General features: G+C 42.5%; 3 protein-coding genes and 2 long non-coding RNA genes across 14 annotated transcripts; 2 read left to right on the plus strand and 3 right to left on the minus strand.

The window, feature by feature from the left end:
* Positions 1-9832: 9832 nt before the first annotated feature.
* LOC130165637 (uncharacterized) lies at positions 9833-17493 on the minus strand. The gene is made up of 6 exons (XR_008826876.1): positions 17376-17493; positions 16916-17155; positions 16000-16097; positions 13254-13683; positions 11311-11388; positions 9833-11029 (listed from the first exon to the last, which is right to left on the minus strand). It is a non-coding gene; the product is annotated as an uncharacterized LOC130165637 (long non-coding RNA).
* On the plus strand, positions 13575-21602 carry LOC130165636 (cysteine/serine-rich nuclear protein 3-like). 3 transcript variants are annotated; one of them, XM_056371083.1, is made up of 6 exons: positions 13579-13713; positions 14258-14353; positions 15925-16099; positions 16935-17191; positions 17335-17646; positions 18838-21602. In XM_056371083.1, exons 3-6 carry the CDS (start codon positions 15952-15954, stop codon positions 19951-19953), a joined length of 1833 nt encoding a protein of 610 aa, XP_056227058.1. In that variant the 5' UTR covers positions 13579-13713; positions 14258-14353; positions 15925-15951; the 3' UTR covers positions 19954-21602. The 3 variants fall into 3 exon arrangements, with proteins under 3 accessions (XP_056227056.1, XP_056227059.1, XP_056227058.1); XM_056371081.1 differs by lacking the exon at positions 14258-14353 and having other exon boundaries at positions 13575-13713; positions 18838-21601; XM_056371084.1 differs by lacking the exon at positions 14258-14353 and having other exon boundaries at positions 13575-13713; positions 17335-17631; positions 18838-21601.
* Positions 21603-24870: 3268 nt separating this feature from the next.
* On the minus strand, positions 24871-60475 carry scn1lab (sodium channel, voltage-gated, type I like, alpha b). 8 transcript variants are annotated; one of them, XM_056370267.1, is made up of 28 exons: positions 59888-60475; positions 58161-58254; positions 54685-55004; positions 53493-53611; positions 53095-53184; positions 51547-51675; positions 50590-50681; positions 48150-48434; positions 47424-47487; positions 46462-46603; positions 46145-46351; positions 43744-44019; positions 42585-42926; positions 41846-41978; positions 41515-41753; positions 41256-41429; positions 40080-40436; positions 39429-39956; positions 35071-35206; positions 34259-34413; positions 33931-34104; positions 33446-33568; positions 32181-32456; positions 31996-32049; positions 31762-31899; positions 29828-29932; positions 29464-29734; positions 24871-29364 (listed from the first exon to the last, which is right to left on the minus strand). In XM_056370267.1, the coding sequence occupies exons 3-28, from the start codon at positions 54949-54951 to the stop codon at positions 28172-28174; spliced, it is 6069 nt and encodes a 2022-aa protein (XP_056226242.1). In that variant the 5' UTR covers positions 54952-55004; positions 58161-58254; positions 59888-60475; the 3' UTR covers positions 24871-28171. The 8 variants fall into 8 exon arrangements, with proteins under 8 accessions (XP_056226242.1, XP_056226240.1, XP_056226243.1 ...); XM_056370265.1 differs by having other exon boundaries at positions 58132-58254; positions 59888-60474; XM_056370268.1 differs by lacking the exon at positions 59888-60475 and adding an exon at positions 58546-58699.
* Positions 60476-61111: 636 nt separating this feature from the next.
* On the minus strand, positions 61112-64369 carry LOC130165521 (uncharacterized). Its single transcript, XR_008826819.1, has 3 exons — positions 64122-64369; positions 61959-62142; positions 61112-61723 (listed from the first exon to the last, which is right to left on the minus strand). It is a non-coding gene; the product is annotated as an uncharacterized LOC130165521 (long non-coding RNA).
* Positions 64370-65001: 632 nt separating this feature from the next.
* LOC130165646 (cordon-bleu protein-like 1) lies at positions 65002-73940 on the plus strand. Its single transcript, XM_056371093.1, has 10 exons — positions 65002-65100; positions 66934-67086; positions 67197-67398; positions 67541-67814; positions 68441-68482; positions 68627-68709; positions 68818-69012; positions 69186-69405; positions 71441-73291; positions 73450-73940. The coding sequence occupies exons 2-10, from the start codon at positions 66995-66997 to the stop codon at positions 73455-73457; spliced, it is 2967 nt and encodes a 988-aa protein (XP_056227068.1). The 5' UTR covers positions 65002-65100; positions 66934-66994; the 3' UTR covers positions 73458-73940.
* Positions 73941-113271: the final 39331 nt, after the last annotated feature.

A 113271-nucleotide genomic window follows, 5' to 3' on the forward strand; every position in this document is an offset into this window, starting at 1 on the left:
CTGACTTAATGTTGGCAGTTCTTTGCCGCTCAGAGTCAACACACAATCCAAACGTAATACAGCGGCAGAGGTCGTGATGAGGGCGACTGTGGAAGGTTCAACAATTCAATGTTGTGACCTCATTGAATATTTAAAGGTTATTACAAAGCAATGTGTGTTTGAGACAGATTTTTTTGGACAGAAATTGATGGAAAGGTGAGGGAAACGTTTCAGGGCCACTGTCTATGCCATTGAACCTTCAGTGCTCAGGATGCATCTTGAGGATAAAATGAGTGGTGCTGTCTAAGCGGTGCTTCACCTCATGAGTGCAGCATCAGGGATCAGACTCCTGACAGCTGACATCTTTAACAACGTCCCCGAGTGTCAGGAGGCTCTGCAGGCAGGAGTTCAGATCTGTGTGGGGCCGAGGGAACCTGACACACAAACACAACAAGGCAAACTCACGTCAGTATCATCAATTCTTCAATGACACATTCACAAACTTGATCTCATTTCCTCCCAGTAGCTGAGTTACTGAGATTGGATGGATTTGCTTTGGTGGTTTTGTGAATTTTCATTTATAATATGAAGGTTTTCCATGTTAAAATGTCAAAAAAAAACTTCTTCTTCTAACATTATCCCAAAGCTCCTGTTATCAAATACTTGATTTAAATCATGGTAACAGTCAGTTTCATTTGATCACATCCTCTATGATCATGTGTCAGTGTTGTGTTTGTCTGACTTTTATTATATATATATATTATTGATCATTTTCAACTGTGAAGCCTGAAGGAATCCAAACCAGGAGAAGCTTACGGTAACGGTCGTACAGACAACAACTCCCATGATGCCATGCTACTTCTCAACATCGCCCAACGCCGTCTTTTATTAAGGAACACTTGTATTAACACCAACAAGATAAAAGTTTAATTCACAAAACGTGATATTCTCTGTGCCAGCGAACTAAAGCACTTTAGGAAGAAAGAAATGTTGTGAGGAGGAGTGTCCTCACCTTTCCAGGATGAGTTCATATTCTCTTTTTCATAGAAACAAACAACAAAACAATATTGATGCATTTATTAGATTTGTTGAAATGTAATTTCTACAAACTACTATTTGTTTAAGATAAAGCTGTCAAACCTGTCCTCACCCAAACCTCCACGGGGCCCCTTTCATCCTTCTTGTTTGTGGCAGCAGCAGTATCTGTGATGACAACACAGCTGATAAAGAGGTAGTTGTTTTATTTATTGTTTACTCCTGCTCAGAGGAAACCATAAATCACTGAGAGGGATCAATTTAAGGAATCAGTCCAGGTTGAATTCAGCAGGTCAGTGTTTCAGTCCCGCTCAAAGTCCTCAAGATGAAGTCCACATTTCCAGCCATGACGGCCTTTCAGTGCTGAACGTTACAGTAACAGCGTGAGTCGCTTTCATAGCTGTGCTCGCACTATTTTTATAGAACTGAGACCAACTACCTTTGGTCCATTTTGCTGATGCTTTTAAGCAGCACAGCTCTTACCGCTTCTCTACAATTTTCTTTCATTCACAGTAAAAAGCATCAGCGATGATCTTGAATGTCCGTTTCCTCCTGTTCAGTCACTTTCCGGCTCACAGCGTTATTGGACTAATAAACACATCATGAAACTTATTTATGTGGGTCTCAGCTGAGGCAAGTGAAGGTCGGCTGTTCGGCCTCAGGTCTACAGCTCTGCTACTAACAGGAAACAAGATGAAGGTTCGTGTCTGTTGACAATGTGCACACACTCGATTTTGTCTCATCACTTTGTGCAAAATCATCCACCAAACTAAACGAGGAAGAGAATCAGCCTGAGCGTGGAGATGATAATAGCTGGTGTGATGGTTGTTATGAATTTCCTCTGAGAGCTGAGTGTCTGTCTGCTCTCGTCTGCCACCACAGTTACAACAGCTGCTGATTCCTGCGCAGAGCATAAACAACGACATGAGGAAGAGATCGTGATGAGGGTTAAAATAAGCCCTTCCTCAACATTAGACGATGTTTGTTGTCATGGTTACAACACTAACAACGTGATTAACTTTGTCGGTCATGGATAAAAGAAAGAACATAAACTGTTAGATAGATAGATAGATAGATAGATAGATAGATAGATAGATAGATAGATAGATAGATAGATAGATATGTTATAAAACTGATAGAAATTTGTTTATTTCTCTTCAGAAACCACAATTGCAGCCTGGTGCATCAGGCACTTATTAAAAACACACAACCAAAATAAACCAAGACGGCTTTTATTTACGAGGGTCAAACACATAATGAGGTGGTCTGCTATAAGTTTCCTGTATTCGACACTGTGGGGCGGGAGAGGAGCAGGGACAGTCAGCAGAGTGTAAGCACCACAGACGCATCCATCCGTTTAATCCACTGCGACTCAAACCTCTGTTGCAGCAGCTCTTGTCCTCAGACTCAGCAGCAGAGAGGACAGCGAGACAAACTGTCCTGCACCAGGCTGAGGAACAGCAGAGATTTAATACGTCCCGTGCACCGGTCGTAAGATCCATATTGTGCATCGTCTGGTGTTTTGCAAAAAAATAAAGAATAAACAGAGAGTGCATCTGCTGCCTTTCTACCTGTGGAAATGTGGGCTGTATTTCGTCTTGTACCGCTGCTCTCTAACTCGTCTGACCTGCTGCGAGTCAGGAGACGGGACGATGTGTGCTTCAACATATCTAAAGTTCGGGGAGGTCATCAGAGTTTCTTCTCGTTACATGAATGGGTGATTAATATGAGAATCTATCAATCTGTATTTCCACTACAGTATAGGCCCATAGTTTCTGAACGATGTGACCCCCGGGCTCGGAGAGAGAGTTCATGGCACAGCTCATTGGTAAAACATGAGTGAACTTCGGGGGCTCTCAAAGTCGTGACAGTAAAATACGTGAACTAAAATCAGAGTTCGGTGGAAGTTTGTTGCGTCGTTTTCCTCAGTTTCTCAGTTTCTGTGTCTGTAGTTCTCGTCAGGACGGAAACCGTCGAGTGAAACTCGAGGAAAACTTTTCTTGACCGTCAGAGGTTTTGTTTACGTTTAAATGATGATCATATATAAATGATGCAGAAACCATGGATCTGTTTTACCCTGTCAGCCCTGCAAAAGACCTGAAATCAAACCGATGAATAAATAAATCAAATAAGATAATAATAATAAATGCAAAGGTCTGACAGTGTCCTCTTTTCTACTATAATATTTGCTTTTAGTCTTTTCATATTACGGGGCTATTTGTATAAATATATTAAAGGTGTTCTGCTTGGTTTGGAGGACTCTATCTAAATAACCAGGTATAGACATAAAATATCAGTTCAAACAAAGTGGATTAATCTGTCTGTTTCAAGCTCGCACTGCACTTCACTTAGACAATCATATGTTGTTATGATTTTGCTGAGTGTGTCGCGGCGGATTCCCCAGTAAGAAAAATAGCCCATTACTCCAGGACCATCAACATGCATTTATAATGTTGTGGCCTTTATTGTGTTTAAGCTCGTTTTAAATGTCCACATTTTGCACTTTCCCTGTGTTTTATTTGAAGTGCTGATTCATAGGAAGATATATTTGTGGTTCCTCCTCTCTCAGGCGTCTCTCTGGAGCGCTAGTAACAACAGGTCGGAGAGCCAATCAGAAGAGAGGAGGCTCTGAGGGACTGAATAAAAATATAGAAGATTTCAGGCAAAACACTCAGAGAAACTAAATCCTGCAAATTGGAGATAATTATGAGAGCAGATGCAAACCTGACTTACTGAATTATTTTAGCAGAAGAACACCTTTGTCTTTCACAACTGCAGAGAGTCATGACCTTTTTATTGACATAATTATTTACACTTTCTATTAAGATCAAGATTTTTCACAGCAGACATGTTAACTTGTCATAGTAGGAAAAGCACGGATGTTATTAAGGACTTTAACAACAGCTGCATTAGTGAGCCATGAGTCATTTTATTAATTACACATCAAATTGTCTCCTGTGAAAAAGGCTTATCAAGTCAGCTGTCTGCAGGTAAGTGGATGAGCTGCTCATCGTAAGAGTCTTCCTGATAAATTGAGGTAAATGAGTCGGTGCTGCTTTTTGTTTTTTTAACATATAGCAGGAAGCAGCAGTGACGGCTAACCTGGAGCAGGAAGTAGCTCTTGGACGTGGTGACAGAATCGGCTATGGGTAGCAGAGAAAAGCCTGTCACATTAAATATCAGTTAAATTGATTTCAAAACCTTTTAGGTAATGATTTTTAATGATTCTCTGCAGTGATTGGGAAATGATTGTAGTTATTCTTTACTTCTGGCTGCCTATTCTTTTGTTGCAGGGTACGTAACGTCAATCGGATCGCTTTGGCAACGCTTCAGATTACAGCCTGTAAACCTTGTGTTTACCCTGTAACTGAATGTAATAAGTGGGGGAACAACCACCACATATCTAATATATTCTGTATCTACAGAGAACAATATGAGAGCACTTTGTTTTGATGCCTCAAAACAAGGAAGAACAAACTAAATTAACTCCACTGTTTGCTGTCAGACGAGTGTATTATCTGTATGGCTTTGTGATTCATACCTTGTGTTTTATCTTGTTTTATTTGTATTTATTTCCTGGGATGAAAGGAGCCTGTGCACACAGCTGAGAAAAGGTAAGCTTTGCACCTTCAGGAGTTGTAATGCAGGTCAAACACAAGTGGCAGGAAGAAGAGCAATTGAACGATTTTGAAATAGTCAACTTGTGTTTACGCCGAAACACAAGCGAGCGACATCCAGCGAGGATGAATCCTGAGGCATAAACGAGCATCCGGTGATGAACTTTACTGGTGAGGTTGAAATCCATGACAATACAGATCACAGATGCAGCCGGTAGTTGTTTTAAAAAACCCAAACTTGATACCACTTTATTCCAGAACTTCACATCTGGGGGTCGGGCGGAGTGGCATCGGAGGCGACGGTGTGAAAGGGCCCAGAAAATAAATTGCCTTCATCTCCAACCCGACAAGTTCATCAAGGAGTTAACACAGAGGGAAGCTGCTCCGCTCACAGGAAGATACAGGCCAACATCTAAACATGCTGCGACCCTGAAGAGAGCATTGTTTGGGCCAGAGCAACATCCTAGTAAGTAAACCCTTTAAGTAAGTAGCTTCGGTTGTATTTGTATATAGTTTATAGTTTTGTTTTGTTTGTCCGACTCAAAGCATTAAAAATGGCAACAGCAACATTTCTTTAGAGAAATAATGTCCCAGTTACTTATAATAACTGACAAATCTAAATGACAGTTTTCATTGAGGAAATAAAGGAGATAGTTTATTATTAGGTATTGGTGGATTATTCTGTGTAAGTGGGACACTCACGGTTTCTGGATATATTTCTGCTCAGTTTCACAAATGTATTTTGAGTTTTAGTGCTTGCGCTTGAAAAAGAGAAATGTCCACTTAATAATTAAAATAAATCTTATTTATACATAACAAGTTGTGCTACAGATGGAAAGCAGAAAAGCTGCCCTAGAACAACTGTACAAGGGACATGTATTGTGATGTAAAAATACACCACAGTTGCTAAAGTTATTTTCGCTAAACTTGCTAATGTTAGCTAACCCCAAGCACAAGCTAGGTCAAAGCTAAAGTAGCAGTTTTAAAATTATTAGACTCAAATTTTTGGTTGGAAACTTAATTTCAATCTGTGGCACTTTGGTACGTGAACCAGGATGATAAAATATGATGTTTAAATAAGCTGTTGTCTGTTTATCAGTTGCTGTGAAGAATGGTAATGTAGCTAGCTACTCGCGCATGCTAATTGCACTGTAACGGTGGTTCGTAATTAAAAGATACTGAAGATATAAGATCTGTACTGTAAATGACAGGTGGCTTCATACAATATACCCATAATGCTTTGCACATTAGTAACAAACAAGATGTTTCATGGCAGGTTTATTGGGTATTTTATGGTATTTAACGGTCAAATGTCAGTAAATGACAGTTTGGGTTGTATACTGAGTAACAACCATTTAATGTTCAGTTTTGTGGGGCTGTAATGCTTTTTTATCACAGATCAGTTAATTCCAGGAAATGCCTTTTGATTGGATTACACTACACTGTGTAATGATTTGGAGTTTAGTCCAGAGCAGGGATTAAAACTTGATGTCTTCAGGCAGTAAAAGCCACAGTGGAGGCTCTGAGATCATCCCGGGCCGTGTAGTTGGCTTGTCTGACTTGGGGCTTCGCCTGTGGCGCTCTTCAAACAGACCAGACAGACGGAGATGCCATCTGCTCTCCTGATTGGTTCTCCGTCACCTCCTCCTCCGAATAGGCAAAAGTGACTGTCTCCTCGTTTTCACATTCATCACAGCTGGTTGCAGCGTTGTCCTCTGGTCTAAAGGGAGTAATAAACCATGATAAAAAATGGTGCGTACTGGAAAAGGCGGTTGCTCTCCTGAGAGATTGCAAGGTTTGCATGGGTCCTTCAGTGGCTACAAGGCTGACACGCTTTAAAAAACCTCATTTACCTTGTGGTTTTAAAGCCTACAGAGAATATCCCGTTTAATTCGACAAGAACACACAGTAAACACAGCACATAAATACATAAATACTCAATAATTTAACTGTTACATTAATTATTAGATTATTATTTCACTATATATTCTTCCATCTTAGATATCACAGTCCCATTTTCACACATATTGTGGACCGTAATGAAATAATACTCAACGTAAAACTGTCATATGTCACTGCTGGGGCAATAATCTTGGAATGAGGGTAGTTAGTAAATCTGCCCTCAGGATCCTCAGCTCTCAACCCACCGTCACACGCCTGGCATCAGATTTCAAAGCCGAGTCTGCCACCTGCTGTTCACTACCTGGAGACACATCATGACAGTATTAAAAACAAAGGTGATGTCATTCTTTCAGATATAGAAAGTTAAATTAATGTCAGTGGTTGTTGAAAGAGTAAATGGTGGAAAAATCCATCTCATAGCTTTAAAGTTAATTTGGGAACTAAACTGTCTTTTTATTGTAAGAAATATAATGAATCTGAATAAAGCACAGTGAAATTAAACCATCATCCCATGTAAGTTAGTTTGATTTGTTGAACTGATGCTGATTTATCTACTTAGTTTGTCTTGAAATGTTATATAATAAAGGTGGATTTCATTAAATAATAATGGATAGAGATTTGTTAATCAAGTTTTATTTATATATAAATAAATCATGTCAGTTATCACTTCCGTTTCTGTCTGGAAACACAGCAAATCATCACTGTTCGTAAAAAATCAAGAGCAAACTGATTTTAGTGTTGGACACTGTTATTCAATCCAGCAACCGAGGTTCAGTTAGTGACGACCTCACTGCACCTGTGCCACCAGGTGAAGGCGGTTGCTGTAATTGAGTGGGGGCTGTGAAGCAACCCAGAAGTGTATTACTCTGAATCTAAATGACCAGGATTCAAAATCACAGCTGATTTAAAAGCCACACACACCTTCCATGTTATATTAGATTGGATGTTAAGACTGTGATTGATTGACGTCTCCTTCTCTCTCTTTAGGCTTTTTCACAGCGGACATTTTAAATGATATTAAATTATCTTTTCTCGTTTTTTCTTCAAGTGTTATGGAGGCATATTTTACTTTAAAATCCCATATATGTTAAAGTGTTGGTAGTGAATATACATGATACTGCCATCTGAAGATATTATCTACAGCCAAAACAAAATAAACACCAAGCTAATTAATTTAACATTTAATTGAACACAGATTTTCGCAGCCATGTTTGGTTTTTATATCCAGTTTTTGTGTCAAAGTGTTCCCCAAGCGACGCCAACAGGAGGACAATGAATCATTGATGTGATAATTACAGCTGAATGGAACAACATGAGGGAAATATACACAGCGCAGTCGCACAGAGCGACACAGGTGGGAATATGAACTTGCCAAGAAAGGAATCTGCTCTATGTACATGGAAGAGTAAAAAGGAGTGTACAGATTTTCTCTTCATATAAAGTGACATTTATGACTCCCATGAAGAAAAAAGCTATTATCTCTGCCAGGACTGAAGTGGATGTGCATCAGAGGAACCTCTGTTTCTTTTATGGTTTTACAAGTCCTGCTTTTAAAACAAAATCCTTTGGTCAAGATGGAGAGACAGCAACTGGATTATATAGAAAAAAATATAATTCATACCATTTATTTTCACACACACACACACACACACACACACACACACACACACACACACACAGGTCTATGGGTCACAGTGCAGTTAGACAGCTGAGACATCAGTCTGAGTCCCTGGGGAAACAATTACACTCGACCAGGCAGCAGAGCCGGACAAGGGCTGGGAATTAATGATGGGCTCATGACTCCAGCTGAAGAGAAACCTCACAGTGAAAGGACGGTGTCACCGGCCGAGAGCGCCCCCTGCTGGTCACCGACACCGTCATCAAATACATTATTAGAGTCAATTCATTTGAGTTCTCTTGCAAAACAACAACAATATTCCAGTAGCACATACATTCACACATGACAACTAAATTAAAAGGTATATATATATATATATATATATATATATATATATATATATATATATAAACTCAATAAGACAATAAATCCCTGTAAGAATAGAAGTGATAACATGCAGTTGGAGTTAATTATGTACTTAATTCACTTGGATCGAACACAAGCTGTAAATTTGACATGAACATAACATCACCCTGTAAAGTTGATTTGGCTAATGTGTTAGCAAATAGTTGTGTATGTTACCGTTACTGTTCACTTGATGAATTTAAGTCTGAGATTCATTCTCCTTTTAGCTTTAGCACCAACTCATGACAGAAATATCTGGCTCTTCAGTTGCTAAACGCTCCACTAGCCAGTTGCTAACTTCTTCTGCCTGATGTTTTTGTGCTCAGCAGATAGAGTCAGTGGGTTTATCAGATCTCATCTGCTGAGAACAGCTGCTGCTGGAAAAGGCTTGATGTGAGGGAGGGAGACACACACACACACACACACACACACACACACACACACACACACACACACACACACAACTGATGAGTGCAGCTTTAAGTGTTTCCATATTATTCTGCTTCATACTTCTAGTCGGCTACATTTAGTAGACATAACTTCCTACAGTCAATAAACAGTTTTACCATTTACTTTTACTTGAAATTTTATCGACAGCACAATATTTTATCACCGTGGTATTGCTAATTCTACTTCTTTTTAGGATCTGCAGGTAGGAAACTACTCATCATGCAGCAAATGGACAAAAGGGTGACTATACACTGAGCAGCTCCAGGTGACACAGTGGAGGGAATAGTCAAAATAATTACAGTAATTCCTTTGATTGGTATTATTAAGTCTTTTTTCCTGCAGAAATGAAACATCCAATAACAATAGAGAGAATGGATGTCAGTATTTAGTGCTGTGTGTGGATGTACAGATGGTCGCCGCGTCCTCCACTGACCCTTAGAGCCACATCAGCGCAGACAGGAAGCGTTCGGGACAGAACACCTTTTATATTTGGAGAGAGGAGAACAGCCGTGATGGTTTTATTTGTACATAATAACGAGGACATCGATGTGTGTTGTAATAAATACAAGCTGATGCTCCAACCATCGTCATGTGTGTGTTGAGAGTTATTTCAATGTCTAATTTTCCTTAACCACAACCATTGTTCAGATTTCTGAACACACACACACACACACTGTGTTCTTTCTCTTGCTGCCACAGCCCAGCCCCCACCTCCCCTCAACCCCTCTAGCTGCCTCCTCCTCCTCTTCCTCCGACCCCCCCCTCCCACCACCACCACCACCATCTCCCTCCCTCCCTCCCTCCCTCCCTCTCGTGGCCCGTTGCCATGGAAGCTGATTGGAAGGATCACTCCGTCTCTACCGCACATCGCCACTCCATCCTTGCCGGGAGAAAACAAGACGATTCGAAGCACAGCAGAGAGAAACCCTCTGGAGCAGCAAATAATAACTTCCATATAATAACTTATATTGTATTTCTTAGTGTAATTTCTTTTTTTTTTTAAATGCAGTAACTTTTAATTTCACTCACTTAAATTTTTAAATCTCAACAGTGCTGACTTCTAACAGCCCCCTTCTCCTGCAGTGATATGAGCAAATGTATTCAAACTAAGCACTTCATTCATGTTACGAGTATTTAACTCCAAGTTTCACACCTTAAATTTTGCAGTATTACAAGCAGACGGAGCACGAGCTTCAGCACTTTTTAATCACCCTTTAAACTAATGATGAAGCTCCTCACTGTGGAAAGAGAGGAGACTTGTATCAGCTGTTGCAGATCTTAATGCACTGCTGACCTGGTTAATGTATTTATTCATATTTAACCATTCAACACTTATGTACCATGAATGCATCAAGCGCCCTAATTATGAAGATTAAAGCTTAATTATAAAAACTAGCAAGTCCAGGTTTGTCTGTGCTGCATTCAGGAATGAAGAAAAAGGAGACGTCCTACACAAACAGATGAAGCTGAATCACTTTAACACACCATCTTTGTGTACAGTACATACAAACTCAAGGCTGAGGCTCTTGGAAGCTTCACTCTGGATATTTTTCTACTGTGCACCACTATAATGGGAAGACTGAACATTCAGGGTCTAGCATTGCTATAGCAACAATGTTTAGGGGCTTGTGCGTGGGCGTCAGGTGGTCAATCACGTTTAAAAGAAATGGTTGGGTGTATTAATGTTAACCTCCTAAAAGTACAACATAGTAACAATGTGCTTTGATTACACCTGCTTCTTTGTGTATTTTTGATTTGCACATAAAAAAAATACATTTTTCAAACAATCCTCTGGTTGAGCTGGAAAAGTTGGCGTGTTGATAAAAAGCAAAAAGCGACAGAGTGTAAACAGACTGATGATGCACATGACAACATGTGACAGCAGCAGACAAAACCATCAGATCTGAGTGCAGCGGTAAAGAGACCGTTACATCCCTTAAATCAACACATGAAACATAAATGGCATCATTTCCATTTGACTGGAGCTCTCTTCATCGCATCATCTTGCTGTTCCACTCTTCCTCTGAAATGAAGAAGGCGTAGAATTAGTGCCAGCTGTTTATCTTGACAAATTAACTGCATTAATTAGCATTAATTCGCTTTTATTTTGACAACATTGTGCCACATCTGGATGGAAACCTGCGTGATGTGAAATTCTGTTTAAAGAGACTAATTTCAGCTTAAAATTTGGTTCCCAGGACGTCACGATAAATAAAGAGCAGGTTGTTTCTCTCAAACTGATGATTGCAAATCTTATTTTGAATCTTTTTTATTTTATTTGAATGACATGAAGATTTGTGACACCTGAAAGTCCACAGCGAGATGCATCCATGCATCTAGAGCAGTGGTTCTCAAAGTAAGGTCCAGGGACTCCCAGCGGTCCTTCAGGAGGTTCAGAGCAAAAAGGATAATTAGACACTAAACAGAGAGCAGGGAGGCAAAGGTGATTGAACACAGGTGAAACACATTAGGGCGGGGCAGACATTCACAAAGGAGGGAAACGGGACAAAGACAGGAAATAAAATACCCACGAGAAACACAAGGTAAGTTGTTAGAAAATAAAACAGGAAGTAACCCTCAATTCCAAATCAAAGAGTCCAAAGATAACAGTTAAATTAAATATTAAAGACATATTGAAGAAAGTTGTACAGTGTTGGGTTGTTCGCACAATCTAATTTCTGGATCGACTATGTTCTGGTCTATTTTAAGGTTTGTGACTGATGCTACACAGTCTGATGAATCTTCTGTTGAGGTTCACTTCACTGATAAACAAAGCCAATTTATTTTACACATCGTCTCCCACATCAAACAAGTGCAAACAGTTACACACACATTTGGCATTTGACTTTCAATGTACAAAGACATGACAACACACATGGAGATTACACGTATGCACCTTTGAGCTGCAGCGTGTCGCCGTCTACAGGCAACAAAAGCAGATTTTTTTTTAATTTCAGCTAATTTAACATTTTCTGTTCTCATTTTAATGACTATTTAACAACTATCTAACCGCTCCAAATCCATGTGAGTGAAGCATGGAGGCAGGAAATCACTTGTTTTGGACAACTGAAAACAGGCGAAGCAAGAGAGCTACATCAATTGAAAGCTAGCTAGCTAGCCTTGGCTCACCTTAGCTAACGCTAAAATTAAATTTACAACCTTAGCTATTATCTGTCACTGAAACATATAATGAGCTGATATCTCAGTAGTTAGTTATTCCACATAACTACATGAGCTGATGGCTTAGTCCAATTGTGATGGAGAATCAAAACCTAGCTAAGCTCCTGCTAAAAGTAGCGCTAGCACATGTTAGCAAAGTTAGCTTTAACTGGCATCTCTTTTTGACTTTTGCAGAATGAATTGAATTAGGTGAGTTTAAAAAAATCCTACATTTACTGTATTTCAAATTTATATTAGTTATTTCAATATCAATATTGTAGCATAAATAGGTTTTATATTGCAGTAAATATTACAGACAGCTAGCTAAACAGAGATGCATTTAATCTGTGACCAATTGACCAATTAAATTTATTTTCCTAAACAAACAAGGTAACACGGAAAAGAAAGCTGAAAAAAGAGATTGTGTTACAGTGCAGATACAGTATCAGCATTTCCTAGTTATTATGTGGCTAAAACAGCATTAAACAGCATAAAATAAAGGCATTATATTCACATTTCACCACCAAGCCTGGAAACTTTAAACCCTCTTTCCTCAAATGTTTCTGTAATAGATACCTGCTTCTATTATCTTTAATATACACATATTTTTGCTACTTTCATAATCTTTTTTCTGCACAAAGACGTACTGAAAATGACTGATTTCATTCGTCCGGTCATTGTCTGTGTTTCCTCTGATCCATTTCCCTCTGCTATCAATTTAAATTTCAAATTAGCCTAATAAAAATAAAAAGAAGGAACATCACAAAGCACAACCCAACATTACATTTGCATTATAAATACCCTGGAAAATTTATCAGTGTGAGAAATAAAATATTTTTTTTGGGGGGGGGGGCAGATTTCACCTGTGAGGCCAGATGTGTGAGACTGTTTCTGTAGTTTAATACTTTACATTTGTGTTAATAATTCTTACGAAGCCTGTGGAAAGGAGGTATTTCACATAGCAGAGTCTACACTTTCCACCCCCACCCCATCACATCCACCACCACATCTACAACCCCCCCACCCCCCCACCCCCCCACTTCTCTCCACCCTCCTTTCTCTCTGTGATCTCGAAGGGCTTGCTTCACCTCAGTCAAGCTCCAGCGCTCCAGCCGGCAGCAGCATCGAGCTAACAAGTCTTTGTGAGGAGAGAGAGAGAGAGAGAGAGAGAGAGAGAGAGAGAGAGAGAGAGAGAAAGGAAGGGGGGTGTAGAGCAGAGGAGAATCAGACAGTGAGAGAGCTGACAGCATGAGCAGAGAATGAGGGTGCAAAGGGAGGACGCATAAGATAGCAAGGCAGAGGCAGAAGTGCTCAGTGCTGCACAATAGTGCCAGAGGCTGCTGGAAAGAGAGAGAGAGACACAGAGAGAGAGGGAGAGGGAGAGAGAGAGAGAGAGAGAGGAGAGAGAGAGAGAGAGCAGGCATCATGGCAGCCCTCACTGCATCATCACGACACATGGGGATGTTTGGCTGCTGCTGGTGAACACTGTGTGATGCAGAGGAGAGAGTCGAGGACTTCCTGGAAACCAAAGGCAAGCCGAGGAAACAGGTCAGTGACGGTCAAACACACACACACACACACACACACACACACACACACAAATCCTCGACATGCACGCCAACACACACACACACATACACACACACACACACACACACACACACACACACACACACACACACACACACACACACACACACACATTACAGGTTCATACTGATTTACATTTGTCAATAAGAATTCCCCTGTTAGTGTTTTGGGACGTGGGCATGCATGGGGAGTGGGAGGTTGCGCATGCATGCAGACACGTGAGCAGTCTTGTACATGTGTGTGTGTGTGTGTGCGTGTGTGTGTGTGCGTGCGCTCTAAATGGCACCGGTCATGAGAGCTTGAGTGGGAATGTTTAGGTTAAAGCAGCATGGGAAGGCAGCGCAGGACACCGTCCTGAATCCAAGAGAAGCTGCAACACCGTCCATGACATTAAATTTACAGAGAGATATTATTATTATTATCATTATTATTATTATATATGTTCAGTGTTTCTCCTGCTGTGGATCTTCTTGTTTTTACTGTTTTTTTTTTTCCTGAAAAGCAACGAGCTGGAGTGAAGGAGTGAATACCTGGGAGGCTGTAGGTAGAAGAGAGTGAAGAGAAAGGGAGATAATAATAAGAAATACTAAAAAAGAAGGTAAGAAACAAAAAGAAATGAGTAATAGAAAGGAAGCTAAGGAAGCAAGGAGGGGGGTTGTAAGGCAGTAGGTAGTAAGAGAGCGAGAAGGGAGACAAAGCCAGTCAGAGAGGAAAAGCTTGGCCCAGCATTAAGCTCTGCTGCATATGATGTAATCCTCTACCAGTCCAAGCAGTCAGCTCAACAGTTTCTACAAATTTGAAATTTAAGTCTCGACAAAGTGCAGAGGTGCTGGGTGACGCCACATACATCCCATCATCAGGAGCGCTGAGAGAGAACTTTACAATGTGTACAAATCATCTCTTATCACTACGTGTCATCAGACTCGCAATTTCCCACAAAAGCAACCAATGGAAAAGAGAATATCAGTGTCTCAACATCTTAATGGGTTTAACAATCGATTTGACATGATTCATTCTCTACTTCTGAAGAATCTCAATATTTGGCAAGGTCACCTAACCACACTTAACAGTTCTGCATAAAACATCCTGAAGTTTAGTCCAGATTTCTTTCAGAAAATATAGTTTCTACAGTACTGGTCAAAACACAAAGTCAGATCATTAACTATTTATTTCACCTTCTTTCAAACACTTGCTTTGTGAGTTTATTACAAAGGTTTGTTTTAAATCCTTCTTAACTGAGCGGAAGTTCAGTTCATGTAATGGACAAAATGGACTTCATATAAATATTGACCCGAGGGGAAAATGGCCAATTCCCTCTTCCAGTCTATTGAGAATGAACAGGCCTGAGGACGACTGTGTCTATTTATCTCCAAACTTTTTAAAGTGGTTTGATATTCAATTACAATAAGAATAAATTAGAATTAAAATTTTTTAAAAATGACCACAAAAATACTTTCATTTTTCTTTTCCTTTGTGTCTCCACATCAAGGTTTTCTTTCTTTTTTAAACATAAAAGGTCATATGAAATTCAGTTTTGTGGCTACACAATTGTGCTATTCTAACTAATTCAAAGTTCCTGAGTGGTGACTTTAGTTATTGTACATAAGATTATAGTAATAATATTCTACACTGACAAGACTGAGACCATGCTGCAGGGATGGGAGGCTTAATAGAACTTAAAATTATAAACTCTATTAACTCTATGCAATGTTTCCTCGGGGGTCGTACAGTAGATTTGCTCCCTAACTGGCACAGGACAGAATAAATAAGGCGTTTATGTGGATTAAATTCCATAGTTTTTCATAGATGAAATGTCTACAGGTGTATATATTTGTAGTGTTAATTTCATATTAAGATTCATTTGTGTGTTCACCTCATAAATGTAAATCCAATACTTGTACTATGGTGCATCCAGGTAGCCAAATAATTACAGCACGTGCCAAATAACTGCAACATCCACGCCCGACCACACCCCAATACACACATTTTAAAAAATGTAATTTTCCATGAAATAGCTGGAAAAAAAATTGTTAAATATTAAGTATACTGATTAAATAGTTCTGATCTTTAATGGTGTAAATTTTCTAACTTTGTCTGTATCTCTGTTACTATATTGTAGCATCTTGGATCTGGCTTGTATGATTAAACTTAACTTTGTCCTTTGTGCAGGTGTGACCAAGTGGGAGGAGCCACATTATGAGTGGGATCTTGAAGAGGAAGCTTGAGGAGGGCCCGTCCCCTTACCTCTCCCTGCAGGGGTCTGATGATGACGAGGTTTCCTGCAGCGACAGCGGCAACAGCAGCGATAGTCTCAACCATCCCGTCCCCTCCGGACTGCTGGACTGTAAGATCACATTACCACCCTGCTCATCAGTGTCAGCAGCTCCAGATAGTATGTTTTGGTGGAAGTGGAAGCTCTCATAATACCCTCTTTAGTGTCATTTAACAATAACTGTGTATAATTCTGGTTAAACAAAGGTGATTAAAAAAAATCTAAAACAAGGGGAACTATTCAAAATGTGAAAAAATCTAATTAAAATGCAAGGATGCAAGGATCTATTGTGGGACCACTTTTTACGGTCACATATTAAGGATATCTGACATTAAGTTTGACCTCTCTGTACAGACATGTATATGTCCCCCTGAAACCTGGTGACACTGCTAACATAACCCAACGCTTGTCATGTCTCTGACAAATTAAAAGATGCCAGGGGTCTCCTGGCTCCAGGTCATTTTATTCTGACAAGACAAATTGATCCCATCTTTTAAATAACTCAAACTCATTTTTACCAGAAGGCCTTTTTTACATTACCTGACTTTTTACTAATATCCATTGAATTTCTGTTTCTGTTTTCACAATAAAGTTTATTATACTTATCAGGTATATTAATGCGAGAGCAGCTACAACCTTACTTGGTCTGGTATGACCAGTAGCTTATAGTGGCTAATTTTAGCTGATGTTAGCAAACTTAAGGTATTTTATAACATAGACAAGGTTTAGTCAGTTTGTTAACTTAAAAACTGAAATTGAAATGTTTGTATTTGTGCTAATGTTTATGCTAATGTTTTAGCATTTGCAATATCTTTTGATTTTATTCATGACAGCTCTTAAACTAGCATTTACTTGCATTTCAAAGCGCTAATTAAAGTGCAGACTCACCTCTCTGTCTCACTTTCAGCTTCTCTGCAGCAGCAGTCAAAGCGACTCCGGGGTCGCAATGTGCACTTTGAGAGCGTGACAGTCTACTACTTCAACCGGCGGCAAGGCTTCACCAGCGTGCCCACACAGGGCGGCAGCACCCTGGGGATGTCACCACGTCACAGCGGGGTGAAGCGCTTCACCCTCAGGGAGTTTGCCATGGAGCAGAAAAGGAGCCACCGCAACATGCTGAGGGATCATCTGAAAGAGGAGAAGCTCAATGCCATCAAACTCAAAGTCTGTGGGACAATTGAGGCCTCATTTACCTGCAGTGTAGCAAATTCTTTGCACAATAATATACACTCTGTATGTTTTGTAATCCTCTGTACACGAACATTCATGGTCCAATCTTAATTTAACTTTCTTTTTTTGTGGTCCAGCTGACTAAGAATGGCACCGTGTCATCTGTGGAGGCAGATACCTTGACACTCGACGACATCTCTGAGGACGACCTGGATGTGGACAACACAGAGGTGGATGATTACTTCTTCCTCCAGCCTCTGACTACCAGGAGGCGCCGCGCCCTCCTCCGCTCCTCCGGGGTCCGACGCATCGACGTGGAGGAGAAGCACGAGCTGCGTACCCTCCGCATGTCCCGAGAGGAGTGTGGGTGCCGCTGCCGTGGGATATGTGACCCGGAGACCTGTGCTTGCAGCCTGGCCGGCATTAAGTGCCAGGTAAATGGAACTGTGGTGAGGCCCATCTATAATACTAAAGTGTTGTTCATGTCTGTCTGTGCAGTAAAACTCTACAGTAACAATAAATTCAAAATCAAACACGGGCAGTTAACCGTTGTTAGCACGATCACATGTATGTAAGTCTTCATTCAAATACAGGACAGATGACTCAGCATGTGTTGAAAGAACATGAATAATAGTAACATAATAATAAGAATAATAAACTATGGTGAAGGCCGACTGGTAAAACAATTTCTACCTTTGAAGCAGTTGTGAAGTCCTATTGTCTATCTATTCCTCAATTATTTATATTACTTTAGTTCCTAAGTCCTAAATATTCTTTCCCGGGACACGATTTGATGCACTTTTCATTTAGAACTTCATAGTTTCAAATAAAACCTCATATGTATGTTTCTACTGCTATTTTTTTGTTTTTTTTTCCTGGTTATGTCGAATCCTGTGTTCGTAAACGTATGAAAACGGGCACAACAGTGACTATTGGCCACTGGTCATGTCTATACTTTTATATGATTGACAGCAGAAATACAAATGTTTACCTTATTACCTAGCAACTGCGATGCACATCCACGACCCCACTGTGAATTCAGGTTAGCAAGAGTGTTAGTAAGGTAGAAAGGGTCAGAATAGATGTGCTAAATTCATAACTGTACAGATTTAATGCTTTTTGGGTTTGTTAAAAGAGGGGAAAACAAGGCGATGACGTTCACTCAGTAGCGCACCACAAATATGTTTATCCTCTTTTGAAAAATAGAAAACTGGTTTATATTTTCTCATAAAAATCAAATATCAGTTTGACTTTTCTACCATTTCCAAGGGGGCTCACGACTTTAGTGCCCTCCCTCTGAAATCATAGTTTCACACAGTGTCTGTGCACATCGCTACATCTTAGAGACCTTTTCTGGTGAAAACGCAGCTTTATTTTTCGACTTATTTATTATTGAATTTATCCTCAAGGATTTTTTAAACCAAACGGGTGGATTGTTCTTTCAATACGTACAGTAGACCGCCATGTGATCATTCAGTCATTTAAATTTAAGTTAAGATTTCAGGGTCGTGATGAATGAAACCAACAGTGGACTCTGCGGCTTCTCCTCAAGCGTGACCAGCTCTGGCCGGCAGCTGTGTTTACCTTTGCTGTTACTGCTGTCCCACACTTGTGTATTGACCTGTGATGTTTGTCTTCAGGTGGACCGCATGTCCTTCCCTTGTGGCTGCACCAAAGAAGGCTGCAGCAACACCACGGGACGCCTGGAGTTCAACCCGGTCCGCGTCCGGACCCACTTCCTGCACACCATCATGAAGCTGGAGCTGGAGAAGAGCCGCGAGGAGCAGCATCAGCAGCAGCAGCAGCAGTCGGAGCAGCAGCTTGTAACCAATGGCAACGGTTACCATGGCGACTCCTCCTTGGTCCAGCAGCAGCAGCAGCAGCAGCCGAACCTGCAGTTTCCTCTGATGAGTAGCACGCCGCACATTCCCATCATGCACCTCCAGAACACAGGCGACACGGATTCACATCTAGATGAAGAAGAGGAAGAGGAGGAAGAAGAGGAGGAGGAGGAGGAGGAGGAAGAAGAAGAAGAAGAAGAGGATGAGGAAGAGGATGACGATGATGAAGCATATGAGGAAGATGAGGATGGCAGCAGTGTTTGCAGCGGGCTGTCGGACTGCAGCACACACAGCTTAGACACAATCGACCCCGAGGAGGGAGAGGAGGACGAGGAGGACGAGGAAGACGATGACGAGGAGGAAGAAGACGAAGAGGAGGAAGATTGGGATTGTTCATTACATGGAACAAGTCCTCCGCCCTACTCTGTTCCACTTCCTTCTGTGCTGAGTTACTCTAATAACACACTCATGAGCCTCAGTAACCCCTTCCACAACACTCCCTCCATGCAGCACTATCAGATAGACAGCTCTGTAAATGACACTCCTGCTTTTCTCAGTGAAAATGTCACCGTCACTCCCACGCTCCCCACAGTAGAGACCGCATTAGAGTCTGAAATAAACACAGAACTCCACTGCCGAACACTCTCCGACCCCACAGATTCCCTGACACCCCAAACTTGCTCACATGCAGACACCCGTGAGACTGACGCTGCACCTGCTGGAGCGGCCGCCAAACAGCCGCTCTCCACAGACCGCCAGAACAATCCAGACGACCATGAGTCACAGACTGAGGCTTCGGCTGGGTCTCTGGAGCAGACAGGGGAGGAAATAAAAGAGCCATTACAGGAGCGACTGCAAATGCAAGGAGCCTTGGAGGATGAAAAGACAGACGCATCTTTCTCAGAGAGTGTCTGATGCTTTAGAAAGGGATAGGTTGTTATTTGGAAACCTTTATTCAAGAATTGTGACCTTCAACCATCAGAGTTTGATTTATTCTTGATAAGTGCACTTCCAAAGAGAAAAGAGTCATACAGACGGCTCGAAGAGGTGATATAATTTTAGCTCAGTTTGTCTCTAAACCTTTTCAAAATTGCTGGTTTGGATAAATGACTATAAAACTATAAAATGGTCGTTGATTAAGCTCAATAAAACAGTGTTTCTGTAAGTTACCTGTAACTACATGGAGTATCATTTTGCCCTGTTATAAAGTCTTTGATCATTACAGCATGTTTTCTGGTTGTGACTGGCATCTATGACAAATCTGTGAGATTCTGAGGTGCTTGTATTGTTTCACTATTTTCCATTGTTGTTGCTGGTGTCGCATTCTTGCTGCTGATCGTTCTGAAATGCCTGTCTGTAAAGCATGTGTTCATTTTACCTGAGGTGTTTACACAAACTGTAAAATGATAAATGAGGTCACTGGCAAAACACTGACATTCATGTGAATTATTACCAACACAATGCGTTATGTAGCTAGCTGCAGCTATTGGATCGATTGCTTCAAATTTGGTACATTGGACATTTATATTCCACACAGAAGTAATTTTAATAACTTTGGACATCCCTTAAAGTGGCTATAAATAAATATTTTTATATTAACAATGCATCACATGACTATGTGTATGTGTAAGGAGTGATTAATTATTACCCAGTGCTAGCAGCGTTAGCAATCTGCCTGTGAAGAAAGTGGAGCATTTAGCAGAGCCAGATATTTCCCTCGGGAGTTGGTAGAGACCAAAAACAGAGATAAAAAGAAGCTTCATTCATCATTAAATACAAAATGTTTCTCAGTATCTGCTGGTTGTGTGAATCAGCAACCATTTGCTAACAAGTTAGCAATAGCAACTTGACGTGATGATGTCAGTGTATGCAGCTTCTGGAGGCATAAATTATTAAATTATTGCAAATTTCACTTTGTCCAAAACTTATGATTAAATATCTGCACAACTTATGACATTTACTTCTGCACTAATTAGCAAAAACTGAGACGATAAACTGCTAAACATCAGCAGGTTAGCATTGTCATTGCGAGGATGTTAGCATGCTGGCATTAGCATTTCTTCACAGTAATTTCTCAATCTAATGAGTCTTTCCTGTTTATTTTAACAACATCACAATCACTATCTCTGTAGCACACAAAGGCATTTATTGATATAAACACAAACATGTGTCTGTGCATGTTATTTATCATTTTACAGTCACCTGAACAATGTGATAAAGCTGCAATTTTTCCAGGTTTCAGATGAGTTCAGGCTTGTGTCAGAATAATTCAACTTTGTCTCTCAATACTGCCGACAACTGGGGGCCAAATGTTCTTGTTCTGTACATTTCCATGAGAGTGTGAATAAAAAAACAACTTTTTAACATCCATCTCAGTTTAAAGGTGGTTAATTAATTGTGTTGGTGGTGAGTTGAAGATAAAACTTCAGCAAATAATATCATAAAATTGACATTTTAAGACTCAGATGATAAAATAAAATAATTTATGTGATCAGGGCAGAGAAGCATTTTATTTTTCTACCAGCAGATGGCGTCTGTGGCTTAACATCTAACTTCATCTTGCTTGCCACTGACATCCTCCATCATGAGGAGGTTAAATCATGTTTTTCTGACGTCAGTAAATTTGTTGATTCTGCCTCAGGACAATCTGTGACATTGGTTTTGCTCATAGCATCTGTTCTCTGACAGGAAACAAACAGGATTTAAACCATTTTTCTGCACTGAACCCTAAAGAAAATGTGCATAAAAGTCAGTCTGCAGGGGTATTTTGACGTCAGCACACACCTGTAAGATTCCACATGGAGGATGATCTGTCTATCTGTCTTGTCACCCTGATGTCCCATTCCTATCTATTCTCCTCCAGTGCTTCCACTTTACGTTGGTTGCACCTTGTCGCCTGTAGAGAGCACTGCTGAGTTAACAACACTGTCCTCGGCCGAGGCAGAGATCAGACAGTGTGTTCCAGCTGATTCATGTATAGAAATATTTTCATGGCTCATTTCATAACCACACAACAAACAGGCTCTGCAGCAGGTGCTGTGCACAATAGAGACTAAATGCACATGGACATACAGCAATGGTGCTCAAATGACCTGTAGCTATAGGCTGTACACTGGATTTCATTAAGAACACAAGGTCATAAACCGACCTCTCCTTTTCTTATATAATCAAACTGTCAAGGTGTGTGTCCACTGAGTCGGGGGCTGGCACAGGGAATGCATGCTTTTTTTTTTTTTTTTGCCAGCAAAGTATTGTGGGTAAGGAAGCTAAGAGACGCTGCTGATCAATCACAGACAGGGGAGCTGTGATGTTAGGTTGCCAGGCAACAGGAAGGGGGCAGCAGGCACAGAAGCTGCAAAGCGTTAGGAGGGGGCTGCTGCTGGGTGGGGGTAGTCTCCGCTTTTTCACCTCCGTCTCCCTCCCGTCTATCCCAGCACCACCTTCTCCTTCTCCCTGTACATGTCTGATGGCAGCTCAACAAGACACTGACTGTGATATGTGACTATCTACAGCAAACACTAAATATGTTGATTAAGGAACATGTGATTTTGCTAATATATATATAGCACGTTTAAAGGACGTACAGTTCCTTCAGCAAATTCTAACATACAAGGTTTGGTCTCAACATTGGTAGGGACGCTGTCAACCACACGGTTTATTAACATATATAAGATCTGAATTTACTTTCAGAAATGTATTTATATTTAAATAAAACTATGCCGTATCAGATCAAAGACTAAAAGTTTAGGAAATGATCATGTGTTATATATAATAACTTACAAGTTAACATCAGAATAGGTGGACTATGGTTATGTTAAATATAAGTTAGTAATTTAGTTAATCCATAATAGCATCTATTTAATCACACAATCATTTTAAAACCTCACTTAAAGCCCTGAAGCTGCATCTGTTTCCTCATCAGCCTCCTCTGTCTGCTGCCGTTATTTTATCTGTTGTTCCAGCGGACAAAATAATTAATTCATGGTGACATTTTCATGAGATTTCTCGGAAAACTAAAACTAAAGTCATAGAATATAATAACACATAAGCCAATATGTTCAATTTAACAGATATTTGTAACCGATATGCCAACAAAAAACTACTGCTACATAAGGACTCTCTCTCGCCATGACGTCAAGGTGTTTCTATTATTTTTTCCACCCCATTTATATCAGTGAAAATAGGCTAAACAACTCTGTATAATGTAATACAGCTCCAAACATTACATCCTCTATAACGATCATACAGTTGAATCAACAACTGTCCAAAACTATTTTAATAAAAACTGAACATTATAACCTTCATGAAGGATTAACTGCTGAGTGTATATTAGTAATTATCAGTTGTATGCACTGGCTGCAAAGAGCCTGACTGGAATTAATTGGTTGATTTCAGTGCTGTTCTCACCTGGGAACTGATTCACCTGGTAACCGAAAGACGCTCTTTAATTTAATAGTTTTATTATATATTATTATTATTATTATTATCACCATATAACATGTTTTACCCCTCCCCTTTTAAAGTGTAACACGTTTACTCAGAGACATTTTAACTGACTCACTTTGAACATCTTTACTTCTACTGTAGTATAATGTCTTTTCAGCAACAGTTAGTGACCGTTGACGCACTGACGTGCTGACGTCAGTGATGTCTCATCTCCAGTCTCTGGAGTTTCTGTTACTGGTAGAGTTTATTGCTGCTGTCTACTCTGAACACAGTTAATGTTGCTGTTTTTCTTCATCACAGTGACTAACTACCTGCTGTACATTTAAACTTACACTAGTTCTGCTCCAGCACCCAGAGCTCTCTGCTCCTTTTTGCGACTTTCACTAATTGTTTACATGCTGTTCAGATGTGCTAGTAACTTTAGCTTAGCAGTTAGCGCTAGCTTCTTTCTCTCTCTTGAACCAACAGGTGAACTTGTTCATCAGAGTGTGGTGTTGTTGTAACTTCAGTGTGGAGGATCGTGATGTTTGTTACGGCTTCAGTGATGTCTGCTGTCTTACCTTCGACACGCAGCTGTGCAAAATCTGTGCCCGTCTGTGTTCACAGCAGCTTTCAGCGTGATAGGCTGCTACTCGTGACGTCAAGCCAATCAGATGGTGCAGTGGGCGGACAGACTTTAGCTACCGGATATTTATTCGTGACGTCAAACCAATCAGATGGTGCTGTGGGCGGGACAGGCGGCTGCAATTTTTAAAATTAATTTATTTTATCGGTTGTTGGTTAATGAAAATAACGATACCAATAATCGGAAAAAGCTGAATATCCTTACTTTTTATTTATTTATTTTAATTTTAGGATGAAGGGCTTATTTCTTTCCTTTAGATATTCGACTGTTATGATTCACTGCACATTATTCAACTGTGCAGAAACATGATTAAAAGATGTTGGGTTATGTCTTGTCAAACTATTTCAAAGGCCAAAAATAAACCTTTTGGGGCTGAAAGCTCAAGGAGAAATCTAGTAAGTTGATCTTGAGCGAAGAGTTGTTGTTTTACCAACTGCTATTTCTAAGGTATAGAATAAACTCAACATGCCTTCTGTAGTTTTAAACTAACTAAAGGTTTGTAAAATAATTTGTTCATGTGTACTATCAGTTTCTAAATATCTTTCTGCAACAATCATGTAAAAGACATCCATCAGTTTCACCCTGGGAGTCGCATCTGTCTATAATCAATAGCTTATCCTCAGGCTGTAAACAGAGCATCATCTCAGCAGCTAAGTAACTGTTTAAACCTCATTGAATATGCTGAGCCTCTTACCTCTCTCCATCATGAGTCCAGCAACACAAGCTCTCAGCTCAGAATGAATGCATCCTGCAATGCAAAATATGCTTCCCAAAATAGGTTTTATTTTGGAAATCTAGATTTTGTGAGTTGTTGCCACATCTTTGGTTATAACAAAAAGAAATGTCACTTGTCACATTTTGCAAATTGATACATAGTTAAGTGTAACATGTACTTGAACCACATGAATGATCCTGTTCAACCAAAGTTCCCGCCACGTTTAGCAATCATACTTCAGGTTCAGATCACAGACCAAAGAGCTGATGTCACTCACAGAAAAAAAAACAAAAAACCTTTTTAACCACTGAACAAAGAAAAAGCTGGAAAGTAAATGGAGAAAATAAACAAGCATTTACAAAAAATATGTCCTTTATTCTTTTGGCTTTAAAATTATATGACCATATGAGCGGACAGTAGTCACTTCTTGCATGCAGTTCACTAAAACACTACAAGCGCAATGAGAGATGGCTACTGATTGCTTCATGGTTTGTATCTACAGATATGGGGACCATACATGTGTTTCATCATGTGTTACAGCGCAGAAAGGAAAAAAAAAAAACTGTTCTAGAAAAAATGTAAATCAAACCCGAAGACTCATATGGAAAAATGGACTCATATCTACAGTAAAAATGTTATTTATATCAGTAGAACATAAGCAACCCGCAGACCCCAGTTGCACACGAACACACGCCTGCTCACAGAAAGAGAGATGCTTACATTCTCACTCTGCTTTCTTACAAAACACACACATGGACGTACGAAGACACACACTCACACGCTCTCTCTCACACACACACACTTACATGTATGACCGCCACACGTGGTATTACATAGCAGTGGGGATAAAAAGTGCTCTTACATCAAATGTAAGTGTGATGCATACTGTGGGCCCAAATAGCGATATTATTTACAAACCAAACCACTACATTAAAACCACTCGCTTCTCAATTTTAAACAACATGAAAAACATTTGTGATATTATAACTTTTAAATGTGATATATTGTCGTGTTCTAGCTTAAGAGCAGTTAGAAAGATTGACATTTTCTTTTTAAGTATATTCAGATATTTTCTTTACAAGAGCTCTGGGAGATGTGAGGGGAAGGGGGGTGGAGGATGAAGGGGAGGACAACGAATGCATGGGAGGAGACACTGCAGTACGATGTGAGTAAGATGTGAGTGTCACTTTAAGGAAATCATTTTGACATTTTGGGAAATATGCTAATTAACCTAGCTGTAAAGACTTAGATTAGAAGATTGATACCATTCTCTAGCTAACTTAGCTTAGCCTGTAAATAAACCGAGCCCATAGGTCGTCTGTGCCGCAGGTTATTATGACCCATAGTTACATTTTGTTGCTAGGCGACATCTAGTGGTCGTAGTGATTATGACAGAAGGAAGAAGTCTGGTTCGATCCCCACGTGAAAGTAGCAGTTTATGTTTTCGTTGTTATTATTGTAACCGTGACAACAAAGATCGCCTGATCTTAAGGAAGCACGATCTTTTCCTAAATCTAACCAAGTACTTTTTGTGCTTAAACCTAACCTAAGTCATGACCGTTTATTATTGTAACCACGGCGACAAAGGGGGTATTATTTCAGGAAACCCTCGTATGGGTCGTATCAGAGGGTTGGAACAAATGACCTATGTAGTGGTTAATAATGGAGGACTGGTTGTTAGCAGAGACTTACACCAACAGAGAAATAGTTCCATGTAACTACAGATACAGCAAAACATCAACAATCCACATTCAGTACAGTTTTCTCTTCACGTGAAACTACCAGTGATATTTTATAAGCTAATGTGACCGTACGTTTACTCCACATAGTTTCTCTCTCGGTAGATTCAGATTTTCTCAAGTTTGGATCGTAAACAAAGCTTGACTAAGAAGAGCAGCTCAAGGATCTTATTAGCAATTAACTTTTTGTAAGTAGCATTTAAAACACTCCTGGAGGAGCTAGCATGTGTGTGTGACAAGCACAGCTTAAGTTGTTAGCTTAGCAAGACTGGAAACAAGAGGGAAAAAATTAGCTTGGCTCTACACCTGCTAAAAGCTACTGCTAACACTCTCATGTTAAGCTAGCATTACCCTAAACTTACCGTACAGTATAGCCTACTGTATGTTATAGAGGATTTAGACGTTTCAACACTTTTTGTCAGGAGGACATTTGGCTTTTTATTACATTGACAGCAGCTACAGCTATCGACCGATATCCTAATAATCAATATCAATCTCAGGAGAGAGAGAGAGAGACAGTGGGACCGTGGCAACTTAAAGTAACCACAACTTGTTGCTCTTACATTTTTGTTTGTCTATGGTTTAAAAAAGCAAAATAAGATATGATAATTAGGTGCTAGCAGCTGTAGCGTTATCCAGGCTAGCTCAGTGTTAACGCAGAGTTAAGCTAATGGTCTGCTGCTTCTAGCTGCATGAGTGTGATATCAATCTTCTCATCTAATTCAGCTGCTACTGAGCATCGTAAGAATTTCCCAAAAATATCGAACCTTTCCTTTAAGAGTATCTCATTCCTTCAGCTTGCATACATTCAGCTTCTCTGCACTGAGAGACTTGTTTTCTACTGAAGTGGGGCGATGGCAGTCCAGATTGAAGCACAGCACAGGTTTGAACAACCACTGATGGCACACCAGTGAAAAGAATGTATTTGTCCATTGTACTTCAGCGGTATGTTTGTTGTTTCAGCCTCGTATATACTGTGTGACCGAAGAGCGCTCTGGCACTGACCCTGCATTGTGCTGGTTTCAAACGGTTGTTGTACGTTTCCAGCATCGACTCTTGTCTGCCCTTGGTGATTTTACTACAGTGAAAGCTGCGGACACATCCGCACGATAAGGACACAAAAAAGTAGAAAACATTCTTTCTCATAAAAAAAAAGAAACGTCGTAACCAAAATAAACGAACCAAAAAAGAAAAATGCAGAGTACTTGTGATACAGCGATTGTTAAATTCAAGACACTGGATTTATAGTAGTAGCAGCAGCACTAGCTACAGACAACTTAACAGTGCACACAGTACAGTGTGTCAGATAGTAACAACAACCAATAGGAAAATCACAAGCGTTTTGCAGAGAGGCTTTTCCATGTTCCACTCGATCTCTGGCAGTGTCTGCTGGATTACTTGTTTCCCCGTGAGAAGACCCCACATATTCATCAATGACATAACCACACTCTAACTTTAGGCCTACCTGGCACAGCATCCCTCAACTCTTAACAATCAGCACACAAGCGTACATCTACTGTATCTACCCCCCCCCCCAGTTAGAAGCTGTAAACAAATTTCCCTCATGTCTCTGATGCATTTTAATTTTTTTGTTCCTTTTTAAAAAGTCTATTTCTTTCGCTCTTTCAAGTCTTTGCCTTTGTTTTCTTTTTCCCTATTCTCTTTCTCGTATTTGTCCTTGTCTGATTTCGTCACACTGTTGTAGGAGGGCGGCGAGGCTGTGGAGGGGGTCATGTCCGTTTTGTCCGAGGTGGAGTTCTCAGTGAACTTGCTGATGACCATCACGTCCTTGTCCGGGTCGCGGACGCCCTCCTTCAGCCGCTCCTTGTAGAGGGCGGAGGCCTTCTTCATGGCCAGACGGATCATGTAGCGGCGGAACGCTCTCTGGATGATGACGGCCGACATGTCCTCTTGTTTGCGGCGGAGGGTGGTGGTGATGGGCTCGTATGACACCTTGGAGGGGTTAGAGGCCATGAAGCGCTCCTCCATCTGCCCGCGCAACACGTCCATCTCGCCGCCTTCACCCAACACTCGCTTGGTGAAGGCGAACAGGATGTCGAGGCAGTGGATGCGCTCGCCGCTGACCATGGGCAGGTCCATGGAGATGAGCTGGATCATGTTCGGCTTGGGCATGCGCAGCGGCGGATCTAGAGCATCTGCAAAGTCAGAAAGCTTGCTGTACTCCATGAACTGAGTGGCGTCTGGGTCGAAGCGTTCCCACACCTCGTAGAACATCTCAAAGTCGTCCTCGCTCAGCGGCTCGGCGCTCTCCTCCGTAGCCACGCTGAAGTTCTCCAGGATGACGGCGATGTACATGTTGACCACAATGAGGAAGCAGATGATGATGTAGCTGACGAAGAAGAAGATGCCCACTGATGGGTTGCCACAGTTGCCTTTGTAGGAGTTGCCCGGGTGCTCCATCTGGCTGTCACAGTCGGGCTCCCTCTTGTTCAGTATGGGCGCCAGCAGGCCGTCCCACCCGCCTGAGGTGGTAATCTGAAACAAACAAATCATACTGTTCCCGAACGTCTCGAAATTGAACATGTCATCGATTCCCGCCTCGCGCTTGACGTAGGCGAAGTTGGACATGCCAAAGATGGCGTAGATGAACATGACCAGAAAGAGGAGGAGACCAATGTTGAACAGGGCGGGGAGTGACATCATCAAGGCGAAGAGAAGCGTCCGGATGCCCTTGGCGCCTTTGATAAGACGGAGGATTCGGCCTATTCTGGCCAGGCGGATCACTCGGAACAGCGTCGGGGACACAAAGTATTTCTCGATGAGCTCGGATAAAAACATTCCTGCAAAAGCAAAAAAAGCAAAACGAACAAAACGTTAAAGACACAGTTTCTATCTACGACTCTACTGCGAAGCCGAGACCCACTGAAACATCTCCTCACCTACGATGGACAGGATCACCACCACAAAGTCAAATATATTCCAGCCGATGGTGAAGTAATAGTGACGCAGGGAGATCATCTTCAGCACACACTCCCCGGTGAAGAGCACGATGAAGACCAGGTTGATCCAGTACAGGATTTTGTCCATGTCCGGCGTCTGGTCGTCCGTCTCCACCATCATGGTCACCATGTTGAGGCAGATGAGGATCATGATCACGATGTCGAACGCCTGCTTCGTGATGAAGTCAAACACGCAGCCTTGAAATGCATTCTGAGGGGAGAAGGAGGACAAGGAGCAGGGAAGCGTTAAGATGTGTTACACCTCCACATGTGGTCCGTAGAGACGAGCACGGAGGATTCTTACTGTCGGCCGAGGGATTGGTTTTTGAGGTTTCTTGGAGCCCAGCTTCTTCATGGCGTTGTAGTATTTCTTCTGTTCTTCTGTCATGAAGATGTCCTGACCTCCGAAGTAAAAGGGAGCACAACAAAACCTGGTTATAACCACGTAGGAGGAACTCTTTTCACAAGCATGGACGAGTGTGCTAGGTGTTAACACGTATCTGGATTTTGTGTTTAATGATATTATGTGAGGAATAAAACTTGATCAGAACAGGAGTATGAGTATTTAAGGATACCCCTGAAAGTAATTCTATCCAGAGTTTAAACAATTAGTCGATTAATCAAATAGTTAATGATCGTTTTGATTGTTTAGGTGATTTTTCAAAGCAAAATTCCAAAAATTCCGCATTTGAATTGTTTTCTCTGGTTTTTATGATTGTAAACTAAATTTTATTTGGTTTTAAACTATTGATTGCAACTTAAATATGTAAATTTGAGAACTGAGCCTTAAAATGGACTGTCAGGACTTCCTGAACTTTGTGATGTCACAACAAAGCAGAAACCAACAGGTCTGTGAGCCAATCAGGAGAGAGTGAGCTGATAGAAATATAGCAGATTTCAGGGAAACCAAATCCTGCAAGGTTTGGATGGTGGGTCCAGGTGGGCGGGGCTTGGTGACTGCTTTGTTGTGACATCACAAAGTTCAGGAAGTCCTGACAGCCGGTTTTAAGGCTCAGTTTCTGAATACAGGCTGTGTGTGTTTCTCTGTGGACTGAGGCTTTGATACTTTCACAGTATTAATATAGAAGCTAGAGCTGATCTATAATCAAACTACACATGGACAGAGACCTTTACACTGGAGGAGCTTTAAATATATTTCTGTCTTTCTGTCTCAAGTAATGCCTGTCAAAAAAAACAAATTATTAACCAACATGTCTACATGTCTACAGCCGACACAGTTACTATGTTCTCATTAATCAAAGATATGAATCCCAGGCACACATCTCACTGTCAGAGCTGCTCGGTGAATGTGTGATACGTCTGGAGGGAAGACTGGTGTCAGCAGTGAACCACCATCTGTGTGACGCTGTGGCTGTGGGGCTGCTGAACCACACCAACTGATGTGGTGTCTCAGTCAGTCAGTCAAATCAAGTCAGACCTGCTAGCACACAGCAAATGCAGTGCAAGCCCCCCCTCCCCCTCCTCTTCTCTGCCTGTCATCCTCCACCCCCCCACCCCCCCGCTCCATCTCTTGGGCGTTGCCACTCCTACTAGTTAGTGCCTTGTTGAAAAGAGGCCAGATTTCCAGACTACATGCACTGTGACACCGCGAGTGTATGTGTGTGTGTGCAGGCAGGGTGTTTCTCAGTGACTCATGCACCCTCACTAATCCTCGGCAGCGGCAGGTCCTCACCGTGCTCCAGATAATCATTAGTCTGTAGCTCAGTTCTTTCTTTAACTCAGCCGTGGGTCTGCTGCTTTGGCTAAATCTGTGCCTCAGCTGCTTTTGTACCCCAAGCTTCGAATGTGCAGGACCTGATACCTGCTGGTCTTCTGTTGCAACGCAACAACACGGCAGTTGTGTGTTTCTGGAGTTTGATCTTTATTTTGAAATATTACTGCATCTCCAAAAGCTTCAGCTACAAGTTTGACTGGGTAATCCATCACATTAATTCAGTTAATTTAATTTTTTGTTGCTGCCGGACGTAAAAAACATCCGTCTGAATCTCATGCTACAGCACGTACTAACTGAATAAAGTGTATTCTGTGTTCTAATCTTTATATATTGTTGTAACTATATAAGACACACGACTGTGTTTGATTTTTAAGGTGGTAAAAAGTAGAATTCCTTCATTTTGTACGAGTATTTTTTAAATATATGAAATAACACACTGAAGCAGTGAAGCAGTGGTTGGAGGAGATAAAATAAGTCTAAGAGTGTCACTTAATGCAACTTATCTTCTTCTTCTGCTGGTTGAAGTTGTCGATGATGACACCAATGAACAGGTTGAGGGTGAAGAAGGAGCCGAAGATGATGAAGATGACAAAGTAGAGGTACATGTACAGGTTCACTTCATATTTAGGCTGGTCCTCCAACTGGAACGAGCAAGAGAAATGTAATTGTGTCACACTGTTCACGCAACCGGACATGAAAGCTCAGTAAACGGATGCGTTGAGCACAGACAGACTCACATTTCGAGAGTCCACGGCTGCGTACATGATGTCCATCCAACCTTTAAACGTCGCCTGAGAGCAGATGACAACAGAGAATGTGTTGCAACCGTCCCCACTGCGACACACTTTTAAATCCCATGTGCCAGTGTTTACTTACTTTTGCATACGTATATTTATACTTTTTATATTAAGGTTAAACTCACGACTTGCAACAGAGCCAGGTAGCCGGCACCGACGTTGTCAAAGTTGATTTTGACATTCTTCCAGCGGGCGCTGTCGTTGACCAAGCTCATGCACTCGGACTTGTTGTTGACGATGCTGATGGGTAAGATCTCGTCCGACGTGGTGTTGACGCAGTGGTAGTACTTCCCTGCAAACAGGTTGACACCCATGATGCTGAAGATGAGCCAGAAGATGAGGCAGACCAACAGCACGTTCATGATGGAGGGGATGGCCCCCAGCAGCGCGTTCACCACAACCTGGGGAGGTCGGAGCACACGGACACACTCAGCACTCTCCTGTCGCTCACGCTGAGTTTGGATTTGTGGCCACTACAATCAACTAATCACTTAACTGGTCTTAAATAAAACATGTGGACACCTGATTTAAAAATTTACAGTGTTCCTACATTATTCAAAGCTGTATTTAAAATGTCATGCGTGCACACATAAAGCTGTTGCCACCATACATGTCTACAAAGAGAATTTAACAACGTGACAGTTGGAAAGAAGAAGGTAGACAGGTGAAAAAGTTAACATTTGATAGGTAAAAAAGCAAAACAGAAAAAAACCTTAGAGAGGCGGGATGAAGTCACAACATTTTGTTTGACTGTAAATGAAAAAAGACAAACAACAAAGAAAAAAATTACAGGTCAAAGGCACCACACAAGCAACGTCAGAAAACAATGCCTGAGAACGGCTGTATGCAGTAATCGACACAATGTGAAGAAAGTCATGCAGAGAGAAGAAGTACAGCGTTGAATTGCAAGGAAAAGATAACGTTACAGACGTAGTAACAGATCCCCGAATGATCTAAAACCATCTGACAACACTTTTGTTTTCAAACATGAACCCAGAACAATGTGACAGTCTAGAACCGGAAATATAAATTATACTGTGGAGTTTTCCAGAGGGCGAGGAAACGCTGAGGACGCGTCTCTACAGGTTTAAGGACACAAGCAAAATAAAAGTAATGCGACTAGAAAAGAAAATTTTGTAAAAGAAAATTAAACAAATAAATAAATTAAAAAAAGAATGAGCTGGCTGAAAGCAGCTGGAAGAGCTCAAACACGCTCCAGCTTTTTATCAAAATTTTTACAATTTAACTGAATATTTTCAACTTGAACCATTAAAAAAAGGAGTTAAAACTACTTTAATAAACTGCAGGTGTAATTATGCTTTCAGGTTGCCCATGAACAGTAATCATTTACAAGTGGCTTTCATGTCGCTGTTATTCCTTCTGTCCTTACCCTCATGCCCTCAAACCGAGACAGGGCCCTCAGGGGCCGCAGGGCTCGCAGCGTCCTCAGAGATTTGATAGCGCTAAGCTCGGAGTAGCCCAGAGCGTTGGCTACGAGGCTGACCAGCGACACCTGGGAGAAGATAATGTCAGAAATGAGCAAGGCTCCTCTGCAGAGGTGGCACAGGTGTTTCAAGTGTTTGAAGAGGACGGTTCATTTGTAATTAATGATCCCTCTGAACATAGTTCAAGAGATAATAAAGTATTAATGGTGATTAAAAATGAATCAAAGAAGATTCTCTGAAGACTGTGAATGTCAGTGATTCAACATTGACTTAAGTGGAATCAGTGGTATAACTAAAACTAATGCAGTCTAATGCAACAGTCCTGAGATAAGTCCTACCTTCATGAAAGCTCAAAACAACAACAGCATCACAAAGAAGGAGAATCTGAAGCAGATCCCTGTTGCATGAATACATTCAACTATATACATACGTCTACAATGAGGAAGTCGAGCCAGCACCAGGCGTTGGTGAAGTACTTGACGAAGCCGTACGCCACCCACTTCAATAGCATTTCCAGAATGAACACGTAAGTGAAGACCTTGTCCGAGTACTCCAGCATTGTTTTGATGGTCCTCCGCTGCTCGATGTAAATGTCCTCGAACGCCTGCGCACAGTGGAACAAACAATGAAGGCAGCTGGTGGAAACAATGAGGTGTGAGTTACAGAATTCTGCAAAAAGGGAAGATGTTAGAGGAGGTCAAGGGGAAAAATAAGCATTAGGAATGTAAGTGCACATACATGCAAAAGCATTCACTCACCAGAGCTCCACTGCTGAGCAGGATCATGAATATGATGAAGGATTCAAACCAGTTGTGCTCCACTATGATGAAGCAGGTCTTCCTGAGCGTCCACCAGCTCTTATAATGGCTGCCCTCCTCGTTGATCTGGCAGCACTGGAACCTGCGCACACAGCCTGCAGGCGTGGGGCAAATGTGGTGAGAAAGGGGGGTGGGGGGGTGGTGGTGGGGGTGAGAGACGGACCACAGGAGTATGAGGTGTATGGGCTGGTTCTCCGGTCGGGTGCCATTAAAGCTTGTGCAGAAATGTAAAGAAGAGCACCAGTCACCTCCAACGACTCATTCCATTTGTCTTGGTCTGACTACTACACATTTACTCTTAGTCTAATCTGAGATCAATAGCTTGTAATTCAAAGAGATGTGAACAAAACAACTACATCATAATGAAAGAGTATATTCTAAACGTAAGGTAAATGCCACACCCTCCCATCTCCAACCATCGGTCAACAAAATTACTTCCTCCTCCTTCCTGAGAGGTATTTTACAGATTCAGATTTGTGCTGAAGGTCCGTCAGATAAAATGTCAGGTTACATTACAAACCCAGAGAGTCCCACAGACTACTTCTCTTTCTGTCCCGCTGAGCATTCGTATTCACTGTCATTCAGCCCAGAGTATGACACACCGGCGCCAAGCACAAGCAGTTAACGCGATTTACTCCTCGTCTTGAAATGTGCTGTGGAAAGCATTTTCGTCTCCCACCTTTCTCGCTCTGACCCACTTTTCCCTCTACCCATCATCCTCCCTGCCTGTCACACCCTCACATCCCTCTCACCCTCGGTGAAGCAGGCCTCTGGGTCCAGTGACTCCTCCGGCTCGAGCTCCACTGAGTCAACCCCATCTCCTGGGGGGCGAATATCAACTGTGCTCCCCTCCGATGAGCTCAGAGGTTGGGGCTCTGCGTCGAGCTTCTGCATGGGCGAGGAAGGAGACGAGAGCACAAAGTTACACCGTGGTGCCTGTAACCGCAGAGGTTCAGTGGTTTTAGGAGCCAACCTTCTGAGCTGGTTATTCTCCATTCACATGTACTCCAGTGCCACAACTGTACACCTCAGTGTGGAGACTAGGCACTGTAATAGCTCACAGAGTTGGGCTCTTTAAAGTCATCGTCATCGTATCATCAACATGCAGCATCGATCAAATGTACCTACAGGCTTTGATATTAATTTCATCTGATGGGGCTCGAATCAGATTATGTGGCAACACATGACACGGGGAGGTTGGCGTTACAGAAATGCACTGTGGGTACGTTTGATGTGACCTCAGTTCGAGGAAGAGTGCATGCAGTATTCCAGTGCATTATCAATCCAAGCCTGAAATAGTACCAAGCAGAACGTGTGCTTTAGTATTTTCATGTCCACTGAAAAAACACCCCAAATCAATTTCTTTTATAATTTAATCCCATTTCCAAAAATATTTCTTTCATGAATAAAAATCCCCCACCCTCCAACGTAGAATCCACCCAGGGAGCTATCGCTAAACTTTTTCCTCAGTGACATGAAAACACATCATTTCCATTCCTTGAAAGCGGTGTACAAGCTTCTTCTGTTTGTGTTGAAGTAGACGGATAACCACATTAGCTTACCAGCAAAAACCAGTACTGTGCACTGTTTATAAGACAGCATGTGGTCTGGCTTTTCTTTCTTTCTTTCTTTCTTTCTTTTTTTTTCTGTTCCCATTTGTTAAACATATTGAATTAGCACCCATGCATACCCAGAAAACATACAGGACTAAGTGTGGTACTCAATGACTTTCGTCCTTCTTCTCAGTGATTGCAAAACACATGTAAGGACAAGTGTTGCTGCTGTTGTTAAGTTCAGTTCACTCTGTCTTCCCTCTCTCTCTTCTCTGATAACACTCCTCTGAAACCCTACAGCCATCTTTGTTTCTGCAGTAATGTACATTACAACATCATCTGCATAGAGTGAGACTTTTTCTTTTTTTGGGGGGGGGGGAGTTGTGAGGCTTCCTGTCTGTTTTTCTTTGGGCAAACATGGTGTTGTGTAGCCTCGTGCCTGATCTGCCTAGCGTGTGAAGGAACATGTCATCCTAGACAGTGCAGCAGCCCTGATTGCCGTGGGACCCAGCTAATACGGCATGGGAATGATGGAAGCATGCTGCTCGCAAGTGCATCGTTTTCTGGAGGGGTGTTTCCCTCCCGCTCTTTCTCTCCTTCAGCAAGAGACCCATTTTACCTCTTCTGGACGTGGGTTGTATGAGACTTTGACTCTTAACCTACCACGCTTTTATCAGTATAAGAAATGTCAGATTTTGATGGCAAGTTTCACTATAGTTGTAGTTGGGATGATAAGATAGTTGCAGTGAAACGAAAGTGGATAACACATGAAAGCACATAGAACAATCAACAATAACCCATTAAGACCGGATTAAATGTATTTCGTTTGTGTTTTCTGTATTTTAAGCTGCAAAAAAGTTTTTAAAGTCGCGGTTCGGACAATAGCTAATAAGCTGAGCCAGAGGAGCAATCGTGAAGCCGTTATGTGGATTAAAACAACAAAGACAACGATTTAGAAGATTCAGACACTGACTCCAACTTGCTAAGACGCTAACCAGCTAACCAAGGCTCAGGGTGACGCATGTAGAAGCAGGAGGGGGAGGAGCCAGTATCACCGCTAGCTAGAGGCATTAGTGAACGTTAAATTTTTCAGAAAACCCCGAGGAGGTCGTTTTCAAAGAGAGCTGAGGATTTAGAACAGAAGGCACCTTCAGTCTTAATGGGATAATTGTGTGTATGTACCATATCTTGTAAAATTCAGTTTAATTTAGAATGACTTTTGTTACTAATTCTATATTTGAGGAGAAAAGAAAATGATAATATTTATTTATTTACCGCGTCATCATAAATAACAGATTGATTCTGTAAAAACTGCCATGTGTTATCTGTTTTGCCACTCTGCAAAAATCAGTATTGATCGATTATCTCCTAGGAAAGAGTTCTGTAAAGAATCTTTCATCATTCCACTATTATTTGAGTATCATAGGAAACAAGTATGTACAAGTATTTCATGTGCGTATGCATGGGCTATGAACCAGACAAATGAATTTTGTCAAACTACAGCAAAATTCATTCCTCCACTCCATCAGTTTAATTTATTTATCTCATTCTCCTCCATCTCCTCTCTTCCTTCATTCTCAAGCTCGGAGTGTTGGATGCCAATCAAGTCCCAAAACCAAGTCAAAAATCAAGCAATGAAATCAAAAGCAAAGATCATGTTAGATGAGTTTATATATCAATGGAAAAAAAGGTGGTGTTGCTCATTCCTAATGGTTTGTAACTGCAATACAGCCTGATGCTTGGAGATCAATTATGAAAGGGGATGGGGGGGGGGGGGGAGGAGGAGGGGTCAAGGGAAAATTCACAGCATTGAATGTGTTGCTGTTTGGGAGAGGGGAGGGAGTGGGGGGTGGGGGGTGGGGTAAAGCAAAGAGGGTGGGGTTGGGGAGGGGTGGGGGACGGAGGGCAGACCAGGCAAAGAACGAAAATGGGCAATCCATTGAAGGTATGAGAAAAAATATGTTGTTTGTCTGTAAATGGCATAGGCAGTCCTCATGGTTAGTGCTATGGTACAATAAAGTGGTCTTACAATTCTCCTCTCACTGAAAACCTTGAGAGCGTCTGTGACACAGCTGCAATAACAAACGGGGGGGTTAAACAAAGTAAGTCAGACACACCAAAAGCCAGCATACAACCTCAAGTCTGCTTTCACTGGTCAGCCACAAGGCTCAGTGGGGGAACGAGTTAGCCGCAGACAACAAACAATTCAGATTCCCCTGAAAGCATTTTCCTCCACAGATGCAGTACAAAAGATGTGGGTTGCTCATTTTATTTTTTACTGGCAATGACACGTGACGTCTCACACAACAGGCACACCAAATTGCATGCATGAATTACTCACTATCTGTAACTTAAGTTGTGCTTAATTCACCAGCTCCCGGCTACAGGGTGTGGTGAGAGAGTCGATATATGGAGCATGTGGTGCCGTGGCTAGAAATAGTCCCCCCCCCCCCAAGTTGTTTTGAATCACAGTGGATTGGCACCACACCCACAGTGGCAGGTTGACATCACCAGGGAGCAGAGTCCCACCGCTCTGTCAGCCTGGCAACACTTAACAACCATACCTAGCATTTGCTCTGTTAGAATCTGTAATAAGACTTTCATGCAAATTGCCATTTTAAAGTGTTAATCCTATTTTCAAATCCATTTTAAACTAGTTTTAACTTAAACTTTTTGTGTAGTTTTTATTGCTTTTAAATGTGGGATAAAGTATTGAAAACTATTCATTTAAATAAATATAATTATTTGCTAAATATGTATCTAGAGCCACGAGACATTTAGCTTAGCTTAGCATAAAGACAGCCAGTGTGACTCAGTCTAAACATTAAAAATCTACCTACCAACACATATCACTGCGTCCAGAGAGAACAACAACTTGTTGTTTTCATCAGCTTTAACTGTTCACCCCTGATTCCGTGCTTTATGCTAAGCTAAGCTAACTCACCTGCTAGCTTTTGCTAAATATTTCACGGAGAGATATACAAATGTGGTATCAAACTTCTCGTCTAACTGTCGGCAAAAAAGCCGGTTAGCACATTTCCAGACTTTCATGCAAATCAAAAGGGGAAGTATTTGATTTTGTTCATATGTTATAATATTTGATAAAGTTTCTGATGTGTACTGATAATCAGTTTTGGTACACTATTACTCAGAAAGAGCTTAGATCACCTCGCTAAATTCTGAATTAACAGTTTGCTGCTTCATCTTTAACACATGCACACATTTGCACATTAATTATGCAGTCTCTTTTGCAGGTGTGCCTGATAGTGAGTCACTGCACACAAACACACTGACACACTGACACATACACTCTGTTATAATTGTTATTTGTCATTGCTGTTTCTTGTTGTCCTGCTTCTCCAGAAGATTCCCTCAGTAGCACAGCATGATGCATGCACAAGTGAGTCAGCAGGTTATTTTCAAACTTATCCATTTCAACTCAACTGACTTGAGTTAAATTATAAAGGAGCTAATCAAATACAAAATCTGTGCGACTCAAGAGGTTTCCTACAAGCTGACAGACACATCGGTCGTCCAATCAAAGCCATTCGTCTTACCTCTTTGCTGCCCTCTATGTCCGACGAGTCGCTGCTGAAATCTTCTGTGTTCAGGTTCTCAAAGTCTGACTCGCCCACAGCGATGGGCACCGTCACTGTGAGGCTGGGGTTATGAATAAATGACATGTAGTCGCTTTCCTCTACGGGGTACTTCACCGTAGTGTCCCCACCAGCCCTGACCCCTACCACCAGCCCTCCTCCAGGCCGTCCATTGCCCTCCGTCATGTACACCCCACCGGGGTCTTTGCTGATCTCCACTGAGGTGTGATTGGAGATGCAGTTGCCCTTGCCGTTGCTGTGCAGTTCGTCTAAGGGTTTGCTCTCCTCGGCCAGACCGGATCCCTTACCGCCCCCTCCAAAGCAGAGGCTCTGGAGGAACTGCCGCACCGTGGCTTTGACGAATGCGATGCCCCGCTGGATGCGGCCCACGGCGATCTGCAGGTTGTTCATCTCGCTGTCGTCGTCGGTTGCCGCCAGGTTGTCGGCGCTGAAGGAGCTCAGGAGGAGAGCCAGGAACAGGTTTAGAACCTGGAAAGAAATGGACATCAGGCAGGGAAAATCAATTCAGCCAATAAATACATGATTAATACCACAACATTGAATATATGTAATTTTCTTCTCATTATTATGGAAAGGAAACAAAGACCATACCACCAGGTTTCCAATGACCATGACCATCATGAAGACTATCAGGCACATCGACTGTCCCGCCACCTCCATGCAGTCCCACATGGTCTCGATCCACTCTCCGCACAGCACCCGGAACACAATGAGGAAGGAGTGGAAGAAATCGTGCATGTGCCAGCGAGGCAGCTCACACTCGTCTGAGATCTTACACACACACTCCTTGTAGCTCTTGCCGAACAGCTGCATGCCGACCACGGCGAAGATAAAGACGATGATGGCCAGCACCAGGGTCAGGTTCCCCAGAGCGCCCACCGAGTTGCCGATGATCTTGATCAGCATGTTCAAAGTGGGCCATGACTTGGCCAGTTTGAAGACCCTCAGCTGTTGTAAAAAGGAAATTAAAAGGATGTTTTCCTCGTAAGTTAACTTGTGGCTTAGACTTTGAGTGCTTTTTAAATATGGGATGGTGTTGAAACCACTGCCACAGCACATTTTATTTGTTAAAAGGAATGGTTTGACATTTTGGGAAACATAATTAAACATGTAGCTAGAGCCAGGAGACGTTTAGCTTAGCTTAGCATAAAGACAGCTAGCCCTGCTCTGTCCAAACGTTAAAAATCTACCTACCAACCCAAGTAACAAGATGCAAGGAAGTCACACAGAGAGAACCTCAACTTGTTGTTTTTATGTTCTTGTTTCCCGCTGCTTCCATGCTTTATGCTAAGCTATGCTTACTCACCTATTTAATGAACAGATATGCAAGTGAACTATCAAACTTCTCGTCTAACTGTAAGAAAGAAAAAGGCAGCAAGCGCATTTGCAGAAATCTCAGACTCGCTGCGTTAAAAGCAAAACTAAATTCTTTGTGCGGTTGTTTTTGCTTTCACGTAGAGACGAGGGGAATATACTTTCAGTCTCAGTTGATAAAAGCACTAATTGTGTAGCAGCTCTCATAGAAAGCTAATCAGGTGAACAGAAGAAAACACATTGTGCCCCAAAGGCCAAAACAACTCTCAGTGGGCTTTTCATGTACAGCACAAAAGCTCTCATTACATCATTACCTCATTAATAACATGAGTGTTGTTGAAAGAGTCTGTGTGTTCCCTAAAAGTACAGGTTCATCTTAACTTAGTTACACAGATAAATGATGTAATGTAGCTTCTCTAAAAACCAGCCGACCATGACTCCCAGCGCTCTTACCAGTCTGAAGGACCTGAGCACAGACAGGCCTTCTACGTTGGCCAGGCCGAGCTCCATCAAACTGAGACTAACAATGATGCCGTCAAAGATGTTCCAGCCCTCCTGGAAGTAGTAGTAGGGATCCAGGGCGATGATCTTGAAGCACATCTCTGCTGTGAAGATGCCCGTGAACACCTGACGACAAAGGAGAGATATTTCACTGTCTATTTTCTCCGGTTTCATCCACTCGGACTTGGTTAGCATTTCACAAAATACTTGCCAGGTTTCCGACTGAGAGGACAGTGTTGAATTCTTTCGTCATGGGGTAATGCTCCATGGCCATGAAAAGGGTGTTGAGGACGATGCAGATTGTGATGGCCAGATCCACAAATGGGTCCATGACCACCATGTTTACCACCTCCTTGATTTTCAGCCATGCTGGACAACAATCCCAGATCAGACAGGTGTTGGCAAATCTGTACCAGCAGGGGGGGCACTTCTGTCTCGACTCCTCAAGCTCTGGAAAAAGGAGAGATAACCACATTTCGTTATAACGCTCTTGCGATGCTCTTGGAATACAGTTGAATTTATCTCTGTGGTGACCTCCTGACCTTCCATGGTGTTGGTGAGGATACTGGCCACACTCATGGCTCTCTGCCGGCCCCCTGGTTCATCCAGATAATCCATGGATGGCTGGTGAAAACCTGACCGACGTTTCTTCAGCTCAGTATCTGTCGTTGTTCCCTGGAAATATGTGAAGGACGAGAAGATTATCAGTGTTGGGCTCATGTGAATGACTTGACACACCTGCACAGGGGTTTTCACTTATTTCCCTGATTAGACCAGGCTCCACCCCTAAAACCCTAAAGCAGTATGGCTAATGAATTAATTATTGTGTATGTCTTTCTCTTCTGTTCAGCACGAGTCAAGAGTCTCAACCTCAGCTGATGAAAATGTAATTATCACTGTCGGTATTTGCTCCATCGGCCAAATTAAAGTTTTGACCTGAAAAATTAAGGGACTGCCAAATATATTAGCATTCATGCTGAGAAAAAGATGAATGTCTGAACCAGATTTCACGGGACTTTATCCAACAGTTCATGATCAACAAAGTCAGTAGGAGCCAACAGGAGCCAATGGGCTCGGAGCTGAGAACCACAGATGGACTTGGAGAGGTGGGAAAGCTTTTGCTGACAATAACAAACAACATTAAAAACTTGACTTAACAAAAACCCATATAACTAATTTATTAATTACTTATCAATAAGATCAGAACAAAGGGATGTGAATTATATACAGTGAACTGGAGGGAGGTCAATGGGAAAATAAAGCATGAAACAATGAAGTCACCTCAGGCAGCAGGTGACCTACAGGGGAGGTTGTTACGGACGTTCCACCGACTAGAGAAACCACACCGTTGCAGTCCACAGTGCAGTGCATCTTGCCGTTGGCAGGCAGTATGATCCGCGGCGCCCCGAGGCTCGTCTGGCTGACGGCGCTGGAGCGGCGCTCGAGGCGGCGCGGCAGGAACAGGGAACCCCGCCGGCTGTCGCTCTCCTCGAAGGTGCTGTGCTCGTCGTCGGCGAAGTCGTTCTCGGAGCCCATGTCGCGCGCCCGGCCGCGGAAGCTGAACAAGCTGGCGCGGCTGTTCCTCCGAGGAGAGAGGAGGGATCCGCGGATACTGAGCAGAGACTGAGAGAGAGAAAAAGAGAGGGAAATTCAAATTAGAGGGAGGAAGGACAGACACAGAATGACCATATTTGGTGTTGGGTGGTCCTGAGAAAACAGGGAGGAGCTAGACAGAGCTTAGCTTAGCATAAAAAGTGAGAACAAGGGGAAAAAAACTCACCTAGTTCTGCCCAAAGTCAATATATGATTGTTTTTTATTGGCAAACAACAAAATTACAAATATATTAAAGATGATGTAGCAGACTGGTGCTAACAGAAAAGATCAATAATGGGCAAATGTACAGACAATACTATGAAACTGTTGTACGAGAAGAGCCAGGGGAGTGGAGGTGATTTGTATGTACTATCTTTATAATAATAATAATTTCTAAGTAGTATGATAATGTAATAATCATAATATGATAATATGATAATGTAGCTATAATAATAAATAATTCAATATGCGATAATATATTAGTGACTACTCAACGCTGAGTGAGGAGCGAGGGCAGACCAGGACATCAACGAGGCAGACGACCTTCTTTCTCATAATTATCATTATTATCATTATTATTATTATTATTGATGGATTACATCTTGTTTGTTTAATCTGTACAAAAACTAAAGAGTAAACTGGAGAATCTGAGCTAAAATAGTTAATCTCACCTCTGTGATGAAGCATATTTCTTAAATCCTTTAATTTACACACACTTATACACTGTAATGAGTGAAATGAGTTCATGTTTGTTTTGTTTATTTGAAGTTATGTTTTGTCTTTATTCTGATAGTCACAGTGAGAGAGAGACAGACAAGTCATCTGCTCCGTCGGGGAAGTATTTACCTGGTTGGGCGAGGAGCATCTCTTCTCATAAGAAAGCCGGTTGGCATCGATTGAGAAGCGGAAGCTCGACCTCTTGATGCTGTCCTCAGACTCAGACTTGTGGAACTTAAGTGCCCCCCTCTCCTCCTCCTCCTCCCTCTGCTTCCTCTTCTTCCGCCTGTTGCGTCGCTCCTTGGCGCTCTTGGAGCTGAGCTTAGACGTCCCCGAGGAGGACTCGGAGGTGGGGCCCCCTCTCCCGCTGTACTCTCCGCTCTCCGTGGCTGCTGCTGCGGCAACCTGCCAGCCAATCGGAGCACAAACACAGTTGTCATGGCGACCCAGCGCCTGTCTCAAAGGCTCTTTGCGGAATGGAGCGGAGGAGAGAGAGAGAGAACGGCGGCGGCAGCAGCAGCATGAAGAGACAAATCAGCCTCAGACACCGTCTAAAAATGGACGCCTGATTGTTTTCATGCAAAACAAAACATTTATGAATCTTTGCATTTGCAATAAAAGAAGAAAAACATTTCTACGAGTCAACAAAACTGCACAAAAAAAATGCATGAACTTCTGTTTTTCCACAGAGATGTGTTCTCCTAATGAAATGCTTTCAGGTTGGGGATGTGAATGAGTTCAAACACTTTTTATTTCCTCTTTTTCCATCTTCTATCTTCGCTCCAATGCCAAGGCCAACAACAATAACCCGAATGTGCACAAGCCTGACAAACCAGTGTTAAGCCTGAAAGAGCAGCCGGACAGAGCAGAGGTGGGAGGAAGGTCTGACAGGAAACACAATAAAGCAATAGAAGACGGAGGTATCTGATCTTCCACTAATCAGATAGAGATAATGTGGTATTGTATATTAAATAATGCAGAATATAAAGGGGAATTATGGCCTATTAATCCTCTTACACTATTAATCTGTATATAAATCAGTTGCTAACTTTTTGTGTCATGTAACCCGTCGTCCCTCTCTGATGAGCTCAAGTACCCCTTCACCCACCATCACCCGTTCTGATTCAATTGACTTTAAAGTGGATGTTTAATAACACTAAATAAAAGTGGATATTGTTAATAATAATACATACAATTCATATTACAACCACTTAGAGTGGCAGAAGCTGAACATGTCAACCAATTATCTGCTACTTTTAAACGACTATTGTGTTCATCCATCACTTTTTAGCTCATTATTTCATCTGTTTATCCGTCCTACTGTATTTTCACCATTTCTCATTAATTTTTATCTCATGCACATATATAGATGCACTTTATATTTTTTAACCAGAATATAATTTCTCTTTCATCTCATTAGCTACTCCAACATAACCTCCTGGCAACTGCAGATCCACTCCCTGGGGGACGAGTACGTCTCTGCTGTGCATCATCTGAGGCCTCTACACTTAGTTTTATCAGATTCAGCCTCCGACCGTGCACATGCACTTGTTCCATGTGTAGTGGGACAGAAATAGACTCTCTGGCTCTGTCGTCATAAGTTTCAAAGTGACGCCAGGAACACACTGCCTGCGTTGCTGCAGCTACATAGAGCTTGCAGGGCACTTGAACGTTGGATTTCTCTTCATTATAAATTAATTTCTGATTTATACTTTGACAGAAAACGTTAGTAAAGTCTCACTGTCTCCATATGTAACTGCTATAATTGTTATAATATACTGTATATTTATATTTTTTCATTTTTGTGACATATTCAGATTCAGAAGGTGTCAGTTTTACGTTGGTATGACGTCAAAATGACATCAACCGGTCTTTTTTTTGCCGGGAGACGTGCGTCAAGTGTGAAAAACAGGCGAGACGCCGACTCTGTAGATCACGCGTGACACACGGGTGAGATGCTCAAACCCGTTAAGATGAAAACCAAGACGTTCCGCAGCCGCGACGCATCCAGTGTGTTCCTGTCCTAACTGCTCGGCTGCTCAGTGACATCAGGACGGGTTCTCCCTCGGTAACGAGCGTCTCGTACGGACGACAGGCAGATTATTAAACTCAGCAGTCAGAGCTACAGTGGGTAAATTTCCATTATCCAGTATTTCCACTTGCACACAGTGGCCAACTGATCATTTCCACCTCATTTCTGCAGGTCAACCTCCTGACACCACGGGTGCAGCAGGGGGGTGTCAGTCATCCAGGACAGCGGTTGCTAGGGGCAACGCTGCTTATGGCAGCTGGCTCAAGACTCTAAGCTGAAAAATCAACAGAGCCCCCCTCCCCACATACGTGCAAAGAGACCGTCTATGTTAAACCCTGCGCAGTTAAAAACATCACTTTCTTAATGTACTTGTGAATGGATCCTTTCTCAATGAGATCACTCTCAAATGAAATGAGATGAAATGGAAACACTGATCAGCTGGGAGCCTGTAATCGAATCATGACTTGTTTTTGAAAAGACAAAGATGAATGTTCTTGCCTGTGCCTCCTCCTGCTGTCTCTTCAGCTGCTCCAGCATGGCCTGGAACTCCTCCTCCTTCTGCTGGGCCTCCTCGATGGTCGCCTGGTTCTGCTCGTCGTACGCCATGGCCACCACGGCCAGGATCAGGTTGACCAGGTAGAAGGAGCCCAGAAAGATCACCAGCACGAAGAAGATCATGTAGGGTTTCCCTGCCACGCGCAAAGTCTGACGGATCCGAGACAGTCGGGAGAGAGGAAAGGAGAGAGAGGGTTGTTGTTATGAATTCATCTTATTGAACTGACTGGATATCTCTGCTGACTGATGGTTCTGCCAACCTGCTGGTAGAGGTTTTCCCAGTAGTCCTGGGTCATGAGTCGGAACAGAGAGAGGAAGGCCCAGCTGAAGGTGTCGAAGCTGGTGTAGCCGTAATCTGGATTACGACCTGCTTTCAGACACAGGAAGCCCTCTGGACAGAGCCTGTCAGGACACACAGGTGTTATGCTAATATTTAGCATTAAAGGTGCCACATGTACTTCTTTTTCAACATTAAAAAAATCATATACGTTACAGTGTGTTTAGCTGCCATTTGTGTATTAAAGGTCCAGTGTAAAGGTCTCTGTCCATGTGTAGTGTGATTATTGATCAGGTCTAGCTTCTATATTAATACTGTGAAAGTATCAAAGCCTCAGTCCACAGAGAAATGCACACAGCCTGTATTCAGAAACTGAGCCTTAAAACCAGCCGTCAGGACTTCCTGTAACTTTGTGATGTCACAACAAAGCAGTCACCAAGCTCCGCCCACCTGGACCCACCATCCAAACCTTGCAGGATTTGGTTTCTCTGAGTGTTTTTACCTGAAATCTGCTATACTTTTATTGGATCACTCAGAAAAACGGTCAGCCAATCAGAAGAGAGGCTCAGCGCCTCCTCTCTTCTGATTGGCTGACTGACCTGTTGTTACTAGAGCTCCAGAGAGAAGCCTGAGAGAGGAGATGTGAAACTACACTGAGATGGTTTTTGGTTCTTTAAACCACAAATATATCTTGTCATTGTTCAACACTTCAAAATAAAACAGGAAGAGTGTAAAACATGGAGCTTCTTAAGCGTCTTAAACTTTCCATGGAGGAAGAACTTTCTCCACATTTGCTAAAACACATTTAAATGAAAAGCAGCCGTAGTTAACCGGTTCAGACTCCTGCGACGCCTCAGCGTGGTGGTGAGTGTCGACACTAATTGTGTATGCTCAGCTTTGTGGTGCATCTAATTGGCCATATAAATAAAACATGTCAAGTCTTACCCAGCGCCACTGGCATTCCCGCAGAGCAGAGCGTCCCTACGGCCAGGGAGGTAATAATAATTATCTGGAGAGGAGAAGAGACAGAGCGACGGTAAGTCAGAGACACATCACAGGATTTGGTTGTTTTGTTTGTTTTAACACCCAACCACATGAGTCACCCTTAGTCACCCTGACTTTCAAAGCAGTCTTCCACTTTCACAATCACATCAGATTCTCTATATTCATTGAAACTATAACGATGCCAGGCTTTAACCGGCTGTCTCTCTCTCCTCGTTCCCTCTCGCTCTGGCAGCAGCTTGTCATGTAGCCGGTGCCCGTCTCCTCTCGATCCCGCTGGCGGTCAGTGACTCACCCTCCTCTAGCACTTTAGGCTGCTCATGCCACACAGATGGGCCACGGGAGAATGATGAAGGAAGGCGGGGGGGGGGTGAAAGTAGAGGGTTTTATTGCTGCGGCGATTATCCGCCACATTTGCTGCGTTCTCCCACCAGCCCTTGTTAGAGAGCACAGCCTCTGCTCCCAGCCATTGCTGTCACTCCCTATCATGGCAGCAGGCCTGACCTCCCCCTACACTACCACCGCCGCCACTCTGACCCGTCTCTGCATGTGCAGTAGCCAGTATCTGACTCAGGCCGTCTGGGGCGGATGCTAACTTGACCCTGGTTAACCCCCTTGTGCGCCTGGCAGACATGTAACGCCACGTTCACGCCGTGTCACTCGGCTTACTCTCGTCGTTGATGTACTCTGTCCAGTTGAAGGGGTTCTCTGTGGCGTTCTGCACAGACGTGCTGTTGCTTTCCATCAGGGTGCCGTTGAAAAACATCATATCGTCGGCGGTGATATTGCTGCTGTTGGTGAAGAGCAGTTTACGCACGCACTTCTGCCTCAGGTTGCCCATGAAGAGCTGCAGGCCGATGAGGGCGAAGACGCTGAGGCAGAACACGGTGAGGATCATCACGTCCGACAGCTTTTTCACCGACTGGATCAGGGCGCCGACGATGGTCTTCAAGCCTGAACGTGAGAGAGGGCGAGGGGGCGGGAAGGGGACACCGCAGAGTGATTACTGCCCGCTAATTACAGCCACAAGCTTGTATAGAGAAGACGCTACTAATAAGAGCTTACAGGAGCAAGCAGCCAGGGGGATCTGCAGTGGAGGTTCCTGTATGAACTGCTTGCTGTCATACAGGAACCACGCTCACACAGATCACTGCTAATCATGGATAAACCACTGGAGAAACATGTGTTGTTGTGTTTTTGTATCTATTTACCAGGAAGAACGAGCAGAATACTCTATAAATCTGTGCAGTTGTTTTCTGGTTGTAAAGCCACTGAGCTCTTGTTTTAGTGCGGTTGCAAAGACCCGGCGCGCAGCAGCAGGTCAATGGGGACCTATCCAAGTGCACAGGCTGTTTATATCCATATAGGCACAGCATGATGAACAAGATCATTAAGTGAAGGGGAATTAAAACTGGAGGGTGATTTTGCTGAGTAATTGTTATTCTCTCAGCCAGTTACATCGCTGGTTTCATACCGCTCTCATGCAGCTGTAGTGGAGCATGAGGTAAGTAGAAAATAATATTGTGGTGTGTGTGTGTGGGGGGGGGGGGGGGGGGGGGCGAGTCCGATGTGTTGCTCTGTGAGTCAAGTATTTAGTTTGTGCTTGTTGATGGAAGCAACAATTCATTCAAGGAATAGTTTAACATTTTGGGAAATACACATAGATAGATGAGGAGATTGATACCACTTTTAGCTGATTATTTTAGCATTAGCTTAGCATTAAAACTGGCAGGAAGGGGAAACAGCTCGCCTAGCTATGTCCAAGGCTAAAATAAAGCACCTTTAAAGTTCACTAATGATGTCATTGTTTTGTGTTTTTGTTTAAATATAATAACCACAAGTTTCACACACAACTTGCTTTTACATTTAGGCTTTTGGTTCAAACAGGATGTTAGCTTAGCATCAAAACTGGCAGGAGGGGGAAACAGCTAGCCTAGCTATGTCCTTGTCCGAGGCAAATAATAATCTGTACATTAGCACCTTTAAAGTTAACTAATGATCTAATTGTGTTTTAGTTAAGTTTAAATGTAAAAACAGCAAGTTGCACACAACAGCCACACAACCACAATTTATTGTTTTTACATTTTGGCTTTTGGTTCAGACAAACAAGATACAATGGGTTAATTAGTGCTTTAGAGGTGTTAGCCCTGCTAGCTACTTTTCCCTTCTTTCCTACTTCTCAGTCCCCAGGTTATTGCTAAGCTAAGCTAATTGCCTGCTAGCTCCAGCTTCATATTTACTGTAAAGAGAGTGGTGTCATTTCACATTTCCCAAAACTTCAAACTATCCCTTTAACAAAATGACGTGGTGTTTGTCTATTTTCAACATCAACCACTCAATATTCACCAAAACACCATGTTCAATCTTGTTGCAGCTTCTCCCACCACTGAGCCATGAGCTAATAAATACCAAAGACACAGGCAAAATGCTTTTAAAGGTCAGAAAAATAGATTGTGCTGCTTGTACTAGGCTTCGCACTGCCACAAAAACAGAGCCCAACACTTTTAAACTAGGTCTAAATGTAGTAAATAATACGTGTTGTGGAATTGGATGATTCTCTTAATACAAACAGCCAATGACAGTTTTCCTGGATGGTTTACATGTGACCTTTTGGTTAGTTTGTGATGTGAATAGTGTTAGTGCCATAACCCAACCACCACTCACCATATCACAATTTCTCCAAAGAAACACACAACATTGAACAAGACATGCACAGGAAAAACAAGGTGAGGAGGAACCCTACACACACAAGTGCTTGCCACCAGAAAATCGGCTTTTGCAATGTCTCATGCAAAAAAGGAAAAAAGAAATAGTGCACAAAATCTACTTGTAAGGCTCCCAAGGCAAGAATAGATTTCAACCAAAAAGAATTCTGCCTTAAAGGATGTTTCTAAAAGCTAAGAATCCTGTCAATCTGTGCAGATTGGAGCCAGATTCCAGCTTTTACTGGCCTTGGGACGAAGGCAGCATGAGGGACGGCGACGGGCGTCATCAGGCTTAGCTACAGTGAGATGAGCTGAGAGGGGGGGGCGGGGTGCTTGGATGTTAGCGAAACGCCAGTTAGCCATTAGCATTTCATCAACCCTACGGGCCTTGATGGCTCTCTCACCTGGGATGACTGATATAGTTTTCAGGGCTCGCAGAACCCTGAAGGTTCGCAGTGCTGAGACATTGCCCAGGTCCACAAACTCTGTGACATATCTGTAAGGGAAGGGAGGGGGGAGGAAGGAGAGGGAGGAGGAGGAGGAGGAAGGGGGGTGGGGTGGGGTGGGGTGGGGGTTGTAGTAGAGGGGCATTTCGGAAAAAAAAGGAGTGGGACACACGCACACATACGCACACGCACACAAATCAGGCATCCGCACACATGGCATGACGAGACAAGAGGAGGGTCACGGGAAGGGGGGAGGAGGAAGGGGTGGGGTGGGGGGGGAGAGGAGGGAACGGCAAACGGTCACACACAGAGGACAAATGGCAGGAGTGCTGGCAGCAGGCCCGGGCAGCCTTACCTGGTATTACTGAGATAGTTTTCAAAGCTCGCAAAACTCTGAATGTGCGCAGAGCTGAAACATTGCCTAGGTTTACAAACTCTGTTATATACCTGCAGGATCAAATGCACAGTTACTACACAGCATCACACAGACACAGACACACACCTCTGTTAAAAGCATCGTCAATTACATCATTAAAAGTGAGTAATCCTCCATAGAAACAGATACTATGATCGCTTAAAATCACTGCATGACCTAACGCTGAAGGCTTTATTCTGTGGTGTCAAGTCAAGTAGCTGAAGTCACTGAAGCATGGGACAAATCTAAGCCAGGATACTGCAGGTTTTCGGGGGGTTAACATCCATTATAACGGCAGAGCTGAGATTTCTGGCCATGCTATCAAAACATACAGCAGTAAGCTCCAGATTATCACGCCCCTCTTCATTTCTCTGCTCTTCTTCTCCAATTCAGTGGGACTTAACAGGCTGCTGGGCTGATTAGCATTAAAAGCATTTGGCCTCTTAATCTACGCCAGATCATGTTAAGCTGATCCTAACCACGCTTGTCATAATACTTACGCCATGAGGATAACACTGAAATCCAGCCAGTTCCATGGGTCCCGGAGGAAAGTGAACTTCCCCACGCAGAAGCCCCTGGCCAGGATTTTTATAAGGGACTCGAAGGTGTAAATCCCTGTGAATGTGTACCTGAGAGAGGAAATGAAAACACACGCTGAGGGAAATAACGATGTCGGTTAACGACTCTGTTGCTCAGAGGCGAGGTGACAGACTCGCTGTGTGCAGTGCAGTACTGGCTTCTTAAACTACCTGTATCACTGCCTCTTCAAATCTTATTAGTCAACCATCTTCTTCCTGAGCTTTCTGGTTATTACATCATGTCCTGAAAACGCTGCAGTGTACATTACTGAGATCAGTTACTGTTTGATGACTGCACCTATAGCTAGAAGCTAACATCAAACAGCTGACCATAGTTATATACGTGTAAATTTTGCAGCACACAATTTGTAAAGGACTTTTCTTAGAAACAACGTAATGCAAAGTATTTTGCAGAATAAAAGCAATAAAAAAAATCCCCCCTTTGGAAAGCAGAGATACGGATAGAGATAAAATAATAAAAAACTAAACAGAGAAGATGTATTGAAATGAGTATAAACAGAAATAAAAGGTAGGGTATTAAAAACCAAATAAAAATTAGGACAAAATAGTTAAGATAAAATAATAAAATGCGAAGAGAGGAGATGTTTGGAAGCGAGTAAAACCAGAAATAAAGGTTGGGTATTAGAAGGAAAACAACCTAGAAAATAAAAAGGACAAATCATTAAAACAGTCTAACATATATAAATAAATAGACGGATAAACAAATTTAATTAAATGAAAAGCCAGACTAAAAACGTTGGTCTAGATTTTGCTTTTAAAAAGCAAACTTGTCTTGTTGTTATTTCAAGACGAGTTTGGATTCTCAACAAATTCCAGGACAGAAAAGTTTTATAAAGCTGCTGTTTTATTAAAATGTTGTAGCCTCACACCCACAGTCCATGTGATGTGCATACAACTCTACACTCCTTCTAGAATAGGTTTTATGAATTATGGACCTACAGTTTCCAGTATGCTTTGAGGGATGTATGGTCATATGTTGTCAATGGACAGTATTTTAATACTTATGCAACCAACTCTGTCGTTATACAACTGTCTTGATGACCTGAACACTCTCAGATCATTAACATCTTTAACATGCAGCCCACATGACATGAACGCAGCATACGTCTGACTCACTCCCTACTCATTATATAGGGGACTAGATGTACCCTTCACCAGTCTATCTGAGTGTGAAATTTATCAATATCCTCTATATAGTGACATCAGAAATTCTACAAAGGAATGAAAAAGTAGCATTCATGGTATGGCTAACAATCCCATGATGCAATGCAATATATTTTACACAGTAACTAATCAATAACTTTTCACATCAAATGTACTGACACCCCCTGCATGTGCAGGTTGTGCTGCTTTCAGGAATTTGTGTCTCAGAGGATTAATCAAAATGTACGTCAATGTAAAATCAGAAAAAGTCACACGGGAGGAGGAAATGAACAGCTGAGGACTTACTCTACATTCTTGGCCCATTCCGGGGGGTTACTGAGGGTCATGAAAGCACAGTTGGTCAGGATGGTGAACATGATCAACATGCTGAACAACGTAAAAAACCAAGTTAAGGAACACAATAGAACATTTTTGTTGAGCATAAATCCCTGTACGCCAACATTCACCGTCCATTACTGCTACAAGAAATATAAAGAAAATCCTTTATGTTTCTCATTTTTAATCTTAAGTGTCTTTAATCTTAACTGCTCAGCTGCTGTAAAACCAGATGTATGTCTATGTGCAAAGTCTAAACCAATCATGACATTTAGTCTTCAACATCAGCTCGTTTAAATCCGTCTTTTGTCTGATAAACCCTTTTAATCCAAATCAAGCTGTGACCGTAGCAAACTCTGAAAGGATATGAGTGTACTAAAACTCTAATAGCTATCCTCCTCAGAGGGTTGAAGGGGCTTAAGATGTACAAGGCAGGAGTGGCGTTGAAACGGAAGATTGCCTTCCCGCGATTCAATACTATGAAGGTCTGAAAGAGAGGAAAAACAAAGATGAATTAAAATATGTATCATGCATGCGAGAGATGCAGCACCCGGAGGCTTTGATAAGTCAAAACAGCAGAGAAGCTGCATCTGTGTGCAGCCGCTGTGGTTGTTATTGTAATGAAGCTGGATGAGTCCACCTCAGGCAGCACACGTTTGGCACTGGAGTTCAACTGGCACAGCAGCTCGGATTAGCATTTAGCACCTCTGTTGGCCCACGCTTTCAAGCCTCCGACTTGGCTGAGCACGTTCATGTTAAAGTGGGTTTTACATCTCGCCTGTTGACAAACTAAATGTTGACTTTTGCAGATTTAAATGTTGTGAAGAATTAGCCAGTTGTTATACTTACCCTGCTACGTCTTAGTGCTGCAGTTGACACCATCGATCGGTGGATTTTAGCTAGTCAGATAGGGAAATTAAAATTGTCCAGCAGTTGGCAAGGCTGATTTACGTCATATCTATCTGATAGATTACAGTTTGTTCATGTTAATGATGCATACAAAAGTTAGTCATGGAATTGCACAGGGTTCTGTGCTAACGCCGATACTTTTCACCCTATTATATGCACCGTTTAGGCAATAATATCAGGAAGTACTAGATAAATTTCCGATGTTACGCAGGCGACACATCGCTGTATTTATCTATGAAGCCGGATGAGACTTATAACTGGATGACCGGCAGACAAAACTGAAGTTATTCTAATTGACTCGCCTGCTCAGAGCATTTGTGCCCACATGGTATGCACCCTAACCTAAGCACCCCCTTTAATTTAAATGTAAGTGTTTTTTATTTAGATTTTACTTTTTCTGATCCCTGGATCTCTGGAGGAAATTGCTGCATCTGCCCAAGTGCTTCCTTAAAATAGTTTATTGAGCGCGTTGGGCAATTAACTTCAAGCTTAAAAAGTGCAGATGTGTAACGTATGAAAATTCAGTGCCTGAGTTACTCATCATTTCAATCTAAATATAGAATGATGCTTTAAAGCCAGCACAGAAAGAACAAGACTTAAAGGTATTCATCCATTATTTTACCTTTATAAGATGGACTCTTTGGGACTGACCTTCTGATTGCTGTAGAAGGGGTCCAAGTCCTCCAGAGGGGTGGACACCAGTTGGGAGGGGGTGTCCCCATAGATGAAGGGGAGAGATTTCCCTGCCTCCAGGTCACTGTTGGGCTTTGGACCGTTTTCATCATCACTGTCACTGCGGCGATCCGCCCGTGGTCTCCGGGCCTCCTCCTCGGCGATGCGCCTCTCGATGGCGGCCAGCGACTCGGGGACGAAGGGGCGGAAGCTGTCAGGTCCGGGCGGTACAAGCAGTTGTGCCATCTTGTCATCCTGCTTGTTCAGAGGGCAACGAGGGGCTCAGCTGGGGCGGGGAGCTGCAGCGAGAAGGGAATGGGTCAGGGGTCGGAGCCAAGCTTCTGAAAAGAGTCAGTTCAAAGCTATAGGTGACGTCAGGGAGGCTACGTCCATCTTTGTTTACAGTGTATGGTTGGGAACCACTGTTCTGAACAATTTACAATCAGTTGATCTGCGGTTAATTATTGTCTTAAATTCATTACAATCGTCAGGCACTGAGAGTGACCGGCATGAGTTCAACCTGGTGCTGCTGCAGCTTTTACAATAATCCAACAGCATTCAGCTCAGACTGTTACTCAGTCTGACCTCCATTTACGTAAAAGTGACTCACACTTGTTAAACATTTACACAAAGAGCTTCATGACTAAAAGGAGCAAAAAAAAAATGACCTGAGTTCATTCGTTTGACCATAACTCTCGACTTATTTGTACATGAATGGAATTTCCTCCTATATGCGGCTTTTCACACAAGGATGGAGACACTGCGGAGGTAATACAGAGCTGCGTTTGAAAGGCTGGAGGAGAAAAACATAAAAGACAACATGTTTCACATGCAAATGGCTGATGGAGTGACTAATACCAATTTGAGTGCTTTACTGTATAACACAATGGCCTGACGTTTCCAGCTGGGCTCTCTGCTGTCTGTTTTATAACCGATGACTGATGACTAGAAATCATCACATGGACAAATTAAAAATCTAACATATTGATATGAATTTGTTTTGCTTTGGGAACAAACCAACTGTCCGCTAAAAGGCAGATTTATGCTTCTGTTCTTTAGAGGAGATTTAAAAAAATGTGGTGCGTGCCGTGCTGACCTCTGGGCACAGGGTTTTAATCAAAGCAGTGAGAGGTCACAGGTAGGGTGGAGGTTTTAGAGAGGCAGTAAATATGGGGTCTGACGTTGGTGACACGCCTTCAGCTGATTCACAGGGGGACACAGAAATAGCTAGCAACAGCTGAGGTGGACAGCATGAGAAAAAGACAAACAGAGAGAGCATGATCTTGCCACTTCCTCCCATTTACTCCTCTGTTTCAGTCTATTTATTTCTGCATCTGTAAATGGTTTTTAAAGAGTTTCCTTTTATTAAATAATTAATTGGCGGATGGCCTCAAGTTAGAGAAAAACTGAATGAATGAACTGTTTTCATAGTAGCTTTCATCAGTAGAAAGTAACTTAGCTGAGTGATTGTAGATCGGCAACAATCAGCAGCTACTGTCCCACCTTTCACACCCAGAAGCCCATCTTGTTCTCACAGGACAAAGAGGGAAGAAACACAAACAAGATCTCCCCCAAAAACCCTGGTGAGCCATTATCAGCGCAACCTTGGTGCCATCCAGTCTCTGCAGTCTCACAGGTGGGCCTAGTTCCTCCCAGGACACTGTACTGGCCCAGAAAACAGGAGCCTCCCCTCTGGCAGAATCTCAAAAGTGACGTCTCCTTCAGTCATCAGTTTTTTAATGGTTTTTCCAAATGGAGCAGAGACGCTTTCGCAACCTAATTTTCTTTCCATTTGGGTAGAGCAAGAGGAAATTTTAAGCTTGTTGACATTCAACCCGAGTGGCAAGCAACTCAAGGGAAGGTCTGGAACACGGTGTTATCCACCAAGCACAGTATGATAAAAATATGAGTTTGAGCTTCATGTGTCAGGCCCAACAGAACCAAGTACTACTTAACTTATTACAAAACCTCTCAAAATTCATGATAATATCAAAAACATACTGACATTACTACAAAATCCTCCTGTAAAACACCTTGTTCTTAACAGTAGAAACTGCTTGAAATGAGATAGACGAGAATATTGATGCCACTTTCATGTGTGCACGGCAAATATGAAGCCTTTGCCAAAAGCTTCTTAGCTTAGCTTAGCATTAAAAGTGAAAACAGTAGAAAACTGCTAGCCTTGCCTTCCCCAAAGGTTAAAAAATCATCATCAAATCAACTACAGCCAATTATTTGTAACTAAAAACTCAACTGTGTTTTGAACATTTTAACACTACCACACTATCACAAACCTTTTGTCTTAATGTCAAACCACACATAAATGTTTAATTATAACCATTTCTAGACGAGGGAGCCACAGCAGCCAGCTAATGTTGTGTTTCAAAGAATTCATCAGCCATAAACTGTGAATTAATTGTAGCTTCTCCCATAGGGGCGTCTCATAAAACACATCTGCTTGTGTCCCAAAGACTGCTCCGGGACCCGCGTTATGATGCGAGGCCTGACAGCTTGTCTAGCATTAGCTGCTGGGTGGTGGGGGCGGGGGGTGGGGGGGGGTTGCAAAGCCTGATCGACCCTGTAGGTCTAACATCCACACCCACCTCTGAGCCCCAGCTATCAGTATGGTCAACCCTGGAGTCAAATATAACATGACAGGCTGGAAACATATAGGGACAGATGACATTTCCGCACATCTATGATATTCATCACATGATACAGCCTATACTATCTCCAGTGCACGTCAAATCTTGTTGTGATATTTCAAGGGTTATCTGCGGTTTTCAAGAAAATTTCCACACAATGACACAACGCTGTTGCCAGGCAATAGAAAAAAAACAAAAGGAGCCGTCACACCGACTTGTCACGCTCTAAATTTCCTTCCTTTCAGCAAGGTGGTCAAGCAGTTAAATGACGAGGTTGAAATAACACTCAAATGTCCATGTGCTGGACAGAGATGCCAAAAAATGTCTTCAAAAGTTAAGCCAGAAGTCTGATTCAGAGTGTGTATCTGTCTTTTCTTGTCTTACTCTTCCTCCACCACAGCTCAAACAAAATACTGTCTACTGAAGCAAAAACACTGAATTTAGCACTAAAAAAGACTGTAACTTTACCCACGATACACTTTGTGTAATTCGGACAGGTGAAGCCTCGTTTCAGCTTCAATTGTGGAACAGTGAGAATCCATTTACTAAACGAGTATTGTTTTAAGACAGACTTTAAGACATGTGAACTTAACCTTTACACAACATGCCCTCCTCTAAGAGCCCTCAAGCAAAAACACCAGCTCTCTCTTTTTCCACGGACAGACATTTCACTTTCCAGGAGCAGCTGCTTCAGAAAACAAAACAAAATGTGCAAACCTACCTACCGTATCAGACATTTTGAAAAGACCTAACAACAATACATCATCTCTGGAGTGTTTACCTGCTCACTGCTAATCCTGCTAAATCTACCTCAGTTGTTCAGGTTTCATGTGAATGACTGAAGCTGCAGCTGACATGGTGTCAAAGGGGCGCCGCTGTCCATGGTGCTTAAAGCAATGGCGGCCTGTGAAAACAAACAGAAACCCACCTAAACTATGTGTTTAAATACATTTAAGCTACAACAACATGTCTGTAATATTCATATAGATTTGTGTCACTACAGCGAGTTAATTCTTGACCTTAAAGCACTTTTCCTTTTGCATCCCCTTCCTTTAAAAGTGGCTAAAGGTAGCAGACGTTTACGTATGACACTTCTATTTTAATTTGGAGCGGCCATATTGATTTTCTTAACAACTAATATGGCTAATTAGAAAATCAGAAATACAGAGACGACGGGTGTCAGACGACATGCTACCTTCAATTGTCGCTTCGGTTTCAAAAGGAGCCGAGGGGGCCGCGGCAGCAGCTGTCGCCATGTTGATGATGTCTCCGCTTCATCTCCACGACTCCGACAAAACAAACGACACTTTTTGAATTATATCGACCGTTGATTAGCGGCGGCCATCATGTTTCCCCCCTCCTCCTCCTCCTCCTCCTCCTCCTCCTCCTCCTCTTTTCCCGCCTCCTCCTCTCCAGATACGCCACCAGCAGCACGACGACTCGCGGGAACAGAAAATAACAGGAAAAAGGCGACGGCACGTAAACACACACGCGCGCGCACGTACACACGCGCACACACACACGCCGGTGAGCGACCGACCGAGGTTGAGGCTGTTAATCGCTTCAGCGGCAGCAGCCTCCCATTTACATCCCCGGGAAACCGGTGATGCTCAATCTGGGGTCCGGGAGCCACCTGTGGGTCCTTGAACTGTGGATCCACGAGGGCTTCACTTTAACTAACATAAATAAATAAAATACTAACATGTCCCCCCCCCCCCCCCCCCCCGCCTCACGTCTCCATTTTGTTTTAGCGTATACAATTAAATGCCGAACCCACAACAATGAAGGTCAAACTCTAATCAGACACGTAGAAACTAAAGGTGTACTGAGGCTCAGTGATGTAACAGGTCCACAACAAGTCCGGCCATAAACCTCTGGATGGGTCTGAATGAGTCTGGGCGTGTCCTGCCCAGATGTTTCTATGCTTGTAATCAGGATCCTATATAAGCAGCAACTGGTTTACCATAAATAGAAATAAGCCTTCTTTTTAATTGTCATTATTTATGACATGTCTTCAGAAGCTTTTTCCATCAAACATGTAAATAATAGTTAATATTTCGCACCAAAAAGGGCCTGTAGTTAGGGGGGATATATTTGGGGGTGGGGGGGTGCTAATATTTGAAACGTATTTTTGTTTATCACGACGTGGAGGTTATTTTTGTTCATTTAATTTGTTTGCAAATGAAGGAAAATGTCCTCATATAGTCTGTAAAGGTGTATATAACATGCCAGTTTAAAAACACCTTCAGTGAATTAGCTTTTATGAAGGGAAGAATAAAAAAAAATATAAAATATATATTACACTGAGGTTGTATACGCCTATCACGCACCGCAATTAGCGGAGGTATATCAAAGATTAAATATAAAAGATATATAAATCACAATACGTTGTTCTTTCATTGCCTATGTCTCAAACAAAAGACATCAACATTATAGTGTTGTTTCGTCTCTGCAGGTCCCGGTATCTTTCAGTGGAAGTAAAATATCATATTAATAAAGGTTGAGAGACGCTTCTCCAAAGATCTGAATATACTCACCACCATTACGGTGCCCAGCAGGTGGGGACCTTGAAGGTAGATCCCATCTCCGAAAGAATAATCCTTTATTATCGCAGGTATATTGTGAATTTGAGATTTAAAACCTTTGTCTCTTCCCGAGAAATCCCGTCCGAGAGGTTGGAGGATTATCATCTAATAAGAGCTCCTTTGATTTTTTCCTCTTTTTTCTTTTCTTTTTCTTTTTTCTTTTTTTAGCCGCCTTTGCTTGCCGTGGAGAAATCAATCCGCGCTTCCGGTCGGTTTGGCTTCACAGGCTGGGAGTGAATGTCCTTAAAGCTGTGACTGTCGCAAGATGGCCTGGATGTGCACTGCTAGAAAATATCAAACTCATGAGGGAAGCAGAGCAACAGCAACCTGTTGTTGTTCAGAATTCAACCATGAATCACATTAAATAGTCCTATTTTTTTTTTTTAAATAAATAGCCCATAATGCAGATTAGATGAATTAATACTGAGTTTAATTTAATTGATAGCTAAAATTTGTCTTATTTTGGTAGCCGATTGCCCTATGATAATCATCCTGCATATTTATGTTTATTCTTATTCAATTTAATTTGCAAGTTACTTTCTAATAGACCAATGTAACTATAATACACCTGTTTAGTGATGCACAATGCATGACTTTTTCCAGGTGTTTACAACAGTGGTCATATGGTAAATAATGAAAATAAAACTAAAGATAAAGATTATTGTTATATCACTTCTCGAAAGTGCAAAAAGCCACAGTCACATACTAGTGTATCTTTTAGAAGTTACATTTTTGCTGACTGCTGTTAAGATCAAAATATAGTTTATTAATATCTTGAATGTTATACAAATAAAACTCCACTTCTACATTGCCATTAAAGTATTTTGACTGTCAGAAAAGTTGGAAGCTTGATTTTATTTCTATATAATAGATCAAATTTATAAAATAATAAGGCATTTTAGATGAAAACGAGGTGGAGATTGAGGTGACAGGAAACTGTCATGTGCACGCTCACGTGGAAACCACATTGGGGTACAGACCTCAACTCCCTCTGCATTTGTCTTGTAAATTCATGCCACCTGGTGGACAGTTGGCTGCATTACACTCACTCGGTTACCTAACTCCTAATTAAGTTTATTTTCTACTGTAGTTGGGAAACTGTTGCACACAGCAGCATATGGGAAAAACACAAAGGTGGACAAACTGGTGATCCCAGTGCGGGTGTGTGATATGAATTTATCTCCGATGTGTGTGATTTGAATAGGAAAGTAAAGTCTCAGTCAGCAGAGGTAGACACACCCAGTGTAGCATGTCACGCTCGCATGGGCGCAGGCAGTTTCACTTCAGTGTGCAAACATAACTGACAACTCCTTGAAACGCACTTTAACAAGCTGCATTTGTTATTATATCATTTATTTAAGTCCTGCAGCATTTGCCTAATCATTTCCTGTTGCTCATGCATTGCCAATGCTGTTTATCTTTTTTTTTTTTTTTTTTTGTATATCAAGACTCTACAGTCAAGGGGGTAATTCCCTTGAAGGATGAGTGAACATACTCTCCTCCTTTTGCATAATCCTTTTTTTTTTATTCACCTACTTCTGCTGATTTACTCAATAAAAATTCACTATAAAGTGTCTTTTAATTGTCAAGCTGCCAAAATCCAGACAAGAGAGAGTAGCTGATCAAAGCATGAAGTGTTTAATGGACTTTTTTTTTTAGTTTTACCTCTTGCACCACAGACAGTAGAATCTGCCATGACATTCTGGTTTAGGAAGCATGTATGCAGGCTGACAGTATCTGCAGATGTTACCTACAGACCTACAGATCCACAGTCTCTCTTCTCTATCACTGAAACAAAACACATAAATTCTCAAGTCACATTTCTACAGAATTTTATAAAGTGTTTTAACCATATATAACACTATAAAATGTGTCCTTACAATGAACAGTGGCAGATGAAGCCTAAAAAACACTCATTATACAAATTTGACTGTTTGTCAACAATGACATAATGACATTTGAGGACATCGCTTGAAAGTGTTCATGGTGTAAAACACTGTTAATGCACAGAGTGCGCCCATACCTGCGGAGTGTCCTTGGTTATCTCCCACTGGTGTGAGCGAGTTCGTCGCCGTCCTCCTCGGCAGCTGTGTGTGACTTCGCTGCAGGTTTCATTAGAAGCAGGGTGATGAATTTGGGAGCCTCGTTCAGCCTGTGGGGTGTCACAATTAGGTTGTAGCATGTCGGGAAGCTTTCACTGTATAATGCTGCAAATTAGAGTATGGAATTGGGGGAGAAGTATCTACATTTTAATATCCACTGTGCATAACAATCTGATAGCATGTGTCATATCAACACCTGTGATAATAATGAGGACAACTGCTGATAGCATGTCAATTTAAACAACACTGCCAAGGCCTTAGAGTATGAATCTGGTCATCTGATATGATCATTTTTGGTTAATTGCTAGTAACTTAACAAATATGTGATAAAGCAGCGGGTACAAATGCTGGAGGATATGAGGCTCAACAGTACAGATAAATGTGGGCTCACTATTTGACAAGCAACAGGTCAGTAATGTGTTGCATTAGTTTGCATGTACTGTACATACACTTTGATTCTATAAATGTTAAGCTGAAGAACAGTACACCACTTCCTGAGTTTACATGAGCCTACACATGAATGTTGAGCAGAGGATAACACTGGGAAATGAAATCATATTGTTGCCATTTTAATTTCCTTTGACAGGAAACATAAAGCTTGTCAGTATCACGCCACTTATTTCCTCCCCCGTCTCTGGCCCAGTGTGGATTTTATGCTATAGGCCATGTGGTAAATCTGTCTCTGTCCTTCTACCTGCTTATCTAACATTAGAGGTACAACTCCAATGCTTGCTAGGCTAGTGCATGTGTGTGGCCTGGCCCTCTTCCATTTCACAACATGATAAGTGATGATACAGAGCGCCGGACTGGATGGTGTGACTAACAGGCTTTCTGTTCATCTGTTAGTCATCAAAAGAAGTTCATTAACCTAGACAGTCACACAGTGATATGTTTACTGCAGCCAGCTACTGTAGGAGCTCATTGAGTCTCCACAGACAGACTTCACAATGAGATTACAAGATTACAGTCCGTGTGGACATGTGTTCCCTGCGCTTAATTTGATTAAAACTCCCACTTAACTGCCTGTTACTGCTCACCTACCGCATGCAGATGAATCAAGAGCTGTGTGTCATACTACAGCAGTCTGCCCCATAGATAACATCAATTTCATTCATTAATGAGGTGCAAAACATTTTCTCTATGAGAGAGTTTTGGCTAACTACACATTATTTTTAAATGTAAAAACCTTCTCTGAATCAAAGCTAAATAACTCTACAGTATAAGTAAGTACTGTAACAATAAACCAGTGACACTGTGTCAATAATGGGGGAAATATAAGATAATATCTAATAGTTTGAGGCTAATGTGATATTTAAAACAAATAGCACAAAGTAGGTCACTGAAGTTGTCTTACCCTCTTTTGGTAATTATTTCTTTAAACTACAAAGGTGTAAAGATTAAGATAACTTCACCGCCAATAAATTAAAATTAAATCCAAAAAATAAAATGTATCTAACCCAATAATCTAACAAGACTAAGAGTCTACTGTCACGCTAGCTGTTCGGCTAACGTCAACATGCTAACACGTTTACAGTGACAATGCTAATGTTGCTGATGTTTAGCAGGTATTTTTACAGTGATCACCTGTTAGCATGCTAACATTTGCTAACGTCAACATGCTAACACGCTCACAGTGATAATGCTAATGTTGCTGATGTTTAGCAGGTATTTTTACAGTGATCACCTGTTAGCATGCTAACATTTGCTAACGTCAACATGCTAACACGCTCACAGTGATAATGCTAATATTGCTGATGTTTAGCAGGTATTTTGACCATCTTAGTTTGGTGTGTTAGCATGCTAACATTTGCTAACGTCAACATGCTAACACGCTCACAGTGACAATGCTAATGTTGCTGATGTTTAGCAGGTTTTTTTACAGTGATCACCTGTTAGCATGCTAACATTTGCTAACGTCAACATGCTAACACGCTCACAGTGACAATGCTAATGTTGCTTATGTTTAGCAGGTATTTTGACCATCTTTGGTGTGTTAGCATGCTAACATTTGGTAATTAGCATTCAAATGTTTGCCACAGTACATGAGATAAAAATACAGAATACACTGAACTTATTGTACTTACTGTTCTGTATGCTGGAAATGTTCCTGTGCAATATATTAAAATATAATTGTGTCTATTAATTATCTGCACAATTAATGAATTACAGGAGTTATTTTTAGTCCACACACCTCCCTCAACTTGCCTCAACTACTTCTTACAGATTTACTATGAGGGCCTTAGCTGCCCTGAGAGGACTGACGTGAACTTGTTTCATTCAGCTGAGTTATACAAGAAGGTGTGAAAGACAAATTAGTGACACAGAGAAACAAAAGTACAAGCAACACAGTGTAACTTTCCATGGGAACAAAAACAGTCTCATGCAAAACCAAAAGCTCAATATTGTGGAAGCAGAGGACAAACTGCATTTGTTGATTCACTGCTGTTCCTGTTCTGAAGTACTTTCATGTCACATAACCTCCATGTTCAATAAGATATAATACATTGTTTTATTGAACTGACCCTTTAGCATTGATTTACATATACCTTGAAAAACTGTTATCTATTTATGATTCTTTTATCAGAAAAGGGGATGAAGCTTGATTAAATAATTTACATTGAAGGCTGTACAGTATGAAGGACTTATAGCTGAGCAAATATTTAGCCAGATCCTATGGAGAGGATCAGTAGCTTATGTGGATTACAGGCCTTTTTACAAATTGAATCGTATACTCTTTTAGGGAAAAGGTTTCGCTTTGCAGACTGGTTCACCAGGTTACAATGTTAATGCCCGTGTAGATACCCCCCCCCCCCCCCCCCCCCCCCCCATCCCTCCCTCCACCACCACTGCCACCCACTAAGCATACACACAGGACACACAAATACAGACATGCAAAGAGAGATCACATGACAGGGCAGGCCCTGTAGGTGTGGTATAGGCTTGTCTGCTAAACAGGGATTGCAAGGGAAAGAGTCCTCACTCCCTGTTCCTCACCCTCTCTCCTCCCATCACTCAATACAGAAGAGAAAGCTGAAAGAGAATGGGAACAATCTATGGACACAGGTAAGTGCAAAATACAATAGACTATAGATACATACTGTATGTAATCAATGTCGTGTCTCTGACTATGGTAGCGTGGAGAGACGCAGCCTTTTAGAAGCACTAATCCCTCTTACTGGGGAAACAGTGTAAGCTTATCTGGAAGTCAGCATTACTGCTTGGACAACATGGCCGAGCACAAACAGGGGCTGAATGGAGCTTGTCCTCAGAAACATTTGTTTGTGGATAAAGATGACTTTTTATAGTTTCATTACAGTATTAATCCAATATGTCAACTATACAGCAGGCTCAGTTTCTCTAAGGCATTGCACTGAGGATTATTTAGCTCTTTCTACCAGTAGAACAATGATCCTATTGTTATAATATGCTTTTGGAAGAATTTATTTATTTATTAAATACTTTTATTTAACAAAAAGTAGAACCAGCGGACAAATAAATGAACAACTGAATGAAAAAGCTATGTTTCAGTATTACAAATATATGAAGAGTAAATTCGCAGATAAATAAATAAGTAATTATTTCAGTTTGTGCTTTAAATTCTCATATACAAATGTAATATATGTACATATATTGAATTTCCATAAATGATGTATATGTACATATAAAATAAAAGTGAGTATGTAAAAATTATTCATGAAACCTATTATAAATTTGAATACATATGTCTAGCCCATACAAATATGTATGTTTATGTATATAAAAGCATATAGAATTTTTATATGTACGTTGTTTTAATAAACTTGCATATATACATATATAGTTGCAACGTGTTATACCATATAAAAATTCATCATATACATATGTTTTAATATATGTACATGGATATTTCATATAGGTTATAAACTTATATCCAGAGGATGTATATACTGTATGTGATAATAATATAACTTGCTGTAGGGACATGCATGTCATATATGACGTTTCTGTATGGGAATATATATTAACACATTTTATATATTAAATACATATTTTATTTTTAAATGTAGTTTGACTCCAATAAGATATGTTTATGTTTAAGTTTATCTAAACTGACAATAATAACTGACGATATTGAATTATTAATGTCATACTCAGTCACCTCTTTACGTGCGCGCCAGAGGCAGTGCCAGTAGCGCGCGCGCGTTGATGAGCAGATGCACACAGCTGTGTTGTTGGCACGCGCCGGTGAGCTGCTGGCTTAAAATACACCGAGGGCGTTGACTTTATTCAAAGTGTTAAAAGACGCTGTTCCTAAGCGACGGAGAAGAAGCACGTAGGGTCAAAGGTGAAGACACACGGAGTCGTTAAATACCTCGAAGGAGGAGGAGAAGTTTCCTGGACTGTGTCGGTCGTTGTTGGAAGTTACTCAGTAGTTTTACAGGCAGACACAGCAAAGTTGGAAACGTTGATTTAATTCAGTTTTCAACACTTTGGATTCAGGTTTCTGATTTTGCTGTGGGAAAAGTTTCACGTTTGAGGAAGAGGCTTGTCAGGTAAAACTTTAATGTGTTTATTTGCCTCATGATTTTGGCTTTTTACAGGCTTGGAATGAATGAATACATCAGATCTGTGCTATCATTAAAAACAATACATCAGCTTAGTCGTAGGACAGTTCTGCTGAGTGTTTTCTGACCAAATAATGAATCGATTAATAGAGGAAATAAAGGATTTTTAAGAGATAGATTTATGGATGTACCTACAGTATGAGAGTGAGAGTCACACCCTCAAATCTCTGGGATGTTTTCGAGCAGCTGTACCTCACTGACTGTTTGTTGTTCCTGCAGTGACGTCTCAAACAGCCTAAATTATTTACTTAAAGTGATCCATTTAATTCCCGCTATGTGTCTTACCTGTCAGGAGGTTTACCTGACGTCGGGAACAGCATCAGATCTTGGGTGGCGCCCTCAGCTCCCTCGAGATGGAGGAACAGGTGAATCCGTTGGAGAGGGACCACTTCCTGTCCGTGGTTCTGCCAGGGGGGATGGAGAAGAACGCCACGGTGCATGGAAGGTCGGCCATTTCTTCACTTTTTCTTTTCTTCTGTGCAGCAGTTTTCAGAGTTAAAAATACTCAGAAGAACTCAGATTTAAGATAAATTACTGTCATTCTTCTCTCTCTAGTAAACCAGTGATGGACTTACTGGTGACCCTTTGCGCAACTTACCACCTGAATCCGTCTGACTACACTGTCGAGGTTCTGTCGCCGAACAAGAACAACATCAGCTTCAAACCAAACTGTCCTATCGGCTCTCTAGAGGCGGAGAGGATTGTGCTGAAGCCCAAGATGGTGGAGGAAAAGATCAGGAAGCCATACATGCCCGAAGTAAGAGAATGAGGATGTAAAGTCTGAAGGGTTCAGGATCCTTTAGATATAACTTCTACTTTATTATTAGGAATATTTATCTTGTTGACTTTCAGTGTCAATCCACAACTGCATGAAATAAGCAGAAACTCTCTCTTTGCAGGCGACTGTGCGTCTGTTGATCAACTACAACAAATCCCATAAGGCAGTGGTGCGAGTGAATCCCAGAGTTCCCCTTGAGACGCTGCTGCCGCTGGTGTGTGACAAGTGTGAGTTTAAAGTAGAAACCACCGTCCTGCTGAGAGACTGTCAGTCCAAAGAGCCGCTGGACGTGACCAAGACCTTAAACGACCACGGGCTGAGGGAAGTGTTCGCCAGAGATGCGGCCAGTAAGGAGCCGGCGGAGCATCAGCTCCGACCCAAGACACCTGAAGCAGGTACGTCAGCGGACTCAGCTTCTATTCCAAAACCCTGAGCGCTGTATGTCCCACTGAGTAATGCATAAAATAAACTAAACCCTCGCTCTTGTGTTCTCCTGCTGTTGCATTGACACACGGCTTTTGAAAAAGCTCGGTGCTTTTCAAGCTCAAGGCTTTTCAAGCGTTAGACTCGGACCTAAAAATACCATGTTTGATTTATTTTCCAGCTTTTCCCACAGCGGCCCCCGAGAGCTCAGCGCACTGCGAAAACAAGCTCATGCAAATAGACGAGAACATCAGCAACAATTTGAGTCACACGCAGCTGTGATGTGTTCCTCTATTTGCTTGTTTTCTGTCCTTGCAGTTTATTCTGTCGTCACATCTGTGTAAACTGTGTTTGAAGCTCTAAATGCAGCTTGTGTTTTGTCTATTTGCTAAAGCTGCGGCGTGTTGAGCTCTCAGGGCCACCGTACTTTGAGTTGAGTTCCCTCCCTCCTCCTAATGGACGTCCTGCAGCTCACTATCCCACTGCTCCACACACATCTAGTTTGAAATGAACTCTGGGATGTGTAGTGTATGTGTATGTATCCACGTGGGTCTCAGTAAAATGGACTTAAGATATAATAATGGTGGTGTTTTCTCAGCTGTGGCACCAACAGAGCTGATCTCACCTCCTGCTCCACAAGGTAACACACACACACACACACACACACACACACACACACACACACACATACACACACACACACACACACACACGTCCCTGCACAGTCTCAGCTGTTGTCCAGCCTTCGTTCCATTCACTGATCAGGTTCTCGTGCTTCCTGCAGACCTGTCGAAGAAGGAGAAGAAGCAGAAGGAGAACGCAGGATTCCTCAGCTTATTCAGAAGAAAGAAGAAGAAACCTGAGATGGTACGTCGGCAGCTGGCGATGTCACGTGATGTCAGCTGTTTACTTGGATATGGACGCTGCTCTCCAGTGAAGCAGCTCGTCTGACCTGATCATTTCCCCTCTCTGTAGGAAGAAGCAGTGAGTGCTCCAACTTCTCCCGGTCTCAGTAAGCAAATGGCGGTCAGTATGAGTGAGCAGGATGTTTGCTCTTCTGACACCCTGCAGGCAGATATGCCCAAGAAGAGGCGAGCGCCGCAGCCACCCATGGGTGCATCGCAGAGCGTCCCCAACAACCTCAGCACCTGTCATCTCAGCGGGCCACAGGTAGGTTAATGGTGGGGAGGAAAGACTTCTTCTTTCTTCTTCTTCTTCTTCTTCTTCTTCTACTCTGTCTGTAAATTCTTCTTCACCTTCTTCTTTGTGTGTGTTCTTCTTCAATTTTCGGTGTTTGGAAAACAATGGTGAAATCCTTCAGTAACATAATTATCTCTCTGTAGAGATCAGCAGAATCTACCTTAAGGAGTACCAAGAGGAGGGCCCCACCCCCTCCCTGTGCAACCATGCTGCAGGAGCCGCAGGAGCCGCAGGAGCCGCAGGAGCTGCATAAGCTGCATGATCTGCAGGAGCCGCAGGAGCTGCAGGAGCCGCAGGAGCCGCAGGAGCTGCAGGATCCCCGGGAGCTGCAGGAGCTGCAGGCAGACACACAGCAGGTTACAGGTAAAATCTTCATCGATGACCTCTGAGCTGAGTGATTGGATCCCGTTTTATTACTGTGAACTTCCTGTTTATCTTGCCATCTGGTGGAGAGAGCTGAGGCAGCATCACTGAGACAGCAGCACAGATGAAATATGCTTGTCGAATAATCCCAATTGACCTTTTACAGTATGTCAGTGGAAATCAAATGGGTTTAGAGTAGGGGTGGGGGTGGGGGGTGAATTCTTGTATCTGCCAAATCCTCACGGCTTCATTCAGGGTCAAGAGAGATTGAAGTTAAATCAAGATTAAAATGTCAAAGTTAAAAGCATCAAATAGAAGATTTAGCAAATATGAGATTTAGCAGTTAAATCCAGCACAAAACGCCTGCTTTTATCAGCCCGGGCAATTTAACCCCGCTCAGGGCAATTAAAGTGACCCCGAGCCTTGTTCATAGAACATGTTGGCTTCAGTCCGTCCCGAGATAAATCCCTCCATTGTCCGAGCTTTCATTCCCCTGTATTAGTCTGTCTGATATGCTTTTATCGCCGGGGTTCAGCCTCTCTCTTTTTTTCCTGAGCTGCTTTCACAGGCTTTGAATGGACAATGGTCATTCTGTTATTAGACACAGGTTAATGGGGAACTGTAATTACGTGAGGAACACTCGCATTGTGCAAATAGTTTTGAAAAAGTTTTAAAGCAGTTCTTCTTCTTCCCTGTCAGTGTTGTAATCATCAGATTAAATTAGTGTCTCGGTTCACTCCCTTCATAGTCAACACTGCTGAGTCGGTGTCAGTCGCAGGCGGAAAAACAAACTCCCGGCCCAGAGCTGATGATGGTTAAACACACTCCTGCTCCTCCTGCGCTTATATAATCATGACGTGTCAGAGTCTGAACGCCTCCATTAAGGCGGGAACAGTGTGAGAGTTTCATCCCGGTGGAACTTCATCGTGAACGTCATGATTGTAAAGATGGCCGCCCTAAAGCCGAGCTCTTTCTCCTCCCTGCTTACAGACTCTGTGTTACCTGAAGGGGCTGATTGATGGCTGCTGCTGCTGCTGCTGTCGTCTCCTTTTCCTCTCCTCCTTCCATCATCCCTCTTCCTCCTCTCCGTCCTCCTCCTGCGTCGGCCTCTTCTTCCTCCTTCCCACCGTAGTGGCTTTTTATGGATGTGTCACTGTGGCCTGCTGCACCTAAACTCTTTTTATTTGTCCTGTTTTTTGTTTTTTTATTTTTTTATTTGCTCATTCTTGCCTGTTTTTGTGAAACTCTGTTGTTGTTTCTTTTTCTTTCCATCGATCAGAGTTTGTAGACTAACTGCCGTGCCTTTGATTCAACATCAGTACTTGGTAAATGAATCATCTCGACCGTTTCTATGTTTATGGATCGACCAAATCGATCAAAAAAAAGTCTTTATTACCAAAGTGAGCCAATCAGCATGCAGCTGGAGTGAGATCTAATAATGTGAGTGTAAATGAGAGTAAAAGTAAAACTAGAATTTGAATCATGATGTTTATTGTAATTTTCTTTTTTGTTAAAATAGGTTTGATCAAATTGGTTTTGAAAAAAGTATCAATAAGAATCAATATCGAAGTCGTTGGTTCATCAATAAGCAGTTATTATTTTCCTGTCCCTTTTGTGAAATCATAAATATTCTCTTTATTATAATCATGTTTTATATGTTGTATGTTTGTTCCTCTCTTCTATACAGTCTGTTGTATATTAATGTTTTGATATATTTATGATTCTTTGATCTTAATTCTTATTAATTCTAATTTATTTAGACATGGTGCTTCATAATCACATGACACAAGTTTATATGCAGGATTCTTCATTATTAATCAGCATTTGTCTTTTTGCAATAAAAGTTGAATTTAACTGTGAATCTTGATTTCCTGTTAAAAACGTCTCTGATCATTTGACTAAAGTGATTCAAGTTAGAAATAAAACCACAAGAGATAAATGAATGTGGAGAATTGAGTTTCTTATGTGTTTTACATGAAGACCTTTTAATTTGAAAAACTGTGTCCGTGTCATTAAGTCTTTCCTGTCTCCCCAGGGACCGTAGACTCTCTGAACACTGTGGAGGAGCTGAGAGAAAGTGATGAGTCGGCCTCTGTAAACCTATCAGTGTCCTCATCTTCGTCACCACATCCATCACAAACACGCTCGTCCTCATCCTCCTCACGTCCGTCGCTCGATCCGTATCTGCCTTCGTTTAGAGCGAAGGACTTCTCTGACGCCCGCACGTCTCTCGCCAAAGTCCTGACGTCCTCTGTGTCCAAAGGAACGCTGGTGAGGCGTTTGAGGAACTCTGCCACCTTCCCGAAGTTACACAGTGTCTCCTTCACGTCCAGGACTCACAGGGGTCCAGAGGCCGGGGGTTTCTGTGCTGAACTGGACTCTGTTATCAAGTCCAAACTCCCCACTGAGCCTGAGTGGGAGGATCCTCTGCAGAGGAAGGGAACCACCACTTTCAAAGTGGTTCCCTCAAAGAGACAAACGTCCCATGACCCAGAAGTCTCTGAGGACGTCCCAGACCAGGACCAGGTAACTGAGGACGTCCCAGACCAGGACCAGCTAACTGAGGACGTCCCAGACCCATACCAGGTAACTGAGGACGTCCCAGACCAGGACCAGCTAACTGAGGACGTCCCAGACCCATACCAGGTAACTGAGGACGTCCCAGACCCATACCAGCTAATTGAGGACGTCTCAGACCAGGACCAAGTAAGTGAGGACGTCCCAGACCAATACCAGCTAATTGAGGACATCTCAGACCAGGACCATGTAACTGAGGACGTCTCAGACCAGGACCAAGTAAGTGAGGACGTCCCGGACCAATACCAGGTAACTGAGGACGTCTCAGACCAGGACCAAGTAAGTGAGGACGTCCCGGACCAATACCAGGTAACTGAGGACGTCTCAGACCAGGACCAAGTAAGTGAGGACGTCCCAGACCCATACCAGGTAACTGAGGACGTCCCAGACCAGGACCAGGTAACTGAGGACGTCCCAGACCAGAACCAGCTAACTGAGGACGTCCCAGACCAATACCAGGTAACTGAGGACATCCCAGATCAGTACCAGCTAACTGAGGACATCCCAGACCAAGACCATGTAACTGAGGACGTCCCAGACCAGGACCAGGTACCAGTAGAAGATGATCCTGGGAGTGAAGCTTCTCCTGAGGCTGAGGAGGATTCGTATCCCCCTGACAGAACAGACACTGGATCAGTCTCCTCCAGTCAGGAGCTCCAGGCTTCTGACTGGCCAGACTGTCCTCCACCTCCACATGATTCAGACAGTCAGGACTGCACAGGTACATCTCCTTCTGAGGACCGGGACAGCGATGAAGGGCAGGGAGAGGAGGAGGAGGAGGAGGAGGCAGCAGCTGGACTGTCGGGCTGCAGTGACGGTCGGATCCACTCACAGGATCAGAGTGGATGTCTTCAAAGCCCCAGAGGACGGTCTGTAAATACAGATGTGGACCAGTGTGGCTCATACACTGATGAGAAGGAAGCTGAGGAGGAAGTGGTACAAGAAGAGGAGGAGGAGGAAGAGGAGAGTTTCCCTCCTCCTCCTCCACCTGTCTTCTTTAATGAAGAAGTGATGGAGGAGGAAGATGCAAACACTTCCTGTCTGCCACCTTCCCAGCCGACAAGTCCCACCTGCAACGGGCAGACCAACGAACTCAGCGCCGACCACCGACATCATCCAGATGTGTCGACTTCAGCCGCGACGAAGCTCCGGGACAAGATGAGTGCAGGTCCGTCCAGGTTTGCGCAGGCGGTGGCCATGGCTGTGCAGAGGTCCCGCCTCCAGAGCCAAGGGAAGGCTTTCAGCCCGCGGGCCCCCGCCGGTCCCCACGACGCCCTCCCCTCCCCCCCCAGGTCTACCTATCAGTACGGTGAGTCGCTTCATCCACCATGTAATCACAGTTTTCTGTGTCTGAAACCATATTACAGAGTCAGTAGTTTCTCCAGTAGTAGCTCAGTCTTACAGGACTTCTGAATATATGAACTCCAGTAAAGTTTGATGTAATGAACGTATTTGTTTGTGCTGCAGGTGCCTGAGCAGCTTCCTCTCTCCGCTCTGAGGGAGATCCAGCAGCCGGCCGAGGACGCCGCGCTCAACGAGTGACTCGGCCATTAAAACGAACTGCATCAGTTTTCAGAGACGAAACAACTGAGTTGGATTTTGCTAAATATGACTGTCTTTATTTTACCCTGTGTCGTCTCGTTTTATTTTGAGCTTTACGTTCACAGGTCGAACATAAACATTCTGTGTTGTGGAGGAGGCCAAATGTGCAGGACACGAGTTGTTGAACTGACAGCGTCCTGTTTTTTCTTTACTTCCTTTTGACTTTCCACTGAAGACGTGCCAAGACGGACACGACGCTGACGTCAGAGCTTTTTTTGTTGGGTTTTTTTTCTTACTGTAAAACAAAAGCAATGATGTCATTCCAAAGACTTATTCTATGTTTGTGCTGGAACTTTATTTTCTCCCTCAGGATGTACTTTTTGTTTTTTTTTCTGCAGTAAAACTCATGAACTGTGTTTCAGGCTGGTTTGTTTTCCCGCCAGCAGGTGGCAGAAGAGCATCGTTTTTAAATGAGGATCTGACCGTGAGCTGCTTGTTCATCCCATCATCTGCTGGATGATTCACAAGTGACACATTTTAAAAAGAAATAATAGCAACTATTGTTTTTCTTTACTCAGGAGCCATAAATAAGATTTTAAAATATTAATTTAACATTTAAATTTCCATAAGTGTCTCAGGATCCATATGAAGGACAGAATAGAAATATATATATTTAACGGAAACATGAGAATTTCCTGCATTTCCAGAAAGAAAAAGAAAAAAAATCCTTGTTGGAAGCATCAGTTTTATGCCAAGCATTTCAACACCTTCCTGAATAAACTCAGTCCACTTTGCTCACATGCACACACTGTTATGTCTTTAACGGACCCATAGCTCAGGGCAATACTGCATAGCTATACTTGGGTGCCAAAAGAATCCGCACTACTATACGTATTGATCCAGCCCTGGCCTTGGAGGAACAGCAAGGAGCTGTGCGAGGTAGAGACCTCGCCAGAACCGCCTGTGGCTAAACCTCCTTGTTTGCCAGGCCTGGACTGAGTGGGCTCGCTTCAAGACTTTTCTTTCTCTCTCTCTCCAACACTCCTCGCTCTACCTGAGGAGGGAGGGAGGGAGGGAGAGGGAGAGGAGGACGGGTTGCTGGTGGATGATGGGAGGTGACCGTTGACCCTGTCGTGTTTCTGCAGCGCTCCCCCCAGAGGGGGTGCCCGGCCCTCAAGGGCACAGCCGTGTCACACTGCCGTTGTCATGGAGAATGCCATTACCGCCCCTAAGGGAGAGAGCCACATCTAACGTTTAAAAAAAAAATAAAAGTATGTGGAAAAAGAAACACACACACACACACACACACACACACACACACACACACAAGAAGCTGGAGAGAAGCTCTTTTCCTGCCCGAAGAAATGATATCCAATGTAAGTGACAACTGTGGCATTATCCTTCCTCAGCACTGAAAGGTTGGATTTCAACCTGAGCAGCGACGTTCATGATTATGCAGACACAAGAGAGCGGGAATCATAATGCAGCCTAACATGAAATGCTACTCTGTCATGTACGTTTATGATCCAGCACCTGGTACCAAACCGCTATCAGCACCGAGGAACCTTTGAACAGCAACGGACGAACAGGGGTGGTGTCTAAATCCTGGAGGACGCGTCAGTCATGTGACCACGTCCCCCAGGTTCAAACGCCTTAATGAGCCAGGGCCGTGGCGTGAATGCGAGATCACATCCCATGATTCGTCCATGCTCGTGTTGTGTGTGTGTGTGTGTGTGTGTGTGTGTGTGTGTGTGAAGAAACCAATCCTTAACTTGGATTAGATATGAAGAAAAGAAAAAACATGGCTGACTGAGCAGCACGACAGTGACGTGATGGAGCTCAGAGCTTCTGCTGGGTCAACGCTTCGACTCGGGACAGTTTCCTTGGACGAGTGAAGATGTGAGACCGTGTCCTCGCTGCTGCTGCACTTGTTTGCTGCTATTTGTCAACTGGTGTCACTTATTACCATGGAAACGAGTTCAGACGGCAAAAGCTGCCGGATATCTGCCCAGATGTGAGAAGTATACGATGCTCAAAAATATCCCAGAATCCCCCCGGAGATGTCGTTGCCCAGATATTTCACACGATGAACCCGATCCAGATCTGATCCCGAGTCCTGCAAGAACCTCAACAGTGAATCTCTGGATTCTTGGGGTTTCGGCGCAGTGATGTGATCGCTGGGGTTATTTTTATGAAGTTTTCTAACTTGAATTAATCTAATTAAGATTAAAGAAGAGAATTACGACCCAACACTACAGACCTGTGTGAAATCCCCCCCGAGGTCAGATAAAGATTGAAAACACACACACATCTGTATCTGAGAAGACGCTCAAACCTTTAGATCTTCACTTACAGAAATACACATTTTACTCATTTTGCTCAGAATAAAAACCAATTTGACTTGGCCCACAAACTGAAGCCGACTCTGAACACACACACACACACACACACACACACAAACACACTACAACACCCAGCTCCAATCAATAACGCAATAGCTGGCCCACACAAATAGCGGTAATGCACATTTATCATTTATTTATTCCTTCATCTTTTCATTCATCTCTATTTAGTTATCCATCAGCTGGTGTGAAGATGCCCACGAGCTGGCAGAAGTCAGAATCTGATTATAAAACAGCGAGCAGGCCCGGAGGGGGGGAGGAGGGAGGGCGGCGGCGGCGGCGTCTGCATGTGTGTTCGGGGCGCACATGTGCATCGCAGACTACTAATATATGTGTGTTTACATGGCACCTCAATGCTTGGGTAGAAATAATCAATAGATGAATCACCAAAAGCGATGTAGCCCTCCCCAGGCAGAGCGGTTGCAGCTTAATGCTATTCTTTTCCATTCACCTTGGGAACGGCATCCATCAGGCCTCCCCCCGAAGTGAGGCACGGTTGCCTGAAACATCACCAGCGCTGGAGGGGCTTCTTGGAAAGTGATGCAGGGAGAGCACAGTTGACCCCCTTCACCTCCTCCATGTTTGCGCTCGTTTCCATCCTCTTTGGCGGAGCGGCAAATCACAGAGTTCCTGCCTCATTGGCGTTGTCAGGCGCTTACAGTAGTGTTTCTCTGCATTGTGCTGGTGGTTAACTGGTTCAAATGTTATGGAAATGATATTTACCTCGTCTTTGATCCTGTAAACTCCAAACAGGCAGGCCTCCTTTTCTGTTTTTTCCTCTTCCCTCCTCTGGTTGAGGGAAGAAGGACTTAAAGAGGTGCTATAAATACAAACAGCAGGAAAAAATAGATATCCAAAAAGTGAGTGTTAAAATCAATCAGGTATCTGGATTGTATGTGCTTGAGCTGGAGCCTTTCTTCAAATCATGATTCACTGCTGCTGGCACGTTAAAGGACACAGCCGAACCTTTCTGACACAAACCACAAAGTCAAGCCGGTTTGATTCATGGCGCCCGGGCGGCACTATATAAAATAAGCAGCGAGGAACAAAAGCAGAGGCAGCGTGTGATGGCTGAACGTGGAGGAGACGGTGATAGATAGTGGACAAGCCCTATCTCGCTGTCATTTTTCTTCATTCATCCCTTATCACTGGATCCTGAGAGAGAGAGAGAGAGAGAGAGAGAGAGAGAGAGAGAGAGAGAGCAGCTTTTCTCTTGTGATAAATGGTCGACATCTCCGTCACTGCTGATCAAAACCTCTGTGCACCTTAATGCAAAACAATGCGTTCCCTCCCTGTGATGCTGTGACACCTGCAGCTGCACCTGCGACCGGCTGCCGTCTAATCACTCTGATGATCGCAGCAGCTCTGCCCCTGATCTCACCGACGACTTCAGCTCTGCATCACAGCGCAGTGCCGCTGTGCGGCCGACAGGGGGCACAGCAATCCCTGCTTAAGAACGGCGGCGTGACGACGGGCCTCAGGAACACATCCGCTTTGATGCTGGTAATTAAGACATGAGAACAGAGCAGTCCACGGCGACTGTTGAGGTTGTTGCTGATTAGGCTTTTATTTTGGTAGTTTTGGCTGCAAGTTACAAAGGAGCTTTAGATGAAAGTCTTAACATGCGCACAGTCTCTCTGCACAATATTTACAGTGTCAGTTCATCGGATGAATCAGGTTCGAATTCTCTCTGAACAACTGAGTTACGGTTTGACTGCCGTGGCGTTTTTTGGATTCAGATTCAGATTTCATTTTATTATCTCAAAAAAAAACAGATAAGAAACGACACAATACAATAAAACTACAGTATAAAAACTCAAACACAATGAGAACACAACACAAAGGGGAAACCAGTTAAAGACTTATTATAGACTCCGTCCTGTTCTTTATAATAATGGATCAAGAGCAATAAAAATCACAGGTATTTATCAGGACACATCACAGCTACAACAAACAGAGTGTGCACTCAGTTTGTACAGGTGTGTCTTCACTGAGTGACGTGTGTGTAAATGGGTCGAACAAGTTCAAACAAAAAGAAAAACCCAGGAAGCCGCATCATGACAGTGTCTGAACCTTCAGCGCGGCGGCCCCCGAGCCGCCGCCGCTCCTCACACGGTTCAAGTCGTGTGAATTATCCGCCTCGAAGTGAACTTGAACAGATTTGCGTCGGACCACGAGACAAACTTCTTTTGAATTTCTAATTTCAAGTTTTCGAATTGCAAACAAAAAGAAAAACCCCAAACACAGCCCCGGTCGTCGTCCCTCCTTCCTCCCGCAGATTCAGTTATTTAAAGCTTGAAACTCTGACGCAATAAAACAAGGTAATAATAAAACGAAATACTTCAAAGTCACTTTAAATGAGGGATAATGGTTTTCATCACGTGGACAGATGCAGTGAGGGAACAAGGCCGTCTTGTGTTCTTCCTCTGAACCTACATTTAAGCAACAGTAGAAACTGCTCAGTGTTTTATTGGTTAGTGATATCACGCTGTAAATCACAGGCGGCGTTACAAAAAGACTGATGTTTCACGGTCGCACTCGCAGGCCTCTTGATGGAGCCGCAGCACTCGGCAGCTTTCCCGAAAAATACAAGAGTTTTTATTATTTTTCTTTCTTTCTTTTTTTTTGTCTGTCGTCATTAATAATTCATCTCTTTTTCTTGGATGCTAAAACAACAACAAACAGGACAACAGCTCAGATAATGTATTCAGTCAAAAGCTCATTGTCTGATGGGGGGGGGGGGGGGGGGGGGTGGTGGAGGAGGAGAGGGGACAGAGAAAATGTGCACTGGAGTGAGACAAGAGAGCACCCCGACAGGGAGAGGCTCAATGTCACTCCGCACCATGGCGGGAAGGAAGAAAAACAAACGCCAGAGGGGAATAAAAATAAAAAAATAAAGAATAATAAAAAAAAGAGGGAGAGAAAGGAAGATACAGTTTGTAAGTCATAAAAGCCCAATTAGAGGCATTAGGGTCTTCAGACGGAGGATTACAATGAATAATTTGTGGCTGCAATTTTTCTCCGGCTGATTGTGCCATTAACGTGTGTGACAGAGAGGAATATATTTTGGAGAGGCGGCTTGTAGAAAAGCTTTCAATGCAGGAAAAAAACAAAACAATAACTCAAGGTTACATGTATAAGGTGCCAAATCTGCAACTGGAGCGTCCATTGACTCAGCTGCCTTACTTTAAATCTCTTCACCCCCCCCCCCCCCAGTCAACCCTTCATTTGGAGTAGCTCGACCTTGAATGTCTCCGGTGTGAACCGGTGCCCCGGCTTTCACATTACGCCAGAATGAATCCTGACTCATTCAATTTAAACCCATCAAGAAAGCACAATACAAGGCAAATTAGCTGCCATTATTTAGACACTTTCATGCCCCCAATTTGAGGTTATATGACAATTAGTTATATTTGTCTCCATTATCTTCATGGTTGTCCTGTTCTCTGCAACATACATAAACCTCTCTTCTTCATGCAGGAATTAAACTACTTTAACACTTATTATCGCTTTAATCTACGGCCGTTTCTTTGAGTCATTATCTTCTGAAACGTAATGAATATTTATTTGTGTGAGGATCCATTCTTTGAGTCGGACCGTGTACGTGGAGTTTACCGATCAGACTTCGGCCTCGTGCGGATAATTACGATCTCATGGAAAAACATATTCTGCTCCAGGAAAGTGAAGAAAGGAAGTCGCAGCTTGTTTTGATCGACTCATGATGTTAAAGTGGCAGATAAAGTGATGTAGATGTAAATTGTTCTCAAATGAAAATATTGTTTTAAAAACAAAAGAAAAAAGGGTTTTGCAACAACCAATCATCCTCTTCTAGATTTTAGTTTTCTTCTGTTTGATTTGATTAATTAGTGGTTCATCTTTGTTTGCTTCGTCTTCCTGCTTGTGTTTTTGTTTGTTTGTTTGTTTGTCGCTGTAAATAAGAATTTGTAAAATAAAGGTTAAATGGAAAATTAAAAAGACGGTTTCTCTTATTCGTGCAGCCTCTGTAACCGTGACTAAGAGATCCACATGAAAACTCCTGCACGGTGTAGAAGTACAAATGATTTCAGATCAACGTTTTACTGCATGTTTTAAATGTAATTGTCTCAGTTAAACGGCGCAATAAAATGTATAATGGCGACGTTTTCATGAGTGGATCCACACGAGTGACACGACTCAAATTCCTGCCAATAGTTTCACGTTATTCTATTAATCTAGAATAATAAAAAAGAATAATAATAAATACAAATTTAAATAATAATAAAAATCTTGGTGTAATGTGCCAGGAAACAGCAAAGTGGCAACAAAGGCAGAGAAGAAGAAGTTTGCGAGCGAGTAAACAAGGAAGTGATTTAAAAATAAATGTTTTATTTGATGAATGAAACAGTTTTCAGGCGTCAGAGACTCACACCATGTGTTTTCATGTGTAACACTGAACGTAAATAAAACTTTAGTTTGTTTGTTTACAAGAAAACGCCACATGGCGCCTTTAAGTTTCCACAGTCACATGGTCTGTAGGTCGTGCTGACAGTGGAAATCTTCACACTCTTATGATCAGTTCTCGTCAGTGTGTGTTTTAAATGTCGTGGTGTATATTTACACAGCACTGTGACCTCGCTGTGACCTCGCTGTGACCTCGCTGTGACCTCGCTGTGACCTCGCTGTGACCTCGCCGACCCGGAGTCCGTCAGTCACACGTTCACTTCCTGTTGAAACGCGAAGCGACGCAGGAGAGGGAGATGCGGCAGGGATCGGTTCAGAGAGCAGAATCAGTTTAGGTTCTTTAATGCAGTTTAATGACTTTTCTCATCAAACCCAAACACTCCCTCTTCTTACAGCTTCTACTTTCTTATCTCACACATATTTTCTACATCCACCTCCGGCCTCGGGAGCTGAAGGTGGAAGGTTCGGCGCCGGAGAGAGAGGAACTGAAAGGCAGCGCCTCTTTGGAGAGATACGGTGCGTGAAATGTAAAGTCTCACTTTAAAGAGTTTGCTGAAGTAAAGGCCAGTGCTATTAACAGGTGTTCGCGCCGCCTCCCGGCTCCGGTTCTGGAGGCAGCTTTAACCTCGGCGCCATCACACTTAGGGTAAACAAACATGAACCCGGCACACAGCAGGAAGCTCTGATTCCCCGCTTGAAATCACGAGATATATTTACGGCAAACTGTCCGTCTTCTCTGAGAATGCTTTTAGAGTTCTGGCATTCACATCATCTTTTGTTAAACATGCTATAAAATGAAGGCAAACATGTAAAAACCTTTTAACGTTACAGAAGTTTCATGTAAAAAAAAAACAAAAAAGCAGTTACCAAAAGGTCTTTTTTTTTTGACAGCGTCTGCCAGAGATAATTTAGTGCGAGATAAATCCTGCCAGTTATGTTTCTTTGTTTTACCTGAGCCTCAGTTTTCCTTTTCCCTCCAACATCACTGAGGGAAAACAGTTTTCAGTGCGGCAGCTGCTGCTTATCAAATCTGAAACTCAAGTGGTTTCAGTCCCAGACAGCAAAACGAAACTTCTGGCTCGACAGACCCCCGGATCCTCGGCCCGAGTCTGGCCCACATCTGGGCAGAGTCCGGCTGTTGTCCGCCAGCAGGAAGACTGTGGTCCGGATGTGGAGGTAGCATCTTAAAATAACGCTGTGTATGGGCCAGATTTGGGCCGTGGAACCGGGCGTATACCGGGCCAGAGGGAAACAAACTTGTGGGCCAAGTAAATCAAATAAAATTAAACAATTCCAGGTATGTGGAATAAATAACTGTCTGTGTAGCCGTCATTAAATTATAGGTTTTCAGCCACTGAAGGAAAATCTTCATCACATGCTCTTCATCTGTCAGTGTCAGTAAAAAGAGCTGTTTTCCCACCTAACTGAGTGATATATGTTCGAACCATTGATTTCTGCATCTACAAAAATAGCACCTGAATGTGCGTGTGTGTGTGTGTGTGTGTGTGTGTGTGTGTGTGTGTGTGTGTGTGTGTGTGTGTGTGTGCTGTACGAAGCACAGCAGCTGTCTTTTTCTTTGTCCTCGCAATCTATTTTCAAGGCAATGACCAAAGTTCCACGTTGAAGAAACTGCTTTGAACTTAGTTTTAATTGTATGTTTTTAGGATATTGTAAAGAGCAAAAAAGAAAAAAGCAGCATACCTGGCTCTATCTGTCTCAAATGTAATATGAATTCATGATATGATACCTGGAGTTTATTAATTCAGGGCCACAGAGACAGCTGAATAATGAAATTTAATGAAAATTTTAGATGGACTAAAAGTCAGAGTGCTTCTGTCATTAATTTTAAAAGCACACATACCGTCAGACTTCCCACAGTAATGATAAATTCCTCCACTGCGCTTCATGCTATATAGTAACTGTGCTGTGTAAAGAGGACGTTAGGTTTTTCTGAATCAAGTGGAATTCAAGGTTTTATTATATGAAATGGATTTCTAGAAAATGTGCACAATTGAAAAACAGTTTACTTTAATATTAGGGACTGTGGAAAAATGTGTTGTGGTTGAAAGGACGTCTGAGTCTAACGGTTCCTTTTTCTGACTTTATTAACAATATCAATGGATTCCTCTTTTAGCTTTTAGCTCTTGGTTAGCGCGGCTTGTGGCGACTTTTACAGACTGATGAGAAAAATATGGACGAGACTAAAACACGCCTTTTCATCAGTTTCTTGATTTTATGTTGCCTGTGCTTAAAGTCGCTCTCTCTCTCTCTCTCTCTCTCTCTCTCTCTCTCTCTTCACCTTTCTGCACTCCTTCCTGCCTGAAGACGTTTTAGGATTATTCCATTGAACTGACACTGAACATATCAAATGTTTCTATGGTAACCTTAAAAAAAAAAAAAAATGCAATGACACTTTCCTGGCTGGTCGTCCGGACTGCAGCTGAAGCATCACCACCACGCACACAACCTACGCCCTGATCTATTCCTGAACGCAGCGGCTCTACTCCTACGGAGCTGTATGCAAGTTTTGCTATTGCTACATGGCTAGCGTTAGCATTAACAGCTGTTTACTTACCAGAAAGAAAGGTTGTGAGTGCAGCATCAAACTTCATTCAAACACTGATGCTTTTCTTCTGGTGAAGTTAGCATGCTAAGCAGCTAGCTAGACTAAATTAACTGGGTAATGTTGGTAGAAATGGAATGAAAATTAAAATGCTTTTCATAACTTGACCCCAGAATAATTTCTCTACAGTCCTTTTATTTAAACATTTACTAACCACCAGTGTTTTCTCAGCAGGTTGTTGTGTTAATTGATACAATAAGATCTGCTGGCAGAGTATTTTAATTGGTTCATTATCAGGAGGAAACAGTACAAGGAGAGTCTGATTCCACTATTTCATGTCAAAGAGGAGAAGCAGCTGCAGCTGCTGTTGGTCTTTGCATCACTTACGATTGATTAACTTCCTTACAGGCAGTTTCCTAACGTGATGAATATCTTTTTACAGGTAAAAACATATAAGTCTGAAGCAAAACAACCACAACAACATGAATAGTAGTCATGTAGCGTAGTGGTCTAAGCAGGCGCCCCATGTGTAGAGGCTACAGTCCTCGCTGCAGTCGGCCCCGGTTCGAATCCCGCATCGGACGGCCTTTCGCTGCATGTCATTCCCCCTCCCTGTTTCCTGTCTCTCTCCACTGTACTATCAAATAAAGGCATAAATAAATATACTTTAAAAAAAGAGGTAGATTTGTCCCACTGTAATAAATTAGTGCCCATGCAGTTGCTTTATTTCATTGTCAGTGCGCTAAAACTTAATTTCAGGACAATGAATGTGAACGAATCAATACATATTTTTACCACATATTCCAGTGGTAGGAAGATATTTTCTAAGTACAGCCTTCAACATTTTCTATCTTAAATGAAGCTATTTGAAACAAATCCAAATTCTCCACATAGCAGAGTCATTCACAATTAATTGTGTTATCATCTTCTTTTCACATATATTAAATCAAGTTTAAAGATAAGTTGTACATAAGTATAAATGAACCAGAAGTGTTGATAATTTTCAGCTTCATGGCCTTCACTTCTTTTTTCTATCAGGGGTTTAATTTTTTCCGTGTGATAAAAAGCCAATTTTTGAAAAATGAATGAAGCGTCCTTGTTACATCCGATCTGTGAACACCATTCTCCACCTGTCTTTATTTGTTGTCTCCCTCACTCCCTCTTTGTCTCCATGTTGCTTCTAACATATTGAGCCGGTACAATAGCTCCACTGTTGACCAAAAAGGATGCTGACAGGAGAGTAAATCCACTCCGATCCCTGTGGTTTACTCATCCTAGCTCACGTCCCGTGGACTTGCCACTATACCTCCGGCCCAGCGTGGGCCGCACTCAGCGAAGCGTGGAGCTATTGGACCGGCCGTGGACGCTTCATGTACTCTGACCCCAGAGGAGATTGGATCCTTGGTCATGGAGGAACTTAGTGCCAGCTGCCTCCATGGCACCGCAGTGTGACTCCTTATAGTGGGATAATGTGTTAGCTGTAGTGATAAGACTCCAGGCTGCAGTCAGGACAGGAGAGAGAGAAAGAGCCTCCACTTCTCTGGGAATTGTAGTGTTTATTATTATTATTCTGTACACAAAGTTACTCGCTGTTTCAGGCCATTACGATGCTGCAAACCTCTTCAAACTTTGCACATACAGGGCGTCGTGTAGCGTAGTGGTCTAAGCAGGCGTCCCATGTGTAGAGGCTACAGTCCTCGCTGCAGTCGGCCCCGGTTCGAATCCCGCTTCTACCTCCCTGTTTCCTCTCACTCTCCACTATACTGTAGTATAGTATACCACAGCCCTAACCCTAAAGAGAGTTGTGAGTGTAGTAGCTGTTTTAGCTAGTTGTGCACGGCCTGAAGAAGACCTTTTAAGGTTGAAACGTTGCCTTAGCACACCATACTTTATTTGTAAATCTTTTATTTGATTTTTTAGATTTTTTATTTCATTTTTGTTGGTAAAAATAAGAATAATTTTGATTTCAAGAAGTTATTTCATCATTATTTTTACTTACCTTTAAAAAAAACAATAAAAACAAAAAAAGAAGAATGGACAACAGTTCGGTACGGCAGATGACATCGCCAGAACCAACAGCCACCTTCCTGGGACTGGAGTTACGGGAGGCCTACCTGGTCAAGAGCCGGTGCACCCTCCCTCTCGTACCGGAGGGAGTGCTCTCCACACCCTAACCCTAAATTCCCACAGCCTTAACCCTTAACCCTAACCCTATATACCAACAACCCTAACCCTTAACCCTAACCCTTTATTCCCACAGCCCTAACCCTTAACCCTATATTCCCACAGCCCTAAACCCTTAACCCTAACCCTTTATTCCCACAGCCCTAACCCTTAACCCTATATTCCCACAGCCCTAACCCTTAACCCTATATTCCCACAGCCCTAACCCTAACCCTAACCCTAACCCTAACCCTAACCCTATATTCCCACAGCCCTAACCCTATATTCCCACAGCCCTAACCCTTAACCCTAACCCTTTATTCCCACAGCCCTAACCCTTAACCCTAACCCTATATTCCCACAGCCCTAACCCCTAACCCTAAATTCCCAAAGCCCTAACCCTTAACCCTATATTCCCACATCCCTAACCCTAAATTCCCACAGCCCTAACCCTTAACCCTAAATTCCCACAGCCCTAACCCTTAACCCTATATTCCCACAGCCCTAACCCTAACCCCTAACCCTAAATTCCCACAGCCCTAAACCCTAACCCTATATTCCCAAAGCCCTAACCCTTAACCCTAAATTCCCACAGCCCTAACCCCTAACCCTAAATTCCCACAGCCCTAACCCTTAACCCTAACCCTAAATTCCCACAGCCCTAACCCTTAACCCTAAATTCCCACAGCCCTAATCCCTAACCCTATATTCCCACAGCCCTAACCCTTAACCCTAACCCTAAATTCCCACAGCCCTAAACCCTAACCCTATATTCCCACAGCCCTAACCCTTAACCCTAACCCTAAATTCCCACAGCCCTAATCCCTAACCCTAAATTCCCACAGCCCTAACCCTTAACCCTAACCCTATATTCCCACAGCCCTAACCCCTAACCCTACATTCCCACAGCCCTAACCCTTAACCCTACATTCCCACAGCCCTAATCCCTAACCCCTAAATTCCCACAGCGCTAATCCTAACCCTAATCCTTGCCCTACCCCTAAAGTCCCACAGCCCTAACCCTAAAGTCCCACAGCCCTAACCCTAAATTCCCACAGCCCTAACCCTAATTTTCAAAAATTTATGTGAAAAAAAAGTTCTAAGAAATGTGGGAGCACCTTTTACAGTAAAGGTTTAATCTGGTGATATTCTTTGTATTATCAATAATTCCCCTGAAAAGATCTACAACTAGTGCAGTATGTGTGTGTGTTTCCACAGCCTGAGATATTTTACCATAGAGCTCCATTGTTGTCTAAACCCTGATAAATACACACCAGTAAGCTTGTTGCAATGGGTTTATTTGGACTCAATCCCACATACACTGTCCCGCTGCTTTAAATACTAACTGGCACGGCACATCCACGGGTAAAAAAGTGCATAATAAATGGAGTTTCCTGTTCTTTGAGGTTTTCTAAAAACTACCTGAACCTTATTGTCCACCTTTTTAAAAAGCAAAGCCCTTCCCCAGCTTTGCAAATATTTTCAGTGGACCTTGCACTTGACCTAGAAAAAAAAAAAAGCAAAATTCAAAGGCCAATTTAAAGGCCTTGAAAAGATTTTTTTTTTTTTTTTCCAATCTGCTGCAAGAGGTTGAGTCCAATACGAACACACAATATTCTGCAAAAGTTCACAGGAGAGATTTCTGATTTTTTTTTTTCTTGTCTGTGTTTTCTCCTCAGTGATTTGAAATGGACAGAGCTCCGAAGTGAACTTGCTCTTCTGTCAGAAACTAAATGAACAGGAGCCAGCTTTGTGGAGGGCTGAGATAAAATCATTGAGATAAAATGATCCTTCTCCACACCTTCTCTCCCTTTTCGCAAAAATTCGAAAATACAAAACCACTCAGTCCCTTACGTCTTCACTTACAATTCGCTTGGGCCTGAGAGTTATGAAAGCTGAAAAGTATTGAGACACAGGCTAAATCATTGATTTTAACATTGAACATCGCCAATCCTTTCCTTTCCCTGCTATATGCAAGTTTTTTCTATTGCTACATAGCTAACGTTAGCATTAACAGCTGTTTACTTACCCGTCTAGAAGATACGTTGTTAGTTCAGCATCAAATTTGATTCCTTTACTCACCAGCAGCTGTCTCCAGAGGTGGAAAGCAATCCTATTGTTTTGCTTCTATTTCACTTCTTTTCTTTTACTGAGGTTAGCATGCTAAGCAGCTAGCGCCAGGGTCCGACTCCCCCTTTCCGATACCGAGTCACTGTAGCGTCCAGTCTGCCCTGAAGAAGTAGCTGCTCAGAGGACGTGTTATAACCTTTTGTTTCAACACAATGCTAATGCTAGCTATGTAGCGATAACAAAACTTACATATAGCTCTTTTAAGCAATAAATATAAATTGTAAAACCTTGATGGAGATAAAATGAATAGGAAGAGTGATTTTATTCTGGGTGCTGATCTTTCTTTGTAAATATCTTGACTTTTTTTTAATCTTTTAACTACAATCAAGATTTTGCATAAAGAGGGTGTCGTGTAGCGTAGTGGTCTAAGCAGGCGCCCCATGTGTAGAGGCTACAGTCCTCGCTGCAGTTGGCCCCGGTTCAAATCCCGCATCGGACGGACTTTCGCTGCATGTCATTCCCCCGTTTCCTGTCTCTCTCCACTATACTATCAAATAAAGGCATAAAAAGCCCCAAAAAATATATAAAAAAAACCATTTTGCATAAAGCTGCTTATTCCAGCAGTCAGTCAAGCAACATTATAATTTGAGGTGTTGCAGACATATCTGCCAAACGTAGCCCTGACGATGTTTGAAACGCACTCCAAGCCCTAAGTCTGTTAAAAAAATAAAAAAGATGAGCCCATCAACTTAGTGTACATTTGGCAGCAAAAAGGTATCCCTATATTTTTTGAGTGGGTATACTGCCGACTCTTTTGAAGGTGTTTGTCTATGGAGTGTCAAAGCTGTCAAACGATGTTGTCACATAAACATGTCACTGCGAGATCCAATATCGAGCCCCCGTCCACTCGCTGACAGAACAACGCTTCCTCTGTTAAAGCCTCTCCTTGCCTGCACAGTATGACTCTTCATAAACAAACAAACTGAGACAAAAGGAAGCCGAATTGTCGCATGTCGAAATCCAACTCTTTGAAAGACTAAAAAAAGGAGGAAGTGCTTCCAGTGAGCGGCAACTGTCCTCCTCTTAACTACCCATAGCTTTTGAATTACATTAGAATACATGAGGACTCCTAGACAGCGAGGTGCTCTCCCCTGGTTCCTAATGTATGGCTATTTCATATGGACAGGAGAGGGGGGTGAGGAGGGGGTGTCTGTGGGGGTGATTGACACAGGCCCACATTAGGAGCAGCTTTTGGAAATAGGTCCGTGGAGACTTGGCGGATTGGGTCTGCTGAAGGAACGGTGTCTCCGCGAGGAGCCGTGCCTTCTTAACCCCACTCATTGGTATGCCGATGTGCGGGTAGCGAGCCGTGCTCCACACGGCACAGCCTTCCAGACTGCCCCCCCCTCCATGCACACACACACACACACACACACACCGCTACACAGACACAATCCCACTGAGGACCCATGACGATATGCAGCGTGGAATACTGAATCAAAATAGACTCCAATTAATAATCACATAGTTAGTTCATTTTTGGGCTCCCTGTGTGCACACTGCAGCCTGCAGAAAGGAAGTTTCAGCAGGGAAAAGTTTGCTTTAAATTTCTCAACATGCTGCAATGCACAAAAACACACACACACACACACACACACACACACAGAGAGGGAGAAAGAGAGAGAGAGAGAGGACGTCAAACATGTCAAGTTTCAACTTGGTGGAAATAAGAAGGCACAGGCCCTCGAGTCTGTCCCTCCCACATGTGACAAAACACAGGCAAAATAAAATGTTTAAATTTGGTTTCAGATCTCACTTCTGGTCTCTAGAATGAGAGGAATAACATGTCAGCATTGAGACATACTCTGCTGTCAGGTAAGAAGACAGAATATCACTTTACCCTATTGTGACTTTGAACTATATGACGGTAAGCAGACAGATTGTTTTTGTCACAGAACTAAGTGACCTTGAACCCAGCCGTTCTCTTTTCAAACTCTTCCTCCGTACATCTAAAAATATTCCCATCAGAAGCAAACTGATAGAATTTACAAGACCTAATGTCATTGCAAAGAAATATTACCACAAACATACAATACATATTTTTGTCTTTATCATTCGAAGGGAGTTATCATTTAGCAAGCTTTGAGGTCCAAGGTGAGACAGGAATATTTGAGTACGCCTAATGAAAGGCAATATAAAAGGTGCCTCTTGTGCTGTTTGAAATCAGCTTGTTTTGTTTCTTGGCTATGTTACATGTGCTGGCACTAATTATACAAGCTAGGTAGTCCTCGCACATTCAAAAAAGAAAACTCGACCATTTTTGACATGTTCATTTAAAGTTACTAATCAGATGTAAATATGCAAAGCAGGTCCCAATGGGATTTCTTTGATATGCAAATTGAAAGTGCAAACAAAGGTGGGGGAGATGAAGGTTTTTTTTTTTTTTTTTCAAAATAATAATAATAAAAAAAAGAATCTCAGAGATGGTATTGTCATGACATTCTGTTGGAAAAAGAAAAATGGGAGATACAAGCGTTAATGTTATTTTGTGCGACCAAGGCCAGAGGAGCAGGTAGTGTTGCTGCGAATGTGAGGGCATGTTAGAAAACATCACATCACACACCACAAACTCAAATCCACATCCAAAATATATGAGTCCTATTCATATATCAAAGGCAGAGTCCGATATGAATCTAGTCCTATTTGCCATTCGGCTGCAACAGGACATGTAAACAGACATGACAGTGCTCTCTCTCTCTCCCTCTCCCCTCCTCCCCCCTCCTCCTCCTCCTATCATAACAGCAACTTACTGGCCAGTTATCTGTTTGATGGGATGTAAAGGGAAGGTCAGTGTTTCCATAATTCACCCCAGAACCATAAATCACACTATATGATCTCCTCTGCACGGGGAGCCGGCGTGTGCTATTCACTCTGGAAGCAGAAAACGACCAATTCGCCGCTGTATAATATGGCACTTATGGGCACAGGTGGAGGTTTTAAAGACTTTGTTTTCCCTCCTTCTGTCTCCCCCTGTCTTTCTGTATGCTCGGATTAATCGTTAAAATCTTACTTGTGTTGTAAATGCAATCGCCATTTTGTGCACGTTAGTATATTAGCTGTCCGGCTGCAGCTGACAAAAAGTCCCTTTGTGGTCAGCGATGGGAAGCAATGGAGGGAAACTGACTTTTATTGACACACGGCTGTCAGAATGGAGACGGGACCGCTGTTCATTTCCAATTTCAGCCCACAGATTGGAATCTGCCACTGGGCTCTCCAGTGTCTCAAGCACCATTTTCTGAACCTATGGTGTGGAAAACATGATTTAATTCCTGTTCAATGCTTTTCATCAGATTCTCCATCTCTCCAAATCGTCTTTGTGTGGCATCATATTGAAGGAGTAATTGTGCATCACTGTGGATGGTGGAGTGCAACATCCTCTGGTAAAGCCAGGGGTAGAATTACAGCAGGAGCGTTCGGGTGCACAATAATATATGAGGGAAGTTGTAGCTTGATGTTCCAGCGCTGATAATGACGTATTCCTGTCATATGCACAAAAATGAAATATCCTCATGTTCTAATTATAATTATACTTCAATGTAATACCCAGCTTCTGCTGACTGTTTACAATATGTTCTTTTTCAGTGAAAGTGACTCAGGGAACGAGGAGTCACAGCAGTGAAAACAAGTGCAACTAATGAGAAGTGACTGTAAACCAATACCTGGCTCTGTTATCAATATTTTAATTACATCTTAGAACCATGACGCTGCTCCTTCACATGTGTTTATTCACGCAGAAGTGGAGGGGGGAAATAAGTTGGATTTCCTCTTTTACTGGAGCTACTGCACTACAGTTACACTACGTTTTTACTTAATAGTATTTTTGACTTGAGAAAAAAACAAACACATGGTCCAACTTATTTTTTGTTTCCAAATAATAATATTAACAATAATAAACTTTATTTGTATATTCCTTTCGTACAAGAAATGCAGCTATGGGGCGTTGTGTAGAGTAGTGGTCTAAGCAGACGCCCCATGTGTAGAGGCTACAGTCCTCGCTGCAGTTGGCCCTGGTTCGAATCCTGCATCGGACAGCCCTTCGCTGCATGTCATTCCCCCTCTCTGCCTCCCCGTTTCCTGTCTCTCTCCACCATACTATCAAATAAAGGCATAAAAAGCCCAAAGAAATATATTTAAAAAAAAAAAGAAATCCAGCTATTTAAACCATTTAAAACAGAGCTAATCCCTGCTCTCAACTGTCTATTGGACTTCGCTCTGAAGTGCCCACCCCCTAGTCTGCTCTGATTGGTCAGGGGAGACGTCTATCTACAAGCGAGAAAAAAACAGGCTTCTTACGACGGAAAACTATACGTCATTACGTCTTACGCTCGGTTACGCTCACTGTTTTGGTTTCCCCAAAGATCCTCTATACATGTTACTTTACTGTCTCTGGTTTCCTTCAGACGCCCCGGAAGGGAAATCTGCTCCAATCGTTACCGTTACAAGGAGGCCGCCATTTTGCCGCCAGAAAGCTAACAAACATTAGCAGAGCCGCTAACAGCCGCAGGTGGAACCGGAAGGAGGGAGAAAGAGGAGAAGTGAGGGAAGAGCAATGGATCGGACTGCTTTGGACTTTTTGGGACAATTTTCATAACATGGAATATTTTTTTATAAGGAACCCTTTTGATTTTTGTGACCCGTGGACCGTTACGGACCAAAGGAACACAGATAACGGAGGAATGGAGAGAGAACCGGAGATCTACACGTCTAAACGGTCAGCAGTCACCACACTCCGCTGGTACATGATGCTGGTAGATATTAATAAATCATATTTATGTGCTTATGGTTAGCGCAAAATGAACTGAATATTTGAATTATAGAGACACTAACGATCTAATGAGGTACAGCTTGACTATATTGACAAACGTGTAAGCGTTTACTCATATAACCGTTTAACGGCCCATACAGGGGCTGGCGGGTCCGTATGAGGAGAGAGGGGACACACCTGTGACTAATCAGAGAGCTATGATAAGCACCTGTGCTGTTATGACCTGTAAGTGATGGAGGGAAGGAGGTTGGTTGACAGCACTTTGTGTATAAAGTTGTTATGGAGTTGATAAAACCACTGGTTTGGAGTAGTTAGTTTCTATGGCGCAAAATAGGGATTTTTTTTTAGCAGCAATGTTTTATTCCTATTTATCTATATCTATATATAGAGATATATATATTCTAACCCCTAACTATTGTGAAGTGCTATTCTGAAAAGTTGTGACAAGAAGTTTCAAAGTTTCTGTTGCTTGCTTTGATAATAATAGCAGACATAAGTCATCATCAAATGTATAATATGCGACTGTGGGCAACAGCGCCACATGTGAACAGTAACAAAGCAAATCCAGCTGTGTTATTATCGATCAGTTTCTTAGATTAGCTTGTGATTTAATGGATTAGAAAAAAATGGGCCTGAGGCCGAACTGAACAAACAGTGGCTCCTGCCAGATTTTATTTTTATTATTCTTTTTTATCTTCATTCACCTGGAGTGATGCAACATTTTGGATGACATTGACCAATAGGAGCACAGAGCTTTGTTCCACACACAACTGTTAACATGAAGTGAAAGAGGAACTATGAGTTGAGGTGGAACTAAAGCTTCTTTTCTCAGCACAGGATGTAAATCATCTATAATACAGGACATGACCATCACTTTGTGTAGTTACCCACATCAGGTACAGCTCACATGTTCTCAATGCAGAAAAGTTTTAATATAAAGTTATACAAGTATACATAAAAAAAAGTACAGTTCAGTATATATATCAAAATTATACAAGTGTAATTACAGTTACACAGTTTTTGGGAGGGGAGGGAGAAAGGGAGCTGGGTAGAGGTTGGATGGGGGAGAGGGTGAGAGAGGGTGAGAGAAGGTGGGGGAGAGAGATAGAGAGTTCAGGAGAAGGTTTTCTTGAGGATGCTGGTCCTGGACAGGCGGTAACTGTGGACCTGCTCACACAGACTGTTCTTTGGGTAAAGGTCTTTGAGTCTGCACGCCTCCTTCTTCTCCTCCACCTCTTCCTGTTTCTGTACACACAGTCCAGACTTGTGCAGCCAGCGCAGCGCCCTGGACGACATCGGCCTCGCTGCTTCTTCAGAGGAACAAGGAGGGGAAGAGCACATTAAAAGATGCAGCGTTAAATAAGTAAGAACGATAATGGATAGAAAGGAGTTAGGTACTTTCTCGTACACCAACATGTTGTAGTCGGTCACTTGTGCAGATGGACTTGCTCTCTGTGTGTGTGTGTGTGTGTGTGTCAAAGGTGTGTGGTAGACTGACAGCAGCAGACAGGAGAACTGTAGTATAAGGACGATGGTGGAACCCTGAGACGGTTCCATCCATGATGTCCACATAAGTTGTTGTGTCGCGTCAGATTCTGCTTCTGGAAGGATCAGCATGTGAGTGTTGATGTCCAAAAAAAACAAACGTAAACTGCTTCAGCTACTGTAACAGCACCTTTAAAGAAGTACTCAATAATGTTGAGGGTGTCATAAATGTTGAAGCTCCAAAGACACCCCACAGTTACATGAATCTGGCCCATATACAGCATGATTATCAGATGTTACTTCCACATCTGGACCAATTCGGCTGCACACACTGAAAATGAAAACAGCTGCAGTCCTGAGCCTCCAGTCATTACTGGAGTCATTATTAATTTTTAAACATTTATAAAATATTATTTATTTCATATTTATATTATTATATTTATATTTTCACTTAAATTGTAGCCTGTTGTTTGGGAATGATTTCAGGGCCCACTTGTAATACCCTTGTGGTCCACAGGTTGAGAACTGCTGGGCTATACTGTGTATATAAAATATATTAAAGAGGTGTGTTGGCTACCAGCTCTATAAATAACATCTCTAGATGACATGAAATTGAGGAAGAAGGTTTCTATAAATGCAAAACAGCATCTGTTTCCAGGAGCAGTTTCCTGACCCCATCAATGTCAAAATCGAACAGTTACTCGATCAAATGATTTTACAAAAAGGAGCCTGCAGTCGATACTGTCACATTCTTTCTTTATTAGGATTATGAAAACAAACTTTAAATTGCGGGGGTAAAATGTCAATGCACAAATCCATCTTTAGATTAACTCGAAAAGCCTTATTTCCTGATATTTTTGCGGCACAGCTTCATCCGGTTTCATAAGAAATGAAGTGTCGACTTTGATTAATAAACACTGCAGTTATGTCATAGATGAGAAGCATTCATTATTCTGTATTTAAAGGCAATTCATTTTAAAGCCTGGCATTGAAATCTGTGGAACAGTTGTATGAAGAAAAATATATCACAATCGCTTCATCAGACAATGATGTATGTTTTCCTACTTGTTGACGGGCTATTGTGGCCGGCGCTGGAAGTATGGAGGGAAAAATAGAGAGAGGGATTTATTATCCTGTATTGAAGTTCACCCCAAAAGAGCTAGCATTTCACAGGAGCTGCACGCTGACCTTTCCGACAGCCAAAAATGTCATTGAAGGTTTAAGGCAAAGAAATCCAGTCGTATTTAACCAAGCCTTCAAAATCTTTGACATTTCTTCTGATGTTGCCACAGGATGGCACCCTGAAGACTGAGCGCTGGCCTTCTCATAGAGCGCCGTAGCTCTCTACAGATACAGGCTTCACATGGCAGCAGCCCTTGTGCAAACACCAGTCTTCACTATGAAAAGAGAGGATTTAGAGATACGGCATCGCAGCTGATAGAAGATATGATTTCACCCCTTTTTTTTTTTTTTTTTAAAGCCTCTCTCTGGCTGCTTATTCTCTCACATGAATGGGTTATTAATTAGGAAGGACACACAGGTCACATGGCAACAGTTGCTGAGAGATTATAGAGGTGAAATCAAGATATTGCTGCGCCGCTAATGAGCCCTTTTTCTTCCTCACACATATTCACACTTAAACTTTATTTACTTTTTTATTTTTTTCCCCTTTCTCTCTCACACACACACACCCTCCCCCTCCAACACACACACACACACACACACACACTTCACTGAATCAGTACGATGCCAGTCCGCATCTTCCCTGCCACTCACTAAATTGGAGAGAGAGCCGCTCTGCGCTCAGGCAGAACTAAACTAGGAAGTGCTAAAGCTGGAGGCAGAAACAAGGGACAAGGATGGGGGTGGGGAGGGGAGGGGAGGGGGTGGATTGTGAAAGAGAGCACAGGGGTGGAGGTAAGGGGGGGGGTCGTAGTGTATGTGTATGTGTGTTATGTGTGTGTGTGTTGGAGGGGTGGGGGGGACACACTCAACACCACTGGATACCACCGCGGTGGTCCCTCACTGATTCACATTCCCCTAATCCCAGTTGGCAAGCTCTTGGACAGGCACACTCACTCCACACACACACACAAACAAATGCACACACACACACACACACACACACACACACACACACACATAAACACACACACTCACTACCCCCACGCCGTTCTAACTCGCTCACTCTTTTAGAAAATGGACACAATGGTGTGGATGGGTTCGGCTTTAGATGAGGCACAGCCGCAGATTGAAGTCTTTACACTTGCCTAGTCATCTCAGTGGATTGACATCACCTCCAGCAAAGAGGCTGAGCTACTGCAAACATCACACGTACCGAGGAGCTAACCCTCCATCAAGGAAACCTGAGTATATGGTTTTTATCGAATAACCAAAACACCAATATTTTAAACATTTAAATACCTTCACTGTGCCGCCCACTATCTTTGGCTGCAAGCCGTCGCAGATCTTAATCCCACAAACGATATTTTGAAATTGCAGTGTAGGTGGGATGGAAAGACGAGAAAAAATGAAATGAAATGAAAAATGGGCTACTGCGTATTGTCCGTCTCTCCTCGGGGGGGGGGGCTGTTGAGGTCTGATAAATGTCCTCAAGTGATGTCACTTGAGTCAGCGTCGGTTGAGTCTGAAAACTGCAGGTTTGAAAATAAAGAAGTGAGTTTATCAGTCAAGTGGCTCAACGCTACATTAGCTAACCCTAACCCCCCACTGAATTGTAAGTGGTCAGGCTGCATTGTGGGTAAAGTAGGCACCATGTTTTAACAAGGAAGAAGCGGAAATAATGGTGGCCATTATCTTTTCAAGATGGATGCAAGTGGTTGCTTGTGGCTGTTTCTGGAGGAGAATAGCTGCAGAAATATTACATCCAAGGCCAAATTGTTCAGACTGTCTGACTCGCGTTAGAATATTTCATCTTTTCAGCTAAGCAACCCAAACAGGAAGAATTATAGAAAAGCATAAATATATATGTATATATATATACTGTATATCTATATATATCTTTGTGTGATGCAGCGGAGAAAGAAAACAATGTGCATCTACACTGTGGGTGTAGGTAGAAACTTTAGGGAGTTGTGTACGTCTCAAAAACTCTTTGTATGTAGATGAAAGATGAAAATGGAAACGAGGTTTCACACACACACACACACACACACACACACACACACACACACACACACACACACACACACACCTGTGTCTTTGGCTAGCTGCCAGGAGTTGTGACATGCAGACGGACTATAGTTTTGTCCATCTGGCTGCGCTTTCACATTTCACTTTCCTTAACATTTACATGTGCATCTTTATTCACACTCAGAATCTCAAACCTGTGTGATTGTATTCTGGGCCTGGCTGCGTGATACGAGCTCTTACCTTGAGTCTCGAACAGCATGCTTAATCAGAAACGTCCACATGAGCTTGAGTGGAATATCCACAGGCTTGAAAAGAACATGTTTTCATGATTTGATTTGATTTCCTCTCTGTGTATTTTGATGTGTAAGTTTGTCATGTACCACTTTGGTTTGTGGTCTCGTGTCCTTTCACAGAAACAATAGCGGTTTGCCTTTTGCTACAGACTGTTCACAGCCAGTCATTTAGAGAAAGGGGGGAAAGATTTTCTATATGAATTAATTACAAATGCTTCGAAATGTCAAGTATAGATAAAGCTTAATACCCTGTCTCCTCCCTTCTGCAACAGAGAAGCTTTTAAATGGCTCTCTGCCAGCCCCTATCTGCCAAACGACACCAAGGTTACTGGGAGAAGCTGAAATATTCATAATATATGCAAAACCACCGCTGTCCATGGACAGTGTTCATTGGAATTCAAGAGCGAGCTTCAAACCTTTGACAACTGCTTAAGTAATTAGTTGCTGGGAGAGCGACACCCCCCTCACACCCCCACACCAGACCCCCCCCCACTCCTCCCCTCCCTCCCTTCACATAGCTGCTGAAACTGGCAAGTAAATATTAGAGCATTTTATCTTTTTAGTTTGATAGTATAATTGAATGTGTTTAGGAAAGGTTGTTGGATTTCTTGTTATTTAAATTCATCTAAAAACTATTTGATGTGGAATAAGTCATTGTTTAGATTCAGTCAATTGTACGTGCGACTTTCTTCTTTTGTAATATTTAAAAGAATTTGAGCAAATTTCACCAGATTTCTTTTTGTTTTTTTGAATTTGAATATCTAGGTAAACTGTTGAATGTAAGAAATTAAATAAACGAACCGTAAATCTATCATCAGGATGCAATTTTAATCAAAGATTTTAAATTTTGCATGACGGAAAAGTCTCACAGCATGCTCATAACTTATGTAATAGTCAGTTTGTTTTTTGGACAAGGTGCCTCATGCCTAATTCTGCTGTATTTGACTTACAGATTTTGGCCGATGTATTATTAATAGCGGACAACAAAGAACAACATGTTTTGTGTTGAAACAATAGCAGAATCCAGTGTTAGACACAGACCTGTGCTTGCTTCTCTGCTGTGTCTTCACCCCCCCTCCCCTCCTCTGCAACTGCTAGTCACTGGTCAGTTCGTCAAGGCTGGGAGCTGCTGCACAATGAGAATCATGCCCGAATTGGAGCGCAGCCAAAGTCCATTCAAAGCAACTCCCCATGCCTAACGCATTACCCCGGCTTATTAATCTGAAGAGACCGTGTTTTTGTGTTTACTAAGCATGATTCGCTTCTAATTACAGTGAAATAATTATACTTCAAAGGGGCAGGGAGGCAGGATAAGTGTTCAAAGACGAGAGCACCTCTCGTCACAGGGAAAATTGCTTGCCACAACAATGCAGGACAGCAAAATAAATCAAATGGATTGCAGAGATATTTAAGTCTCCTAATATAATCAGTCATTTTATACATTTAAGAGCTCAGTCAGAGTGAATTCCACAAACACAGCAACACACAGTAATATTTCTGTGCATCTGTTCGTCATAATTAAATGATTTTACAGAGATACTGTGGAGTTTTTATAATTTACATTATTATAAATGATTAGAAAGTGATTCAGTGCAGAAGATCCTGTCGAACCATTTCACCATTTATAGACACATTATACTTAGATTTTAAAGATGGCGTCAAAGGGAGCAAAGGGAAATTTAACTAATTGAAAGTTATTGAGTCAGCTTGTGAATTTGGTGAAATAAAAGCTGACTAACTGGGTGTAATATGAACATGTAAGCCTGACTTCAAGGCTTGCTCTGCAGCCATGGCTGGTGTGAACAATCGGACCACCCCTTTTTACGAGCACAAGTGTCCTTGTCCTTGGTAAGGCGAAGGTCGGTGCTTTCCCCCCTCTCTCTCCCGCTGTGGCGCTTCCACCGGCCATTCATTTGGGCCTGTGATCGCTCTAATAACATCTCCATCACATTAAAACCGAACCAGGCTGAGGAGATGTTAATACTCCCCTGCACTCGCTGCCGGGAAATTGGTCATGTATTACAACAAGTGCTTTTTAAGAGCCTCTGTGGCCAAGTCTATGGAAACGGCAGATATTCATGGCCGCCTGCATGTGAAGCTCTTAACACGGTGGATTTTCAAGTTGTGACAGTTCAAGGGAAGCAGCGCTGTTAACATATTCAGAATGGTCCCGTAGCAAGGCCGTTCCTCCAATTCCTCTTTGCATCTCCACTGCTCGGCTGACAAGGTTGCCTGCGATTTTTTTTTTTTTTTTTAAAGGCAGAGATTAGAGAGGAATGCAGCAAACACTCAACTCAAAAGCAGGGTCTACTAAAGGGATAATACAGAATTTAAAACACCTGGTGAATAGATGGGAAAGCAGACAACCCCTAGATAGATAGATAGATAGATAGATAGATAGATAGATAGATAGATAGATAGATAGATAGATAGATAGATAGATAGATATGTAGATAGATAGATAGATAGATAGATAGTGTTTAAAGCAGAGCTATAATCTGTATCTTCATTTCACAAAAATATCTACATTCGTATTGTTATTAGAATAATACTGGATATATATATCTGTATAATACTGGAAGGAGAACAGGGGGTTTTTAACAGTGGAATATACAATGCAAGTCAGAACTGCATTGCATTGGTTGTGTGTGCATTATGGGATGAATCTACAGTTGGACTGAAGCGTCATCACTACTGACACAAAAATGGCTCATAAATACATCACTGGGCCACACTGTTCATGCGAGGTGATTTGAAGAAAGTTGGTTTGAAAAAGGAGAATGGATAAAAAGAGAGAGAAAGAATTTGAAAAAGCCTCTTCAGCTTGTCAGTTTCAGATCATGAGCACATTTTTTTTGTGTGTGTTTGTGTGATTTCACAACAGTTTTGTGGACATGTATCCACCGTGGTTTATCCTCATGTGTGAGTTTCAGTTTGACTGAGAAGAAGTCGTCAAAAACAATCAGCTTATTATCTGATCATACCCACATAATATTTGTTTACATACCGAATAGGAAAGATAAATGATAGATAGAGGCAGTGGTCTTCGGCTGGCTGTCACTGCTGGTCACCATGGTGAAGGAGGGATTGATGGCTCCCATTGGCTATTTAAGATGTATACATCATGTTGGTCCAGGGCTGCAGCATCCAGATGGACTCGGGCCATCCATTGTCTGTCAGGGACACAGCTGTCTGCGAAGTGCCGTCCTCCCTTCTCCTTTCTTACAGCGCTAACAAGTCTTTCACACACCACATAAGATGATGTCGTCTATAGGGGCACGAGGGTTTTTCTGTCAGTGCACAAGGTTTTCAAGCACCGAGATGAGGATGAATGCCGGACTGCATGTGTGAGTCTGCTGACACCACATCAGAGCGGCAAAACTCAAAGTGGTTTGTTATTCCCTTTTGTCTGAAAAGAGGGAAAATGATTTTCAGTGTTATATTTTGAAGTGCAGAGACTTGAGAATCTAAAGGGAGCATTGTGAAAAGGTGAAGGATACGGTAAAAGAAATGGTTATTGCTGCTGTTTTATTTCTAAAGTCAGCGAGTCTGGTAAAGTGCTGGAATGCTTACATTTGTCTTACAAGGACGATCTGCAGCAGAAGTATCAGTTATCGATTTTAACAAATGCTTGGCTTCACATAATGGATCACAAAATAAGAATTATGTTTTTATTCCAACATCCTTATACATATGAATAAGAATCCAAGTAAGTGCTTATTTAAAGTTGGAATGTGCCTCACAGTTGAAGCAGTTTACAGGATAGTTGTGTCGTTAAAGGGAAATGTCTCCACTCTGACGAAGGATCACCACAATGTTTCACTCACCAACTCCCAAGGAGAGATTCAAAACGAGGCATTTCTGGGCCTCAGTGCTCTCTGACAGGGGCTATTTGTATGTTTTGCTATTGCTACGTAGCTAACGTTAGCAATGCTAGCAGAAACGTTGTGAGTTCAGCATCAAACTTCATTCTTTTACTTGCCCAGAGCTGTCTCCAGCGGTGGAGAGCAACTCTCCAGTCCAGTCTGCCCTGAAGAAGTAGCTGCTCAGAGGACGTGTCATTACGTCTATCACGTCTGAAGTTAGCATGCTAACCAGCTAGCCCCAGCCTGTCTCATCGATTCCTGGTAGCGACTCAAAGTAAACCCAGGAAGTAGCCCCCTGGTTTGGAAGTCAGAGATGTGCAAACTGAAGTTTGTCTGGAGAGCTTTGTGAGGCTCATGCTGGTCGCTATTTACGTTGTTTTGCTTGAATGTGTACAGTAGGTGGCGAGCGCTAATTAGCCAAACTGCTGCAAAGATAAAAATATGACCAACATTGAAAATGTGATTGAAAGACTTGTGTCAGTCAGTGATGTTGTTACCTTGAGCCCGCCTACCTGCTTCCAGCTAAGCTAAGCTAACAGCCTCCTGTCTCAGTCTTCTCCTCTACATGAAGAGGCGAATTCCCCAAAGTGTCGAGCTACTCCTTTAACCGAACCAGAAGTGTGACGACAGACACACACACATTCCTTCCAGTCAGCCGACCAGCCAGCCAGTTCATCGCTTCCCTGTGGTGTGAGGTGGGACTAGGGAAGCATGGAGTTATTCACTGTCTGCCTGCTTGCCTCTAATAGTCTGGCACAGCGTGACTGACGCTGCCCCTCTCAGCCGTGATTGAGTGTATTGATCCTGAGCCGCTGCCGCCGGCGTGCTCCCTGGACAGCAGGCGGGAGGAGACCAACAATCAGATCCTTCACGGAGGGAAAAAGCCCTCCTCATCTGCCTTAATCATCCGATCGATGATTAGCGCGCCGGCCCACTCATGTCTTTCTCACACTGACAAAGACGTCTCCTCGCTCTCTGCTCGCCGCTTGTTTGTTTTGTTTTTTATCCTCAAATCCTTGTCTTTATTCTACGTTTGATGCTGCATTAGCTTTGGTGTGTGTGTGTGTGTGTGTGTGTTCGAGTGTATGTGTGTGCAGACATATTCTCAGTGAGAAGGCCTTCTGCTGATCATCTTTTTTTTTTGAGTAAAAGACGGGGAAAGAAGTTGATTAGAAAGAGAAGAGACGGACAGAGAGATGTAGGTAGAGACAAAGATGGGGGGTGGGTGTAATGGAATCTGACAGTAGGAACTGTTGAATCACCAGCTGCTTTTTGGGGTTGGGATGCTTCCAACCCCCGTCTCTTAGCCCTCCCTAACCCCTCCCTGCTGTCGTCGGTAGCCAATGGTGCAACCCCCCCCTCCTGCTCCCTCTTCGTTCGGCGTTGATTGGGCAGCAAATTGCTCCCATCACCTGGCATTAGTCCAAGTCTCACCAGTCAAAGCTTTTAATCTGATCATTATCCTGGTGCTAAGCGGCAGCAGCACAGCTTCTGTTTGCTGGAGCAAGATATTGTGGCTGATTGAGTGAGGCGGGCGGCTATAGAATTTCAGCTCCATCGCCGCCGAACCGTTTAAATGTGTGGATTATCAGAACTGGATCATGTGACCTCCCTGTCTGTGCGCTCTGCTTCTCAGGCAGCTCCTGCCTCTGTCTCCTCACTCTCTTCTTCTTTTGTTTTTCCCCTCCTTCTTTAAGTTGCTTCCACTCCCAAGGTTACCCCTGTAAATAGGTTTAGTGTCCACACACCCTCACACAACACAATGGAGGCAAATAGCAGTGTATTTTCTGACCATTTCACAATCTTCCACTCTCCTGACAACATGCCCTTCAGTGAGGTGATCATACCTCAGCTCAACATGTTTTTTAAAGAGTTTATTCTTTGCCTTTCAACTTGCACAAATGGAACAAGGACTTATCTTGAGTGAAGCATCCACTGAAAGCTCGTAGTGACTGTTCAAATCTATCTGAGGGTGGCAAAAGTAGCTAAGGGTAAGTGTACCATTTGTCCTGAAAGCTATGGACAGAGGCAGCGGCAGAAAGACGGAGAGAAAGTGAAAGAAATACTGAGGTGGAGGCTCTCTGGGTGAGCCATCCACTTCACATCCCCGAGCTGCCTACTCACTGAATTTTGTCGCATTATATTAAAACTTTTCAAGGCTGCAGCAGCTTCCCCAACAGCGGCAGAAAGTTCGGCACTAAAGAAATCCTACAGCAGACAGTGAAAGGAAAGCTCACCATATGTTCCTTTTTGTTTTTTTGCGTCAAACACCCATAAAATGCAAAAGCTATCCACGAGCCCTTCGATTGCACGTTGAGTACAGCAGTGTCTAGCACATGATTACGGCAGCCCTTCATCGCGCACGGGGGGAAAACTCCATCCAACGGCTTCTAAGTGCTCATTTTCAATTATGTTCTATTAGGAATTCCTGCATCTACTGCCCCTCGCAGAGAACCCACTCCTGCTGCCCACCCGCTAACCTACACACACTCAATCCGCCACCCAAACGGGCCAAGAGCCCGCCAAACACGCCAGGCGGCGAAACAATGCATGATGTAAGTTTTGAGAGCGTCGAGAGGCTCTTCACGCCGAGAATCAGCCCGCAACCCCGTCTCTCGAGATGTAAGGGCGGGCGGTGGAGGGGTGGGGGGTGGAAGACGCAGAAACAAAATGACTGTTTTTAGAAGATCCACTTCTTCCTGATGAAGAGAAAATCACCCCCCCCCCCCCCCACCCCCCCTTTTGTGGAAATGGCCCTTGTGGACACAGAGGATAACTAACACTAGAGATGGGTAGTTATTGCTCAAGTAGCGTTCTCTAACTCGCAAATAGCCCCTCAAATCTGTGTGGAGGGCTTTTCTTTAATATCAGTGCTGGAGTGCTCCCTCAAAGTAAATGAAGTAAAGAAATTAGAAGAAGTTAATTCCTACTTGCAGGTAACAATCGAAGAACTTATGATTAATTCTGTTTTATGATAATTGAAGAAGTTTATACTTTGTTGGCTGTGCATGAAAAGAGGAGTTAGAAGGAGGCGGTGGACCTCCTCCTCTTCCTCCTCCTCCTCCTCCTCCTGTAAGTGACTAATGCGTGACATCAGTCTTCACTAATGCCCGACTGACAACCAGTCTATTTGGTGTGACACGAAACAACCACCCTGTTGTTTCACTTCCCGATTCTGGAGGAGTTGATGGAGGGTGTTGATTGTTGTGTCGTTCCCATGACAAACAGGAGGCAGGGGAACCAATTAGTTGCAACGGCTTTTAACATTCCCCTCAAACCGGGAGGAGATGCGGAGGTTTGCGCTAAGGTTTGCTGGAGTCTGCCAGTGGCTTAATTATAAAGAGGGGATGTTTTCCCAAGGCCAGCGCATGCAGACATATTACTAATTTATTCTCCGAGCTTGAATACATTGAGTTTTGCATGCAGTGTGTTTTGGATACATATGCTCTGCTCTGGCCACATTTATTTGTACTGATGACCACACTTTGTCTGCGCAACATTCGGGACAGGAAAACAAGATAGCCTACAGGAAATTTGCTAATTCAACAGGAAAATAAAAGGAAAAACATTGAATTAAAAAAAATTCCTTTATGATGATGGACTCAACCTTATGGTAGCCTTCAGTTGCAGCAGTCTTTCTCCTCATAATCTCCTCCTCTCTGGGGTCATGGGAGGTTCAGGAACATATCAGCATATTTTCTGCAGTGGGCAGGGAGACCCCCTCAGGTCAGCAGTCTGTCACAGGGTCAATGACAAGTCTATTAATTTCAATGATATATTTAAAATTAATCTAAAGATATTGAAAGCACACGCAGGTCTGTACGTGCTGTCACTGTGAACTCATGTCCATGTTGTGTTTAAACGAGTTAATTATTTAAAACCTCCTCATCTGATGCTGTTAGATACAATCCAAGAGTTATGAATTCACCTGTTTATATCCATTTTTAATTTCATCATTGAAAATTATAACGAAAAATATCTGTTGTGGATCTTTTTCCCATGAAATCACAAAGTGAAAACAAAAAATACAATTGAAATTTTAGACAATTTAAGTAATTTAACGGTGTCATTTCTTCCTCAGACGTGATTTAACTTAGCATAGCCTGTTCAGATGCTAATTAGCATCATCTCACATTTCTTATTTTAGCCAGTAATGTTAGCCTGTTCTGTTAGCTAAGATTACTGATCCCTTAAAAGTGAGCTAACATTTATCATGTTTTATTTTAAGTGTGCTGTCTTTTGTGTTTCAGGACTAGGTCACCTAAATCATCACCTGGTTGTTTACCGAAATAATTTATTTGCTGTATTTATTCACTATCTGACGGTTTAGCTTCTTATCTTAAGCTAAACAGTGAGAGCTAATAGCATTTAGCACCGAGTATTGTCCTCTTTTGAATTTTAACTCTGTTACCTCTGTGTATCTCGACATCTTTTGGAAATGAAGGAAACCTCAGTGATTCATAAATGAGGCTTAAATAAATAAATGAAATGAATGAATTTAGCCGTAGTGTCAGAATGTAAAACAAGACTCCTGTTCAACATGATTTAGCTTCGCCCGTGTTTGGCCATATAATATAAAATGCTATATTTATAAAAGTAAAGACACACCAGCAATCGACTAAAATGGCCAAGAAGAGTAAAGTGCATCACCGTTAGCTGGATTTCGAGCAGTTTTCAAGGGTTTCATGGTGGATTTTTTTTCTCCCTCTCACACATCATCTGCCGGCTGCTGCTGACTTGTTGGACTTCACTGTGTAAATGGTTCACCACATACGGCAGCTGCAAGCTTTCGGGCCAACTTGTTGAATTTGATGGATAGTGAAAAGGCCTTCGGGCTGCGTGTGTTGGCCCTCCGTACCCCATGCTTTCTTTCCTTCTTTCTGTCTTTGTTTCTTCCTCTCCGACTTACTCTGCGCGCCTATTGATTATCAGAACTTCCTCTCGACACTCGGATACATTACCTCGTCTCCTCAGCGCGTCTTCGCTGCTCTGACTGTTGGAGGTTCTCCAGCACTCTCCAAACAGGTCTGATCCTTAACAAAGGTGAGGGGCTGGAGCTCGTTGTGTTCCAGCACAGCAGAGGTGAACGCAGAGAGGTCTGTGTTCCTGGCACACGATTCCTTCAGCATGCTGTCACGTCTCTTCAACTCTCTCCTTCTCTGATGTTACCTGACAGGTGAGGGTGTGTGTGTAGGTGTGTTTGTGTATGTTGTTTCATGCATTCTGCAGTCGGGAGGTGAGGGGGGGAGGAAGACAAGCAGCAGTATATGGATAGGGTGCGAGGGAAAGGATGCTAGGAAGAAAAGAGGTGGGAGGTAAGTAGGTAAGAGACGGGGGGGGAGTTGGGTGTATATGTGCATTGTGGATCTATGTGTGTAAGTATGTGGGCATCTGTGTGTGTGTTTGTGTGTGTGTCTATTGATTTGTGTATTTGTGTGTGTGTGTGTGTGTGTGTGTGTGTGTGTGTGTGTGCCATGGACAGGGAGGGTGTGTGATGGCAGTGCCTTCAGGCTCCTCCAGGCGTAAGAATCAGTGAGCAGGTGGAGCGCACCGGCAGCGCTGTCTTCTGACGAGTCCCCGCCGTCTCCTGTTTTGTCAGGACCCCTGGAGCGAAGACCAGGGAGTGTGTTGGTGTGTGTGTGTGTGTGTGTGTGTGTGTGTGTGTTGAGCGGTTGGGATGCACTGTGATCATTAGGATTCACAATGGCTTTGACAGCGGGGCTCTGGAGCAGTGGACACAGCATATGCCCAGGGAGATAACTGGTTGGCTGCCTGGTTATCTTACTGGCTGGCCGGTACGCAAACTTCATCCACTCTGCTACTAAATCCAAATCCTGTAATTCAAACAGACCTGGCTCTGGATGTAAGACCCGCTCTGTAGCCGACTCGCGCTATTGCATCAGGCAGGAGTCTGAATTATTTGTTCGCTTTTCAAAGTTGCGATTAATTTTGCTTCAGTCTTGTTTTTATTCAAGTGAATTCAAAGCGGCAGAGAGAACATGTTGATTTTGTAATGTGAATATTTGGGACTGCTGCTTCAAAAAAAAGGCTTTTATGTGGTAATGTTTCCTGAAAGCATTATTTGTTCTTACATACAAGCTCTTGACAGAGGAAGAGGTGAATGTGTGTGTGTGTGTGTGTGTGTATGTGTGAGAGTGTGTGTGTGACTATCCTAAGTGTGTAAGTGGCTCAGGTGGTAAAGAAAGGACGTCCTAATAATAGGCCCCTGTCTCCACACTGGTCCACAGGCTGTAGCCGTATCGATTCTGCCTCTCCATCTCCTGCGTTGCCCAGCATCGTTATAGACCAGATACCGAGGGTTTAGTTTGGAATCTTGTTGCAGCGCAGAGCAGCGATTTCTCCGACCCGAGCTGGATAAAGCCGAACGCCCTGGGGGAGAGGCAGCAGTGGTTTTTAATTGTTTGTAGTGTTAGTTGGCCACGCTGGAGGCGAGCTCTCCGGGGACGGGCCTCCAGCCGGGGTCCTGACCTCGCTACGTACACACAAACACCGACGACAAAATGAACACACACATGCACAAAGCATCGGACAGGTAAACTGGAGCAACAGCCTGAATACACACAACCGCCGGGAGAGTAAATGAGAAAACCAATTAACATTAATGCTGAGAATCCACATAGTTTTTCTAATATGTTGAATACATGACTAACTTTACATTTTTTCTTTACAGTTTATTGGACATAAGTTAACGAGCCCAAACTCATTAATACCTCAGTGTGGCCTCTGTGGAAAATATACTGCATGAGCTAAATGTGCTTTGATTTTTGCTTGAGTGCCTTTTAATCGTTTGTAGACTATAATCTCTGGCGACAGTGAGAACCCAAATGGACGTCTCATAAAGAAAATCTAAAATCTTCTCTGCACGCAGGTTTTTTTCTCCCCCTCTTCTGCAGAAGTGGTTGTTTTATCCTTTGATCTACAGTACATTAAAGTAATACTGTGGGTTTGAAAAACCATTAGATGGCCTTTTGCAGGGCAGCAGGTCTCTTTTAAAAGCACAATGAACCTCTGTACAGATCAGGTTAGAAACTTAGTTAAAGGCACAATAACACATAGTCTCAAATTAGTCTTAAATGGTGTTAGCCCTCAAATAAGACCGTTGACTCCTGACCTGTGCTGCTGCGGTCCAATTACACCTACGGCTTTTTCCTGTTTTCAGCCGTTGGGAGTGAGACGGCGATTTCTCCGATTCAGTCGAGAGTTAAAATATTCACATGCTGTGTCTTTTGTCTCTCTGCCCGCCCGTCTCACTGTCTATCACGCTCCCCGAGTCCGTCTGTCTGTCAGGGTGGCAGGTCTTGTTGAATAGAGAGTGGGTCATCTCCCTGACAGAGCTCAACTGGTAGTTATGGCAGCCTCGCCACGGCTGGCTGGCTCCACAGTCACCAGGAGACGGGGGAATCATCAAGCCTGTCCTCCTGCTCCACCACACACACGTACACATCTGTGTCCCACACGCTCACGCTCCCGCTCTCATAGACACACAACATGCTCCTATAATAACAACGGAGAGATAAAGTTGTAAGATGATGATGACAGACAAGGACGTATCTGTCAATTTTCTAACCTTATTTGTAGCTTACAAATGCCAATTACACCATATCACTATCATTGTGAATTAAACTTCAACTCAAATTGAATCTTCACCAATAAATACATATGTGTATATATTCAGTGTGTTGGCATTGGTAATTTAATTAGTGCAATAAAATACTTTACTTTGTAATATCTTCCGTTGCATTGGCCACATAGATATTTGACATTCAGTCGTTGTGTACAACCATCTGTAGTTTGACCACTCTCTATATTTGTTCTTTAGTTACTCCATGTCATGATTTGATCACTGGGTAATGTGATAGAAGAGTGAAACAGCTAACGCTAGCTAAACCGCCATCCATATAGATATATGCTATCGCTAATGTGGAACGAATACAGCACTGTGTGTCATGAGCAAAAAATAAAGGCTAATGGAAGTCAGGGTTAAAATAAGCTAGCTTTCCAAGTGGAAGCTAGTTAGTAGTTAGCTAGCTAGCCTTGATAGCTTCACTATTAGAGAAGCAAGAGAAAGGTGAAGTTTGAAAGCCAAAGTTTTGTGAGTTTGTTGAAGAGAAGTGTTTGTGATGAATAAAACATTCCTACAAACTGTTTTATCCACTTTTGAAAAATCAATAAATATTCAAAACAATAGCAGAATTACAATTATTTTGATTTATATTTCCAACATAGAAATTCAAATGTAGTTGAGCTTTAATATATTTTGACTCCTCAGAACGAGGATAGTTACTGTAAGGGGGAGAGAAAAGGAAAAAAGGCGTAATACTCTACCAGTGAACGTCCCAGTTATTCCACAAAGCCAATAGTGTTTTAATCTTCTTCGCCACTTAATGTCCCATTTAAATGTTCTGCAGCCTTCAAATATGAATCATGAATATCTGCACCCGGGGGTTGGCCAGCACAGTCTATTAGAATACATCACTACTGTACCAGGGGACCACTTTGTGCATCCCTCTAAAATGTATCATATCTCCACTGTAGAGAGGGAGACATGACTTCATGTGTCTTGTGATGTAAGTATTATTACAATTCATGAAATTCAAACACTTATGGCAGGGCCATTAATTTGAACCATAAGCTGTTGGGGAGAGATTTACAGTGGAGTTAAGGGCGATCGCACCATTAAAGGACTTGGGAGGAAGATAGAGAGAGAGAAAGAGAGAGAGAGAGAGAGATAGCTGGTTGGAGCTGGAGCTCGGCAATAGCAGCAGCTGTTTGAATTTTTTCATGTATAAATGCAGCAATTAATATTTTTGTTTCATGCTCTCAGGTCAAATTCGCAAACATTTCCTTCAGAATTAGAGGGGGAATAGTGGAGTTCTGAAGGTTCACCAGTTAAAACATAACCCCTGACTTCTGCCTCGGCTCCATCTCGGTCTACAAAGTGCTGAATTTTGCATGAGCGCCTGAGCGTATAGCAACTGGAACCCTATAGCGTTGTTTACTGATACTTCCTTGAGGCGTCTCATTCCACACAGCCCATTCTGATAAGAGTGCGAGCAGCTGAGACCTGTCTCCCGTCGTTGCTGTGTGATGGTCTTGTTATACAGCAGAGCATGAAGAAACAACGGGCAGAGGTCAGGACATGCAGACATACTTCTCTGCTTCAAAATGACCAATCAGGAAGTCTGCTCCCAGCCAATGTTCATTTCTCAGATAGAACTGGCACAAACTGACATGTGACTCACAGCAGAAATTGTCTGGGTCGTCCTTAATGCTGTAAGTGCAAAGAAATGTATTTCCCTGTTCCGAGAAAATCGATTTTACTGTGATACGGGATGACAAATAGAAACTTTTAAACTATATTTAGTGAAAGATTACGTAGCCTGCCATGCTGTATCTGGATCCATCAGCACAGCAACTGGAAGCAAGCTAGCTCGGCTCGCTCCAAACGTAAACATGTAACATGCAACATGTTAAAGCTCCGTATTTTACACTTCTGCTGTGTTTTATTTTGAAGTGTTGATCCATAAGAAGATGGATTTGTGGTTTTAAGAAACCAAAATCCATCTCATTGTAGTTTTACATCTCCTCTCTCAGGCTTCTCTCTGGAGCTCTAGTAACGACAGGTCGTGAGCCAATCAGAAGAGAGGAAGCTCTGAGCCTCTCTTCTGATTGGCTGACTGTTTTCTGAGTGATCTAATAAAAATATAGCAGATTTCAGGTAAAAACACTCAGAGAAACCAAATCCTGCAATGTTTGGATGGTGGGTCCAGGTGGGCGGGGCTTGGTGACTGCTTTGTTGTGACATCACAAAGTTCCAGAAGTCCTGACGGCTGGTTTTAAGGCTCAGTTTCTGAATACAGGCTGTGTGCATTTCTCTGTGGACTGAGGCTTTGATACTTTCACAGTATTAATATAGAAGCTAGACCTGATCTATAATCACACTACACATGGACACAGACCTTTAGACTGGATGGAGCTTTAATTAGCCTGCAATCTTGTTTGCTATGCTAAGCTAATGGTCTCTTAACGGACAGATGAACGAGTGGTGTCTTAGCTAATTCTGCAAAAAGAAAGCAAATAAAAAAATATCAGAGTATTCCCTTAATGTTTCTTGACTTGACAGAAATACAAATAGGTCCTTGAAAACTAAACTGGGTTAAGTAATGATTGGAAACACGACATGAACAGTGAAAGCAACAAACCAGAGAAAAGAAAAATCAACCTTTCCTGAGTTTTAGTTGAATCTCAGCTGACTGTAATCTGCTACGAGCGGCTCAGGCTCCGTGTTTGCTATCATTTGTCACATGGCCGCAGTGTTATGGGTTCAAACAGAAATTTGAAATGGCTCAATGCACTCCAACAGCACAGTTTTCCATCTCCACTCTCCCCTTGGCCCAGTTTCATTATCCTCAAGGTATTCAAGGAGTAATGGCTTCTAGGGCCAGAAACCTATTGGCCATTTCAAGTTCTTTGGCCAGACCTCCACAGTTATTGTTCAGGAACTGTGTGTGAGTGTTTGCAGAGACGGGACGGTATCCTGAAAAGATTTGTACAGTTAAATGCAGCTGTGTTTGCTCACAACCCTCCGTGCCTTTCTTAAAGCTGTACACCTTTTTATAAATCAGATTTTAAAATAGGTTTAACAGTAGAAAAGCAGAAAGGCATAGATTATTTATGTGAAGTGTAGCCTTGATTCTCACATGCTGTAACCGATCAGGAAATCTTCCACATGAACTGACAAAGTATATGAAGTAGAAAACTGTGTTTGTTCCGAACATTAAATACGTTTCCATGCCAGCAACAACAATTAAGCAACGCAGCAGTGTCAACAACTCAAAATGACTTTGTTTACATACCTAAAATTCAGGTTGTGTGTTTCTACAGGGGGAAAAAAGAAGTGTCTTTACATGTGAACATGGTCTAAGAACCAGGCCGTCTTTTCTCCGAGGAGCTGCTGTAGTGTAACTTCAGCTCCATTGAGCATCACCCTTCACTGGGTTTGAGGTATCTGATTGAGTCCATCCATGTGGAGCGCTATTGAATCAAAAGAGTAAACCTCAAGGACATGGTCCACCACACACACTTCTGCTGTGCGGAAAGCTTAGGAAAATCCTCCGGCACGCACAAGAAACTGTATTTTCGTGCAGGTGCACACACTTAATAATGACTGTAGTGATAACAATAGGTGCAGATGAGGGTTTAAAATGTTGTCTGTCATAAATAAGTAAAGGTTTTAAAATCTAATTGACAGTCAAGTCAGAGAAAATCTGTATAATATAAAGTTAAACAGACATTTTATTGTCACAGTTTATTGCGTTTGACTCAGAGGCTGTAATGGAGTAGCAGCCAGTGATTTATCATTTAATCTCAGCATGTGTAATCTGTTCTCCACAACCCCGGTGAGATGTTTTTCTCATAATTATATTGTTCTTGATTGTCGGACGTTGATTCACATTAGCGGTTGAAAGGCAAATTCTTGTTCAGAGGGAGATTTGTCTCGTTTCATGGAGCCAGCAGAGAGAGACGCAGGGAGCTGCTGAGAGATGGACTGGTCAGCAACAATAACCCTGCACTCACCACTGCAGGAGACAACGCTGTACCAGCGTAGACTCGGCTGCACCTCTCAAGTGGTTAATTAAATGAGTCCAAGCACAGTGCTCGTGCACAACGCTTGGTTTACCATAAACAATGTGATTAAAGCGGCCATGGGCCAGCCAGAAAGTAGAGTTGAAAAAAAAAAAAAATTCAGATCACCATGGAGATGTGTGAGGAAAAAAAAAAAAGGTCTGAATGCAGATAGGGATGTCATTATTACTTTTTTATTCATTATTTTCATAATGACTGTCATTATGCGCAGGCTCTGATTGAATTCCATTTTGTTCGTCAGGTTTGTGGCGAGCGGAATAATTATCACTTAAGTGATATTAAGATTCATGCTGAACATTTTCATGGTCAGAGCCTCCACATGTTTGGCAAAAGGACAGGCTGATCTTTGAATATAAAAGAAAAGACAAAGAAATTGAATGTTTTTTTTAGATGTAGAAATTAGTTCTGACTGATAATAATGTTACAGACCATTTTAAATACTTATTTAACAGCCATTGTTTTTATTAGCATGATCAGTCTTAGCAACTGGGAGTGGGAATATTACACATAAATGTCTATTTCACATAAATTTAAATTGCATTGCGTTATGGTTTTAGTTTGATTGCTTATTAGCAGATGATCCTCAGGAACAACATCATTTCTTCTACATGCAAAACTCCGATGCAGTCATCAACTCATGGAAACTGATGAAAACAGATGATTACATCATTGGAAGTGTAATTATCTGTGGACTAATTCATTTATAGCATGTGAAATATCAGCATTGATTAAATCTGTGCAGCCATTAAAAAGTCTTTTTTTTTTTTTTTTTTTCCAGGATGAAAGATAATATGGATTTTAGCTGCAAAGGAGATTCATC

This window comes from Seriola aureovittata, chromosome 24, assembly GCF_021018895.1.
Source record: "Seriola aureovittata isolate HTS-2021-v1 ecotype China chromosome 24, ASM2101889v1, whole genome shotgun sequence".
Classification (NCBI taxonomy): Eukaryota; Metazoa; Chordata; class Actinopteri; order Carangiformes; family Carangidae; genus Seriola; species Seriola aureovittata.

Coding starts and splice junctions, on each gene's coding strand:
- LOC130165646 (XM_056371093.1), top strand. CDS start 66,995: ATGGAGGAACAGGTGAATCCGTTGGAGAGGGACCACTTCCTGTCCGTG. Junction 67,087..67,196: donor AACGCCACGGTGCATGGAAG/GTCGGCCATTTC, acceptor TTCTCTCTCTAG/TAAACCAGTGATGGACTTAC. Junction 69,013..69,185: donor GTCATCTCAGCGGGCCACAG/GTAGGTTAATGG, acceptor ATCTCTCTGTAG/AGATCAGCAGAATCTACCTT.
- scn1lab (XM_056370267.1), bottom strand. CDS start 54,951: ATGGCACAACTGCTTGTACCGCCCGGACCTGACAGCTTCCGCCCCTTC. Junction 44,020..46,144: donor GACAGCAGGAGGAGGCACAG/GCAAGAACATTC, acceptor ATTGGCTGGCAG/GTTGCCGCAGCAGCAGCCAC. Junction 33,569..33,930: donor TCGACTTCCTCATTGTAGAC/GTATGTATATAG, acceptor ATCTTCTCCCAG/GTGTCGCTGGTCAGCCTCGT.
- LOC130165636 (XM_056371081.1), top strand. CDS start 15,952: ATGAGTGGGATCTTGAAGAGGAAGCTTGAGGAGGGCCCGTCCCCTTAC. Junction 17,192..17,334: donor TCAATGCCATCAAACTCAAA/GTCTGTGGGACA, acceptor TTTGTGGTCCAG/CTGACTAAGAATGGCACCGT. Junction 17,647..18,837: donor GCCAGGTAAATGGAACTGTG/GTGAGGCCCATC, acceptor GTTTGTCTTCAG/GTGGACCGCATGTCCTTCCC.